This window comes from Mesoplodon bidens (genome assembly GCF_964165515.1).
Source record: "Mesoplodon bidens genome assembly, chromosome: 4".
NCBI lineage: Eukaryota > Metazoa > Chordata > Mammalia > Artiodactyla > Ziphiidae > Mesoplodon > Mesoplodon bidens.
The window spans coordinates 79922849-80067027 of record NC_138160.1 but is presented as its reverse complement, the minus strand read 5'-3'; the positions used below and the strand labels follow the sequence as shown (position 1 = coordinate 80067027).

The 144179-nt window shown below is 38.5% G+C and overlaps 3 protein-coding genes across 3 annotated transcripts; 2 read left to right on the top strand and 1 right to left on the bottom strand.

The window, feature by feature from the left end:
• Nucleotides 1-10125: 10125 nt before the first annotated feature.
• On the bottom strand, nucleotides 10126-10688 carry LOC308616558 (oligosaccharyltransferase complex subunit OSTC-like). The gene has a single exon (XM_081232867.1). It carries the CDS (start codon nucleotides 10677-10679, stop codon nucleotides 10230-10232), a length of 450 nt encoding a protein of 149 aa, XP_081088993.1. The 5' UTR covers nucleotides 10680-10688; the 3' UTR covers nucleotides 10126-10229.
• A 45939-nt stretch (nucleotides 10689-56627) lies between these two features.
• RIOK2 (RIO kinase 2) lies at nucleotides 56628-77385 on the top strand. Its single transcript, XM_081231861.1, has 10 exons — nucleotides 56628-56821; nucleotides 59450-59588; nucleotides 60349-60465; nucleotides 62926-63101; nucleotides 66116-66204; nucleotides 68203-68394; nucleotides 69920-70012; nucleotides 71090-71614; nucleotides 72275-72371; nucleotides 77117-77385. The coding sequence occupies exons 1-10, from the start codon at nucleotides 56756-56758 to the stop codon at nucleotides 77279-77281; spliced, it is 1659 nt and encodes a 552-aa protein (XP_081087987.1). The 5' UTR covers nucleotides 56628-56755; the 3' UTR covers nucleotides 77282-77385.
• Nucleotides 77386-88167: 10782 nt separating this feature from the next.
• Nucleotides 88168-136528, top strand: LIX1 (limb and CNS expressed 1). The gene is made up of 6 exons (XM_081231782.1): nucleotides 88168-88296; nucleotides 107308-107471; nucleotides 123854-123994; nucleotides 126640-126735; nucleotides 134338-134415; nucleotides 136158-136528. Exons 1-6 carry the CDS (start codon nucleotides 88215-88217, stop codon nucleotides 136443-136445), a joined length of 849 nt encoding a protein of 282 aa, XP_081087908.1. The 5' UTR covers nucleotides 88168-88214; the 3' UTR covers nucleotides 136446-136528.
• The last annotated feature ends 7651 nt before the right edge of the window (nucleotides 136529-144179 follow it).

Below are 144179 nucleotides of genomic sequence, written 5' to 3'. Positions count from 1 at the left end.
GGCACGAACCCGTGTCCCCTGAATCGGCAGGCGGACTCTCAACCACTGTGCCACCAGGGAAGCCCAACAACTAATATTTTTATATAAATGATTTAATGAATGAGTAAAAGATATTCTACAATCGAAGAATAGTTAAATAACAGGTTAGACCAACTTAATGAAATGTTCTAGTCATTAATATGATAATTTTTAAAGGATGCATAATCAAAAAATACATGATATATATCAAACTTGTAAAAAAATACACTTTGACTGAAACAGTATAAAAGAGTTGGCAGGTTTATCAGTATTTTCCACTTTTACCCTCAACCTTTCTCCAAATTAATGCTTTCAAATGCAGTTTCAATGCTCTTAACATAGTTAAGCAATTATAAAATAAATATACCCTGTGAATTCTTAGATAGTTATAAATATTTATAAGTATAAAAATGTAAGAATGGGCTTCCCTGGTGGCGTAGTGGTTGAGAGTCCGCCTGCTGATGCAGAGGACACGGGTTCGTGCCCCGGTCCGGGAAGATCCCACATGTCGCGGAGTGGCTGGGCCCGTGAGCCATGGCCACTGAGCCTGCGCGTCCGGAGCCTGTGCTCCACAAAGGGAGAGGCCACAACAGTAAGAGGCCCACATACCGCAAAAAAAAAAAAAAAAAAAAAAAAGTAAGAATAAAATAAAGCAAACTAGGATTTTTCTTTTAAACATTTATAGTTTTGATTGAACCTCAATAATGAAAGAAGTTTTGGAGTATCCATTATTGAGATATCTCTCACATTTTCCCATAGCAAGCCTTTAAAAAAAATTTTTTTTTAAATCTTCGTATAAATACTGCTCTAAACACTATGATATGTGGAACTATTAAAATACTCTTCTAATTCAAACTTTCCTGAAATTTCTAGAAGGAAGGAAGGAAGGAAGGAAGGGTAGAAAGACAATAGGAGTAAAGGAGAAAATTAGCAGGTTTGAATTCTTAAAAAATAATTATATAAATAAGTATCATTCTGCAATTAAATATAAAGATTTTTGAACCTTAAATAATATTTTAAAATATTTTCCTTATAGTGACTTTTTAGCCACTTCGCACTTGACTCAGACAAGCACTTAGCCTTGGTTAAGAGTAGCTCACCACAACAAGAGCTGGAATGCCTCACATGCACTTGAAATGGCATGTGCAGTTAAGTCCATCAAAGGGGTCAAAGGCAATACCCAAAATCAGAGTGATGGGCAAGGGTAAGTAGTGTAGCAAACACAGTCTAAGCATATAGCCAAGTTGGCTGAATGAATTGGAAAAAGAACCAAAATGTAAACCAAACCCAAACCTGGATCCCAAATCAGAATGAGGGCCAAGTCAGGCATGAAGGAAGCATAGGCTGAGGACTTGTGGACAATAATGGGCAGGACTGGGCTTCCCTCCTCCCTTTCTGAGAAGGAGTATCTTTTCCCCATCCATGGACACACATGGGTTACTTAGATATTATGAGCCTAGAATTTAGTTGTTGGCCAACCTACTTCAGAAAGACAATTCAAATCTTCTACACTTAATCATAATGTTATGTTTATGTGTATCTTCATTTCAAGGAAAAGATACCAAAACCATTAAAATGCTGAGTAGATCTCCAAAGTCATAACATGAGCCAAATTTGAACCAGAGTATAAGATCAATTTCCTCATTCCTAGCATCATTACATCTGCCTGTTATGCTGCTTCCCATCAAAATGATTTAAAGTTATTCTTTTTTCCCCTAATGCTATGCACCACCGATGCCACGTAAATCTCAAGGTAATATTAGAGTTATATTTCTTTTCAGAATGTAAAGGCAATCTCTAGTTTATAGCAGATGGAAAAACAATATTAAATGACAGGGTTTTTTTTTTAAGTTAAAGAGATAAGCCCTATATATTACTTTTTTGCTTTTCTTTTTCTTTTTTTTTTTTTTTTTTCTTTTGGCCACACTGTATGTCTTGCGAGATCTCAGTTCCCCAACGAGAGACTGAAACCGGGCCACGGCAGTGAAAGCCCAGAATCCTAAGCACTAGGCCACCAGGGAAATCCCCTACATATTACTTTTATATTATTTTACATATTTTTAAAATATGAGCTAAGTCTTAGCAACAATACAGTCTGGATCCCTGTATATACACAAACTCTTATATAGAGTACACAGCATAAAGGTTAACACTGTGGGCTTTAAATTCAAACACACAAATGTTTTAATCACCATTCTGAAAAACCATGTGATCTTGGGCAAAAGACTTAACTTCTTAAGTCATAGCTTCTCCATCCATTAAAGCGGGGATGATAACAGTAACTCCCTCAGAGGGCTGTTGTGAGGATTAAACGAAAAAGGCGCTTAAAAGCTTAGCACAATTCCTAACACTAGAGTTAGTGCTCATTTTTTTTAATAAATTTATTTTATTTTATTTATTTAGTTTTGGCTGCGTTGGGTCTTTGTTGCTGCGCGCGGGCTTTCTCTAGTTGTGACGAGCAGGGGCTACTCTTTGTTGCAGTGCGCGGGCTTCTCATTGCTCATTCTCTTGTTGCAGAGCACGGGCTCTAGGCACACAGGCTTCAGTAGTTGTGGCACGCAGGCTCAGTAGTTGTGGCTCACGGGTTCTAGAGCGCAGGCTCAGTAGTTGTGGCTCACGGGCCTAGTTGCTCCGTGGCATGTGGGATCTTCCCGGTCCACAGCTCAAACCCATGTCTCCTGCATTGGCAGGCGGATTCTTAACCACTGCACCACCAGAGAAGTCCCTAGTGCTCATTTAATATGTACTAATAATAGTAGTAATAGTACCCCTCAGGTTTATGGCAAGAAGCTCACAAGATGGAGCTGAGACTCTCCTCTGGGCTCTTCTGTTATGCTGATATCCATGACATGGAACTTATGTCATATTTGAGAGCATGTCAGAGAGGATGGCTTGCCTCCCAGTGTTTTCCAGGAGCACTGGTGTTACACCACACACACAGCTTTGAAAATCTAAGCAGATTTCAAATTTGCTTAAATAGCTTTCTTGACCAAGAGTCATGTAAGTTGCCAACTGGCAACGGAATCATTTTCCACTCAAACTTGACAGCAGCAGGATTTAAACAGAAAACTGGGAGGAGGTCAAGGGAAGTAATATGCTTCCTTCCTCAAGGTAGTTTTGGACTCTTTGGCACCAGAGAAAAGTTTTAAAGATGAGAGAAATTTTTCATGAATATTACAGTATTTATTTGCAATGTATCAAAAATTAATTGAAAAGGAATAGATAGTTGCCAACAGAACTCCCTTTCTGCCATTTTTTTTTTCACATTCTGTGAACTCTTTCTTAGAAGACATTGGAATTTCTTCATTTGGGTGCTCTAATTCAAGTACAGTGAACTTGGATTTTTTAATTAATTTCTTTTTTATTGAAGTATAGTTGATTTACAGTGTTTCAGGTATACAGCAAAGTGATTCAGTTTACATATATATATTCTCTTTCAGATTATTTTTCCATTATATATTATAAGATATTGAATATAGTTCCCTTTGCTATATAGTAGGTCCTTGTTGTTTATCTATTTTATATATAGTAGTGTGTATCTGTTAATCCCAAATTCCTAATTTATGCCTTCCCTCCTTCCCCTTTGGTAACCATAAGTTTGTTTTCTATGTCTGTAAGTTTGTTTCTGTTTTGTAAATAAATTCATTTGTGTCTTTTTTCATTAGTGAATCTGAATATTTTGAGTCAAATAAGAGTCACTGGACTTCAGTGATCCTACAGAAGTTCTTCTCTTCCTTTAAAATATAAAATATAACCCAAGAGCAAAATAAGTTTTTTCATATTTCCATTATTCCTGACAGTAAGAGAGTAAGAGGAATCAGGGTAAATGCCAATAGATATTTAAATCCTCTCTAAGAGAAACTCAAACTAATGGCATTCTAACTAATTAGGAAACTTGTAAGGATAAAGTTTCTACATGCTTCCTCAGAAAACACTATTCCAAAGTACTAACAGGAAATATTTTCTTATTTGTATATACGTGGCTTAATTCCAAAAAAGAGTTGAGGTAAGGCATAAAGATATATACAGTATATTGAGATTTTAAAAAAATAATAAATGAGGAAACTAGGAAAAAAAATAAAAGAAATTGTAAGAAAAAAAAATAAAGACATCAGTGCTAAGTGTGGGCCATAAACTTGCTCTAAGCATCCTAGCAGTCAGTAGAAAGAGGTGAATTATATTATTTGATATGTGTAAGATTAACAGCAACAACAATCATGTTCTCAAAAAAAACTTAGCTTTTATCTAATATATTCCTCCTGCTAGGGTTTGTAACAGTTTCCTTATATTTGCTTGTAAACAAGAACAGTATTACTCAGGCTGTTGAGGGGAGAGAGAATGTTCTTATATTTCAGAGATTTCTACTGCCATATTTAGGGGGAAGATGTCATGATATCAGCAAAATTAAATAAGTATACCTAGTTAAGACAAAGAACACCCAGTAAACATATTCTATAATAATATTCCCATGTGCAATTTTTAGCAATTGATGCTCCTTAAAAAAATTTGTAAGAAAGACTGTTTGGTTCCCAATGATGAAATGATTTACCATTAGATACTTTAAATGAGAGACTAGTAGTTTTATACTTCATGGAACTATATGTCTGTGGTAGACAGAATAACGGCCCTCCAAAAATGACCATGTCCTAATCCCAGAAACCTATGAATGTTACACATCAAAAGGTACTTTGTGGATGTGATTAACGAACTTGAGGTGGTGAAATTATTCTGCATTATGTGGATTGGTTTATATAATCACAAGCATCCCTATAAGAGGGGGCAGGAGGGGCAGATTCGGACAGAGGAAAAGCAATCGAGAGATGGAGAGGCTGGAGTGATATAAGGAAGGGGACACAAGCCAAGGAATGCAGGTGACCTCTAGACACTGAAAAAGGCAAGAAAATGAATTCTTCCCCAAAACTTCCAGAAAGAATGCAGCCCTGCTGACACCTTGATTTTAGGACTTCTGACTTCCAAAACTATAAGATAGTAACTTTGTGCTGTTTTAAGCTCACCAAATCTGTGGCAATTTGTTAGAGTAATAACAGGCAACTAATTCAATGACTACAAACTCAATATACTGATATTACTAATCGATTTCATGAATTTCTACCCAGGTATTAATAGTAAGCAAAAATGTATTACGCAGCCATAAAAAAGAATGAAATAATGCCATCTGCAGCAACATGGATGGACCTAGAGATTGTCAGACTGAGTGAAGTTAAGTCAGACTGAGAAAGGCAAATATCATATGATATCACTATGTGGAATCTAAAAAAAAAATGGTACAAATGAACTTATTTACAAAACAGAAATAGAGTCACAGATATAGAAAACAAACTTATGGTTACCAAGGGGGGAATGGGGAGGGGAGGGATAAATTGGGAGACTGGGATTGAGATATACACACTACTATATATAAATCTGATAACTAATAAGGACCTACTCTATAGCACAGGGAACTCTACTCAGTACTCTGTAATGACCTATATGGGAAAAGAATCTAAAAAAGAGTGGAAATATATATATATAACTGATTCACTTTGCTGTACACCTAAAACTAACACAACATTGTAACTCAACTATACTCCAATAAATTATTAAAAAAAGAAATAATGCTCACTTTAAAACATATCTCCTATATTTTAGTTAAGCCACAAAACGAACCCCAAGTATATCTAGATACTTTGAATATAACAATTTTCAAAATGTGCTTCATAATACACTGGTTCTGTGGGATGTAAAAGGTGTTAAGCACAAAAAATAATTCTAAGGTCAAATAACTTGGAAAAACTATATTATTTAATTGTAGAATAATTAAAATGATTTTTAAAAGTTATCCCAGGAGTCTAGATTTACCAAGAAACTTTCTGGGTTATTCAAAGGATCCACATCCATCACCACTCCACTATCAAGAGCAGGTGGAAGATGAAGGCAAAGTAGTAGAATAAATGTACTAAATGATAGAATGAAAGTGTCCTTCCAGCTTTAGAAAATCTGGCTAATCAACCCTATTCACAATTTCATACTCCTCAGCTCATACTCACGCAACCACCTCTATAGTCCCTGTTCACGAGCACAAGGCCAGCTCAGCAAGGAGACTCTCAGATAACATAGCTGCTTCTTGGTGTCTCTGCCACCTGCCACTGACCTTATCCATGGGAGCTTGCCCAGGCTTTTATTTGGAGGAATGACACCAGGACTACTCACCAATCAAACTGAAAAAAGTAAGCCATTTACTTCACTCATTTAACCCAGCCCCTTGTACGTAATTCATCCTCCCAACATACTCCACCCGCCCTCATCCAATTCTCTCCAACAACAGAGAGAAAGACATTTGCCAAGAATATAAGTTTAGTGGAGCACAAACCTCAAATATGGACATTGCAGAAACTTCAGACTTACTCCTAAGGAACAAGATTTCCTGGGGAACAGAAAAATGGCTTCAAAGCTTGTCAACAAGAGCCAAAGCTTGGTCTCCCATAAATGCTAGAGTAAAGATTTTAACAGAACTCTTCATTGTAGAGCTAATGAGTACCATGTATCTTTAAGAGAAAAGGAAAACAGTACGGTATTTTTCACATATTTATGACCCAGGAACTTTCTTCTCTGCAACATCTACAGAACAACACTTGGAAAACAATTTGCTAGTTATACATGAAATTTCCTAAAGTCAGTCAATTCCTTTGAGGATGATCATGTGAAAAGTGAAAAATAAAGAGCCCACGTAAAAAGTTCTACATGAGCAATCTGAGGATTCATTATGGCCAAATAACAAGGTAAAGAAGCTTATTTCTGGATATCAGGCAGGAGATTTGGGCCCTTACTAATGAACTGCAATCGCCAGGCTAACTGAAGTAAGAATAGCCTAAGAATGCTCAATTGTCAGGCAAACGATTAAGGCAGAAATTGAGGTCATGAGGCCAGGACAGGATCAGAATCAAGGAAGTCAACATTTGGCATGAAACTGACACAGTTAATAGAAAACCTGGTCACCAAAGTCACCCCTACCTGCCAACTCAAATACGAAGCACAGAAGCTAAAACAACATGATTCAAAATCAGTACCTCAGCATCACCCCAAGTACTAAAAGTTAAAAATGTAGGAAAAAATATTTCAGGCAAAATAAATAATGTGCTGAGAAATAACTGTCATTATTCTTTAAAACCATAGAAAATAGCCATAAAGCGAACAATCATTCATCTACTGGGAATTCCATAGGCCTTTGGCCCAGAATAACTTCCCTACTTATAATCACCTTGTTTTTCCTAAAGAACTTTTTAAAATGCTATTTCTGGGAACTTTCCAAAAAAGCAGCATAAGAAATTTCTTTTCCACAGAAAGTTACCAACCAAACTTCCCCGTTTCACAATAATTTTAAAAGTTATCCACCAAATTTTTATATTCCAGTAAGAAAAACATAATTATAAACATTTTTTTAACTTAGAAAAGCCTATAAACACCCACAACTACACACACTAACACACAAAACCCAAATTACTGTAACACAGTATAGTCTTTCGAAAAGAAACTTCACAGCACAGGGCAGCCATCGTTCTTAGAAGAGCTTATCTGTCTTTTGGTCATAAAGATGATGTAATTATATTACTTATATTACTTATGCTTTCACAAAACACACTTTAGATATGATCACAATAATTAATATAGCTTGTCATTAAAACTCATTCATTCAACAGATATTTATTGAATGTTTTCTCTAAACAAGGAGCTAACGATGGTGAATACTAATCTATGTGTCTATCTCATAATTTCATGCATTTAATCCCTCTCCCCACAAATATAAAATTACTAGTGACCCCAAAAATAATATTTCATAGTTATACATCTTTAATTCTTTATGGAGATACATAAAGGGAAGATAACTTTTCTAAATCTTAAAGCGAGACAATCCTTTTAAATTGTGTATTCTGGGAGGTTTACTATATTTTTATACAGTTTTGGAGGACATGCTTTCTTAAAATGTTGAAATAGTTTACCTTTTTTCTGAGGTTTATGGGTAGTACATAATTTGGTCAGGTATTTTGAGACTAAAGAAATAATTTCAAAGAGAAAAAAAGCAGTTTAATGCATGCTTTCTTAGTAAAAAGCTCTAATTTTAAAAGTTAGGCATTTGTTTTTTTAAAAATCAAACTAAATCTGCAGAGGTTTTGTTTAAAAATATGCCTAGATTTACTTAATGTTAAAGTTTGATAGCATTTCCACTTGCTAAAGCATTTTAGTAGAAACACTTACCATAAAAGCAGCCATGGAAACTGAAATGATATATTGCGACCTGGAATATTTTTAAAGACAATTGCCTAAATAAAAGATTTTTCAGTAGCTAGACAAGCAGCTTTATTTGTAAAAAAGAAACTGTTTCCCAAAGAAATAACAGGAATGAACCCTAAATTCTTACAACTCAAAATCATTTTTCTAAAAGTGTTGTGGCCTTGACCCCTGATATGATGATTAGACTAGATTTTTTGTAAAGTATTATAACTGTTGATTTAATAGACTCATATTTCTCACAACTGGTTATCTTTTTAATATAATGTCTTATATTACATAAGTAATCTCAGTACACAAAGAGGGAGCATTGCCACTATTTGTAGGAGCAGTTAAAAGATAATATTATGTAATTTAAGCAACATTCTCAGGCAAATCTATTAACAAACAACACAGTTATTTCTTACTATGTAATCAACATTTGCATTAGAGATAAAAATATTATCCCTTCTCCTGTGATTCCTTAGTACTGAGGAGTCAGTACAGTTTTGTTTTCTGTTTTTTTTAATGTGTTGGCGTGAAGGAAGTTTTATTTTTTATCTTCTGCGTGTGTAAAATTATCTTAATTCCAAAACTTACTCATTGTAAAGAACTGGGTGCATTAAGAGTAATTTCCTTAAAAAAAAGTTATTTGGACATGAAATTTTTATGGAGAAACTGGATTAAGTCTACAGCTCATTCAGTGTAGTAATTTACAAACAACATAACATGCTATGGGAAAAAGACATAATTTTTCTCAATATTACTATTCACAACACACACATGAGGAAACTGAAATTGAGAGATATTAAGTAACTAGCCCAAGATCATATAGTTTGTGAACAGCAAAACTGGGCCTCAACCACCTGGGCCTTTCCAACAGACTGGGACCACCAAAATTTCCTGCTTCATTCCACAATGAACATCCAATTTCAATGTACTCTAAAAATAAACAAAAACACAGAACACATTCTATAAACTAGTTATGCTCAGCTTTGCAAAATCATTATTAGAAGAAGTATTTATGTCTTCTCAGGCTAGAAAAATATTTCATAATTCATTAAATTTTTGTTTTAGTAAACTATTTTAAGCATAAGTTTTCTTTCAGGAAAAATATACACACCATAATTCATATACATAGAAAAGGCAAGTTAAGAGAACTAAACATGTATCCCAAAAAAATCCACACAGGATAGAATCTCTAGTCCCAATTTTAAGCCTCCCATCAGACAAAAAGCTCTTACCCAACCACTGATTCTCATGCCTATTGAATGATGTCCTCCCCAGGTCAAACCTCTTGACCCTACAGTGTGGGTCACAGAGGCAAGTTCAAGGGCACCAAAGTGGGAGAAAACTCTCTTCAGTAATATTCTTTTTAAAAAATACTGATTCTTTAAAATTTAAAAGAAACATTAAAGCATTCTATATATAAAGAATAACTTCCCTTTCTCTTTTATTCAGAGGTTTGTCATGCTTACTCCAAGAATAAATTAAGCATTCCCATTATCAAATATTTAGGGCTTTATTTAAAATTCTTTTTTGTGTTTGTAGTAATTCATATTCAGGCAGATTCCAGGCCCTCAAAGCAGCATGAATTCATTTTTTTAAAGGGGTTTGTAAAAAATAATCACTTTACTCAATATTATAGTTGTAGAAATGAAGTATATTTTCTTTAAGAAATTAAAAAAAGAAGAAGAAAATGCCACTTAACATCGTTGGTATGTCAGCATAGGACAGCAGGAAAAAATACTGATAAGCTTGTCTCTTTGATACCAAGAAGACATTCTAGTCCAATCTATAATACGCTTCCTACGTTTTCACTAGATGTTTCTTTTCTGCTGCTTTTCATCCTTTTCCATATTTCATATCAGAGGACTGGTACAGCCTTGAAAACTTCATTAGCAGGAGCAAATTCAGTATCCACCGATTTCTTCTCAGAAGGCACTCTAACCCATCAGATAGCCCGGCAGTTTCATTCTCATGAATACTCTAGCCATGAAAAAACTCAATAGGACACAGATGAATCCAATGAATAGAAGGAGAAATCTATTGAGTTTGGGAATGTTTGGTGCATTGGATCGGTCCAGGATTATGAAATTTAAACCTCCCATTGTAAACAGGAAGCTGGATGTGAGTCCTTCCATAATATATTGTCCATTTACTCTGCAGGCCAAGAAAGCTACTGGTCTCTGATACCCACGTTCATCAGTCATGGAGCTGACACTTGGAGTTTTGACAAAAACATCATAAATGATTCCTCCAGTGATGAGGAAGTAAGACACCACCACCAGAGCGTACACTGTCATGGCCAACAGCATGTGCACCCAGGGTGGCTTCTTCAGCTTCAGGATGGGACATTCGAGCACTAAGAACAGGACTCGGTACAAACTCTCCATGTTGGTGGCAGCAGGGTCAGCTGTTGGCTGCCAGCCCCACGCGCCACCCGGGAACAGGCATGAATTCATTTTTAAACCAATTTCCTTGGTTTGCAGAAAGGCAGAGAAAGTCCAAACTCTTCCCGTAATGACATTTTTCTCATTAACAAAGGCTTTTAAATAAATCTACTTCTGTTTTCCTAGTAAACCTAACACTTTTAATATGATGCTTACTTCAATTTCTAAAGAATCTGATACAAAAGTTAGTGTGGGTTCATCAACCTACCCTGGCCTCCTCTTCACCTATTTAGATTCTTCTGTCCCTTATAGAGGAAACTCCCTTATCACCACCACCTCCCAAAGGCCTCTGCTAACTCCGCTAGGTTGGAATAGGTGTCCTTCCAACCTGCCATTACAGCATCCTAGGGAAAAGCTCTGTGGTAGCATACTGCACTATGACAATAATATCTTTACATGCTTGTGTTACTTATAGAAAGTAAACCCCTGTAAGGCAGGAATCTTATTCGCCTGTTAATTGCATTTAATAAATACTTTTGGAGGAAAGGAAGATAAAAAAAATCAAATACATTTCCTTTCCTTCCCTTCCCCTTTCCCCTTCTTCCTTTCTTTTCTGAACAATTCAGACCATTATTATGTGGGGCAGAACAAGACTGGCATCAAGGTGTAAAACCCAAGCAGGGTGAGGAAGGTATCCAGGTAGAAGGGCTCCCAGCCTGAGAGTCAGTGAGGTGAGGAAAGCATTCATGTAAGGGGGTTGACTTGGGGCAGGAAGTCGGAAGCCAAGTGGAGTGACACAGGGGTCCCTGCAGGAAGTACACAGTATCAGAGCCACAGCAGAGAAGGAAGGAGTCCATGGATTGTGGTAGCTCAGTGTGAAGTCAGAGCCCAAAGAGAGTGAAGAGAGCATCCACCGAACTCAGGGCATCAGAGCTCTAGCTGGGAGAGGGGGTGGCCACTTGGAGTGAAGTGGAACCCTGGATGGGGTTTCAGAGCCCAGCAGACTGAGGAGGGCATCCCTGCAGAGGGTCTGAGCCTGAATGGAGTGATGAGGGTATCTATGCAAGAGTGGTGACCCAATGTGGGGATCAGAGTACCTAAGCCAGTGAGGAGGAGAAAAGGGGTGACAGTCAGAAGCAGGAGTCTGAGCCTACACAGACAGAGGAAGGGCTTATAGGTCGGGGGCATGATGTGAGGTGTATCTGAGCACTGTGAGAAAGGCACTTGCATGGGTGTTAAGGAGACTCTGGCCAGGCCCCTTCAGTGCTGGACGTTAAGACCTGGCCTGGGGTGTTGGAACACGGGTTGTGGTGTGAGGCATCCACACAGGAAACAATGACACTGGTTACATACTGGGGGGTTGAACAAGCAAGTAATCCTCAACAAGGACATAGTAATGATAATGGGAGTCAAGTTTCTTACTATGGAGGAAGAGAAACAAATACAGAAGGGGCTAAAACGCAAATGAATCCTGAGGAATTTTGTTTTGGAATCTAAATTCATCTGCAAGAACAAATGGGCAAAGTATAGTTAAAATTGTTCTAAATTTAAAAATAACATGAAGGGCTTCCCTGGTGGCACAGTGGTTGAGAGTCCGCCTGCCGATGCAGGGGACGTGGGTTCGTGCCCCGGTCTGGGAAGATCCCACATGCCACGGAGCGGCTAGGCCCGTGAGCCATGGCCGCTGAGCCTGCGCGTCGGGAGCCTGTGCTCCGCAACGGGAGAGGCCACAACAGTGAGAGGCCTACGTACCGCAAAAAAAATAATAAAATAACATGAAGAATTGATTAATAGCAGCGGTCCCCAACCTTTTAGGCACCAGGGACTGGTTTCGTGGAAGACAGTTTTCCAGGGACCAGGGTGGCGGGGGGGTGGTTCAGGAAGTAATGCGAGCAATGGGGAGTGGCAGATGAAGGTTCGCTTACTTGCCTGCCACTCACTTCCTGCTGTGCAGCCCGGTTCCTAACAGGCTGCAGACTGGTACCAGTCCACGGCCCAGGGGTTGGGGACCCCTGATTAATAGCATATTTTAAATATATTGATTATAGTATATTTTAAATAATATTAAAATGTAGATATTATATAGTGTATTAGTCTTAGTATATTTAGAATTTTGATATAAAGCTTCAAAAACATCAGTGGAGAGAGAGGATAATTCACTAAAGGTGGTAGATCCAAACCCTGGGAGACCTAGGGTGGCTCTACCTTCTTCCCGCTCCCCCTCCTCTCTGGCCACACTCCCTGCCCCCATGGTACAGGATAGGTATATAAAGTGGGTCCCCTCACCACCTCTTGCTGCAGCATTCTCCTCATCCAGGAGAACACCTTCTGATAAGGTACTTAAACCCATTCATCTGGCTTCATGTCCAGTTGTCCCACAGGATGCTCACACATGGCTGCCATTCCTATAAAATACAGGAATACAGGCTGCCTCCTGCAGCCTCCTGTCTCTGCTCATTGCCTCTTCCCAGTTCTCCTGTTCAAACAGGACAGGAGGTAAATCAGCCAGTCAGCTGCAAGCCAACTGTTCTTGCAGAATCCCCATTCTCTACAAGCAATTCACTTGGGAGCAAAATATAACCTTCCTCTCTCTCACCCTGCCTTCCTCTCTCCATAGAGTTCCCTTATATAAACCAGAGGAGCCTATAGTTAGAAGAAGGGGCTAGTATATGGTGGGGAGGTGCAGATCTTGTTTGAGTCCTGGAGGGATTGTCTCACTCCAGCTCTCTTTAGAATATGAGATACTGTCTGTCCAATGTGTCCTTGGTTTTGTTCCCTAGTCAAGAGCAACAGAAAAAAACCCACTCAAAATCCTAATACATACACTAATGAAAAGGAAAATATCACATGAAACTGGTGACCATGGTTAAAATCTAGTAGGGGACTGACTGTCACAGGAAACCATAAAAAAAGGGAACTTACAAGGGTACATCTGAATCTTTTCCAAGACTATATTCACATATTATTTGTGTAATTTAAAATAAATCAAAAACAATGAAAAATTTAAAACTGATTATTAACAGCCAAAAAAAACATAATAGTGAATATAAATCACAGAATGGGCTTTGTCACCATAAAATCAATGAAGAAAATTAAAAGATGAATAATTTGCTCATATAAATAAATGTATATATGCTTATCTCATATAAATAGATTTATTAAAACCCTAATGGTTAAATGAGTTAGAAACATGAGTTAACTATTCATAAGAGACAAAAAATAATTGTCTAAGTTTGAAAATAAAGCAATATCTATTGCTTGCCTTGGGGTATTGGATTACTGGTGGGGTTTCTTCCCTTCTTTTTTCTTACAAAATTTGTACAATAAATATTTATCTCTTTATAATCAAGAGAAAAAAACTTTTATAAAGCCCCTCTCACGCTATCCCCCCCAGAGAGTATATATGTATATATATACCAAATATAAACTTTTGGTAAGAGAGTCCCAATACTAGTGAAGTAAACAGGGAGCAGTATAGAAACTAAGAGCCCAATATGTAAACCTAATGATTTATCCTTTTCCCAGAGAAGCAAATATTTTAAAAGTTTTAATCCATCTGATAATTATAATTGATTTTATACTTTAAAAAGTCACTGAAACTTTATTACATCAGTCTTAAAAGAAACATCAACACATACAAAGAAATTTAAAAGTTGTTGAGTTAAACAATAAGTATGTTTTTTTATAATTTTACAACTTTCTATAAACTATTTCCTATAGCTTCTCAGTGAGAAAGAAAATTGTTTTCCTCTGGCCTTCAACAACTCTGACACTTATTATACCTTGTTTCTCACTTTGAAACTTTATGTGCTTTTTCTGCATTCACTTAATTCCTATATGAGGGGATCAGCTACTAAAACCAAAAATATCAGAAATTCCAAAATTAAAATGTTAATTTGTTTATAGAGTAAGTATAATGAAATCTCAATACATTCATTACAGTCATGAAACATGAATAACTTTACATAGTGTATTTCCCCAAGAATAAGTGAACTATAATTTTTTTTAACTTCTATAATGTACTTTCTTTTAAAAAGAAAAATGCACTAAGCTTGTAGAGCTGCTCTTGTGTCTAACATTAACCCATGAATTAACCAGCCAAATATAAGAGTATGGCCTATATCCATGTAGAGAATTTTCTTCAAAAAGCTAACCCATAAAGAAATCAAACACCAAGACACTTGCATCAGTCGGGCCAGCTCCCTGCTCTAACCAAGGAAAGCTGGAAATGGAAGCAAGAAGCAGTGATCAAACACAAGACATGGGAGCACTCCTATGAATACTAATGAAGAATCCTGACTTACTCCCAAAAGCATTCTTTGACAATTCAAAGGCATGAAACCTGCCTGTCAATTCAATCTTTCTATCCGTGCAGCTGGTAAAACCCTATCAACTGAAAAAGGAACCATAAATTATATATTTCTTGAAGCAAAGACAGAATCAAAGGAAGTAATGTAGTATTATGATACCATTTTAATAGTGTGAACCAATCTTGAGTTATCCTTTTTAATTAAATCAAAAAGAACCAAGATGGTTTTTAACCTAACATGAAGTTAAATACCATGTAACAGATATACTGACACATTTATTTTTTAAAGAGTGGGAAATTTTACTATTTCTTCCACATTTGAAAGTATTACTTTCATTATTCAAGTGTGGATTCAACTTCATCAAAACTGAAGAGGTTAAACAGGGTAGTATTAAGCAAACTCTTCTTAGTGAGCTGAGGAATACCTCATCCAATTCTACTTAGAGCCTGTTAAAGAGGGGTTAGAATTTTAGCAAGCTAAAAATTTGTCACGTAGAAAATAGCAAGCAGTTCTCCCCGGAGATCTGTGGGCACTGGACACTTACTTAATGCAAGCGAGCAACGTGCCCCTGATTGCAGTGGGAAGGCTCACAGACATGACACGTTCAGTGCCAAAGCAAGGGCTCTAATTAGCGAAGGGTTCCGTCTGACAGTCAAGGGCTTAACCTTCATTGGGAAATAATGAGCCAGACAACGTTTGAAGCCTCCATGTAAGATTTAGAGAAGAATGGGGGTGCTGAGAACTGCCTTAAATGTGCTAAACTGACAGACACAGGTGACCAAACAATGAACTGCACACTTGGCAAAGGAGAAGAAAATATTTGGTATATACTGGCAACCTCCAGAGCAGCATTCCTCTTTTATCCCTGAATTAAGATGAAACAATTTAATAGGGCATATTATTTGGTTGAATTACTGTAAAGAAAATAGAAGACTTGGTGGAGGAGATATATTTTCTGAAAACGTTTCTCAGATACCAGCTTTTATGATAAGGGAACATCTGGGAACTTCTCTGAAGATCAGAGACAAATCTCAGTTTAAAGGCTAAAAGTTCATTAGCAAACACAAACACTCAGTGGTTAGAATTACCTAGAATGACGAGAAAGCCAAGGACCCAAACTCTAAGTAAATGAGAACATATCCTTCTTGTCTTCTAATCTAAAAAATTACTACTGCTCCCAAAAGTTTCTTGCATACATGATTTTTAAAATTCTTTTCCATTACAGTTTATTACAGGATACTGAGTATAGTTCCCTGTGCCATACAGTAGGACCTTGTTGTCTATTTTATTATTTTTTAATTTTTTAATAAATTTATGCATTTTTGCCTGCATTGGGTCTTCGTTGCTGCACGTAGGCTTTCTCTAGTTGTGGTGAACGGGGGCTTACTCTTCGTGGCGGCACGCAGGCTTCTCATTGCAGTGGCTTCTCTTGTTGTGGAGCATGGACTCTAGAAATGTGGGCTTCAGTAGTTGTGGCACATGGGCTCAGTAGTTGTGGCTCACGGGCTCTGGAGCGTAGGCTCTGTAGTTTTGGCGCATGGGCTTAGTTGCTCCACGGCATGTGGGATCTTCCCAGACCAGGGCTCGAACCTGTGTCCCCTGTATTGGCAGGTGGTTTCTTAACCACTGCACCACTAGGGAAGTCCTGTCTATTTTATATATAGTAGTTTGTATCTGCTAATCCCAAACTCCTAATTTATCCATCCCCAACTCCCTTTTCCCTTTGATAACCATAAATTTGTTTTCTACATCTGTGAGTCTGTTTCTGTTTCATAAATAAGCTCATTTGTATCATATTTTAGATTCCACATATAAGTGATATCATATGGTATTTGTCTTCCTCTTTCTGACTTACTTAGGCATACATGATTTTTTACTCTTAACTGCACAAACTCTTAAAAGAGTAAAAAACAAAAAAATTACTCTTTTTATTTAATGTAACTGAATCTGGGGGAAAAGTACTCATGTTTCACTGTTCACCAAAACAATATGCATTCTTTGATAAACTAAGTAAATAACTATTAAATTAATCACTGGTTTTTCCTACTTTACCCACTCAATTTTTTATACCTAAATTAGCTAAGCCTTTTAGGATATTTATAAACTGATATATATTTATAAATTCATATATATGTGTATATATATTCACACACACACACACACATATATATACAAGCTACATTATCTGGAAGAAAGTTACTAAATTTGAAAATCAACTGCTTGTAGAGAGTAAATACAAACATTGTAGAGCAACACAAGGTTTCAATTACATATTGAAGGTATATATGTGTCTATATATATACATATATACTAATGTTTTACAAATTCGAGTAATGCTGAGTTGCTGTCTTCCAGTATTTGTTCAAAAGGTATACAAACTCATGGCTCAATAGTAAAATGCTAATTGAGTTTGCTAGAAGATGTCTCTTAAGAATTATAAGCCCCAAGTAAATAAAGTAATAAACCACTAATAATAATCTTAAAGTCCAGTAACTGGGGTTAAAATTTTTAAATGAAGAGCATTGCAAAGCAAATATCTGGCACAGGTACTAAAAAGGCAAAAAAGGCAAAAAAATCTGAATTCTGAAATACATCTGTCCCCAGTGATTTCAACTTTATGGAACTAAGAGATTATAAATTGTACATTTGTTTTCCCAGTCAAGACACTGAGAATCAGGGTTTTTGTTTTCTCTAATAGAAATATTTCAAAATAGAATGCATACATAGACTCTGGAGAGAAAAAGAGAAATGCAAGACTTGAGTAGAGCTATCCTTGTTTCTTCTTCCTTCCCTTTTTGGACAGGCAACAATTTTCTCTTGGGGCAGAACAGTAAAGGCTCTGCTGTACCATGACTCCAGGAAAAACAAAGGCACTTTATCTGCCCGATCTCTTCTCAGGTGAAGGGAGAATTATACTTGGTGAATTTTCAAAAGCACCCTGAGCCTTCTATCAGGCCTCAATGTTCAAAGATCTCATGAAACAGAGGTTTGGGTTAACCAGAAGACTGGGCAAATGACTTGGTGATTTCAAAAGGCACACTAAGAGATGCAAGCTACATTATTTGGAAGAAAGTTAGTAAATTTGAAAATCAATTGCTTGCAGGGGGTAAATATAAATATTAAAGAGCATCACAAAGTTTCATTAGCTCATAGTTTTAAAATTGGCTGTTATAACTTTATACCATATATTTTGTTTGCCAACAGGTTTACCTGGAAAATATAAAGTATGCCTATTCGCGATCAAAGAAGGTGATAGCACTTATCACCTTCTAGCAGGGTGCATTTTTTTCTTATTTATTAACTATATATAATATCTTAAAATTAATAAATTATACATTAATTAATGTAACTAGAGTATATTAATATATTATCATATTATTGATCATTATTTGTCTTCTCTGTTAGAATATAAGCTCTACTCTGGCAGAGGTATTCATAGTTGTTCACCAAGCATGTAGAACAGTGCCTGGCACACTCCACAAAACTTGTGGAATGAATGAATAAAATACAAAAGTGAAAATTAAAAGAAGGAAATAATTCTACTGAAGATACTTTACAGTACAACAGAATCAGATAATAATTTTTAAAAATCATCTCCAAGAAGAGTTAATTTGTTCTCATGAAAGAAAAAGTGCCATACCACCAGGACCTCTAGCATCACTCTCAGCTGGAGAAAGCCTTCTCCATCATGGACACGTCTTAGCACAGGGGTCTCCCCTTCCTATACACCTTGGCTCTAGTTCACCACTCTCAGAATAGTAATCCCATACCTGGCTCTGGTACTTTCCATCTGAACTGATTCTACCATAAAATTTATACTGCCACTTATTCAAGGGAATAAACATGGATTAAATGTTTAGCCCCAAGGTCCTGGAAACAGATTTGAATAAGAGTTGGAGCCAAAAAGTTAGACATGGATTGAGACTATAAAGATTTCTATGTTCTTTCTGCTTATCCAAGCATTGAATTTTGAGGTAACCACTGAAAAGCACAACTGCAGCTTTTGGTTCAATCACAATTTGATCATTAAATATCATGTAAGTATGAGCTATAGCTTTCCTGAAATATAAGGATAGCTCAAAATGTTTGGTAAGCTATAGATAACAATTGAGTGTATTAGACAACTCAGAAAAGATAGTGATGAATTTTGTGAAGGATAAAATTGAACCCCTTCCCCCTAATTACAACACCTCTCCATCTCAACATACACTGACTGCAACCCACACCCACACCCACAGTGTCACTACAAAAGAAAGTATTGCCTTGAAGATATCAATGACTTCCTTCTTGACAAATCCTCTTCTCAATGATTCTTTGGCCAGCACTTCATAATTTCTATTGTCTTAGTTTTGGTGGCATTCCACAATCCCAGATATTTTCCTGCTTTTACAAAGATCTGAGACATTTAACAGCACTCCGCACTAAAGTCATCCCATGGAGCTAAGTTTTCTCTTTTGCTCTTTTTCTTTTATTTCCATTGACAACTCACACATTTTTATAATATTACCTACTAGAGAGTGTGCTTTCTTATAACAGTTATCATCCTGATGCTCAGTGAGTGTTCAAATATAGCTTCCTATTCAAAACAAGGTTTTCCCTTTTTTTCAAAAGTTCAAATAAAAACAGAAGTTTAAAAAAATGTATCTATCCTGCATTCTAAATAACTCATCTTAATGATTCTTCTTTTTATTCGCCAGGCTATCCCCTTCAATTCCCACAGCCACCATATTAGGCTAGGTCCATAGCAAACTTGAAGTAAACATGTCTATTGTAGGCTGAATCATAGCCCCCGCACCCCTGCAAAATTCACATATTGAAGTCTTTACCCCAAATACCTCACAATGTGTCTGTATTACAAACAGGGCCTTTAAAAAGATAATCAAGGTAAAATGAGGTCATATGGATGGACCCTAATACAATATGACTGGTGTCCTTATATGAAGAGATGAAGACACAGACACACACAGAGGAAAGGCCATGTGATGACACTGGAAGAAGATGACAAAAGAGAGACCCTCAGAAGAAACCAACCCTGCCTACACCTTGATCTCATACTTCTAGCCTCCAGAACTGTGAGGAAATAAATTTCTATTGTTTAAGACACCGAGTCTGTGGTAGTTTGTTACGGCAGTTCTAGCAAACTAATACAACATCCATCTCATTATTTGATCCATTAACTTGGCCAATGACCCCTTGTTCTCTGACCACAGTAAATATCTAGCATGTTTTTCTCTTGGCTATGGGTTTTTGCCTCTTTATGCAATTTCCCTGATATAAAAGACACACATTAGGTGTCATTTCTGCTCCTCCTCTACCCTGCCTTTCCATGATCTCAATTATATCCATTACCATACTTCCCCTCAGTCATGCCACTCAAGATCAATTCACCCTAGATTTCCTCTTTAAATTAAAGCTTCCTCTATAAGTCCATCCTTGCAATTAAAAAAAAAAAACTACTAGGCTCCTCCTATATCAATAATTGATCTTTTTCACTCAACTTGTATTCTACCTCCTCTTATAAGAATAGTCAAATTCCATTTTGAAATTCATATATTTAAAGTATGTATCTCTTATGCTGGAAATTTCCTTTGTGGTCTTTCCTTAAGAAATCTAAAAATACCTGATATACCTCATGTACATTTTACTCATCCCCAAATTACTTTTAAGTGCTTATAAAAATGGAAGTATTTTTTGCTATACTCTATTTGAGTCAACTCTAACCTGCTAAGACACTAATATTTAAGATACCCTCCTAGAAGGGCTAGCTCATCTAGGAAAACCTTAAGACCAGGGAGGTCTGTTATCACAACTACATTCTGGGAAAATTAATGCCTGCAAGTAAAAGACAAGACCTTAAGGTATAAAAAGCAAGTAAACAAATAAATGAAAACCCACAGAGTTTTCAATACACACACACACACACATATTTAAAATACACACATTTCAAAGTACTTTAAATTATTAAAGAGGAACTATTATGCTTGCAATATCACATTTTGTATCACTGACCCTATTCACTTCTGCTAGTAAGATTGTGATTATGAAGAGGCACTGAATACTAATTTTAGCAACACAAACCAACTGTTTTCATCTTTACATAGGGCAAATATTAATTATTTTTTTCATGTGCAACTATCTCCAACATGTTTCAGTTAACAGAATTATAATGGAAATTAATGAGAATTGTATGGTTTACATTTTCACTAACTTGAAACATAACCTTTAAACAAAATGGGTTTTACTTTATTGACATAATTTCTAAAAGGACAAGTTTTAGACAAAGCTAATAATAAGTTAATAGTCTTCAAATATGTGTTACAAAAGGAATATTATGGGAGCCACAATACTTATTTTCCTGAATTGTTCAATTAGATTAAAATATAAAAACAATAAATTTATAACATTTTATTATAATTTTTTTCACCAATTTCTACCTCTAGACCTAAAACTAGACAAAGACAAAAGAAAATATATCCAGATGATGAGAGTTTACTAGTCTAGAACATATTTTATGGAAAGATAGAGAAAGGTATCATGACAATCAAAGAGATAATGACTGGGGGCTTTCCTGGTGGTGCAGTGGTTGGGAGTCTGCCTGCCGATGCAGGCGACACGGGTTCGTGCCCTGGTCTGGGAAGATCCCACGTGCCGTGGAGCGGCTGGGCCCGTGAGCCATGGCCGCTGAGCCTGCGCGTCCGGAGCCTGTGCTCTGCAACGGGAGAGGCCACAGCAGTGAGAGGCCCGCGTACCGCAAAAAAAAAAAAAAAAAAAAAAAAAAAAAAAGGTCCACATCAAAGAGATAATGACTGGTCTATTAATTTAGATTTTTTTCAGTAGCAAGAAACAAGAAACAATGCAAATAGGCTTAAACAAAAAAAAATGTTTAAAGGAAGGGGAAGATGTATTGGCCCATATAACTGAACAGTCAAGAATAGGTTTATATTCACATACAGCATGATGCCATCCTCAAACCTCATCAGAATCCTTTTCTGAGCTTTGCTTCCTCTGGTTTAATTTTTAGGCTGTACATAATAGCCTCCTCAAAACTCCAGGCTCTCCCTTGGAGCTTCAATAGCCATAAACCTCAATACTCACATCACCAAGCTCAGAGGAGTAAAGAGAGTATGTGCCCTAACATTCTCACCAAAATCCTCCTCTGTTTTATTCATATGGACCAGTTTAGAATACATGTGCTGTCTTCAGGTGGTATACTCTAAATAGATTAAGCTGAGTCTCACCTCTGAAGTTAGGCATGAAGTCAACCCAATAGGGAATGGTACCAGGAAAAAGGGAGCATGGATTTTGGCCAGCAAACTATCACTATAACAGGGATAGCAGATCTTCAAATGTTGAACACTACTGTTTCAGTATCATATCATATGAGAGCTTCCACTTTTCAAGCCAACTCTGTGAGCACAGTGTTAAAGGAATTTATTTACCTTGATTGTATTAGTTTTCTATTGCTGCATAACAAATTAACACAAACTCAGAGGCTTTAAACAACACCCATTTATTGTCTTGCCGTTCTGTAGGTCAGAAGTCTGCACACAGCTTGACTGAGTCCTCTACTCAAGGTCTAATGAAGTTAAAATCAAGGTGTTGTCTTGGCTTCTTTCTCATCCAGAGCTCAGGGTCCACTTCCAAGCTCACGGGGTTGTGGCAGAATTCAGTTTCTTGTGGTTGTAGGACTGAGGCCCTGGTTTTCTTGCTGGCTGTCCACTGGAGACCACTCTCAGCATCTAAAGGATACTTTCAGGTCCTTGCACCGTGGACCCCTCCATCTCAAAACCACCAATGAAGAATCTCTCTCCAATTGAATTCCTCTCACATTTCACATCTGTCTGACTTGTCTCTGATCTCTAACCACATATTTAAAGGACTCATATGATTAGGTCAGGCCCACCCAGATAATCCCTCTCTAAGATTAACTGTTTGGGATCCTAATTACATCTGCAAAATCCCTTCACAGCAGTACCTAGATTTGATTGAATAACTAGGCAAAGGTATATATGCACAGGGGCCAGAAATCTTAAGTACCATCTTCGAGTTCAGTCTACCACACTAATATATTTTGGTTTCACTTTTTTTTTTTTTTTTTTTTTTTTTTTTTTTAAATTTATTTATTTTGCTGTGTTGGGTCTTCGTTTCTGTGCGAGGGCTTTCTCTAATTGTGGCAAGCGGGGGCCACTCTTCATCGCGGTGCGCGGGCCTTTCACTATCACGGCCTCTCTCGTTGTGGAGCACAGGCTCCAGACGCGCAGGCTCAGTAGTTGTGGCTCACGGGCCTAGTTGCTCCACGGCATGTGGGATCCTCCCAGACCAGGGCTAGAACCCGTGTCCCCTTCATTGGCAGGCGGATTCTTAACCACTGCACCATCAGGGAAGCCCCCTGGTTTCACTTTTAAGGAGGGTAGAGTAAGAGTGTGCTAAAGGGGGTGGGGAAGGCTTTTGTTTTCTTAACAAATCCATTTGTTTTGTGGAAATACCACAAAAAAGAAAGCTATGGCACAAGAGGAATCGCCTAAAATTTTAAATAGCATGAAAAACACAAATAGAAAAGTAGAACAAAGAGGAGAGTTTGAGTTTTTAGTTCTAATTTTGGGTTTTTCTTTTTGTTTCATTTGCTTTTTAGCAAGTCAAGTGACAAATCTGGAACCTTAAGTCAAAATGTTTTTTTAAGAGGGAAAGAAAGTTTATCTTTTAAAAAAGAGAACTCAATTATATCTAAATTTAGAGTATAGGTCAAGCTTTTTCTAATGCTTTCTTAGAAAATAAAAAAGGAAAGCCAAAGAAATCTTCCCTAAAAATCCAAATCAAATATTAGTTTATGAAAGTTCTAATTATCTTCAATATTTTCTGGTTAAAAGCATGTCTTGTTAAATGTCTCAGCTATACAATATATTTTAAAAGAGAGAGAATGAGCAAAATGAACCATTTTTGTCTCCTAAAAAAAAAAGCTGTTCTTAAATTTTCCTCTGGATTAGCGATGTAAAAGTAAAGCACTGCCCTCTAGAGGAAAAAGAGCTCTCCAGAGCAGATAACTATTTCATAATAATGTAATGTTGCTATATACATACTGTCCTGCTAATTTCAGGTTTATGTTCTTCTGCAGGGTATAGAAAATAGAAAATAAGTTTGGTATAAGAAGTGCTAAAAAATTTTTTTAATAAATTTAGAATTTTTCAAGAGTTTAGTAAATGCTTTAATTTTTGGTATATTAATTTATAAACCTTTAACCAATTATTTGTACTGTAATCATGAAATAAAGGTCTGTCTTAGAAAATGGAAAGTTTTTAGTTTTCTTAAAATGTGTAGATTTAAATCTACCAGACTTTTTCCCAGCTACTAAAACAACAGAACCATATGTATGTAAAATACATATGATCTTATATTAAATTATAAAGAAAAGTGGCTAACAAAACTGACACATATAATTTTGCTACCATATTCAAACTTAATATTTAGGGAGTTTAAAAGCAAGTAAGAAATACAAGAGAATTTAAAATTTCAATGGCTATTTTGGCAATCCATGTCAAGAATTTCCCTATTACCAGAAGAGTTTTCAGCCTGCTCACATCATCCCAAGAGTCCAAGTCAGAAGCTGAATTGAGTTGTTTAAACATCCTGGTCTCTGCTTTTAATATAATTAATCAGTTGTTTTCAAGTTATTCTCCCCAGAACCACAACCAGGAAGGGTTATGGGCACTGCCTCATCCATGTTTCTACCAGAGCAGACTTTCTCTAATCTTTCTGTTAGGGTTCCATATAAACTTAAACAGTTCCAGGTTTTAAAAAGGAAGAAAGGAAGGAAAAAAGGAAAGAGAAAGAAAGGGAGGGAAAGAAGAAAGGAAGAAAGAGAAGGAGAGAGAGAGGGAGAGAAGAAGGGAAGGAGAGGACAAAAAGCAGCTTAAAAACTGTTGGTCTCGGACTTGAGGATATGGGGAGGAGGAAGGGTAAGCTGTGACAAAGTGAAAGAGCGGCATGGACATATGTACACTACCAAACGTAAGGTAGATAGCTAGTGGGAAGCAGCCGCAGAGCACAGGGAGATCAGCTCGGTGCTTTGTGACCGCCTGGAGGGGTGGGATGGGGAGGGTGGGAGGGAGGGAGATGCATGAGGGAAGGGATGTGGGAACAGATGTATATGTATGACTGATTCACTTTGTTATAAAGCAGAAACTAATTTAAAAAAATAAATAAATAAACTTTACTTTAAAAAAAAAAGGGGAGGGGATATGGGAACATATGTATATGTATAACTGATTAAATTTGTTATAAAGCAAAAAAAAATAAATAAAAAAATTAAAAATAAATAAATAAATAAATAAACTGTTGGTCTCTTTAAATTCCCTTCTTAGATTATATAACTATTTCCTTTGTTTTTCCCTCTCCAGGGTTGGCAGCAACAAAGATCTGGTTGCTTCAGGTTACTTCCTAAAATGAGAGATAACAGGAAGTACAAACCCAAGCCTAAAGCAAATGGATGAAAACAGCACAGAGCATTATATGTTCTTAGCCTAGATTCGACATTGTAGAAGACTTGTAGAAAATACACAGAAGAATATTTTACACTGTGGGTCTAAACACACTATATGATGCAGAAGATTTCTTTGTGTAACATGGCATTTGTCTTCCTCAACAAATATCTACCAGCTATCTCACATGACTTTCATAAATAGACATGTCCCTCCCACTTCTGTCTTACTCCAAGGTACCATGGAATATTTACACATTATAAATGTCTTAAATATTTACAGATCTACTAATATGTCACAAGATAGCAGGATGAGAGGTTTTAATGAACTATTAAGGGAAATTGCCAAGAGAAGTTTCTGGTTTGCCTCTCTCTGTTGATTTTCCATAAGCAAAGGATTAAACTACTCTTTAGGAAAGGAACTGGGAACCATAGTTTTTTTTGCATCTTGAGATTCAACCATATTGTAAAATTCTCAGTCACTTGTTTTTTTTTTTTTTTTTGCTGTACGCGGGCCTCTCACTGCTGTGGCCTCTCCCGTTGCGGAGCACAGGCTCCGGACACACAGGCTCCGCGGCCATGGCTCGCGGGCCCAGCCGCTCCGCGGCATGTGGGATCTTCCGGGATAGGGGCACGAACCCGTGTCCCCTGCATCGGCAGGCGGACTCTCAACCACTGCGCCACCAGGGAAGCCCCCAGTCACTTGTTTTGAATGCAAAGATTCTTTGACCAGGGCATGAGGAATTTTAGCACACAAACTACTTATACTCATGGAATCATGGAATCCAAATTGGCTAGGCTTACATCAATCCTGGCTTGTTTTCATCCCCTCTTCACCAGCAGTTATCAGATGTGGCAGCACCACCACAGAAGAAACGAAACTCTTCCTGAATAACTCTTAGAACATCCCTTCCACTTTCTCCTGACATTTGCAGAAGTTGCTTACTACTCTGAACTTGCAATTAGCAAGCACTTCAGAAGCCCTTCTATTTTTTTATCCATCCAGTTGAGCCAAATTCCATCACTGCTCTACCTCCAGCCTCTCCCATCCTCTCCTCCAAACCTACCTGGTAAGTGCTAAATCCCTTCTTCCCCCCAACTCAGTCACCTCATTTTTGTCTACTGCCAAATAATTTCTCTTCACATAACAGGGTTTAAAAATAACTCTCTCACTTAAGAAACTGTCTGATATAACTAAGCAGAAATGCAACTGAATAGACAAAGAATTAGAGAAGAAGAGGATTTTACACCAGAAATTTCTACAAAAAAACATTTTGGAGAAGAGACGTTTAAAATTAGTCAATGATTAGTGTCACAACCCAGCTCTCAATCCAAAGCCTATCCGTGATTTCCTTTCACACAAGCTTGGAAAATGTAATAATGTTATATTAACTATCTTCAATAAATCATTTTCAAAATTAATCATGCCCTTTAAAGGTCTCCCCAAATATGATCAAATCCTTTATGCGTGACTGACTGCATGACAGGTTAAATAATGTACACAACGGATATCGGTGTTCCAAACATACCCGAAGCATCCTGGAAAGAAAGGAGGCCCGGTACTATCCCCTACTGAGAACGAAAGGTCCCCAAATTATCTATTGTTCTTGAGCCATTATAATAATAGCTCACATTTATTGTGTACTTACTGCATGTCGCATACTATAAAAGCACTTTTTTATATATTAACCTATCTTAAGAGTATGATTATTATTGGCATTTTACAGACGAAGAAGAGACACATAGACAGGTTAATAATCTGCCAAAATTCACCATTGGCAGAGCCAGGATTTAAACCCAGGCAGTCTGGCTGTGGGCCCCAACTACCTTGAAAAGCCTCCAAGAAGTCTAGTAAGGAAATGTGTGCTTAGATCCTAAAGATACTGCAGAGATTTCCGCATCTTAGCAAGCTAGCCTAAAAATTGTACAGCACCGCAATAATGTTCTTTAGAGTGACAATAAATACTTTATTTAAAGAAATGAAAAGAGACACAGGTGAAATGCAATGGTTAGAAATTCTCTGACTAACAATATAAGAGAAGGAACATTTGAAAGTCATAGATTAATCGTCTATGAATATTATTATTATTATTATTTTTTTTTTTTGCGTTATGCGGGCCTCTCACTGTTGTGGCCTCTCCCGTTGCGGAGCACAGGCTCCGGACGCGCAGGCTCAGCGGCCATGGCTCACGGACCCAGCCGCTCCGCGGCACGTGGGATCTTCCCAGACCGGGGCACGAACCCATGTCCCCTGCATCGGAAGGCGGACTCTCAACCACTGCGCCACCAGGGAAGCCCTATGAATATTCTTAATATAAGTTTCAAAACAGAGAAAGGATTCTTACACTTGGAACTTGAAGAACTCTGCCTTTTCAAGAAGACTAGTTCCTCTGCATTTTGTGAAAACCTTTTACACTCTTAAAGGTTTTACATTCCTGAAAATTTCTTTAAAATTCAAACTGAAAAAGTAAAATAGGGAGTAAAAGAAGGTGAAGGGGTCTTCTCTGGTGGCGCAGTGGTTGAGAGTCTGCCTGCCGATGCAGGGGGCGCAGGTTCGTGCCCCGGTCCGGGAGGATCCCGCGTGCCGCGGAGCGGCTGGGCCCGTGAGCCATGGCCGCTGGGCCTGCGCATCCGGAGCCTGTGCTCCGCAATGGGAGAGGCCACAGCGGTGAGGGGCCCGCGTACAGCAAAAAAAAAAAAAGAAGGTGAAGGAACTTAACTTGGAATAAAAACAGAAAATATCACCCTTAATTATCAAAACAAATATCTTACTTTTGGAAAAACAAACAACATATCTATATTAGGAAAAACAGTATACAAACTTGAAGCTGCAATGTGAAATAATTCTTCTGTTTACTTTTCTAAAAAAAGGTATGCGGGGCCTCCCTGGTGGCGCAGTGGTTGAGAGTCCGCCTGCCGATGCAGGGGATACGGGTTCGTGCCCCGGTCTGGGAGGATCCCATATGCCGCGGAGCGGCTGGGCCCGTGAGCCATGGCCGCTGGGCCTGCGCGTCCGGAGCCTGTGCTCCGCGACGGGAGAGGCCACAACAGTGAGAGGCCCGCATACCGCAAAAAGAAAAAAAAAAAAAAAAAAAAAAAAAAAAAAAGGTATGCGTTTCATGGTGATATCAAGAGATTGATTTGAAAATGGCCCATCCGGTACTACATTGGACAACTAAAATCCACATAAATTAAACTATTTAAAAATAGATATAGGGCTTCCCTGGTGACGCAGTGGTTAAGAATCTGCTGCCAATGCAAGGCACACAGGTTCGAGCCCTGGTCTGGGAAGATTCCACATGCCGTGGAGCAACTAAGACCGTGCGCCACAACTACTGAGCCTGCGCTCTAGAGCCCGCGAGCCACAACTACTGAGCCCACGTGCCACAACTACTGAAGCCCATGCACCTAGAGCCCATGGTCCGCAACAAGAGAAGCCACAACAATGAGAAGCCTGGGCACCGCAAGGAAGAGCAGCCCCCGCTCGCCGCAACTAGAGAAAGCCCACGCACAGGAACGAAGACCCAACACAGCCATAAATAAATAAATAAATAAACAATTTTTTTAAAAAAAAAAAAGGTCAAAAGACAACCCATAGAATGGGAAAAAATAAAATAATAAATAAATAAATAAATAAAACTCATCCTTTATAAGAATTTGACTTTGAAAATTACATTACTCTTAAATCAATCAACAACAAAGAGGCTTCTTTGGTCTGAGGGCTTTGGGAGGTCTGAAATTTTACAATATTGGGGCCTCTCTTTAACGAAAAAAGTGACAAACATAAAATTTTGTAAAAAAGTAAAGATTTGTTTAAAATTAGAAAAGAAATCACAACAAATTATAGATTTTTAAAAGCTGAAAAATACAACAAAAACTTCTCAAAAATGGAGACAAATATATTTTTATTAACCGTCTATTGCCATAATACATTTTTTCGTATTTTTTTGGCTCTATACTATTTAACCACTTCTTAAAATATCAATCATTTGAAATATCATTTCCTATGAAGACAGGAAAGCTAATTTGGTCTTTTTTCCAGCATGTCAGCCTTTTAAAAAGCCCGCTCAAGCAAGGGTCCCTAAAACTTAAGTTCTACTATTTTAACCATAAGTTCACCTCTACTTTGGACATACGTTGTCAAATGGCTTTGAAATATATTTTTCATACTAAATCATTTCCATTTCTATTCCATGGGAAATTTTTAAAACATAATATATTCTGATCATTGACCTCATACCAGGCTAAATTTTCCAATTCTCATCCTGAAAGGAAAAGCAAACATGGAGCTTTTTACTTCACAGTTTCTTAAAAGTATTATAAATGTTTGAAACAAAAAGGCCTTCTGAACCACAGCTCTTCATAATTATTGCAGAAAAGGTACATACCATATATGTGTCATATTCCAATAATGGTTACCAATGAAAATAAATAAGGAAATGTGTCTAATTGTAATTTTTCTGTAAGCATCAACTTCCTGACATGTCTTTTAGTTACACAATGAGCCTAAAGGAGAGTCCATCAACTGTGCTTCCTACACAGAATAAAATATTACATGCAAATTTGTTTTGAGGTCTTGAATATGTTGTTATCATCAATATAATTTTAGATTTATGTTATGTTTATATTACTTAATTTTACATCATTTTATTTGTACTTAGTAACTATAGCTACCAACCTTCCCTCCAAATAACTCACCTTCCCATTTTTATGTGAAAAATAACAAATTTATTTAAGGCAAAAAATATGAAATTTAATTATCACTGAAAATGTCATCTGAAATTCTAATTTTTTCAGTTTTAATGGAAAACTAAAATAATCTATGTATGCCCTGGTGTCTACCAAAGGCATACTTCTCATTCCTTTCAATACGTACCCACCAAATATATGTAAAAAACATTCAAAAAAAGGGAAAAAAACCTGAGATAAGTGCCACTTGATTAAAGCTCAGGTAATACATTATTTCTATGTAAAAGTTAAAATTGTGATTTAGCTGTTTACCTTCACATTTGTAATAATACCTAGAATAGTTTTATATCAAAAGGAAAAAGATCTGAAGTCACTGACAGCCAATTAAAGTTTCTCTCAATATTTAAAAATGTTCTTATCAACAAGGACAATTAAGCACAAGTTTTGACTTACAAATAAAAGGAATAATAAACAAAGAGTTCAAGAAAATTAAGGAATGATGAAAATTATATTTGAAACCAAAAGGTTTTATCTAATTATACAAGAAATAAAATTAGGATTATTCAGTTTTAATTTCAAGAAAAATGTAATGGTCACAACAAAACACAACAAAAATGTTGTGTTTTTGTACATAGTATTCCTCATTACTTTTCCATTTCTACATATTTATTGCACACTTAATACTTAATGTTTTAGTTACACTAAGCAAAGTAAATGACTGTGGTATTCATTTATTTACTGTGTGGTTAATGTAATGAATAAAATGTGCTCTGTGTGCACAAAACCAGATTCAAATATTTAATCAGCAGTTGCCAAAACTATCTAAAGTTATTTTTCTCAAAAAGTGTACAAGTGGAGTAGGACTTTTTTTTAATGGAAATTTTGTATTCATTAGTTTTCATTACTAATGTAATTTTAAAGTGCAAAGCTCTAAAGCATCTTGTAACTGGAGCCAAGTTTCACAACTCACATTTATCAGTACACAAATATTGACATTATGGTGCCTATCTCATTTGACTTGTGAAATTCTGTTATTCCTGACTCCCAAGGTACCATGATATAGACTTGTAAAGCTTTCCAGACACTTTTGCCCTTATCATGTAAAAAATCAAATGAGTCACACTTTGCTGCCAGATCAACAGAATAACTTTTCTTGGTAAAGATCATGGATATTTTTCCCAGAAAAATTCTAAATAACAAATAGACCATTCATATTATCCATAACAGCATCTATCTTTTTCTAATTTACAATACATCAGTACACATAAGGTCTACCCTATAAATGTGATCCCAATGTTATTTTCTAGTCTAAATATATCCTCATAAAATTCTGTGACCCTGCAGTTTTTCTGTAACATTAAGTTCTCAATTCCTTATAATACATGAATTTATTATTTACATTTTTAGTAGAGTAAATACTCTTTGCAACGCACTAGAAATGAATGGGCTTTATAAAGCACAAATCATAAAACAGAAAATTAGCAAAGTAAATACCCTCTGTTACAAAATGCAGCACAAGAACAAAGCATTTGCCAGGAAAGCACTCTAATATCATCCCTCCCTTCCTCCTTACCTTTTCTTTCTTCACCAAATGTACACAGGCAACAAAGCAATGACAACGAATATTTCTTTTCCACTAACATTATCCTTACTCTCTCTCAACAGTGTATGCAGTATACGGACTATCATTCTATTCTGTAAGTGGCTGATCACAAGGATCTCAAGAAAGTGGCCAAAGCCTCAAATTTGTCCCCATAATTTCCTCAATAATATCACAAGCCAGAACAGCCCTGCAGTGCCCATAGTTCCTTCAAGTAGAAATGTTATCTTAAAATAACCCTGTCCTATACTTTTAGGGGAGAAAATCTATAACTGAATGCTATTAAGATAAAATAAATTAATAAAATAATTAGAACCCAACGAGTTCCAATGATGACTGGTAATATTTAATGCTTGAAATACCATGAATAACACATCTAATACTTTATGATGTCATACTTTTGTTTATCATTTGCTCTCATTTGTTTATAATGAACAGTCTATGAGGCTGGGAGATCAAAGTTTACCATAGTTTACAAGTAAGGAAAGTGAAGATCAGAGAATTTAAGCAACTTGCTTAAGGTCACACAGCTAGGAAGTAACAGAAAAGAGGTAGAAGCCAAACTTGTTAATGATGCTTTCAGGACTATTTCTACCACCAGTGAATCTATATCCTTAGATTTAATTTCACAAGGTATTTATCACTAAACAAGTTCTCAATAAAGTACCCATTATGTGGTTATACCATACTGAAGACCATGATCAAATCTTCTTTACTATTTTCTTAAAAGAAAGCAACATCTGATGAATTCTCCTAAAATTTTTGAAATTCCATTTGTATTATTCTATCATATTTATTTTTTAAATGTTGTTTTATTTCGTATTGAGGAAAGCTATAATGGAATGCTTTGGTCTTCTCTGGCTGTCGTCAAGCTCTATTTTACTGCTAACAGTGAAGGCTAATGCTAATATAAAGTTATAACAGTGTGTTATATAGAAAGGAACTGAAGCTACTATTTTGGACCGGAACTAGGAAACTGTACACACAGTAACCCCAAATCAGTAACAATGAGAAATTTATTTTGGACTTTCCTCTATAGTTTGAAACCTAAAGAATATCAATTCTTCCACCCCCTAAAAATATACACAATTAAATAAAGGTTGGTAGTTACCAACCAACCTCCTGAAGTAAAGGTATTTTATCCTCTGGATAATATCTGAACTTTAAAAAGTTTATGTTTTTTAAACAGAATATATTCCATCACAAGGTTGTTAGTCTATTTGTTAAAAGAATGGAGAAAAATATAAGGAGAAAGTGAATCTGAGAAAGAAGCAGAAGCAGAAGTAGTAAAAGCAGGAGGAGGAGGAGGAAGAGGAGAAGAAAAAGCAGCAGCAGCAGCAGCAGGAACTTGCTGCCCCTCTCCATTCCCTCACTTACTTCTCAACTCTTTATAATCTGATTTTTGCTCACGAGACTACAGAATATTCTCTACATCAAATAAACAACCTTACTCAGTAGCTTGTTTTCTGTCCTTATCCCATCTGAACTATCAGCAGCATGTGACATGTTTAATTTCTCTATTTGTTAAAACTATCCTCTTGGTTTTTAAGACAATTCTCTTCCCACAGATTTATTCCCTGATGTTTCTTTTATTTCCATTTACCACCTTAAATGTTCATGTCACCCAGAAAAGATGAAGTTATTTATAATAAACTTAACTGAGTCCCAGAATAAAGCTCAAGACTATTTTAGGTACAGAAATATACAGTACCCAATAAACTAAAATCACAATGTCTGGCAGTTAATGAAAAATTACCAGGCAGGCAAAGAAGCAGAAAAGTACAAGCCATAAAGCAGAGAAATTAATCACTAAAACCAACTCAAAAATGACACGGATGGTACACTTAAGAGACAAGGACATTACAACAGTTACCATCACTATATTCCATACATAAAGAAACTAGAGGAAACTTGAACATGTTATGTTTAAATGTAAAAGACACACCAAACCCAAATCAAACTTCTAGATGTGAAAACTACAAATGTCTCAAATGAAAAATTCACTGAATATAACTAACAGCAGATTGTTAAGTAAAGAAGAAAACAGCAAAGTAAAAACTTGAAGACATGGCAATAGAAACTATCCAAAATGAAACATAAAGAGAAAAAAAGACTGAAAAAAAAATGAATAGACTATCAGTAAGTTGTGAGGCAACTTCAGATAACCCCATATGTGTGTAATTAGAGTCACCAAAAAGAAGACAGGGGCTTCCCTGGTGGCGCAGTGGTTGAGAGTCCGCCTGCTGATGCAGGAGACACGGGTCCGTGCCCCGGTCCGGGAGGATCCCACATGCCGCAGAGCGGCTGGGCCTGTGAGCCATGGCCGCCGAGCCTGCGCGTCCGGAGCCTGTGCTCCGCAATGGGAGAGGCCACAACGGTGAGAGGCCCGCGTACCGCAAAAAAAAAAAAAAAAGACAGAAAAATATTTGAAGAAATAAAGGCTGAAATGTTTCCAAATTTGATGAAAACTATAAACTCATAGATCTAAGACACTCAATAAACCCTGAGCAGAAGAAACATGAAGAAATTACACACAAGCATATCATAATCAAGTTACTTAAAACTGATGACAAAGAGAACATCTTTAAAGCAGCCAGAAGTATAAATTTTTAAAAATAATAATAAAATATCTTTTCTTGTGGTCATGTTTCCTTTAAAACCAATCTAAACTCCTTTTTCTGTAGCTTTTCCAATTAGGACCAATATTTTATTTTTAAGTTAGAAATTTATATATACATATAAACATATATAATTATAAATTATATACTTAATATAAATTAAATATAAAATTCTGAAGCAATGCTGGGAGTATGGTGAGGCAAAAGAAGAGAAGTTCCTCCAGCATAAAATTTTAAGAAAGTACTTACCTGACCCTGAGAGGGACTGCCTCCTTAAATTTTCAGCCTAGGAGTCCTTCTTGCCTCTCCCGAGGCCCAGCCTTATTCTGCAACAATCATCAAAGAACCCCTCTTAATGAGTCTTACTGACAAACATTAGAGCCTCATTAGGAACTAAAGATTCCTAAAGGTTCACTTGTATCCTAGAGTTTATATTTTCCAGGAAACATTTAAAATTCATCTCATTTGTCAACAAGCAAAAATTCAGCACTATTTAAGTGTCTGAAAACCCTGAGGATGCAACACAAGATCCTTACTTTAAGAAGTTCATGTCTAACTGCCAAATGTAAAATAGATAGCTAGTGGGAAGCAGCTGCATAGCACAGGGAGATCAGCTCGGTGCTTTGTGACCACCTAGAGGGGAGGGATAGGGAGGGTGGGAGGGAGACGCAAGAGGGAGGGGATACGGGGATATATGTATACATATAGCTGATTCCCTTTGTTATACAGCAGCAACTAACACAACATTGTAAAGAAATTATACTCCAATAAAGATGTTTAAAAAAAAAGTCTAGCAAGGAAAGTTAACAATTGAACACTTACCATGAAAAATGGTAAGTATTAAAAGGAGATATGGACTAGGAGCTTCTCATGCACTGGGAAGAGAAAGCCTAACACTAAAGATTGGAAAAGGGTTCCAGGGAAAGGCTCTGCAGGATGAACAGTCCTTCTGTGGTAGGGGATGCAAATTCATGACTACAGACCAAATATAAGAAAAAGTGACAGTGCATGCACAATGATCACATGTCAGTGGGCAGGGAGAAGAGGGAGTGATGGGACCTATGGCAAACTGGAGCATGGTCCAAAAGGTGCAGTTACTCAACTCAGCTAATGGTTGCTATGTGGGGAACAGGTTCACCATGGTCAGATATTCCATTTTCCCAGAGGTTAGAAACTTGACATTTAGAATTACTTAACCTCTCTGAGTTTCAGTTTCCTCACTGATAAAATGGGAGTAACACTGTCTACCGACCTCACTAAAGAGGGCAAGAGGACTAGCAGAAAGCACATGTGAAATATGTGGCATAGCATTTGGTCAAAACTGGCAGTTAGGGCTTCCCTGGTGGCGCAGTGGTTGAGAGTCCACCTGCCAATGCAGGGGACATGGGTTTGTGCCCCGGTCCAGGAAGATCCCACATGCCGTGGAGTGGCTGGGCCCGTGAGCCATGGCCGCTGAGCCTCCGCGTCCGGAGCCTGTGCTCCACAACGGGAGAGGTCACAACAGTGAGAGGCCTGCGTACCCACCCCCCCCAAAAAAAAAAGTGGCAGTTATTATCATTTTGAAGAAACAATAATTAAAAACAAAACTAAACCATAAAATCCATACCAAACTGAGTTTAAGTGTTTTTGTTCATTCAGATCATACTTCAATATCTTTCAGAGTTCTTAGTGTGAAGTGATGATGACAACAAAACAATAGCAGAAATGGCAGTTAGCAGAGACCTGCATGCCATGATTCTAGACAATTAAAGGTTCTTCTAATGCACTGAAGCACTATGCACCAGGCATCTACATGACAAGCATATTAAACAGACAAAAATTCCTTAAAGAGTTGATGTTCGGTGGGGGTTGGGGAAAGGAGGCGAGGAGACAGATGATTAATAATAAACATTATAAATACGTATTATATATCAGCAAGTGATAAGTGCTATTAAAAGAGAGCACAGACTATGGGAAGATTGGGACTACAGGGTTGGTGGAGATGAAATTATAATTTCAGATTGGTTGGTCAGAGCAGGTCCCATTGGGAAGAGAATATTTAGGGGAAGATTTGAAGGAGGGGAAAGACTTGGTTATGTGAATATCATTCCAAAAACAGATGTATAATCAATAATTTTCTTAATTTGTAAATTACTGATTCTCTATTCCAATTAATTCTCTATTAATCCTCTTTTTAGTCATATCAATTTATTCTTACTCTTTCTAACTCAAAAAATATTTCAGGTAATTTGTTAGAAACAATGATCAAAAAGAAAGATCAAAAAGAACACTGTTGGGGTTCCCTGGTGGCGCAGTGGTTAAGAATCTGCCTGCCAATTCAGGGGACACGGGTTCGACCCCCTAGTCCAGGAAGATCCCACATGCCACAGAGCAACTAAACCTGTCTGCCACAACTACTGAGCCTGCACTCTAGAGCCCGTGAGCCACAACTACTGAGCCTCCATGCTGCAACTACTGAAGCCCGCATGCCTAGAGCCCGTGCTCCGCAACAAGAGAAACCCCCACTCGCCGCAACCAGAGAAAGCACAGGTGCAGCAATGAGGACCCAATGCAGCCAAAAATAAAATGAATAAAATAAATTAATTTAAAAATAATAATAAAAATAAAATAAAATACTATAATTTAAAAAAGAACACTGTCATTTAGTGAGCACTCAATGAACATATTTTAATAAATGTTTTAAGAGGCAAATTAGATTAGCATGTTTAAATTTCAGAGATGATCCTTCAGCTAATTTAAATATCTTTAAAATAATGCATTTAATAGCACTGTCTCTATAAAAATCTCAAATAGGTGACCAATATTTTTTAGCACAACATGCAAATATACTGCCATTCTAAGTAGACCAGCAGATTTGTGTTTCTTGAGAAGCAAGATAACCATAAACTATACAATTTTCTATAGGAAAGCATAATAAAAAGAGCTGATAAATAAGATTCTTGGGAATAATTACCCAGATTTTTTAGTAATCAGATCTCTGTGTGTGCTCCAAAAAAGAAGAAATTACACAACCAGACTAACTAAATAACATCACTTCAAGAAAAATAGAGAAATGATAAAAACTACAAAAGATTATAAATGTTTAACAGAGAAAAATGAACCATATAATAGAGCTATGAACTCTCTAACAGTTCTGAAAAATATTCAAGCTGAATTATAAAATAAGTGTTCAAATATATATTTTAATATCTTCCCCAGCACATTTCAGTATTTCCCTGGACCAATTTTATGTACATGTAGTTTATGTTCCTGTGTCAAACACCTGCATGTTATAAATATATTAGCACAAAAACCTATTTTGAGGATTTTATTAAACCAGAAGTATGTACTAGTACGCTTCCACTCAGTTGAAGAAGTTAATACAAGAGCTGTTGGCTAGTTACGGTACAAAACTGAGCCAGGAAAAACATTCATTTATTTATATACTGCAGCACCTGAAAATGTTTCATTTACACGGTGCCCAGAACCACAAAATTTATCAGACTCTCCCATCCAAGCAAAGGCTACATTTCCAAAGACACTGTAAAATTCAGACTAATTTTAAAGTAAAAACTAGCATTACATAATTATATCTAAAAATCAGAAAAAAAGAAAAATAGTTTTCTGTAAATGATGAAAAAAGTAATGTACAAAAGATTTTGTAAAATAAATCTTATGCAGAGATTGTGGAAATAATGATCCTAAGAACATTTTATGCAAAAAAATCAAGACTGCATATGATTAAGATGAAAAACCAGGGGGACTCAGGATTAAAAGATGTTTATGTTATTACAGGGAGGCATACATGTAGGAGACCTGTAATTTTCTATTTTTAAATTATTATTTATTTATAATACTTACAATCAGCCTTTTAATATAGCATGGAAAAATTATGGCATTTAAATACTCAAATCAAGTCAGCCAGCACCCACAAGGACGGAGCCTAACTAAAAATTCACATTATTCACATATTTCAGTGGGTCACAACTAGGGTCAATTCTGCCCCCCGGGGGCATCTGGCAATGTCTGGAGACATTTTCTGATTATCACAACTGGGAAGGAAGGGAAGTGGCACTACTGGTATCTAGTGGGTAGTCAGGAACGCTGCTAAACATCTTCAATGTACAGACAGCACCCCACATAAAAATTATCCAGTCCAAAATATCAATAGTGTGCAGACTGAGACACTTTGCTATACAGATACATGCCTTTGTTTAAGACCCCCTCTCTGGGTCAGTCAGCTATGACCAGAATAGCAGAGTCAAATGGAACAATGAATAGTCATCTCCATAAAGAATCCCTCAGGGGGCTTCCCTGGTGGCGCAGTGGTTGAGAGTACACCTGCCGATGCAGGGGACACGGGTTCGTGCCCCGGTCCGGGAAGATCCCACATGCCGCAGAGCGGCTAGGCCCGTGAGCCATGGCTGCTGAGCCTGCGCGTCCGGAGCCTGTGCTCCGCAACGGAAGAGGCCACAACAGTGAGAGGCCCGCGTATTGAAAAAAAAAAAAAAAATCCCTCAGAAAAGAGCCATGTTTTAGAAGACAACATGATTGGCCTGTCCAATTTGTCAAGAAAACACAGAGTACCTTCTTTGTGGCCATCACCAAATTGCTCTTCACACCTCTGTCCCATCTGTCCAGGACCTCTATTTGGCTGAAAGTTAATATGTTTGAATCCTCCATGTGTCTTTCTTTTTCACTTTTTATTATGGAAAATCCACACATACACAAAATAGAATAGTATAATGTAGCCATCACCCAGCTTTAGCAAGTATAAACATTCTTTCATTTTTGATCTTGTCATTTTCATTTTTGGTTCTACCCCTCTTGTTTAGTGGTTTTGCTGGGGCATTTAAAAGCAAACCTCTGTCAACATATTATTTCCCCAGTTAATACTTCAGTTTCTTCCTATGTAATTTACCCCTGAAGAAAGATACTCAGGATCAACTGGATATGATCAACCTGGGAAATGGGCAATAGAATGAAACTAGTTTAATAAAGTAAGGAGTTAATGGGAGGGACCAGAACAGACATCCCAGATGTGATAGGGCAAGCCTTCCATGGCTATAAGAAGTGAGCCAAGGGCTGCATACCAAAAGATAGCAAAAACAAAGGCATTTATGGTAGATGCAGTCAGACATAGATTCAATAGTTAGGACCTATATGTAGAGTAAAGCAGCAGTGAGATGATATCACATAGTTGCCAATGATAAACCAAGTGTCTATATCAGGAATGTTAGTAAGTCCTAACGCTCTTGCTAACAATTTGATAGCTACATAGAGTGCTCTTACAAAGATTCTGGGGGGCTTCCCTGGTGGCGCAGTGGTTGAGAGTCCGCCTGCCGATGCAGGGGACACGGGTTCGTGCCCCAGTCCGGGAAGATCCCACATGCCCACATGCCGCAAAGCGGCTGGGCCCGTGAGCCATGGCCGCTGAGCCTGCGCGTCCGGAGCCTGTGCTCTGCAATGGGAGAGGCCGCAACAGTGAGTGGCCCGCGTACCGCAAAAAAAAAAAAAAGATTCTGGCACTCCAAGGAGGGAAAAAAATCCAAGATCAGTGAGGAATAGGGAAATGGTAGCACCTATGCTACAGAGTTGCCATTTCTTGTCTGGGAGTTAAAGTAATAAACCCTGGAAAGGAAATTTACCTTCCATGTAAAACGCAGGCATTACCTGAGAATCCAGGAGGCCAGAAGAAAGTCAAAAGTACCATGCACCATACTGCAGAGTCACATAAAAGGCTGGCCTGCTCCTTGGCATTCTGCCTATTCTCTACCAGATGTGGGTGGCCCTACACAGACAAACTTGTTCATAAAATACCAACAACATAGGAGCTGCACGACATGCAAGTGTACTATGACTACGTCAAAAGAAAAGAAGCCAAGATTCCTGCTGTAAATTCATGGGAAGGATTTAAAACCACAGGTTTAAATCAGAGACACTCAACTCATAAACATATAGTCCAAGAGAAAGAATATGTACCTGGCTCCTCTAGTTTCCAGTCTCCAAACAGCGGCCTGTATGTTCTTTTCAAAATGCAAGTCTGATTATGTCACACCTTACTTAAAATCCTTCAGTGATTCCCACCTTACCCTAGAATAAAGTCCAAAATCGTAACACAGCCTGACCTCACCCTTGCCTACTTTTCCTCCTCCAGTGCCACAGCATTCTGCCTTTCTCCATCCATACTGACCTTCTTTCAATATCTCTTCCTTTCTTGGATAAAAAACATTTGCACTTGTTATGCTCCAGGCACTGTATTAAGCACTTTTCATACACATTTCATTTAATTCCCTCAAAACCTTAGATGCAGTTATCATCTCCACAAGAGAAGTTAAGTGCCTTGCCATGGAACAGCCAAGTACAGTGAGTGCTTAATTAAAGGTATTATACCTCAACTAAAGCCTTCTGCAATAAAGACTTGCCAAAAATGTAAGAAATCTGTTTTTATATCATAAGCAAGCACTAGTCTCAAAGTGTTTGGTCATATTTTTTTTTAATTAAGTTAAATATAAAAATACAATAATGCCCCCACTTAACTCAGGTCAGACCTCTGACAATCTCTAGTGTCCTCTAGAAGTTGGAATAAAAAAAAAAAAAGTTGAAAGGCCTGTTGTGAAATCCATGAACTTTTTTATGACAGGACAAGCAGAGTTATGTGTAGACACCAACAATTAAGTAAACCATATCATAATAAATTATATGTGGATACAATAGCCAGCGAGAAGTAAAAGGTAGTAGACAACTTAGAAAGAGTAGACCAGATCTTGTCTTCTTTTTGGTTCTTCTATACAATCTAAAGGCATTCAATTTTTTTTTATTCCTTTTTTTTGGCTGTACCCCACAGCCTGTGGGATCTTCCCCGACCAGGGAGTGAAGCCTGGCCACCGCAGTGAAACAGCCCGGCATCCTAACCACTAGGCCACCAGAGAAGTCCTAAAGGCATTCAATTTTAATGAATAATAAAACAACATATTCAACAATGTGTCAATGCATCACAGTTTAGTTTAATATTTGAGATTCAAATAGGATTTAAGTCATGGAAGTCAAGCATTGTACAAATATTTTCTTTCTAAATGAGTAAAGCAAAAGCTCTGAAATTTAAGCTTCAGTTATTTAAAAAACTCTAAATTATCCTCATGATGCAGGCTAAGTGGGGTGTCATTACACAATATAATGGCCAGCCAGCCATTAAAAATTTAAAGTATATTGGGACTTCCCTGGTGGCATAGTGGTTAAGAATCCACCTGCCAATGAAGGGGACACGGGTTGGAGCCCTGTTCCGGGAAGATCCCACATGCTGTGGAGCAACTAAAGCCGTGCGCCACAACTACTGAGCCCGCGTGCCACAGCTACTGAAGCCCGTGTGCCTAGAGCCTATGCTCTGCAACGAGAAGCCACTGCAGTAAGAAGCCTGCGCACCAGAACAAAGAGTAGCCCTCACTCACTGCAACTAGAGAAAGCCCACGTGCAGCAACGAAGACCCAATGCAGGCAAAAATAAATAAATAAAAACAAACTAATAAATAAATTTAAAAAAAATTTTTAAGTATATATTTTTTTAAGAATTGAGGATTCACTGCACCAAAAATGGCGTGAGTCTATTGTGTGAATGGAGACATATACAAGGTTTGCATGTGTTCAAATGTGTATGTATTAATTAAAGCACTAAGCATGAACAATTTGTAGCTGTTTTATAAGCCTCAGGAAATGAACAAGTCTTGTAAATTTTAGATTAATTTATTCAGGAGAACAAAATACACTGACTTTCTTTTCTCTATGCTATTTCCTACCTCTATCCTATTGTATGTGTGCATGTACATTTATAACATTATGTTTTTCTGATTACAAAAATAATGATATACATTGTACTTTTGAAATGCAGAAAAGGGAAAAGAAAATGTTTAAATACTACAATTCAAAGATAATCATTCCTCTTAAAATTTTGGTATATGTTCTTCTAGATTAGATATGTATTCTCTTTTACAAAGCTATGAAAATATTGTGGAAACTCTGTGTAACTTTTTTAATATAACAATTACCTTTCCAGGTGCTTAAATATTTTTCCAAACATGACTTTTAAATAACTCTGTGTATGTTTTTACTGTAACCTAACTTGAAAACTTTTTGGAAATTGGTAGGATATAAAATATAAATAAATATTAACCCTCATAGCATAATATTAGTTTAATCTGATTTTTGTCATTATTGAAAGGCAAAATAATCTACATCATATTGTAAATTAAAATAAACTGAAATATGACACTTGAATTTAAACATACGTTAAAATTATTCGATGGATCGAGTACTCTGTAACATTCAGATTTTTCAACAGAACAATATAATATTCTGGAATCAGAGAAACAAAGTATATTGTTATAGGTTTTAAAATATAATAATTAGATTGATGAAGATTGTAAAGACTTTCTTTTAAATAAGAATAATAAATAGCCCACAAAATTCAGGGCCAATCACATTTTTTTTTTTTTTGACGGTACACGGGACTCTCACTGTTGTGGCCTCTCCCGTTGCGGAGCACAGGCTCTGGACGCGCAGGCTCAGCGGCCATGGCTCACGGGCCCAGCCGCTCCGTGGCATGTGGGATCTTCCCAGACCAGGGCACGAACCCGTGTCCCCTGCATCGGCAGGCGGACTCTCAACCACTGTGCCACCAGGGAAGCCCAATCACATATTATTTTTAAGTGGATCCTTTTGAGGGAGGAAGATCATAATTTATCCAATGGAAGAAAAGGAGAAATAACAGAGCATGCAAGTTATAGTAATATTTAAAATTTTATTTTGAAATAATTTTAAGTTTACAGAGCATCATAAAGAAGGTACAGCTTTCTTTAATTTTCCAACCGTAAGATCTTACATAAGCATGGTACACTTATAGAAACTAAGAAGTTATAATTGGTGCAACACTATTAACTAAAATTCAGATTCGACCAGTTTTCCTAGCAATGCTCTTTTTCCGTTATATGATCCAAGCCAGGATACCATGTTACATTTAGTCTTGATGACTACTTATTCTTCTCCGGTATCTGTGAGTTCCTTGGTCTTTGCTTTTTCATGACCTTGACACTTTTGAAGAGCATTCTTGTGGTATTTTGCAGAATGTTCCTCAATTTGGGCTTGCTTAATGTTTTCTCATGATAATACCAGGGTTAGGAATTTTTTGAGAATACTAGAGAGGTGAAGTTTCCTTACCGTCACATCATACCACAAGGTATATGGTATCCACATGACTAAACTAGTGATGGTAACCTTAATCATTTGATTAAGGTAATGTCAGCCAGGTTTTTTACTATAAAATTACTGTTTCCCTCTCCATACTCTATTCATTAGAAATGAGTCACTGAAATCCAGACCACACAGAAGAGGGAGAATTAAGCTCAACCTCCCAGAGGAAGGAGTATCAAAGCATTTGTGAACATATGTTAAATCATTATAGTAATTAATAAATATTTGAGGGGAGATACTTCCAGGCTATGCAAATATCCTGTTTCTCCTTAAAGTGTTGCCCACTAATTTTAGCATTCATCAGTAGATTTGCCTGCAGCAATTATTACTGTGGTACGTTCATTGTGATTTTCTATTTACCTTATTCCTTTTACATTTATTATTTGAAATTCTTTTGTAAGGAACATTTGTCCCTTCTCCATTTACTTATTTACTTAATTATTTATTTATGCCAGTATGGACTCACAGATATTTATTTTATTCTTTGGGTTATAATCCATACCATTGCTATTTATTGTGTTGCTCAGATTATTCCAACTTTGGCTATTGGTTCTTTCAGGTTGGCTTCTTCATTAACACGGCAGAGTAATTTTTTAAGAGTAACATTCAGTGTCTTTTAGATATTTCCAAAGTTGTGAAACATCACCAATATCTAATTCCAAAACATTTCATCATCCCAAAAAGAAACTGTGTTGTTCTTCCTTCTGACACTTCGTCTGACACGAACTCTGTGGATTTTTTTACCATACCAACAATAAATTCTCCAACACTAACTGGGTATATCTAGGTTTTTGGTGCATTTTAAATTAATTTTATATATGATGTGAGGTAGGGATCCAACTTCATTTGTTTGGCATACAGATATCCAGTTGTCCCAGCACATTTCTGGATTCTCAACTCTACATCATTATCTACATATCAGTCTTTATGCCAGTCCCACACTGCTTTCACTACTGTTGCTTTGAGGTAAGTTTTGAAATTCAAAAGTGTGCTCCAACTTTTTTCTTTTTCCAGGTTTTCTGGCTATTCTGTGTCCTTTGCCTTTCCACATGAATTTTTAAAATCACCTTGTCAATTCCAGCAAAAAAAAAATGCATTTGGGATTTTGAAAGGGATTGTATTGAATCTATAAATCAATTTGGAAAGGATTTCCGTCTTAACAATGTTAAGTCTTCCAATCCATTATTTCCATTTATTTAGGTCTTTTTTTCATTTTTTCAATGATGTTTCGTAGTTTTCAGTGTACAAGCCTTACACTTTTGTTAAATTTATTCCTAAATATTTTTTTCATTTTTGATGTTACTACTATAAACAGAATTGTCTTAACTTCATTTTTGGATTATTTATTGCTAGTCAATAGATGCAGAATCGAGCTTTGCACACTGATCTGTATACTTTGCACACTGATTTGTATACTTTGCACACCGATTTGTATACTGCAATCTTGTTGGACTCATTTATTAGTTCTGATCATTTTTGTGTGTATTCCTTAAGATATTCTATACACAAGATCATGTCATCTGTGAATACAGATACTTTTACTTGTTTCTTTCTAATCTGGATGCCTTATATTTCTTTTGCTTGTCTAATTGCCCTAGCTTGATCCTTCAGCACAATGTTGAATAGAAGTGATTAGAGTGCACATCTTTGAGTTGTTCCTAATCTTAGGGGTAAGGCTATCAGTTTTTCACCATTAAGTGAGACATTAACCTTGAATTTTTCATAGATGCCCTTTATCAGTTTGAAGAAGTTCCCTGTATTCCTAATACGTTAAGTGTTTTTATCATGAAAAGATGTGGATTTTTTTCAAGTGCTTCCTCTGTGTTTTGAGATGATCATGGGTTTTTAGTCTATTGTTACAGTACATTTTGTTGATTGGGTTTTGCATATTGAATCAACTTTGCATTCCTAGGATAAACCCCACTTGATCATAGTGTATAATCCTTTTCCTAAGTTTGCTTGATTCTGTTTGTTAATATTTTGTTAAGAAATTTTGGGCTCTACATTCACATAGATACTTATCTGTAGTTGTCTTTTCTTGTAATGTCTTCATCTGGTTTTGGTATCAGAGTAATACTGATTTTACAGAATGATCTGAGGAGTTTTCCCTTCTCTTCTAGCTTTTGTAAAAGCAGAGTAATTTTTTTAAAAAAGATAAGACTTTATGTACCCATTTAACATTCATATTTTGAGTGAAGAAAAAGATAACTACATAAAGGATTTGCAGGAGCATAGACTTCTGCTTTGGGCCACTGTATGGTAACTAGTATTAGACTTAACAATTATAAAACTGGGCAAAATATATGACCTACTGCTTTTATAAACTGTACAGCCTGTAGTACAAAAGGGAACAAATCAGGTGAGCCTCTGGGGCTCTTTATGCACCTGGTGCAGTGAGGAGGAGCTCAAGTAAAAACTATCGTTCTCACAGAGCTGACAAGGCAAAGACTGGAGATCGGAGTATTGCAGCAACTGGAATTTATGGGGCAGGATTCACAGAGGAGGGAGTTGTGGTGAGGAGGTAACACAGAATTATGCATAGTAGTTTCCTTCAGGACTTTGGCCACAGCCAGAACCATGCTTTTCAAGCTAAGACTCCATGAGACTTAGCAGACAGTAGCTGCCAAGAGTTGAGTGGGAAAGAAGAGAAGCTGCACAAAGCTAGAAAATGTTCAGGGCAAAGGGAATGGAAGGATCTTGTATAATTTCTCAGGTACTCAGTTGCAACTCCCAAAAGGGTCTGCCTTAACAGTAAGAACCAAAATCTAAAAGAAGAGACAAACCCTAGGACTAAGGACAAATCTAAAATAGACCTACATTAACAAATCATTACTCTAATTCTGACAAATCTAAAGGATCTTCCAACAATTTTTTAAATGGGAAAACCATTTTTTTCCTTTTTTTTAAATTTAAGTATACTTGATTTACAATGTTATGTTAGTTTCAGATGTACAGCAAAGTGAATCTGTTATACATATACATATATCCACTCTTTTTTAGATTCTTTTCCTATACAGGCCATTACAGAGTATTGAGTAGAGTTCCCTGTGCTATACAGTAGGTCCTTACTAGTTATCTATTTTATACACAGTGTATATGTCAATCCCAATCTTCCAATTTATCCCTCCCCGCCCCAACACCCTGGTAACCATAAGTTTATTTTCTACATCTGTAACTCTATTTCTGTTTTGTAGGTAAGTTCATTTGTAGTCTTTTTTTGATTCCACTTATCAGTAAGATCATATGATATCTGTCTTTCTCTGCCTGACTTACTTACTCAGTATGGACTTAGGCCCATCCATGTTGCTGCAAATGGCGTTATTTAGTTCTTTTTTATGGCTGAGTGATATTCCACTGTATATATGTACCACATCTTCTTCATTCATTCATCTGTCTATGGACATTTAGGTTGCTTCCATGCCTTTGCTATTGTAAATAGTGCTGCAATGAACATTGGGGTACATGAATCATTTTGAATTATGGTTTTCTCTGGATATATACCCAGGAGTAGGATTGTAGCATCATATGGTGACTCTATTTTTAGTTTCTTAAGGAACCTCCATGTTGTTCTCCATAGTGGCTGTACCAATTTACATTCCCACCAACAGTGTACGAGGGTTCTTTTTTCTCCACACCCTCTTCAGCATTTATTATATGTAATCTTACAGTAATTTAACCGGCAAATTTAACATGCCAGGAAAAAGAAACTCAACATCCAAAGGATAATAATACAACACAGAAATGTAATACAGAATCTTTACACCCTACCATTGACAATGTCCACTATAAAATTAAAAAATACTATATTGGAGAAAAGAAAGAAAACCTGACCCATATCAAGGGAGAAAGGAGTCAACAGAAAAATGTCCCAGATGTTGGGAGTAGCAGAAAATACTTTATAAATATACTCAAACTTAAGAAAAAGAGAGACATGATAAGTGAACAGATGGGGAAGTTCTATGGGGAAATGGAAACTATTCTTAAAAGTACTCCACTGATAGCCTCATCCACCAGAGGGCAGACAGCAGAAGCAAGAACTACAATCCTGCAGCCTGTGGAACAAAAACCACATTCACAGAAAGATAGACAAGACAAAAAGGCAGAGGGCTATGTACCAGATGAAGGAACAAGATAAAACCCCAGAAAAACAACTAAATGAAGTGGAGATAGGCAACCTTCCAGAAAAAGAATTCAGAACAATGATAGTGAAGATGATCCAGGACCTCGAAAAGAATGGAGGCAAAGATCGAGAAGACGCAAGAAATGTTTAACAAAGACCAAGAAGAATTAAAGAACAAACAGAGATGAACAATACAATAACTGAAATGAAAACTACACTAGAAGGAATCAATAGCAGAATAACTGAGGCAGAAGAACGGATAAGTGACCTGGAAGACAGAATGCTGGAATTCACTGCTGCAGAACAGAATAAAGAAAAAAGAATGAAAAGAAATGAAGACAGCCTAAGAGACCTCTGGGACAACATTAAACACAACAACATTCGCATTATAGGGGTCCCAGAAGGAGAAGAGAGAGAGAAAGGACCTGAGAAAATACTTGAAGAGATTAGAGTAGAAAACTTCCCTAACATGGGAAAGGAAATAGCCATCCAAGTCCAGGAAGCGCAGCGAGTCCCATACAGGATAAATCCAAGGAGAAACACACCAAGACACATAGTAATCAAATTGGCAAAAATTAAAGACAGGGCTTCCCTCGTGGCACAGTGGTTGAGAGTCCGCCTGCCGATGCAGGAGACACGGGTTCGTGCCCTGGTCTGGGAAGATCCCACGTGCCGCGGAGCGGCTGGGCCTGTGAGCCATGGCCGCTGAGCCTGCGCGTCCGGAGCCTGTGCTCCGCAACGGGAGAGGCCACAACAGTGAGAGGCCCGCGTACCGCAAAAAAAAAAAATATGGAACTCATGGTAGGTATGTTGGTCTGGAATCATTCAAACCAAGATCCTATCCAAAAGGAACACCTGGCTCCCTATTGCGTTCTGTCTATAGGGTCACTTGAAGAAAGCTAGAGGAAAGGAAGAGGAGAAAAGAACTGGCCTCTCCCTGTATGCTTCCTATTTCTGTCAGCTTCTCCCAGCAATGACACTTTACCCTCAGCAGAAACAGTTGATCCTAAAGCAGCAGTGAGTTGCAGCTTCACTCCCAAAACCACCTTCATTGTGTCCCTCAGATATGCCAGTACCAGATGGCCAGTGGCCATTACCAGAGTTCTCAGTCCAGCATCCATATTCCTAAAGTACCAGCAATGACCCCACCTCAGAGGTCTGAGTCCCAGCTCAAAACCCCTCCTCTAAACCTCTAAGACTTTAAAATACCAACTTCTTCCCTTTTGTACCCCCCGACTTAAAGGAGTTATCTGTTCTCTAATACTTGGTTAATGATTCTTTACATAAAATTGTCCTTTAGGGCTTCCCTGGTGGCACAGTGGTTGAGAGTCTGCCTGCCAATGCAGGGGACACAGGCTCGAGCCCTGGTCTGGGAAGATCCCACGTGCCGCAGAGCAACTAGGCCCATGAGCCACAACTGCTAAGCCTGCGCGTCTGGAGTTTGTGCTCCACAACGAGAGGCTGCGACAGTGAGAGGCCCACGCACCGCAATGAAGAGTGGCCCCTGCTCGCCGCAACTAGAGAAAGCCCTCGCACAGAAACGAAGACCCAACACAGCCAAAAATAAATTAATAAATTAATTAATTAATTAAAAAAATTTTTTTCCTTTAAAATAATTGATATGATTCCTGTTTCCTGACTAAACTCTGACTGATTCATAAGTTTCACTGTCTTCAATAAAACCTAATGCACAGCCCATGAATATGACATTATAGAATATGACATTATCCTGAAGCTCATGTTCAGCAAGTGGTGACGACAAAGAGACCCACCTGGCATGATACAGGTGTCCATAAAGGCTTTACACTCAGTCACTTGCTGTAAATGGGCAACATTCTTTAACCCCTTTGAGCGCCACCCAACCAAACACTGGAAGCACAGGATGACCTCAATACAACCCTCTCCTTTTGTTTTTACGAAGACCTCTAAAGCCAACCTTTTGACTTAAGACTCTTAGGAGTGAGACAGTTGCCAGGCCCTATATCTTCTAAAGTGCCAAATATGAAGTTCTCTAAATGGGTCTCTTCAAGGCCCCATCACTTTACTTGAGGTAGAGGCCAGCACCACTCTCCTCTCTCTGGGAAAGGTGGGACAGGAAACATCATTAAACACTGACATCTCTGTCACAAGAAATACTCAATACAGGCCTCCATCTTTCAGCCTTTTTATATCTAGGAAGGTGATATGTTAATGACAGCAGAAATGAGTTTTGAAAAACCCCTTTTCCAACTATGCATAGATGGACTAGTGCTTAAATTTAGAATGTAGATACTTAGCATTTATGAGCCTTGGCCCCTAGAGCCTCGGCCCCTACAGCCTCCTTTGAAACTCCAAGTCATCGGAAAATTTTTCACTTAAAATCCTATCTGTGTTAGTTACAGTATAGATTAATCTTCTATAACAAAAGACCCCAAAATACAGCAGCTCAAATAAGGTCGAGGTTTATTGCTCTCTCATGTTCAGAGAGCAATAAACTTCTACCTTATGGAAGAATAAACTTTTACCTCATGAGAAGACAGCTTGCTCCATGGGGTCACCTAGGACCAGGGCCCTTCCATTTTGTTTTTCGGACATCCCCTTAGAGTATTGCCCTCACCTACATAGTTGAAGCTGGCTCACTACTGTGATGGTCGAAGTACAGCCTTCAGGAGAATTGAATGCAATAGACGGATCTACATACCCAATATTTTAAAGGCAAGACTCAGAAATTACGTTTATAATTTCTACTCACATGCCATAGAAAAAAAATTACACATGTAATCACACCTAACTCTACCTAGGCTCATAAATATAATCTCTAGCTCAGGGGCCATGTACCCAGCTGGAAGTCAGCAGCTTCTATTGCTAAAAGGAAAAGACACTGGCGATAATTAGCAGATTCTGCTAATAATCACTTCTAAATAATTTCAAAATTAAAAATTAATATTGAAAAGGAAATTACTGAAAATTTTAACGTGAAATGCTACATTCAGAATATTCTTTTAAAAATAAAAAGTTTTCTTTAAAAAATTAGTCTTAAAATATCTTAAACCTGCATAAATTATAATCTATCTTGACATTTAAGAAACTAATGTTGAGATCATTGAGATCTACTTTCAGTGATTTAGAGAAATAGTGAAAACAACAGAAAAGATCCTTAGATGAGCTAGGACCCTCAGTTCAATTCCTTCAAACTCTGAAATATTTCATCAGAGCCAATAAAATTAAAACAATAAAAATAGCATAGTTTTCATTTCACCTCATTTTTTTATCTACCTACCCTGACTTAAACAGGTAGGAAAATGCCTAGAGCAGGAGCTATGAGGAAAAACTCAAGAGAAGCATTCTGTTCATTCACAAACTAAATAATCAATTCCTCCAGTGACTGTAAGAGGCCATGTATTAAGTATTAGAAGACACCACCTCTAATATTTTTAGACATAGTGAAAGTTCTAAAAATTACCAGCCAACAGGTTATTTTTGGCTAAATTACACTGTGTGAGCTTTATTCCATATAGGCTTAACATATGTTAAGATGTGTTCAGAAAAACAAATCAATTCAACATGAACTAATATTCAGGCGGCAACCACAGATCAGTTAAAGCCAACTTCTGACTTCCTTGGCGAGAAATCCCTAGTAGGTTAATAAATGTATTTGGAGTATCAGAGAATTTGTGACTAGGATTACCATAGTCACTTTTTTTTTTCATAGTCACTTTTTAAAAAGCTAATTCCAAAGTTTCCAGATGTCCTCTGACTATAGATGGCAGTTTAACAGTTACAAATTCCAAGATAACTAAACAATCTTATACTTGGGAGACGTGTTTGAAAAGGGACACCTGCAGTAATAAAAGTAGAATCATTTGAACATGTCTCAAGACCAGTGGTTTTCCCAAAACTATGATGAAAGAACCTAGTATATGAACTGCCTGTTCAGGCTGGACTTTGAGAAAGCATGTTGAGGTGTTTATAAATTTACCTATGGGAGAGAATTTGCAGTATTTGGGGGGTCTGGCACAGTTACTGCCTTTCATTAGCTTAACTAGAACTCATTTTCACAATTGGAATCTTAGAGAATGTGTATTTTGGGACAATCAAATTTTAAATAGAAGATAAAAGTTTTAGATATAAAATAGCTTAAAGACAAAATATTTTTTAAAGTTTTTTCATAGATTATTCTTTATAATAAAGTTTCAACTGATAAATACAAATGACTAAATACATTTTCATGTATGTCAGTTTATGTCAACAGACATTTTTAGGTACTCTTCAGCTAATTAAACAACCATTCCACTTTTGAACACCTCATTTTTAATATTCTATATTTATTTGACCATTTCCTACTGAAAGGTGAGTATCACAATTTATATAAAGTCTGCTTTCATGAGAACTCCTTGTGAGCAAATAATGTTTTCATGTTAAAGACTAGCATATTAAGCCACGTTAAAAGAGGAATGGTAAGAATGTTTAACCAAGTTTGGAAGTTCGGCAGTAGCTTAGACTAAAAAAAGCTGTTCTAACAGAGGGCCAGTTAAATACCCCATAGTCTGAAGAATACTTTTAAAGCTCCGATTCATTATTCAAAGAAAAAGTAAAAAAACTATGTAAAATTTAATGTGTGGAAACATTTAAAATTCCATCATTTGAAAGAGTAACTTGGAATAATATACCAAGTGTTCTAATTTAGAACGAAGACAATTACACTATTTCAGGTAAACCAAAAGCCCTTATTTAATAAAAATCTCTATTAGGATAATGGGATTATTTTTAACTCTTGTAAACAAAAAAACACAACAACAACAAAAAAGAACAGGACTAAAGCAAGGACATTCATTAATTCAAGTAAGGCAATGAAATAGAAGATCAAAAATCTGAAACATTTACTCTCTGTATCAAAGTACATTTAAAAAAAAAGCAAACCATAAAGATTCTTAATTGAGTATTAGCCTGTGGAGGTCTAAGAGGCAGACAAACAAAATCTTAAATCTCAAAATCATCTCAGAGATTGTGCCAGTTATTAAGCTATTGTCATTTAGAAGTCCAAACCCAGACTTCTACATTATACTTTCTGACGCCAGGGCTGGGACCCTGTAAACCACATTTCTGTTTTGCCAGCTGCCTCCATGTTGGATTCTGCTGAAAAGGAATCCTAGAAGGAGAAAGAATCAACTTGTTCCTTCAGTCCGCATCTCATTTGCTTCCTCCAGTCTTCTTCGGTACGCCATCCTTGTTAGCATTGTCCCAACACTTCTCCAGCACAGCAGTAAAACCCTTCCATAACAATGTGTGAATGTAGTTTGCAGTTTGTGCAACACCTGCCAAACCAATCCTCATCTTGTCCTCCTGGTAGTTGTGGTGTCTTACTATTCTCCTTTCCCCTTTTCAGTTTTCTATTTAGCTTTATGCCAAATTCATAATTCCCAATATTAAATTCTTTTTAAATAACTAATATGGATTCTGTCCTCTGACTAAACCTGGTCTGACTGATCACCTGTCCAGTAGTTCCAAAGGGGAATGGTGCTATCAAAGTCATCAATATGAAAAAAATATTATTTTCATAAAACAAATCTTAACCAAATATTCTTGGTTCCTAGGCATACACAGAAGAGAGTGATTCTCAACCAGAGCAGAATGCAGATTATGGGGCTGAGGTGGGGACTTACATTAACCAAAAGTTTAGAAACACCAAGTCAAGTCCAACCCTTTCATAATATAAAGGAACCTATGAATTTACCCTCTAAGGAAAAAAACCCTGCAGATATGGTTAAGAATCTGGGTGGGCCCTAAATGTAATCACATGTATTTTTATAAGATACAGACAGAGGGAGACACACACAGAAGTGGAGAAGTCTACGTGACTACAGAGGCAGAGACTGGAGTGATGCAACCACAAGGTAAGAAACACCAGCAGTCACCAAATGCTGGAAACTGGAAGAGGCAAGAAACAGATTCTCCCTCAGACACTCTGGTTGCAGCATGGTCCAGAACCTTTTGTAAAAGAATGAATTTTGATTGTTTTAAGCCACCAAGTTTGCAGTAATTTGTTAAGCAGCCCTAGGAAACTAATATAAGGATATTAAACAAACACTTTATGGAATGCATGGCATTTTAAGAATGGCAAGTAGGATTTACATATACAGTGACTGTAAAGAAGAAAAAAGAAAAGGGGAAGGGAAAGTGAGCATTAGAGATGAGGAGAAAAGGCAGTGAGACAGAAAATCAAGGGAGTTGTACAAGGTAAAAACAAAGTAGTTCAATTAAGCAAGTGTATATGCTACTTGGAAGTAATGATACATTACTGAAGATTTTAAATGCCAGCCTAAGAAGTCTGAACTTTAAGAAGTTTGAGCTTTAATTTCTGGACAGTCAAGATCTCTGCAGCTTGTGAGGACAAGCCCTGTATATGGAGGGGAGAGGGGTAGGAGACAGACTCTGGGAGGAAGAAATAATGATGTGATAAATCCTTTGCATACCTCTGTTATACTATTCTCTAACTTTTTACTCATATCCTTCCACCACAAGGCTTAAGGGTTGGGATTGAGCTTCCCCAAGATCGAGAAAAAATTCTGACATATATGTTTGATAAACGGTAAATGAGTGAATGAAGAATAATGTGCATTTTTTGTTTGTCATTACTAAGCATGGTATGGTAGAGTAGAGCAGAATACTGAACAGTACTTGAATCACTTTTACTCTTCAAAGGTTTGATTAAGATGTTTTAAAAATAGATATATATTAATATTGAAAGTATAAAATATTTGGGCTCAGTGTGATTATCCCCAGGGAATACGCCAGAACCAGGACAGCAATTCTAGCCAAATCCAATCAATTAGTGGTGGTTGCCTGGAGCAGAGTTAAGAAGTAAGCTAAGGTTTGTGTCACAATAGATTAACAATGTCTGCTAAAGTGTTAGATTATAAACACGCCAAATGACTCATGTTTCCCATCCCATTCTTGCTCCATAAGTTAGTCATTTGGTTTCCTTAAAAACTTTTCATTTTTTAAAATAAATTTATTTATTTTATTCATTTATTTTTGGCTGCAATGGATCCTCGTTGCTGCACACGGGGTTCCTCTAGTTGCAGTGAGTGGGGGTTACTCTTCGGTGTGGTGCACAGGCTTCTCATTGCAGTGGCTTCTCTTGTTGCAGAGTATGGGCTCTAGGCACGCGGTCTTCAGTAGTTGTGACACACGGGCTCAGTAGTTGTGGCTCACGGGCTCAGTAGTTGTGGCACACGGGCTCTAGAACGCAGGCTCAGTAGTTGTGGCACACGGGCTTAGTTGCTCCACAGCATGCGGGATCTTCCCGGACCAGGGGTCGAACCCATGTCCCCTGCATTGGCAGGCTGATTCCTAACCACTGCGCCACCAGGGAAATCCCAAAACTTTTCATTTTTATGTCTTATGTGAATTACAGAAAGGAAAATTCCACTTCAATGAAGATTTCCATTAGTTGAGCTTGGTTAATCAAAGATTTACTGAATTCAAGTAAAAAAGAAGGCAAAGGTTGTGTCGAGGGAATAGAGGGTTGCTCTGTTTTCTTTATTCTCTATTTCAGAATATTAACTATCCTGGCTGAAAAGATAGGGCAGATTCAACTGCCTGCCTTAGAATTCCAGTGCATGTTTTATTAAAAGGCTAGTTCTGTGTCTGGACAGAGCAACATACCCAGTGGGGCCTTTGAGAAGAGGAAAATCAGCACACGCGTCAGTGAACAACCGGAGGCGGGGAAAGGATAGGAACTCTTTGTAAAGACTGATTTCCCAAGTTTACACTAAAAGTTTTGAGGCTAGACCCAGGGAGAGGCTGAACAGCAGTGGCCCACAAACCTCCGCGAGGAAATGCAGCACCCTCACCTCACGTGAGTAGCGAACCAAAATAACTGCCTTTTTTTTTTTTTTTTTTTTTCCCGGTACGCGGGCCTCTCACTGTTGTGGCCTCTCCTGTTGCAGAGCACAGGCTCCGGACGCGCAGGCTCAGCGGCCATGGCTCAAGGGCCTAGCCGCTCCGCGGCATGTGGGATCCTCCCGGACCGGGACACGAACCCGTGTCTCCTGCATCGGCAGGCGGACTCCCAACCACTGCAACACCAGGGAAGCCCATGCCTTTTAAAGGTTTAAAATATAGTTCATGAAACGAGATATAAATGCAAATATTACCATACAAGTTTTGTTATACTTGTTGTAAGGAAAGTATAGTAGAGTACGCACCCTCTTTGTCGGGGTGCAAGCTGTTTACGGTCCCGCTCCGGGACGTAGGTTGACGTAGGTTGGAGTCCCAGGGCGGGTGTCGGCAGTTCTCCTAAAGCCCTTAAATCGGGTCCTCAACCGACAGCCCACGTAGGTATGCTCGCAAACTTCAAAATGCGCACTTTTTCTAGAAAAGCGCGGGAGAGACGCCGGCTACAGCCCCGCCCCCATACGTCACTCCAGGCCCCACCCCGCCCCCAGCAGGCGCAGGCGCCCTCCGGAGTCTTGGGGACCAACTTAAATCAAGTAGTGAGCAGATGCCAGGGTTCTCTTTAACCACGTCGGCCCCTGTCCTGAGCATGCGCAGTTAGACAGGGGGCCTGCTAGTGTGGTTACTCTTTTTATTTCTAACCTCCTGGATTGTCCGGCGTCCGGCTCAGGTTCATTTTCTCCATTTCTTAGTGGAAGTCACTTCGCCTAAAGTAGGAGTTGCTGTTAAACGTGCTCCTCCCATTAAACTACCACTCTGCTCTTAGAGGCGGGTCTCATTCTTTAGGCAGCCGGTCCTGACAGATATGAAAAATAAATGGCGTATGATAGAGAGCACTTAGAGTCCGCCGACTAAGCCACATAACAAAATCACTTTTAAAAAAATACTCTGCTTTGTTCCATACTATATGCTTCATAAGACTCAGAAGACGTTTTATTGCCCCCAAGTCAGTGGGAACGGGACTTATTTTTAGTAACAAGGACCTGTAGTATAAGCTGCGCAGGCGCGAGCCGCCCGGCCGCTGTGAGGTGCGTGAGAAGCCGGGGTGCCAGCTCTCCTAGAGCTGTCTGGTTGTTGAAACAGGATTCTCGCCTGGGTCCGGGGCCGCCATGGGGAAGGTGAATGTGGCCAAGTTGCGTTACATGAGCCGGGATGACTTCAGGGTCCTGACCGCGGTAAGAAGTTCGCCGTTTTTCCCTCTCCCCTGACCTTTTCCACCGCGCGTGCTCTTCCTCTTCCTCCAAGTTTGCTGGGAGCTGAGCGAGCTTTAGGCCCTGGAACGCGGCCGAGGTTGGGAATGGGGAAGAGACCGGAGAGTCGGATTTTTCAAAAGCCTTTGTTCAAAAGCTTTTTATCTTCCCCCACGTAAAGCAGAGACCCCTCTTTTCCTTCCTGTTTTGCTCCCCTTCTCCAGAGCCACATCGAATCTCTAGTCTGGGAAGCTTCTCTGATCCTGGGCTTCTGACCAGCTGAGAAGGGTTTAAGAATCCTGAAGAGTAATTGATAGCATTGAGTTCCCTACTCACAGATTGAGTCACATAGCATTGCTTCAGTTTCATTCAGTCCACACATACTCATCGGATATGTAGTAACCGTTTTAGAGAATTCCACGGGTTACAGGACAGACAAGACGAAGGAGACAAATCATCAAGTAAACGAATAAATAAGGGATAATATCAAGATAATAAGTGCTATGAAGATGATAAAGCGAATAACGGAATAGAGACCCCTCATGGTGGAGGCAGGGAGCCTGAATACTGTTTTTAAATTGTTTAGTCAGAGAAGACTGCCTGAGTGCAAGAATCTTGTCTGTTTTTATAAAGTTCCTGGTATTTGGTAGGTACCGAATAAATATTTAACAAGTAAAAGAAAGAATGCGGGGCGGGCATAACAGCTGAATGAGAAGGCGCCGGTCCAGTGAAGTCCTTGGAAAGAATTGAAGGGAGAGGAAGCTACAGTGGTGAGTGCAAAGGCCCCGAGGCAGGAACAATTTCTGAAGACTAGAAAGGCCAGTGTGGCTGGAGCATAGTGAGCAAGAGACTGAAGAGTTGGAGATGTAACTGGGAAAGGTGAGAGCCAGATCATGTGCTATAGATAGTCATGCAGGCTTGGTAAAGAATTTTGAATATATTCTAAGTATAGGGGAGCCACTGAATGTTGTTAAGGAAGTGACAAAAACAGATTTTATTGTCTTAGTCTTATAGCACAAAGACCAACACATAGATTAGGCATTTGCAGAATAAAACACATTTATTTAGGAGCTATTATCTTTTGCTTAAATAGGCATTTCTTAAGGAATAAACTATCAAATGCAAATTCAGTGTAAAATTTGGAAGACACTTCTTTCTCCTCCCATAGATTCTGAAATTCAGCCACACTTCCTCTAAATACCTACTGTCAAAAGATACCTTCCTTCTCTACTTCCTCAGCACATTAACTCACTCCTTAATGCGTCTGACAGAAATAGGGGAGTCGAGAATGTTAGAGGCTGGGAGAAACAGAACAAAGCATGGAAGATGAGTTAAGTTTAAAGTGTGAGGTTTTGGTTGGGACATCAAAACGATGCCAGATTTATCTTCCAAAACTTTATTTATGCAATTCTTAAGTTCTTTTTGAAGCTCACCAAGGAATGGCCTAATTCATTAAATATTTCAGTCTCAGTTGAGTCTTACTAGTCTTGGTATCAGTGGCCACCTTTCCTTGACCATCTTCCCTTTACTTCTCTGGCACCTCCTACATCAATAATCATACTTTGACTGGCTGCCCTTACCTTTCAGTGTGAATCCCCCCCCGCCCCAAATTCTGTCCCTTATCCCTCCTTTTTCTTCCATTATCTCTCGCTTAATGATCACATCCACTTTATGACTTTACCTCTTACCTCCATCAAGTAATTGACGATTTCTTCCCTGTAGTTATGACTTCATTCCCAAGTGCAGATCAGCCTTTCCAATTTTCCTTAAACATCTTCATCTGAAGTACCTTCCATGAAGGCCCTTCCAACACCTCAGACTCAGTGTGCTCATACCGAATTAATCAACTTTGTCTACCCCTTCACTCCTTTCCCAAACACCATTAAAATAATAATAATTATCAATATCTTAAAGCCTCTTCTTTTCTTTTCACTTCACCTTTGACTCTTCATTCACTTTACCCTCCCACATCCAGTGCCAATCCCTCCCATACTAATTTCTTTAATTCTTTCCCTCCATTACCACCACCTCTTCCCTGTCCTGGCTTCTGTTTTCTCTGGCCTAGACTGTTGTCTTTGTTCTCCAATACAGCACCTCCAGTTTTTGCCTTCTCTAAACCACTTTGCATATTCCTGCTAGATTAACATCCTTAAAACAATCCTTAAATCTCCCTTGCCAAAGCATCTTCATGAGTTTCCTACTTTGCTCAGTATAAAATCGAAAACTTTTGGTCTACATTTCAGGTCCTTTCATATCTTCTCATTAAATACCTTCTTAATAAATACCTGGAATATCTGTAGTTATTAAACACAAATATTTGGATGTCAATACGTATTTTGGTACATACCATATGTTAGTAACTATGTTAAGCACTCACAATTCATACTCTTGAAGTGCATATAGTATAATAGAGAGAGAGAGACTATGAATATCAATGATTATATACCAAATTGTGATTAAAAATATGTCTAGAGAAGGTAAAAATTATGACTCAATTGGTTGGGAAACTGCATGGTCAGGAAAGTTCGACGGAGAAGTTAAGTTTTTCACAAGGTTTTGGTAGACAACAGCTCTATGTTGATTATGATTGCATTTTGATTTCTTCAATTGCAGGTTGAAATGGGCATGAAGAACCATGAAATTGTTCCCTGCAGTTTGGTTGCTTCTATAGCCAGCCTTAAACATGGTGGTTGTAATAAAGTTTTAAGAGAACTAGCAAAACATAAACTTATAGCTTGGGAGCGAACCAAAAGTAAGTATTTGAGGCACCGTTTGTGATTTTCCATATGTAACTGGCTTCCCCCAGAGCAGGTATTCCAAAAAGCAGGTGGAAGCTGCCAGACTAGGAAAGCACTAGACATAGAACTGACACAGTACACTTCTACCGTGTTCTATTGGTCAGAGCAATCACAGGGCCCACCCAGATCCAGGAGGCTAGAGAAATAGCCTCCATTTCCTCATAGGGGATTAGCAAATTCCAATTGCAGAAGAGCAAGTGGGATTAAGATATTGTTGCTGTCTTTGGCAAGTACAGTCTGCCAAAGGACTCTAGAGCATTACCTCTCAAACCATAGTGGTGAGGGATGAGTTTCTCTTTTTCTACCTATTATGGATCCGTACCTTTATAAAATAATAAAAATAATTACTAGAAAAATGAAATAAAAAACTGACAAAATACAGGCACAAATTCTTTCTTATTAGAATTGAAGACATAAAATAACTTAGTCAAATTGATACAAAAATTTTTGAACCACTTAATTTCAGTTTCTATAACTTGTCACAGACTAATAACAAACATTTATAGACTGGTGTCAGTCTGTAGGTTACACCTTGAGTAACACTGCTCTAGAGAAGAAATAAAAATTACAGCAAGAAATGCCAAAACTCATAAGCCTGGGTAGCTACTCTTTTTCCAGCTAAGACTTCCCTTGTTTAAATTTTTCTCTTGACCTGATGTGACTTGATGGTACAGTGTAACTAAAATATGGTCTTTCTCATTTGATTTTGTCTAGCTGTCCAGGGCTATCGGTTGACAAATGCAGGCTATGATTACCTAGCTTTGAAAACACTTTCTTCTAGACAGGTGGTTGAGTCTGTTGGAAACCAGATGGGTGTTGGCAAAGAATCTGGTAAGTGCTGATAGTACTATTGAGTGCATTTTATTTGCTTTAGTTTCTGTTTCCCCTTGAGAAAGGATTCATCTTTTCTATTTTTCTAACTAAACAGTAAATGAAAGTTGGTTGAAAGCAATACAGATTTTGAAATTACCCTTAGTTTAGTAAATTACTGTTTTTTCATAAGTCTGCCACTGAAAGTTCAGTTATACCAAGAATCAGTTTTCCTCTAATAACTGAAATCTTTGGCAAATACTTTATTTGTTCTTATTTTAATATCTGATAAATTGAACATTTGTAATAATTTTTAAAAGTATCACAAGGGGGCTTCCCTGGTGGCGCAGTTGTTGGGAATCCACCTGCAAATGCAGGGGACATGGGTTCAGGCCCTGGTCCAGGAAGATCCCACATGCCACGGAGCACCTAAGCCCATGTGCCACAACTACTGAGCGTGTGCTCTAGAGACCACAAGCCACAGCTACTGAGCCCGCGTGCACAACTGCTGAAGCCTGCGCACCTAGAGTCTGTGCTCCACAACAAGAGAAGCCACCGCAGTGTAACGAAGAGTAGCCCCCGCTCACCTCAACTAGAGAAAGCCCGCGCGCAGCAACGAAGACCCAATGCAGCCAAAAATAATAAATAAATATATATTTTTTTAAAGTATCACAAGGAAGTTACAAAAACCACACTTTCCATCACAGCAATATGAACAACAGGGCAAAGTTAGATATGTGTAGAACCACAGAAAAAAATTCTAAAATAGCACTAAACAAATACCTATGTAGTGGTTTTTTATGTATGGTAAAAATAAAGCACAGAGAAAGATTTTCTTTATGCCGTGCTCTCTTATACACTACTTTTTGTCCTACAAAGTTTATGCTGTATAGTTACATAATTTAAACTGAGAGAGCAAAAAAATTAAAATTAGAAGTAAAAGAACTATTAAGAAACCTATTCCAAAGGAGGTTGTTTTGGTACTTCATATGGTTTGTATGTCTACTATATTAATATCCAGAGTATGGTATATAGTTAATAAGTAAATTAGAGTTACTAAATATGGGAGTGTGTGTGTGTAAAAATGTATAAAATGATGAAACACCTCTTTTTCCTCTTATTTTTTTATGTCCAATTTTTTTCAATTAAAAAAATGGCTTTCTTTTAATTTTTAAGAACTTCATTACTTGCAAAACAGAGTACAGTAAAAAGTGAATCTTAACTCCTAACCCAGGTCTCCTTCTCCTGTTACTACTTCCCAAAGCTATCACTATTTATTAATATTGTACATATCCTAGAAATATTCTATGTAAATACAAGTATATAATGTACTGAGGATGTACGTATATACGTTCACATATCTTTTTAATCATAGGTGAAAGCAAACAGTACTTACAATTCTACACCTTGCTTTTTTTCCACTTGGTGCATCCCTGACATCATTTCATATCAGCAGAGGTGTCTTTCTTGTAGTTGCCAAGTATTACAGTCTTAGAAATTAAATTATTAGAGCTAAAGTTATGCACATTCAAAATTTTGATATTACCAAATTTCCTTCCAAATTGTGTGAATTTATAATCTCACGAACATGAGAGGCTGTTTCTCTCATGAGTAATTAGGACATGTTCTAAATGTTAGTATTAAAATAGCAACTTGTGGGCTTCCCTGGTGGCGCAGTGGTTGGGAGTCCGCCTGCCGATGCGGGGGGCGCGGGTTCGTGCCCCGGTCCGGGAGGATCCCGCGTGCCGCGGAGCGGCTGGGCCCGTGGGCCACGGCCGCTGAGCCTGCGCGTCTGAAGCCTGTGCTCCGCAACGGGAGAGGCCGCAGCGGTGAGCGGCCCGCGTACCACAAAAAAAAAAAAAAAAAAAAAAAAAAAAAAAATAGCAACTTGTTTGATAGTTAGAATATTTATGGGAAGATCTCCATTCTGATTATTATAGGATTATATTTGGATACTCAGTATTTATTCATTGAAGCAATTTAATAATTGAACTTCACATTGTTGAAAAGAAAGAATTTTTTTCTTTTTGGCCCTGCTGCATGGTAATGCAGGATTAGTTCCCTGACCAGGGATCGAACCCATGCCCCCTGCAGTGAAAGCACAGAGTCTTAACCACTGGACCGCCAGACAAGTCCCATGTTGAAAAGGAAGATATTACTAATCACTGCTTGTACATGTAGGACACTAAGGAACAATTAGATGTATTCCCACTAAATGGAATTGAGCATTGAGCATCTTTGGAAGCAATAACTTTTGACACCTTGCATCCCTGTTTTCTTTTGTAGTAGATATAAATACATGTCATCATTTTGTATTGTAATTAAAGTTACAATAAAAAGAATTTTGCTGAATGGTAACTATTTCTGGTTATTAGGAAAGATAAAATTTGGTACAAATAAAACCAAAGTTAGAAAATTGGAATTGTTTAAATTTACTGGAAAAAAAATATAATAATGATCCTTTTAAAATTTTGACTCTAGATATTTACATTGTTGCAAATGAAGAAGGGCAGCAATTTGCATTAAAGCTTCACAGACTGGGAAGAACCTCCTTTCGAAATCTGAAAAACAAGCGTGATTATCATAAACACAGGCATAACATGTCTTGGCTTTATTTATCTCGTCTCTCTGCCATGAAAGAATTTGCTTACATGAAGGTATTTTTATTTTTATATTTTTAACCAAACAATATGTGTAGTTAAAAGGTTGTAGTGACATGCATCAGTCTGTTGCCTCCACATCTCCCTACTCCCCGTCCCAATCCTTACAGTCACTTTTAACTTTTTTGACTATTTCTGGTATTTGTTTTTCTCGTGGTTTGCTTCTACGCAAAGGTATTTTTAGCTGTTATAAATGCATAAAGGCAACTTGTATTCTACAGTATTAACAAGATAGAGTAGCCTGAAATAACTAGTGATGTAATTGTCTCACAAATGTGTATATGTGAATGTAAATATATACCTGTCTATACATATGTCTGTCTCTAATTGAAAACACCAGATAATTACCTTCTGTAGAAACCTTAGTCTCTCAGGTAAGTTGACTGGTATTTTTTTTTTCCCCACAATGGAAGAAATGTCAATTTATGAATTTGTATGTATATTGGAAATGGTAAAAATCTTTAGTTTTCAACCTTTTACCTTCCAAATTAAGTTCAACATAGATTTACTAAATATCTTTAATAATAGCCAAATTAATTGTCTTCACTAATAATTTAAATTAGAAAATAACTGCATTCTTATTATTCTCTCCAGTAGGATTTATTTGTTATAACTTATCTTTTTAAAATTTTGAATTATTAAAAGTCACTCCAGTGTATGACCTGTTGTTTCTTGGGAGTTTCAGTTTGATGTTCTTTGAGTAGGTTATTTTAATTCATGTGCTTAAATTTTTAGTAATCCTGAGGGAAGAATCCTCAAGGCAGTATAAGTAAGTGATATCGATACCATACATGTTGTGTTTTTTTTTTTTTTTTTTTTTTTTGGCGGTACACGGGCCTCTCACTGCTGTGGCCTCTCCCGCCGCAGAGCACAGGCTCCGGACGCGCAGGCTCAGCGGCCATGGCCCACGGGCCCAGCTGCTCCGCGGCATGTGGGATCTTCCCGGACTGGGGCACGAACCCGTGTCCCCTGCATCGGCAGGCGGACTCCCAACCACTGCGCCACCAGGGAAGCCCCACATGTTGTGTTTTTTATGTTATATCAATGGTTTGTATCCTGTGATAGTAAGTAGACAGTTTGGTAGGAATTGTTACACATTTCCCCCAAACTATATTAAGTGTCTTCTTGGTGTCTTTATATGAAGGCACAGGAATAGAGCCTGGTTGTGGATAAATATGCTTCTTAAATTTATTCTCTCTTTTCCTAAGGGAAAATAAGATAAGATTGAGCTATAACTTAAGGGTTAAGCTATGGTACAAGGGCTAGACCACTATGACAATAGTTAGAGTTGTTACATACTGTTGAGCTGCCAAAGCATGTTCAAAACCATTTGGGTTTAAAAATAACAAATATACGGCCAAGCAGACAATCTTTGGGGAGAGGGAAATGGTTCAGTTCCTGTCCAAAGAAGGTAGGAAGTAGAGTAGACAACTCTTAAAATTAACCCTGTTAATAAGCATATATTGAGTGTCAGCTGTGTGCCTACCTCTATATTAAGTATTTTGTTGGGGGAGGTGAACAGCGGATACCAAAGAAATAACGAGTGCAGTGTGTGTCTTAAAGTTGGAAAGATAACATGAACACACCTAAAACAAAGAACAGTTTAAATGTCAAATTGTATGTTGAGTTTGGAGAATCTTCTGTAGAGTAGAATGATCAATGAAGGAGGTTTCATAAGTGAGTGGGAGTTGAGTAGAGTAATGGAGTTGCATATGATTTGTCTGTAAGGAAAAGACAATAAGACAGTGTACTTTGCAAAGGAGCCAGAATGAATATTCGTGTGAGCCCTGTGTGTATGGGGACAGTCACTAAGGTGATTGTCTTGATCACACTCCAGAGTGTTTATTGGACAGAGTATTGAGAGAACTAGGACTGGATAAGTGGATTAAAGAGTTTTGAAAACTAGGAGAAGTTATTCAGACTGAAGTTGATATTTACAGCCATTGTAGTTTTTTTAAAATGGAGCATTGACGCAAGCATCTTAGTTGGTATTGGTACACTGAAGAAAGATTTGGTGTGGTAGCAAGAACTAGAACCACTGTTGGTGTGATTCAGGTATCAATGACAAAGGCCTGCTTAGAAATGGTAGCATTCCAAATGGCAGAGGGCATAAATCTAAGATATTTTGAAGAAAGTAATACAACAGGCCTTTGTAAGCAATAAGATAGAAAAAGTTAAACATAGGGTAAAAAATGGATTTATGGATGGTGGGTAGTAACATTTGACTCAGACTACTACGGTGTTTATTTGTGACTACAGTGACTGTTTGTCACATAATAGATTTATATTGTATATTGTGGTCTGAAGAAAAAGGTCAGTGGTGTATAAACTGAAATGCCTAATATATTGGAATATTTCATTTCCTGATATGCCAGAAGACAGAATATTTCCTAAATCACAATTTATTTCCATTTGAATTTTTTAAGCACACTCCCAGTAAATGACAGAAACTTACAAAATAGAAGATATACATATCGTAAGAGATGAAACTTCTTGAAGGCAGAGACATTTTCACACTCATTTTTGTAACCCTAGCACAGTGTATAATATTTAGTAAATGTTCAGTAAATGAATGTTTGGTAAAAAAGTGAATTACAGGGGCTTCCCTGGTGGCGCAGTGATTGAGAGTCCGCCTGCCCATACAGGGGACACGGGTTCGTGCCCCGGTCCAGGAGGATCCCCCATGCCACGGAGTGGCTGGGCCCGTGAGCCATGGCCGCTGAGCCTACGCGTCCGGAGCCTGTGCTCCGCAACGGGAGAGACCACAGCAGTGAGAGGCCCGCATACCGCAAAAAAAAAAGTGAATTACAAAAACTGGTTTACAATGTTATTTTTATGTACAGCTCATTCTGTGCAGTGAATAAGCCATACATAAATAATCATGTGTTAACTGTAATGTTGTAAAGGCTTATATATATTTTTTCTGGTTGTGGACAGGTACATTTAATCTTATTGTTCCCTAAAAATTAATGACCTCTTAATTAATTTTTACCTGTTTTGCTATATTTTAGGCATTGTATGAAAGGAAATTTCCAGTTCCAAAGCCAGTTGATTATAATCGCCATGCAGTGGTCATGGAACTCATAAAAGGCTATCCTCTGTAAGTATAATTCTTGAAACCTTGAGTCCTAATAAATAATTGTAAGGTTCAGTTTTTAAAAATAAATTTTTTTCTGTAAATGGAATATTGCTTCTGGGAGGTTAGAAATTAACATAAAGTAGTAGATAGACTTAAAGGCAAATTGAAAGTTCAGTTTCATTCTGACAATATGGATTTTATACTCTCTGACTCAGTCAGTAAATAAACAGTCTAGTGTGTGCCAAGTGCTGTTCTAGGCTCCCCAGTAAACAAAACAAAGTCCCTGCCCTCATAGAGCTTACATTCTGATGGAAGGAAACTTGGAGGAAATAGCTAAACAAGGAAATATTTGATACATCAGATGGTGGTAAATGCCATGCATAAAAATAAAGTGGGGTAAGGGGGACAGGAAATGTTGAGGTGGGTGGGTGTAGGAGGCTGCTATTTTACATGGGGTGACCAGGAAAAGTCTCCTTGATAAGGGGATTTTTTGAGCAGAAACCTGAAAGAAGTGAGAGAGGAAATCATGCAGATATCTAGGAACATTTCAGGCAGAGGCAAGAGCAAATGCATAAATCCTGGAATGGGAGTATGCCTGCATGTTCAGGAAACAGAAGGCCACTGTGGCTGGAGCTGAGTGAGTAAGGGGAGAAATTGTAAGTGATGAGATCACAGAGGCAGCAGACGATTTGTAAGCGATTGCAAGGATGTTCTATTTATTTATTTTTGTGGGGAGGATATATTTGACATATAACATTCAGTAACTTTAAGGTTGATTTGATACATTTATATTTTCTAATGTGATTGCCATTGTAGCAATAGTATAAGGACTGTTTTGATTGAGACAGGAAGCCACTGGAGGATTTTTTTTTTTTTTTTTTTTTGGTGGCGGTGAAAACTCCGGGTCCTAACCGCTGGACTGCCAAGGAACTCCCTGCCATTGGAGGATTTTGAATTGAGAAGAGACATGATCTGACTAATGTTTTAATGGGATCACTCTGCTGTATTGAAAATAGACTAAAAGGAGACTAGGACAGGATTAGGAAGAAAAGTTAGGAAATTATTGTAATAATGCAAGCAAGAGATGATGGTAGTTTAGATCAGAGTGGTAGATGTGAAGGTGATGAAAAGTGGTCAGATTTTGGATATGTTTTACAGTCAGGGCCTACATGATTTGTTTGGGATTGGATATTGATATAAAGGAAGGGGCAGGTAAGGATAATACCAAGATCTGGGCCCTGAATAATTGGAGGGATAAAGTTGCCATTTACAGAAATGGGAAAGACTGCAGGAAGACAGTTTGGAGTTAGAGGATGGGGCAGAATCAGAGGTTCAGTTTAGGACATGGTAAGTTAGAGATGCCCAGAAGCTCAGAGAAGTCTAGATTGAAGTCTGTGTATGAGCCTGTATGAGATCACCAAGAATGGTTAAGATAATAGGTCTTAAGATTAACCTTTGAGGAGCTCCAAAATTTATACGTCAGGGAAAAGCTGAAGAACTAGCTAAAAAAACTAAGAAGGAATGATCAGTGCAGAAAGAGGACAGCGTGAAGAGTTAGTGTACCAAGGGTCAAGTGAAAGGAGCTGCTTCATGGAGGGGGAAGAGGTTAACTGACAGACCAGATAATGATGAAGGTGGAGAATTGACCATTGGATATAGCAACATGTAAGTCATTGGTAGTTTTGACAATAGCTATTTCATTGGAACAAGGTTGAATGAAAGCTTGTTTGAAATGGGCTCATTAGAGTGCTCATTAAATTGGAGAAAGCCAAGTAGAGGAGTTTGGCTGTTAAGATGAAAGAAAGAATGGTGTACTGGGAAGAAGATACAGAATTGAATGGGTTGTGGCTTTTTTTTTTTTTTTTAAGCTGTTATGTCTGTATGCTGATAGGATTGAAGAGAAAACTGCTAGGGAGGCATGATGAAATGGAAATAGTATTTAAATGTAAATACACACATACTTGCTTTCATTAAATCATAAATGAGGACAAATAACCATTTTCATACTTACACTTTCAGATGTCAGATACACCACGTTGAAGATCCTGCATCAGTATATGATGAAGCTATGGAACTAATTGTTAAACTTGCAAATCATGGGCTGATTCATGGAGATTTCAATGAATTCAATCTCATTTTGGATAAAGATGACCACATCACCATGATCGATTTTCCACAAATGGTTTCAACTTCTCATACCAATGCTGAATGGTATATTCTGGATGTAACTGTGTTTATGTGTGATACAGTCATTTTTTATTTAATAATAATTTTTCAGCTTTGTCATACTGTCATTGGGGTTAATAACTGGTTTGAAGTGGCTGATGTTAAGAGTCTAAAAATTGGGATGTCAAAATGCTCTGATTTTCCTTCCCCCTAAGAATTTTTCTTACTCCTTGGTTTTTTTTTTTTTTTTTTTTTTTTGGCGGTATGCGGGCCTCTCACTGTTGTGGCCTCTCCCGCTGTGGAGCACAGGCTCCGGACGCGCAGGCCCAGTGGCCATGGCTCACGGGCCCAGCCGCTCCGCGGCATGCAGGATCCTCCCGGACCGGGGCACGAACCCGCGTCCCCTGCGTCGGCAGGCAGACTCTCAACCACTGTGCCACCAGGGAAGCCCCTCCTTGGTATTTTAAAGGTGAAAAAAAATGCACTTTGATACAGTATTTTAAACCTATTCATTAAAATAATGCTGTATATTAGAAATCTGAAGAAACTGCCTGCTTTTATAAATCATCAAAAGAATTTGAATTACTCTTGTAACCTGACAGACTTGCGAAAGTCAAACTTTCTCAGCCATCGAACTCTTTATTCAAACAAACGTTTAGGTGGAAGCCCAATTTTTAAAACAAAAGCCTGATCAGAAGAAGTAGGGACATGGAAGGAGGAACCCTAGAACCACATCCTCTCTGCCTTTCCCCTTTTCTCTGCTTCATGGTTGCCTCCAAGAGGGCTTCACCAGGCATAATTTAATAATTTTTTATGGCCTTGATGAAAGCTGTGGTTTTGTACTGAACTCGGTTACCAGACCGGTAATATCTCTCATGTTGTTTAGCTTTTATTTTGATAAGAGAAAGGAATTCACGTAAAACCTCATCCCTGACACAGGGCAGAATCACTTCATATACTGTGATAATCTTATTTCTCATATTACTTGACCATTTAAACAGCCAAATTGTGAAATATGACAGGATATTTTCCTTTATGTGTTTGTATTCTATGATGCAATTGAGTGTAATCAAATTAAGATTGAGTATTTTTTTTCTCCTGTTCTCTCAATTCCATGTCATCCTGTCTCTTAATTCTTCCTTTCTGGAAACCTTCTAGAGAATTCAATCTGTTCTGGCTGCTTTATGGTACCCTAAAAAGCAACCTGATATTCAGAGGTCCTTCTACTCTCAGTCCAGATTAACATGTCTCCAGATAACCATTTATAAGCCACAGCATTACTTATCTCCTATAGGTGTTTGCTGCATATTAGCTAATGGGTAATAAAGATAATATGACATTTCTAACCACAAGAACTGTATGCCATTGACAGCTTGTAGTCCTTGTTCCTGGGCTTTTAGTTTTTCAAACACCAGCAGCTGATTTGTTTCTTTTTTCTTTTGAGTAACATCCTTTGCTCTTTCATGTAACAATAAGAATGTCATAACAAATAACAAGGATGTTGTCTTTGGCTAATAAGGAAAAAGATGAACAACAAAGGCTATATAAAAAATGATTCTTGCTTTTGCAGGTATTTTGACAGAGATGTTAAATGCATCAGAGATTTCTTCATGAAACGTTTCAGCTATGAAAGTGAGCTTTTCCCAACCTTTAGTGATATCAGGTTTGTATACTATGTTGCATAAAATGATAGAATTCTGAATACCAGATTTATTTAGTTCTAAAAGTTAACACTTTCATCTAAAACATTTTCATTATTATTGTTGTTCAGTATCATTGCTGTATAATATACAAATGAATCTTAAAAACTATGCCTGGGCTTCCCTGGTGGCGCAGTGGTTGAGAGTCCACCTGCCGATGCAGGGGACATGGGTTCGTGCCCCGGTCCGGGAAGATCCCACATGCCGCAGAGCGGCTAGGCCCGTGAGCCATGGCCGCTGGGCCTGCGTGTCCGGAGCCTGTGCTCCACAATGGGAGAGACCACAACAGTGAGAGGCCCGCGTACCGCAAAAAAAAAAAAAAAAAAAACTATGCCTGCCTGTGGTCCATTAACCTTCCTGAATTTGGAGGAGGAACCTACTTAGTTTCTTATAAATTCGAGAACGCTTATTCAATATAGGATGCTATGTGAATAACCCATTTTTAAGGAATCAGGCCAAGTGTTTATCAGAAATTGTGTTTTTCCTTTATTCACTATAGGAGCTATCTTTAATTGATTCATGGAACATAATTATACGTAAATTCTCACAGCCAAATGTTCTCATTTTGTATACGTAGTTAAGGTATTGTTTTCTGATTTGGGATGATTGACATAACTTAAAATCTTTAGCCTCCTCTGAAAGTTAATTTATTAAGTCAGTATCAACTGAAGTTTCTGTAACTTTCCTACTAATATCTGTTGCTCTCCACAGTCATTTTATTCCTTTTATTTTTTTAAGATTCATTATTTAATTTATTTTTGGCGGCATTAGGTCTTAGTTGCAGCACACAGGATCTTTGTTGAGGCATGAGGGATCTTTACTTGTGGCGTGCAGGCTTCTCTCTAGTTGTGCCGTGCGGGTTTTCTCTTCTCTAGTTGTGGTGCTCAGTCTCCAGGGCATGTGGGCTCTGTAGTTGAGGCGCACGGGTTCCAGAGCTTGTTTGAAATGGGCTCATTAGAGTGCTCATTAAATTGGAGAAAGCATGCCAGGTGGATTTTTTTCTCTCTCTCTCAATGCATAACATTCTTTTTTTTTCCTAGGAGGGAGGACTCTCTTGATGTAGAGGTTTCTGCCAGTGGCTACACAAAGGAAATGCAGGCAGATGATGAATTACTTCATCCAGTAGGTCCAGATGATAAAAATATTGAAACAGAGGAGGAATCTGAATTCTCATTTTCTGATGAAGAGATATCAGAAAAAGCAAAGGACTGTAGATCAGATAATGAAAATGGACAAAACTCTGTAGGTGAATCAGTTGACTGCTGTTACAGATCATCTGGAGACCTTGAACAAATAAAGGAAGACAGTTTGTCAGAGGACAGTGCTGATGCACATAGTTTTGAAATGACTGAATTCAGTCAACCTTTAGAAGAAATAAAAGGGCCTGTTGTTAAAAACAATTCTGTAACTGAGTTTTCTGAGGAGAAAAGCAGAACTGAACATGACACCAGGCAAGATGATAAGACAGGTCAAGGTAGAATCCTCATGGGCTCTGAGGAGTATGAAGATGAGTGCCCTCATATGATTGCCTTGTCATCAGTAAACAAAGAATTCAGGCCTTTCAGGTATAGACTTCTGTTGATTGGTTTTTTACTTTAATCTGGAGACCTATACTTTGATTCTGGTAAATGAGTATTTTTTTTAAATGACATGAGAGCTATAATTCTGCATCATGTGCAAAATGAAAGCAAATAACCCTTTTATAGTTAAAATTCAAATAACCCTCTATAATTGACTTGATGCTAGACAGCCTATTTATTCAATTTTAAGCAGTTCTGCTTTCAAATTCAAACTGATTACTTTCAAATAGTTAATAAGATCTCTTGATAAGTTGATGAGGGTTTAGATGGATGAATTATTTGTATTTTTTAATAATTATTCATCTAATGTATGTTTGGTTAATGTATAGTCCAATAAACATGTAGTAAGTGGGCTCTCAAAATATCTACTTACAGTGAATTTTCCCTCGTGCTTTGAACCTTCTTTACTTATTTGTTAATGTACAATTAAAATTACTGTTGTTATTTTTCTTTTAAGATTTTTTTTTGGACAAATATTAGTGAATCAGCCTCAGCTTAGATTAGCAAAAGATCTAAAATTTAACTTGTAGATTTGGGGTAGTTTGATGAAATATGGCTTTATGTATTTCAAAGTAGTAATATGATATAAATTAATCAAGCATAATTAACTATTAAAAATTAACTAAATTTTGCTTTTAATTTTAGAGATGAAGAAAATATGGAAGATACTAATCAACATAGAACAAGAACTCTGAGTGTTACTTCTGCGGGCAGTGTGTTAAGCTATTCAACAGTTCCTCCGGTAACTATTCATTCAACATTTCCTAGGTGGTTATTAGCACTACTGTGGACAGATTATTAAGCTAAGGCGCTCTGAGGATTAGATGATGTACAGGGCCACCTTGGCCATTTGGACTTCACATGTTGATAGTATAAAATTGATAACAAGTGCAAATTTAGTAAATAGGAGAGAGGGTTCACTTCGCTTTTAGCTGAAACAATCAGAGCTTTCAGGGAAAACACAGCATGTAAGTTGGCTTGAATTTGAAAGATGAAAATCATAGAAATTTAAATCCAAGGGGGACTTTGTAGATTCTCATGTGATCTTGTCCCTGCATTTTAACAATTAGGAAATTGAGGCCCAGACAAGTTACATGACTTTGCTCAAGATTACTCAGCTAGTGACAGCACTGCACCTTAAATGTGAAAATGCACGAGCTTCGCTAGCTAGCTTGTTCTTAAATTTTGAAAGAGGAAAATACGTAATTGTAAAACTTCCAGTGTCTCAAGCTTTTGTTGGACATTTAGAAACAAATGTCCAAAAGAATTTCATAACGGACATTTTCTGGACAGGATAATGAACGCATAGTCCAGCTCCTACTGATGAGCTTTTATGCCTGCCGGCCATTTCTCCTGGCTACCTGGAAGGAAGAATCAATTTGTTTCCTTTGTAGATTTTAAGCAGAGATAAAATTACATAATTGGTGTGGTAGGTTTTTTCCTTCTGGTTGAAGGTACTAAGTTGAATACCATTGAAACTAGTTTTTAGTGATAACTTTACTTAAAATGAGCAAAAGAAGAAAATCAGTTTAGAAAGTAGAAAGGAGGAAATCAAATTATTATTTAGAAAGTGAATTCACAAGGAAAGAACTTTGTTTTTTCCTGAACTTCTCATTTTTTAAGTTCAAATATATTGTTAACAAGTTAAAATGTACACCCTGTGGAGGGTAATATGGGACATTTACAAAATTAAATCAGTTATCAAAAAACAAGCTAAAAATAACAGTATTCTGTTTTATTAATATAGTTCACTTTTAGTAGTACTGGTATCTTTACTCGATAATAGAAACATTTGGAACTTGTGAGACCAAAATAAAAGAATAAAATTCTGTAAATGCATTGATTTTATATCTTCCTGATGGCCTCATAATTTACCTGATTTTCTGAACATAAAATTTGTCTGTGAAATCTTTGAAACATCTTTTAATTATGATGGAAGATAATATCTCCCTTTAAGTATTATCACCTGTCTTGGTTAAGAATTTCTCTCACTTTATGATTGCCTGTCCATTCTTGGCTTTGATATTTTTCTGTACTTATTGAGATGTATTCATCCTCCTTTCTTTGATTTATCAGATTCAAAACATAAGTGCAATTATATCTAATTATCGGATTCGCCAAAAAGTTCATTCGGGTTTTCCTGTAAGATGTTACAGGAAAACCCGAATGAACTTTTTGGCCAACCCAATACAGTGGTGTAAAATTGGCAATTGCATATAAAGAAAAGTTAGATTACTCCTGCTACTTCCTTAAATTCTAAATTATGCTCTTTTCTGTATATAAAGATGATGACACTAACATTGTCTTTAGGTCTTGTCTTTATGCCATTTAACTTACAGCTAAGAGAAGGAACTTATATTTCAAATGGGGTCAAGCCTATAATAAACTGCATTATAAAATACAAATTTGCCTTTAGTCTAAGGGGGAAAAAGATCTCTCTAGCCAGCATAATCACAAAGGTTTCCCTCTAATCACTGGAAACAAATTGACCGTGTTAACTTCTAATTCTTTTGGAAATTTGGTCATACTATTTTCCTTGAGGTCGTATTCCATTTTTTTTAAAGGGTCAGGAGAGGGCTTCCCTGGTGGCGCAGTGGTTGAGAGTCCGCCTGCTGATGCAGGGGACGCGGGTTCGTGCCCCGGTCTGGGAAGATCCCACATGCCGCGGAGCGGCTGGGCCCGTGAGCCATGGCCGCTGGGCCTGCGCGTCCGGAGCCTGTGCTCTGCAACGGGAGAGGCCACGGCAGTGAGAAGCCCGCGTACCGCAAAAAAAAAAAAAAAAAAAAGGGTCAGGAGAAAACAAACTGTTTTATTACCTTCGTTAATTTGATGATTGTTGTTTTCGTGTCTGCAAAACTAAAAGATTTGCTCTGTGTTCTTTGAAATTGTAAAATCTGTTTTCCTCTTTAAAATACTTTTATAGTTCCCTATTTATTGGCAAAATTGCCATTTATGAACGCTGTTCTTTCTAATATGTAACAGAATTAAATTCCAGCTAAACATTAATGTATATTAATTTTAAATAAATACATACATGGCCACCATCAATAGCAACAAAAAAACAAAACAACAACAAAGTACATGATTTTCATTCATTTTTTCATGTATTCCTTGAAATAATACAGAAGTACAGTTGACCCTTGAACAACACTGGTTTGAATATGTGGGGTTTTTTAATAGTAAATGCTACAGTACTATATGATCTGTGGTTGGTTGAATCCGCAGGTGCAGAGGAACCTCTGATACAGATGGCTGACTCTAAGTTATACTCAGATTTTTGACTGCACAGTGGGTCAATGCCCCTAACACCCTCATTGTTCAAGGGTCAACTGTATTTTATTTCGCATTTCATCATTTTTGTTAAAAAATATACTAATGTGGATTTTTCTCCCACTTTTTTTTTTTTTTTTTTTTTTTTTTTTTTTTTTTGCGGTTCACTGGCCTCTCACTGTTGTGGCCTCTCCCGTTGCGGAGCACAGGCTCCAGACGCGCAGGCTCAGCAGCCATGGCTCACGGGCCCAGCTGCTCCGTGGCATGTGGGATCTTCCCAGACGGGGGCACGAACCCGTGTCCCCTGCATCGGCAGGCGGACTCTTAACCACTGCGCCACCAGGGAAGCCCTCCCACTTTTTTTTAACATGAAAATTAACCTTGTAGGATTTATAAATTGTTTGAATTAGTAGGTATATGCAGAGTAATTCATTAACTCCTTATTTTCTTTAGCTGCTTGATATGATTATCTTATGGTCTCGTTGAAGTAAAGAACGAAGGGGAAGTTCAAGCAGAATATTTAGAAAATAAATTGATTTTTTTTTCTTGGAACTATCCCGGAGGCCTCTGTCTGAACTCCTCTAGTTTAAATGTGGTGCATGTTCTACTGTTGTCTCAGTCTCTTGTTGGGTACATTCTTTCCTAGTTTTATCTCTTTTCCTTACTGAGTTTACTTCTTTATGTGGCAGAACGGATTTTAGTAGTTTTTTGAGCCAATTTGGGTGGGGAAGAGGACTTTTTATTACTAAAAATGTCTTTTTATCGTGTCCTCACACCAGATTGAGAATTTAAGTATTAGAGTTGTGGTTTGGAAATAATTGACCTTCAGAATTCTGAAGGTATTGCTTTGTTTTCTTGGTGATAGTTAAGACAATGCTGATCTGATTCAGGTTTCTGGTCTGCTGGGGTGAGGAGGCTGTGATAGTTGCCTGGCTTCCTAGGGTAAAGAAAAGTCCTAGAGGCCAGTCACTCCTGTGTTAAACTTTCAGCCAATCTTAATGCTTTCAGTAATGAAATTTCTAGGATAGCAACCAGGTGCTTCTAAGACTCTGGTCTTCCTGGAACTGCATCTCCTGGGATATCAGCCTCTGCAGGAACTTGCGTTTTTATTCTTCTGTTTCGCTTTCTCTTATCTTACCTTTCCTCCCACTGAGAATCATTAGACTAAAATAAAGAGGGATAACTTGTTAAAGCCTGTCTGCCTAACTGTGTAAAATATCTGAAGTGTGCATTTAACTTATCTGATCCAGAGTTTTATATTATACGTAAACAGTCCAAGAAACAGTGCGTTAGGCAGACTAGTTTTTCTAGCTCCTTTTTACCTCTCAAATCCATTAATCTTTAATTTTTTAACTTGACAGATTTTTAATAAATGCTTCTTTGTGCCTAGCATAGGGTGGGGCATATTAAGAAGAGACCCTTGCTTCAACCCTTTCAGCGTTCACTCTTTTTTTAGGAGAGGTTGGATGATGCAAGATTATACACAATTAAACAGGCTGCTTCAGAGGGAAAAAAATTATATGAACGGAATATTCAGATTTTTTTCTTCATCTTGTAAGTCATTTGACATTGGCAGCCTATGTCTTAAGTGATAAGAAATAATTTGAATTTATGATCATTCACCGTGTGAAAACATACTGTTTCTCCCAGAAACTGTATGAGGACTTTTCCATGAGTAACTGCTGCCATCAGGTCATCTCTACACCTGAAGTTATGAAGGCACCCTTGCGTATATTTGACCAGTAGTAAATGCTTTCAAACATAATTTTCCGCTACAAAACCATGCCTCCTTTTACCTAGAAAGCAAAGGAATAAGCAGGTTGTTTTGGTTTTGGTTTTGGTTTCTTTCCATCTTGTTGGGTTTGGGTTTTGGGGTTATGGTTGGTTGGTTTTTCCCAGTTTTCCTGATAGACACTAGGTGGCACTATGATGATTTGTTATTTAAAGAAATGTGACTATTCACTACTATGTGCTACTTTTTGCTGTAATCTGTATTTCTGTTAGGAATTTAATTCATATTCCTCCTATTTTATAATAGTTCGGTGTTTTATTTTATTGCTGTTTAATATAGTACTGTCAGTGTTTGGAATTTTTAAAACTCATGCTTTTAACAGAAATTTGAAAAATATTAGCAATGTAAATCTTAGTTTTATTGAATGTTTACTCCTTATCAAAATGGTCCTTTATCAGTGATACTAATTCATGAAATCTTTCCAGGAATTGGTGAAACAAAAGGTGAAGCGTCAGTTGACAAAACAGCAAAAATCAGCTGTGAGACGACGATTACAGAAAGGAGAAGCAAATATATTTACAAAGCAACGGAGAGAAAACATGCAAAATATTAAATCAAGTTTGGAAGCAGCTAGCTTTTGGGGAGAGTAATATATTTAAGAACTTGAATATTTTTCAGAAAGTTACTATGATCCCTTTTTAAGCCACCTTTAGTATTTTTTGGACCAAGGCAGATATATATATATATATATATATATATATATATATATATATATATATATATATATATATATAAATAAATAAGTAAACCCTCTTTCATCAATAAATTTGACTCATTCAGTACATGTCTTCTAAAGAATAACTATAGTAATTCTGCTAAAGCAACCCAGTTTTCCAAGTAATTTTTTGTTAGGAATATTTGAGTATTTTTTTAAATCTAAATATCACTGGTTTTGCTGGGTTTTGTTCTCTACCACAAACAGGTAGATTGCTTGGTTTCATATTCCAGCTTTTCCACTTACTGGTGGAAACAACCTTAGGCAAGTCTTATTTCTCTCTCCCTCTTTCTCTCCTTCTCTGCCTCAGTTTTCTTAGTGTTAAAATTGGGTTTATAACTACTTTGTAGCCTTGTTTTGAGGATTATATGAGACAGTTCACAGAAAGCACTTAGAACAATGCCTAGCACTTTAAAGTGTAGTTATTGGAATGGTAATTATAATGATGTTTATCTCTCAGAAAATCTGCTAATGACTTGGTTGCATTTTATTTAGCCACAGGAAGAATTCACTGCCATGTATTTTTTTAGTCTCTTGTATTAAGGATAAGCCAGCAATGTCTCCTTTTATTTTCTGCTACTTAAATTGGTAATGTGGTCATGGGAACAGAAACTTGAGATAGTCACACCATGATTTTTACAGTTTCCAGTTTTTATGCAGCCTGAACAGAAGTAGAAGACTTAAGGGTGGTGGGAAGTAGAAGGGATGAGAAGTGAACAGTCCTTTCTGATATTCTTAACTGGTGGGTCAAGAACATATTTCACGTCAAAGATAACAAATATAGTTGACCCTTAAACAACGTGAGTTTGAACTGCGAGGGTCCACTATACACGGATTTTTTTTCAATACATACATACTACAGTACTGCATGATCTGAGGTTGGCGGAATCTGTGGATGTGGGAGGGCTGATTGTAAAGTTATAGGTGGATTTTCAACTGGATTGGGGGTCATCGTCCCTAATTAGGCCCCGCGTTCAGCTGTACTCCCTTCACTGGGTGCAGGAAAAAAGAAAATACGTAAGGCATGGTTTCTCCCTCAAAGACTTTATAATCCAGTGAGATGTGAAAGTGGGTTCTTAGGTACGTGTACCTGATGATGATCCAGTCTCTTCAGCAACAGCATGGCCCGGAAGAGGGATGTCACTTGCAGTGAAAAATGGCCACTAGATGGCAGTGTCACCCCACAGTCACCAGCCAGGATGTCTGAATTACTTGCATCTGTAGTTAGCATTGGCCAGGAGATACAACAGCAGATTCTTTTCCAAGATTGACAAAGACAGCAGATTCCCTTTAACCTTTGCAAAATTACTTCTACTGTTCCTTCACAAGACCTATCTAATAAAGTCACTGTAATAATACAGATGCAAGAAAATGTCAAATCTAATTCCTTTGAAAATTATACTAATTTGGAAAGTATTTACATAGCTTTGAATTTTAGATGTATCTTGAAATTCAGGTATTCATTTTTTATAATCTATCTACTTTAAAGCATTTTAATAACAATGTTGAAGACAGCATAATAGAACCACAGAATATTTATTTTGGAATACATTTTCTTATATTAAAAGTTTCAAAAGCAATTTGGGAAACTATATGACTTCACCCTACTCAGCTTTATTCAGTTGACTCAGTCCACTTTTTGGGTACCTATTATATAAAAAGCTTAACTACCATTTGAGGAACTTAGAAGGCAAATAAACATAGTGCTTACCTTTAATAGCCTAAGATTTCCTGTGAGTTACAGAAAAAATTAGTCAAATGTACAAACCTAAACAAATTATTCTGGGTCCAATCACAATGATTTTTAAAAGATGTTTTTGAGTAGCCATCATTTAGAAATTAGAGACTTTGCCTTAATCAGACAAGATGTAACCCTCACATTTTAAAACATCCATAGTGAACAATAAGAAAAAAATTTAAGTCGTCTACTAATACAGTAAAACTGTATTGTGACTCAAAACACTTGTTGAATCTGGGAGTTTAAAATTTAAATCCTGGTTTTACCACTTCTCAGGTACCTTCTGTAGCCTCTGTAACCTCACTTTTTTGATTTGTAAATGACATTTTATGGTCCCTGTCTCGAGGTTGTTCTGAAGATTAAATGAAACAACACCTTACAGGAACTTAGCACAGAGCTTGATGCTGGTCCCTCAGTATCTCCTGGGGATTGGTTCCAGGACCACCTGTGAATATCAAAATCCTCTCATGCTGAAGTCCCTTAAATAAAAGCGCAGACGGTGGGTCCTCCATCTCAGCGGGTTCTGCATCTAAGGATACAGAGGGCTGACTGTATGTTTAGTGTATGTATTGTTCAAATGACTTAAGATTACCAAAAGGGAGATTCCAGAGGAATCTTTCCATTTTTCAAGGTATTTCAACTATGATTTTTATCAAGATGTACAGATACTTTGCTTGCAGCTTTCCATTGTCTACTTGGTGTTCCCTGGAAATAAGCTTTTCCTGCAAGGTATGCAGTTTGTATTTGTGCCAGGTTTGCGGTGTTGGTAACCATCAGTCTGTTCTTTGGTGTACAGATGGCTTCTGAGCTTTCTCCAGAATCATAAAGATCTTTAAATGGTACTAACTGGAAGGTTAGTGCAGTTCAAGATAATCCATCTTTTAGTTAAGTGCACTGTAAATTTTCTGACAAAACACATAGTTGCCTAATTAAATGGACTTGAGGATATGGGGAGGGGGAAGGGTAAGCCGTGACAAAGCGAGAGAGAGAGAGGCATGGACATATATACACTACCAAACGTAAAATAGATAACTAGTAGGAAGCAGCTGCATAGCACAGGGAGATCAGCTAGGTGCTTTGTGACCGCCTGGAGGGGTGGGATAGGGAGGGTGGGAGGGAGGGAGAGGCAAGAGGGAAGGGATATGGGAACATGTATATGTATAACTGGTTCACTTTGTCATAAAGCAGAAACTAATACACCATTGTGAAGCAATTATACTCCAATAAAGTTGTAAAAAAAAAAGAAAAAAAACTTAGCAGGTAAACCTGCTGCCTCACAGTTTTATCAGCCATTTCCACAGGATAGGGGGTTGAGTTCAGAGCACTTCCCTGAAGTGTAGGTTTGTTGCATGTCACATTTAGTGCTCTGGGTAGGCCAAGGCTCACCTTCATTGTTCTTCATCCTTCCTCAGAACAACTTCCTAGAGAGCATCAGGCCATATCTTAGTTTGCCCTTGATGTGCTTTATGAAGTACTCTGCAACTGTAATGCCTGGGGATGAGGTAAAGTTCGGAATAGTCATGAGCTGCACAGTTGCATAATGACTGGGAGTGTGGGAGTAACTCCAAAGCCTACAGCACTCAAAAAGACTAATATTGATATATTTTAAAGATCTTAAGTTTTTCTTTTACCTTAGTATTATAAATAATGATGACATTAAAATTATGTAACATTTAGAATCAAATTATTGTAGGTTTAATCCCATAAATAGGAGCATGCTGATAAATGTTATTTAGGATATTTGTCACAGTATTATGTGCTTCCGTTTAGAAAAATAACCACTTGAAATAAATGAATCAAAAAAACACCATGCTTACTATAACTGCTGTTGGTAGAAGAGGTTTGGCCTGCATTAGGAAGGAAAAAACATGTCCACATCAGTTTTCCAAGTGGTTTGGTGTGTGTAAAGTGGTATCTGGGGAAGGAGTACACAGGTTTATAAATTTTTGTTGACTGAAGGTCTTTTGGAGAGACAGGAACAAACAACAGTTACATGACCATACAAAGACTATACTAAAGAGCCTGATACCACTGATCTAGTGCTGAGGAAATTCCAAGGATAGTAGATAAGTGAAAGGCCAGAGTGCTTTGGTGAGTTGTTTTGGGCAAGGGGGAGGGATTTGGTTGAATAGGTAGACTGAAAGAGCTTGCTAAGAGGAAATCATGCAGAAAATTCACAAGTCAAATTAATGTAGTATGCTTATACTGTACATGGGGTAAAGTGTTGTGTGGCAAAGGTCCAAATTAAAGATGATTTTGAAAAAATATTGAAGTATAGTTGATTTACAGTGTTGTGTTAATTTCTGCTGTACAGCAAAGTGACTCAGTTATATATTTTTTTTCATATTCTTTTCCATTCTTATTTATCACAGGATATTGAATATAGTACCCTGTGCTATACAGTAGGACCGTTGTTTATCCATCCTATATATGAAAAATTTTAAGTTTAACTTGATGTATTAGGAAAAAGAGTGATTGTAGATTTTAAGCAGTGCAATTATTTGATTTTAAAGGGAGGAGGGAGTAGAACTAAGGGAACTTTGTCAATGTTAGACAATGGATTGGAGGAAAACTAGAATCTAAAGTGTTATCATGTTGTCAGCCTAAGTATTCCAATTAAGACAACCTGGAATAGAATCCTATTCTATCATACTAGAGTTATAGTCTTTATTGCCTTGTTCTTATTTTAGAGATGGGAAAACATCTTTAGATGTAAAATTACTTTTCCAAAGTCACATCGACAGAATAAGGTTGGGAGTGAGAGAAAAGATGGAATTCATGCTACCGGCAAGGTGAATGGTAGGAAAACCAGTGTATTCGAGTGGTTTAGACCTTTGTTTCCAGCCCAGGGGTCTGAATTCTACAAGTCACTAAGATCCACAGACTGTGACTTGTCTTCCTGGTGCCTTGGAGATATGAGAAAAGAGAGTCCTCACAACCAGGTCCAGGCTTTGAGTCCTATCTTTCACAAAGTTCTTCCATTTTTAGAAGGTGGGTGGGTTTTTTCACTTGTTTTTCCATAACAAGCCTTTTCATCTTCTCACGGACCCAAGAAACCCATCTCAGTAGACTGAAGCCCTGAGTGGAATATTTCTGGTTTATAGGAGGTGGAAAAACGTTTATAGCCGAAAACGTTTTCCCTAGGAAGCAGGGTGGTGCCGGGGAAGTAGTTCTTTTTCCTTGAGCTCAAGGCTAATGAGGTACCTTGAGAGGATCAGAAGAATATATTTTTGTCTAACTTGGTCTTTCTCCAGTTTTCAATTTGTGGAAAAATAAGCCCCCTCTCTATACAGTTTCCTATCCCTCCTTCTTTAAACAAATTTGAAAAGGAATAATGTTTCTTCTGTGTCAGCAGGATGCATGCTAAGTGCATTGCTCTGGTGGTGACTGCATAGGAAGTGAAATGGAAATTATAGTTTATAGTATGAAATGGATGGGCACAAGGCTTTTATCTTAATGTAAGCATATCCGTAAGTGTGGCCTGAATTGAATTAAGAGTGTACTAATGATGCAGTCTTTACAGGAAGCTTCATCTAAAATATATAGAGCAGTGGAGTTACTGGCTTGCTTGAACCTAACATTGCCATCAACTAATCTCAGTTTTGTCATTTGTTTATAGCCAAAAACGTTTTCCCTAGGTTTGTTTTAATCAAATATAATTTTTTTCATAGTCTAGATTTTCATTTTAACTTGTTCACTGTTGCAAAGATTTAAACATTTCATACAGCTCATACCCCAGAAAAGTGACTTTATCTAAAGAAGGAAGAGGGTAGCTCTAGTTAGTCTATGTAAACTGGGCGTGTGTCTCACCCCCCGCCCAGCATGCCCCTTATAGAAGACAGCATCTTTATTTTTATTTTTAGATAAAAAAATAAAACTGCAGTTCTTATTTTAGAGATGGGAAAACATCTTTAGACGTAAAATTACTTTTCCAAAGTCACATAGACTGAATAAGGTTGGGAGTGAGAGAAAAGATGGAATTCATGCTACCGGCAAGGCGAATGGTAGGAAAACCAGTGTACTTGGGTGGTTTAGACCTTTGTTTAACTGGAGTTCAGGTAACTTTTTTAAGATGAATCTGATCATTTTATAGCCACAGCTTATATGTTTTTTCCCCAAAAACCAATAAAATAAATTCCTATCCTGGAAAGCGGGAAGCAGGGGGAGTGGGGGTGGTGGTCCTGTGAGAAAATGCAAGGAGAGGGAGAGGAACCAATAATCAGATAAACATTTATTAAGATAAAACATTGTTGTAGGGCTTCCCTGGTGGCGCAGTGGTTGAGAGTCCGCCTGCCGATGCAGGGGACACGGGTTCGTGCCCCTATCCCGGAAGATCCCACATGCCGCGCAGCGGCTGGGCCCGCGAGCCATGGCCGCGGAGCCTGTGTGTCCGGAGCCTGTGCTCCGCAACGGGAGAGGCCACAGCAGTGAGAGGCCCGCGTACAGCAAAAAAAAAAAAAAAAAAAAAAAAAAAAAAAAACATTGTTGTAAAGGCCACTGGCATAGTCCACTCTAAAAGCAAGCTAAAGAAATTTTTTAACTCTTCTTTTCAAAATACATTATTATGCTGGAAGTCAGCCAGCCACAGTTAAGGTAGTCAATTCAGTTTTCATAGAACACATATCTCATGACCCAGGGGCTTGGCATCATTATCTCCAATCTCATAAATTTGAACTTCCAAATTCCTGCACCTTTAAATACCTCTGTTTATCTTGGAAGTGTTAACCCGTGAACTAGCAAAGCCTCCTCCAATGATATCTTCGGCCTCTAAAGTATTTCTTGAAGAATCTATTTTACTTCTCTTTGGAGACAAAATACCAAGATTGGGCTGGGTAATTGGTTACACAAAACAAGATGACCTGGGCTCATTCAGGATTCCCAAATTATATGAAACGGAAGGTGCAGATAAATGAAGGGTTTACTTTCATTGTGCTTTTTGGTTCTCTGACTGCCCTGGCAAAGACAAAGGGCAGTTCACTAGTGGTTTTATCTGGTAGGGAGGGAAATTATTTCAGGAAAGCATTTTTCATAATTTTCTATAAAAATGAGAATGTACATTCCTTTAATCTGTAGATGGGAGATTTATCAATTTTCTAATTATTCATGTAGTTCAACAGATTAGTACTCAATAATGATTTCCTGAATATAACAAAATATCAATGAACGAATATCTGAGATAAAGTTCTTTTACGTTGCCTGTGTTTTTAAACTTCTTTTGTCTGATAATTTGAAGTTGCCTTTCCAACTGACCCTCTCATTAATACCTTCCTTGATTCAAACATTTCATTGGTCTCTTCCCAGTTGAGAGTAAACAAATTAACACTGAGAAGCCATTTCATTCCTTTTACTTGTTCCTTCCCAGTTGAGAGTAAACAAAGTTTATGCTAACCAGCCTTTCATTCCTCCTACTGGCCTCTTCCTAGTTGAGGCTAAACAAAGCTGACACTGAACAGTCATTAGTCATTACCCCTGCAAAGTCAGTTGCTTCCTAGCCTTGCCCTTCTTCCCCCTCCCCCAAGCCCCCAGCAACATTGCACAGGGCTCTGACCCTCTTCAGCCAATCTGGTATTTAGGACCTACCAGTTCCCCCACCCATCTCCACTGGAATCTAGAAGGAGTTGCTTGTCAATTGCTCCCCATTGTTTCTGTTTTGAATAGTTCTAAATAAGCTCAGACTCAGTTACTTAACGCCTACTCTTTGGAGTTTGCATACCTTGTGCTAAAATCTTTCAGGACCTGTACTCTTATCAAGGTCACTGTAGCCTCATCTACAGGCCAACTCTCCTATTTCACCTACCCCATCTTCCTCCTCCAGGGCCAAGCATTGTATGAAGTGACACAGCAAGGAGGATAGTGGAGGTACTTCCTGTTTTCAACCGAAGATGATTCTTCGCTGCATTTATTATGTTTTCTAACATTCTGGATGTTATTTCAATTGGTGGCCCCTGCCTCCTTATCAGTTTTTACCTGTAATGAACTAATTAACAGCAAGAATATTACTCATCTGTATTATTTTCGGTACTCTCTGGGAGCTTTGTGTGTGCTGTTGCACTCAGCCTTCCACTTTTACCATTGGGTGATAAATTTTGAACACTGAATATGTCAGTTCGATTCCATTTCTCATATTTCTGAGTGGTACCCTTAACGGGATTTCTAAAAATATCGTTTTGGTTTTCACTGTAGTCATCTACCCTGTTTCAATACTTTGATTTTGCTTTTGGCATATAACTAGAGATGGTTGCAGTTGACAGGGAAATCTAATGTGTGAACTGTAGAATATGTACGAAAACAGGCACACTGCACAGGGGTTTCTCAGGCTCTTCCATCTTCATCAGGTGTTTTCTATATCAGAGAGAATGGTGAGAAACCACTGAGTTGTTTTTCTAGACAGTCTCACAATAGCACTTTAAGGTAAGAAGTCTTTAAGGGCAGACAAGGAAGAAATGAATATTCAAAGGCTTCAGAAAACATCTGCTGAAGAACTGGGCCTAATTAGAAGCAAATATACTATCCAGTTGGAATGTTGTATACCCACCTTTCTAGAATTCTTTTTTTATTATTATTTCTTAAAATATAACCCAATAAAGATCATGATATCTTTATGAAATTATCTTTGCAAAGCTGTTTTGGGGTTCTCTAAGCAGATGTTCACAGTTTGCCTTTTTAAAAAAATCTTACGGAGGTTGAAGATAAGTTTTATTAATAAATGTTTACCCTTCGTTTTAGTTAGCTTTAGTGGTGAGTATCTTTTAATTCACTCTATGAATATGTGTCCCTTACTATTGATGAATGGGTATGAAGTTGACTATGAGAATAGCATTGATTTGTTTGAAGACAGTCTAGCTTTTAGGAAATAAATATATGACTTTCCAGAAGGCTAGAAAATGTATGATAATATTTGTGCTCATTTGTATTATACCCATAGTATCATAGATGTTTGATCTGAAAGAGAGCATCTGGCTCAAACCCCTAATTTTCTAGATGAGGACTCCGAGTCCAGAGAAGATAAGTGACTTCTTCAAAGTTATGCAGATAACTAAAATCAAGTCCTAGATCTTACTAATCCCAAATTCAGTGTTCCTTCCACCACACTACACAACCAAAATACTTTATGTACTACTGGAATTAAATTTAAGCCCATAAAAAGTCCATTATTGATTGAAATCCCAGACTTATTTCTAATTTTTCTACTTTTATATTATTAGTCTCACTCCTCTGAGAAGTCCATATTATTTTTTCTGTTCCTCTAATGGGAACCTAAAATATCTTGGTTTCTAACTCAGTATCACACTGAAAATATTTGCATTCATTTATGCTTCATATCCAACCAATATATAATAATTTTTTGTCTACAAACCATCTATTTTCTCTCAAATTATGAACTGGATGGCAAGGACATTGATGATCTCCTATTTGTTACAGCCCATGTAAAGTGCACTTCAGGACCCTATGAAAGAAGTGTGACTTCTTTCAATTTCTTTTTTTATAATATCTTTGCATTCTGGGGCAATCCTATATGTCTGTTGTGTGTGGCATATGCATACTCTCTGTGGGCATTTTACTAGGTGATGGTCATTATAATAGGAATTGCTATTACAGCCTCATTCCTTCTGTTTCCTTTTATTAAGCCCACCGCTTCTACCAACTAGCCAAAGAAGCTGATCACATGGAAAACATTTTATATAGTCTTTAAAGAACCGGTTTCAGTTAATCATATAGTACAACATAATTATGGAATCTGAGTATTGGAAAGAACATTGGAAAGCGATCTCCTGTGCCTACCCTGGAAAAATATTTTAAATAAAAGTGAGGAAGTCCTCAACAAGCCATCAACAACTAACATAGGTTACTGCCACTAAAATCAGTTCTTTTATATCTGGTTTAAATCCTTATTACTGCAGTAGAATTCTATGACATGTCTCCTGTGGAAGGACTATTTAACATTGTTGTGAGTGGTGTAGGACATCGGTAGAAAAAGCAGCTTTGTTTTCTTCAGATATTTTCATAACCACCTATATTCTTTGAAAAATATATTTTTACTTCTGAAATTTTTAATATAAAAAGTTATCATGAAAGGAAATGAAAGGAAGTGAATATCAGAATTCATTAAAGTCAATCTTGGGAACGATTTGCCTCAAAGGATAAAGCAAGAAACAAATGTTCCCAAGCAAGTCAAAACACAGACTATGAGATTTTACTTGCCACTGCCCATCAAAAGTGACTATAGGGGCTTCCCTGGTGGCGCAGTGGTTGAGAGTCCGCCTGCCGATGCAGGGGACACGGGTTCGTGCCCCAGTCCGGGAAGATCCCACATGCCGCGGAGCGGCTGGGCCCGTGAGCCATGGCCGCTGAGCCTGCGCGTCCGGAGCCTGTGCTCCACAGCGGCAGAGGCCACAACAGTGAGAGGCCCGTGTACCACAAAAAAAAAAAAAAAAAAGTGACTATAATTTGGGTGGGTGAAAAAATTAAACACTTGGCTCCCAAAGAGATGCTCCTGAATTCAAATACAATACATGATCTGGTGCCTGGCTACATCCACAATCTTTACAGCACTTCTTTACCGAGAAGAATTTAGATTATACTGATTCTGAGCTGGAAGTCCTGAGCTGGAAACTCCTTTGCTACTAAGGAAACTTTCTTGAGAAATAACCTTCTTGCTTCTATATACCCGAAGACAGCACATTAGAAGATGAGTGACCAAAAGAAATATGGAAGTCAGAAAGCTGCACACCATTCAGGCAAAATCTGGTTGGAGAGGAAAGCTGTTCCCAGGATTAGTGAGCTTCCCCAGCTAGCCTGTAGGTGGGTGTGTTTAACAGAAGGAAGCAATGGGAACCCGCCTGTCAGCCAGCCTTTTGAGCTAATTAGCTCAGCATACAACAAAGATAAGTGAGCCTGGGAGGAGGGCCCCCTGAGGGGTCTTTAGATTCTGGGAAATGTCTGATTGGCAGATGTTAAAAGAGATTCTTTGGTAATCCTGTGCATCAATGAGCTGCACAAATTCAGACCAGGACTGCAAGAATTCAGGCATGAGGACACTGTGCAGCAGACTCGCACAGGCAGACCCAAGATGGACAGAACCTTGGAATCCTTGAGACACATCATTGCCCAAGTCTTGCCTCACAGAGACCCGGCTCTAGTCTTCAAAGACTGTAAGTACTGAAGGGAAAAACGTTTTTTGACTTTTTTAGAAAATAGTCCTAAATGTCTAGTCACATCCTATTTAAGTATGTTTTCTCCTAAATCTCTGTAGTCGTGTGCTGTGGTCTAAGTGGTATTTAACTTGTTCCTGACTTCAGACAGAATAATTTCATTTCACCTACGGGTATCAGTCGCTGGGATATTTTGTCAGTGATACATCTTGTTAACCGTTTAGAAGTCTGTCTTAAAATCTAAGATTCGCCTAAGACTTAATGAACTTTTCCAGATGATTTTTAAATAAATCAAGACTGATTGGTACTAGGATTAAAACTAAAAATAACTTGAATATGATAATAAAGTATATGTCTTTTTTAACCTGGTTAATCCTCCATACCATATATTAGTTATGTTAAAAAGGTATTGTGTTTGAAATTTTTTGTTGCAAATTAATAAATTACAACTGAGATTTAAATTTTGATAACAAATTATAACACTTTAGTTAAAAGGCCAGTAAAATGAGATGTCTTCCCACTTCTGCAACAACGCCCTCCCTCTTCCCCCCAAAAAAATCTAAACAGCTATGGCAAAGTTATTTCAAAATCTTTTTTTAATGGTTATGAAAAATAATTCAATCAAGATTTCCAATTCTAGCAATACTGTTAGACCATTTATCATGTAACTTTGTTTCTGGAACCAATTTGATTTCCTGCTGCTGCAAAACAGACTATCTTCACCTTGTATCTTATCTACAGTGGGTTTCATATTACAAAGGGCTTCTGAAACAGAACTTTGCTATGGAACTGCCCAAAAGGTAAAATGCATATGGAATTTTTTTTTTTACTTCAATAAGTTACAGCTTTCTTCTTTGTGAATCTCGTATGTTTGTCTCCATCAAAACATCAATGGTTTGTATTTTTGCTTTCTGATTTCTGAATAATGTTCGTTTCCAGATGTCCTTTTAGTTTATATTTCTCATATGTGTGATGAAGAGAAAGAAATGTTAGGCAATTTTATTCTATAAAATGTTCTTCTTAGAAATTAAATTGTAACCCATTTGCCCACTAGGGCATAAAGTGAAAACCTGCTCTTTCTTTTTTTTTCTTTCTTCCTTTTTTCTCTTCCTTTCTTTATTTTGCTTTCTTACTCCTCTTACTCTTTCTCTTGCTTTCTTACCTTCTTGCTTTCTTTTAAATATTGTCTTCAAGCATGTGTCAATAGCTATGTTAGAACTAATAAAAATCACTCCCTCCCCCAGTCTAGCCTGGAATCTATTCAGGTTTGGCATGTTTTTTTTTAAGTGAAAAGGGGAGGAAAGAATGCCTCTCTCCTACAATAGCACTGAATTCACTAGTGAAGGGTAAAAAGGATCTTGACCTGCCTAAGACTTTGGATAAACTGTAGAGGACCAGGGATCATACGGTGAGGGTTTGGATAGTAGAAGCAGTAAAAGGAAATAGAGGTGAAATTTTTCACTGAGTTCATTGTGAATTTAAGAAATTTAATCTGAAATTATATGGCCCACTTTTTGAACTGAACTAAATCCCAGCAATTGTTTACAGTTTACCAGAGAGAATAAAACAGAAAAGGATTAAAATAAACCATACGTTAGGTTCCATCATGCAGGCCTTTGTGGGAACTCTTTTATATGGAAAAGCAAAGAAGTGTCCTGTTTTATATATTTCATTCCTTAACATAGAACTTAAATTTCATCAGATAGCATTGCCTGCTTACCCTAGAATGACTAAATGAAAGTAAGCCAAATGGCAGATTTCTGCAACTGCTTGCATGGCTTAATAGGTGTGAATTTTAACTTCTGAGCCTCTCCCTTCAGGTGTTTCTAATCTGAAAAATGACTAAATGAAAGTAAGCCAAATGGCAGATTTCTGTGCCAGGGGTTTTTATGATATCCAAACATCCAACCACTCACCATCCTCATGGAATAAATGGGAACAATTTCACTTACTTTCTGGGGCAGACATCACAAGTCTGCCTAGGGCCTATGCCATGCCTCGGCAACCTACCATGCATGTGCCAGGGTTTAGCACATGGACTCCTTTTCTTTGGCACACCCATAAGTTGCTGCCACCACAATCCTGCTTTACACAGCCTGTAAAAAGCTACTATCAACCTTGAATAGCAGGTTCTAAGCAGCCTCCTCTCCTCCTAGTCACTCTTGGCTCCTTTTCCCCCACCCCAGGCCAGTCTCTTTTTGCCAGAAGGAAAGAGCTAAGCACTTGAACACATCACTGCCAAGTCCTTAAAAAAATTGCTACCTTGCTTTCCTTCAAGATGAAAAGCCAATTCAACAATGCTTAAAACTGTGCACAGTTGAACAAAGGAGCCTAAAAAAATAATAATAACATTCTAAAAGTGTTTTTCTAAATTTCTCTTCTGTGATGCAAAGGCAGTTTTTTTTCTCTTTATTCTTCAGAAACATATAATACAAGGAATGTAAACGATCATTTGATTAATTTGTTGCCCTCCCTTGGCTTTTGGTTTGTTTAAAAACAAGCAATAGTAAATTGAATTTTCTCTTCAAGTTGGTCAGGAAAAGTACCCAGAGAGTTTTCTGGTCTGAGACCGATGCACATGGGGATAGTTACATTCATTTAAGGAAATAAAATATGAATGTTTTTCTCAGCCAAGGAGGCCCTCCAAGTAACATTTTTTAATGCATTAAACCTCTCATTTGTTTTAGACAGGTGTTCATCTGGCAAAAGTTGTAATTTGTTTTTTATTTTCTTTCCTGAAAGGAAATAAATTCCATGACATTTTTTCCCTTTTTCTCTATTTTGCATTTCACATGAAAAATAATGGAAAGAAATTTTAAATGAGGTGGGCTCTCAGTTTGTAATTTGCTCATCTAAGCTGACACTGGACTGTTCTCCACTACCTAAATGGCTCCATTTTGTAACAGGTATCTCTGGGAGTCTCTACCACCAGACAGAATCTCTCTGCAGAGAAATTAAGGCATATGTCCATGTTGCCCTTCCTTCTTGGCTTTGTGCAACATCCAGTTTCTTTTCACGTGTCATGTGTCACAACCAAAGATGAGCTATCCTGAAAGAAACCCTTGTCAGCTCTTTTGAGAGTTTGTGTGTGAGCTTACTATCTGTTTGCCCCTGTTTAACAATTTCTCACATGCTTTCCCAAAGGAAATCACCGCCCCATGATTTCAAGATGTCTGCACTTTCAGATCCTACTCTGAGCATTAACCCTTCAACTTACAAGAGCATAATATGCTTATCTGCCATCTTGGGATCCTCCTTCATGCATTAATAGTAATGCTAAGATGTCAGTCCTCATCATGTGATTAAGGCACTATGCTAAGAATGTTTACTCTTCACAGCAAGCCAATAACGTAGGTACTATTGATTTATAAGTGAGAGAACTGAGGCTTGTGGAGGTTGAGGTGACTTGCCCAAGGCCACACCTAATAAAGTGACAGAGCCAGGATTCAAATTCTATCTTCCAACCTCTCACCTTTAGCCACTGCAAGACATTGCCTCTCAGAGATGTTACATTACCATGTCATTTGTGCTGTCTTGGCAGTATCTGTTAGGAAAACAGAGGTGGAACTGAAATGGACTCTTCTGGGTGTATGGAGAGAGCCCATTAAATAGGCATATCTGAACAGGAGTGTAACAGGAGAGTAATAAGGGAAGGGCATTTATGAGGAGAGAGAACAGTTTGTCCAAAGGCAGATCAGGCAATACAGGAACAATGCATCAGGGGAGGTGGAGACAAGGCTGAGAAGGCAGGTGGAGTCACACTCATAAGCAACAGGGGTCCATTAGAGTTAGCAGTGATCGTAGATTAGTTCTGGAAGTGTATGGCCGCATGTTGTATTGGGGAAAAGATTATATTGACAACTGCTGCAGGTATACTTCCTGATACTAAGCTGGAGAGAATTGCAGATTTTTCACAGCAAGAATCCTTTTGCCCATTCAGGCAGGATGCAATACATGCCTATAGGGAGAAACCACTTTCACTAAATAAAGGCCAAAATCAAGGCAAACTTTTTCAGATAGTTAAAAACTATCTTAGCTATCATTAAAGCCATGAGAACATGCTGGTTTCTAGCAATGATTTATAAAGTGAAGTGTTAGATTTCACTAATGTTTCCCAAAATTTTATAATGAAAAAATACGGTGGAACATTTAACTAAACATTGCACAATTAGAAGAAAAATTTCTCACATATTTGAAGTGCATTAACTCTTCCATTTGAGGAGACATTTTCTGCATGAAAGGTTGTATTTATACCAGTTAGGTGAATACTTCAAAAAGTACATTTTTACCCTTTGGAAAAATTGGACCATACTCTAGAGCTATTAAAAACATCTTAGCAATCATGAATCTGGCTGTATGGAATGCAGGAAAAATTCTCAGGAGTCAAGTATTTTCCCCATCCCATGCTTTTTAGAGTAGTTATCTAAAATCTATAAATTTGATGATACATTTATGGTTTTTGCATTTCACATAAAGGAATGGAGTAGGATGTGAGGGATGAAGGCACTTGTGCAGTAAAATTCCTACACGTATTGCATTGCATTCCACCACAGAAAGTGTGCTGGAAAGAGCATGGTTAAAAAACAAAAAACAGGGACTTCCCTGGTGGCGCAGTGATTAAGAATCCACCTGCCAATGGCGGGGACATGGATTCGATCCCTGGTCCGGGAAGATCCCACATGCCACGGAGCAACTAAGCCCATGTGCCACAACTACTGAGCCCACGTGCCACAACTACTGAAGCCCGTGCGCCTAGAGTCCGTGCTCCACAACAAGAGAAACCACAGCAATGATGAAGCCCACACACCACAAGGAAGAGTAGTCCCCGCTCTCCTCAACTAGAGAAAGCCCGTGTGCAGCAATGAAAGACCCAACGCAGCCAAAAATAAATAAATAAATAAATAAATTTTTTTTAAAAAGTGAAGTATTGTTATAAAAAAACCCAAAAAACAAAAAACTCCACTGCTTGCTAGCTCATTTTGGATTAATGATGGCATCTTAATTACAGTAATTTGAACTCTGATAATTTTAGCATCTAAACTGTGGATGTCCATTTCACTGAAAAAACCTATTCAAAAGCTAGTTTTACTTTATCTATTACAGGACACAACTATTTTTATTTGAATTTATACTAAAAGAAAAATGCAGATTTCATTTCAGCTATCTGTGGCATAAGCACTGTTCTCCTTTTTTCAGTAAAGATACATTTGGCAGAGTTTAAATACTGCAAGTCTTAGTGCCAGAGGAAAATTTTTCAAAATGGAAAAAAAGAAGTGGCTTCTTGATCACTTAATGGCCATATCTGTCTTAATACATTTATTTCTTAATATATAAATAAGATTTAACAAATCAACATAAAATATGAGTGGCACCCATCCTGTGATCAAATCTGGTGCCTCTTCATGATCTGCTGTCTCATCTCACCATAGGCTTTTTTTTTTAACAGTTAAGATTTGTTAGCCTGAACTCAACTTTAACAACTTCTGAAACTCATGTGTTAAGTTACAGCCCATAATAGGATACAGCTGCACAAGGGTGAGTTTCTAAGTTATGATTTTTCTGTTTAAATGATACGGTTTTACTGATTATGTGCTACAGATTGATTTAAGAAATGTAAGACAACTTTAGAAGCCCTTCATAAAAGAATCTTCTTTATTTAATACATTTCATATTGGTGTTTTAACCCCAAAGGCTCTTATTTCTTTTCTTCCATGTTCAAATGCTCATATAAGTTTAGTCTGTCAAGGCAGTTTTAAAAATCCTATTTTAAAAGAAAAAGGAAAAAAAAAAGAAACCTACTGAAAGTTTAATAATGACAAAATAGGCAATTATTACACTCCCTGTAGTTTTCTACATTCTCTCTCTGGTGTCCTTAGAATACTGTTTGAATTATGGTTTTGCTTTTTTTTTTCTACTGGGATGATAATCAGTTGATCCCTATTTTGATCTCATCCCATTAATGCAGCTGTGGGAACCCATCATCTAGTCACCACCCCTTTCACACTTATGGGCTGTATAGTGTAGTTTACATTTTTCTCATGTGCCTCTGAGCTATGAGTTATAGTTTTGCTGGCATGTTTTTGTCCACACCTAAGTTGGAGGTCCCAGGAGGGCAAAGCCATACCTTGCACTTCTGTGTAACCCCCAAGGTGTCTCCCACAGGGCCAGGCACCTAGCAGGTGCACAATAGACTTTTCTGGTGGCTGATTTGTTTATTTTCTCCCTCACAAAAAGGGGGAAGATTTTTCCCATTGTCAAGTGAAATATGATGAAATAAATGGTACCTGGTACTTTCTAAACCATCATCCATTGACACCTTAATCACAGCCTAATTGCATGCAGGGTTAAGTTGACAGCCCCATGAAACAGGAGGCAGCATGGAAGAAGGATGGGCTGTGAAAATAAACACAGCCACCTCAGGCAACTTCCCCAGAACACTGCCTCAGGTTGGCCTTGGTAGAGCAGCCCAAATTATCCCATATACCACACTGGCAGTGACTCAGATTGCCAGTCCTTATATTCATCCTCAGGGTCTACCCTCAACTCTGGGTCACACAACTCTGTGTGCACCAAGCTCTTTAGAGCCAAACTCTGTCCGTGCCTTGTACATAAACCCTAGTTGGATAGCTGGGGCAGGGTCATGGAGAGCTTTCTTATAATGACTCTACCCGGGGAAGGTATGTTACATGCCTAAAGCCACATTTGCACAGATTTGGCCATTCTAACTAAACAACTGGTCAGCAAAGTAACAGTGTTTGATTTTTTTGTTTGTTTTTTGTTATCTTGGATCCTCTGTTATCTAAAGTCAACAGTCCTACAAAGTCTCTTAAATATAGTGCAATGTCAGTGCCCAATGGCACATGGGAAAGATATCAATATATACTTCCTAATTGGTTAAGTAGATTACATCAGGTTTTAGTCTATGTAGCTTTTGTGATTGGATGACATCATTTGAACCATGGTGCACAAATAAAGCACATTTGGGAGCTCAGGCCTGCTATTGCTGCTGCCGTTCAATTGTGATATATTTAATGACCTTTTATTTTAATGTCTTTGTGATTCCCTCTTGTTCCTTGATATTCTCTCCCCTCTGCCTTCTTAAAAAATTACCTTGTACATCCAAAGATATTTTTTAAGTGTTATTTAAATTTCTCCCCAGATGACTTATAGTTCAGCAATTTAAAATTCTAAAGGTGAAAATTAAACCAAAACGCACGATGTACTTCTTTACATATTATAGAGAATCTCCCAAGAGGTTAATTTTGTAAAATAAAAAACAACCCAAAGGATCTTAATTCCCTCAAAGAAAGTGTTCAGGGTAGAGAATGGGGACCAGACCAGAAAAAAAGAAAAAGCAAACAAAAGAAACACAACCAGCTTCCCAGCTGCTGAAGGAGCTAGGCACTGACTCTGGAGCGTTACTAAAAGAAAATAATGCTGGGAACAAAGCAAGACTCTTAGCTGTCTCAGCTCTGTTGTGTGGCTGTGGCTACCTTTGAAAGAGTATCTACAGAAAAGAAGAAGGGGCCCAAGATTCCTACATATTGTACATGACACACAAGCTGTGTCAGCAAGATTCCATTAGCCTGGTCAAAACTTGTCAAAGCCTGAGGATGGTTATAAATGTTTAGACAGCTGGCTCTGTTGGTCAGTGTCCTGGAGTTAGCCAAGCCAAGCACAAGACCCAAAGGTACCCCATTTTGCATGAATGGCAAATTGGCATCATGCCTTGAGCTTGCTCCTTAAATTATCTGGGGGTCCTTTTCCTATTTCTCCTCAACAAATCTAAGGAATCACATTGACAAAAACAAGTTGTACATGATTGAATTGCTAGAATAGAAAATACTAATTAACTTTATTTTAAAGTATCACCTGCTAAGGGTAATTTAAAGATTATATTACAATATTGCATAACAAAAATCCATCTGTTTGGAGGCAGAGAATCGATTTAAAAATATGGTTATCATCTTGAAAGCCTCTTAATGGTTTATCCTTAATTGGTAGCCTTTCCAATTTGTCTTTAATTGTTTTTGGCAAGGGAAATTTTGCCCAGCTAGAATTTTTTTCTCATGTAAGGCATAAAGAAATTGCTTCTTTTTTTCTTATAGATTCATAACATAACATTCATAACATACTTTTAAGACCCCTTATTACTGACAAATGACTGTCTTCCAGGCAGGACTTACCTGGTATTAGGTAATTGAACTGGGCAATGAACTATAATGTTTCTACTTTCCTGAAGCACAGTCAGTCATTAACATTGATTTCAAATAAGAGTTAGCCCCTCTCTGTAGTTTTTGCTAAGAGCAGTTCTATTGCCATTAGCATTTATCAGAAAGTGAAAAATTGTGACAGACATCCATGTCTCCAGATTTTGAGACATGTAGCATTTCATCTATTTATTTTCTGTCCATTTGACTTTAAGCTTTGACTTTAAGAGTGAATGATATTAAAAGAGCTTTCTTTTTTCCATCTCTGAACTCTTCACATATTTTGGAAATAAATTAAAAAGCACAATGTGTCCAATTAGAGAATTTTCAGATTTGAGACTATTTTTAGAATGTTTAATGATATGGTTTCCAATACAAGAACAGTCAGTCTCAAAGATGCAACATGCAAGCATATAATCATGCCTTTTCCTTTCTTCCTTCACCTTCTCTAACCACAAATAATAGCTAACACTCTAGTGCTTACTATGTGTGAAGCTCTATTCTGAGCATTTTCCATTTTAAGCTTTACAGCAACCCTGTAAGGTAAGTACTACATTTTACAGATAGAACAGGAGCACTAGGTAGGTTTCTTACAGCGGTAAAGACAGGATTCAAACCCAGGCATTCTGGCTCCAGAGTCCATGCTTTTAACTACGTAAGGAAACTGCCTGCCTGTTGATAAAATGTGGAGATAGAAGATGCAGTACACGTTTTATTGTGTTCGAACCAAAGCCCGTATTTGAGGACTCTTGTATAACACACTCTATAATCCATGGGGCATTTACATCCTCTCCATCTCAGAGTTCCCATATGAAAACATATATCATGTGTCCCTATTAGCATCTTCATTGTGTCCAATCTATGAAAATGACAAGCTCTGAGTTTTTAGGATAAAGGCCCTCTTGAGTGGCTTCATGCTCCTTCCAGACTACAAAAGGAGCATTATCTTGCTTGCTGCATCTCCTACTCACTCCTCATGGAGATTTTCTGCCCAAGCTCCTCCCAGAGAAACATCCTTCCTGGGCTCACCCAGATGCATAAGAGCAACCGCACATTCTCTCCAAGTATTTGTGCCCTTGTTCTTCATGAATGGAGCCACTACAGGCAGCACATCACCTCAGGCAAAGACAAAGGACAAGGAACTCTGTGTTCTTGCCTTTCTCTCCCACTTGGGTAAAACTGAGGCACCAGAACAATAGGATAAATTTCCAATTATTAAAAGAAACAAACTCCCCTTGCCCTGTCTCTTATCAAATTGTACCCCCTTCCTAATGGCATCCTTGCCTATTGCTCCCATACATAATTCCACAGCTGAGGCATTACTGTTTTTCTTACTCTTTTTGTCAAATGCCACTCTCACTCCTTTGAGAGCACAGCTTCTATCCCTTCCCCCATCCCGGTGTAAATCTCATTTTTCTGAGGTGGCTCAGCTTAGGCCCTCCTTCTATGCATATTTTTATTCTTTAATTAATTTATTTATGTGTTTTTGGCTGCGTTGGGTCTTCGTTGCTGCGTGCAGGCTTTCTCTACTTACGGTGAGTGGGGGCTACTCTTCCTTGTGGTGCGCGAGCTCCTCACTGCGGTGGCTTCTCTTGTTGCAGAGCACGGGCTCTAGGCATGCGGGCTTCAGTATCTGTGGCTCGTGGGCTCAGTAGTTGCAGTGCACTGGCTCTAGGGTGCACAGGCTTCAGTAGTTGTGGCACAGGTTCAGTAGTTGTGGCTTTCAGGCTCTGGAGTGCAGGCTCAGTAGTTGTGGTGCACGGGCTTAGTTCCTCTGCGTCATGTGGGATCTTCTTGGACTAGGGATCGAACCCGTGTCCCCTGCATTGGCAGGTGGATTCTTAACCACTGTGCCACCAGGGATGTCCCCCTACACATGTTTTTTTTCTAACCTTTTCAGTTCACATTTATCTCCTTTTCCCCTTGAATCTATTTAATCATTGTGTCATAAATTTTAAAGTTTTAAATATTACCTTAAAATCATTTCTGTTCTATAATGTAGCAGTCTAGTATTTTGTTAACAAATTATATCATGAATTCATTATTTCTGCAATCAAATTGTAAGCCTTTATGAACAGAGGCCTATTTTGACTGCTTTTTTTTTTTTTTTTTTTTTAACTCTATACCATCAAAGACAGGGTTACCAGATAGACCAGTGCCTCACTGCTGGTTAACTGTGGTGTTCTGTTACACAATTCCTGATCCCAGAGACTACTTTCAAATCCTTTTCAACACAGTGTTCCAGGCAGTCAACATAAATGGATTAGAATTGACACTCTGAGACAAAAGTACTTACCATTCCTGTTCAGGATTTCCCTAAGTCCTGGGTATCATGAAGGTAAAGCCCCAGCTGGCAAGCAACTTGTAATCACATGTTTACTCTGCCCAGGCTTCATCTTTCTGCACCGCCTCAGCCATCTCCATCTGAGCCATGGCTGCCACCACCACATCCATGCTGTGTGGGCACCATGGTGGTTCATATAAGAAATCTCCTATCTAGAAGGAAGTCTTGATCTCTCCATGAATCGTAGTACCTTCACCTATCTTCTGTATGTTCATTCAGTTGCACAGTACAGACATGTAGTTTTCTTAGATCCCAAATGAATTCAACTACTGCTTCTAGATGAATAGCCCTGTGCTAGATACCAAGGAGGCTACAGAGGAGAATGAACCAGAGTGCCTGCCGTCTAGAATCAGTCAGCTGTGAGGCAAATAACATAATACTGTACTCTATAAGATGAATTGTTATCACAAGACATTTCATTCCTCTGGCCAGAAGTAAGTCCAGCCAAGTCTGACTTGATAAATTTAGCCTGGAGCACCACATCTATTTTATTACATGGCTTATAGGAGATTAAGTGCTAAGACATAGGGCCACTAATGGAATAAGAGCACAGAAAAGTACATTCATATGAGCTAGAACCAGTGAGCAAGGCGTGATGGAGGACGTGGCATTTCCTCTGAACTATGAGAATAAATTGGATGGATAGAAGGGAGGGGCAGAAACAATACTCAGGATAGGAAGGAGAACTTGAACCAAAACACAGGGAAAAAATATGCAGTATATGTTCAAGGACAAGTAAAGACACTGCATTTGCTGAAGCTAATTGAGGATTTCTGCTAGAAAGGGTCAAAGGTTGGATGGTCAAAGTGTTCCACATTGTCGGATGTCTTCGTTGGTCAACTGCCTTCTGTGAAGTTTGATGCTGAACTTTATAATCAAAGAGAAAGCTTGAGGAAGGAGAAAATGAAAACCTCATTTATGAAAGACTTGCTTGGGGATCTAATTACCACTCTGAAAACTCTATCCTGTTCAGATTTTAAAACACAGCGAAGAAAAAAGTATCCACACTAATGTCTATAAACTGCATAGCAAATTGTCATCTTGTTGATGTGAAAATTTTCAAAATTGCTGAAGAGGTTTGTCTTAGTCAGCTTGGGCTGCTGTAACAAAATACCATAGACTGGGTAGCCTAAACAACAGAAATTTATTTCTCACATGTCTGGTGGCTGGAAACTCCAAGATCAAATTGCTGGCACACTCAGTACTTTGGAGAGAGCCCTCTTCCTGGTTTGCAAATGGCTGCCTTCTTGCTGCGTCCTCACAAGGCAGAGAGAGGACGCTGTGGTATCTCTGTTCTTATAAGGACACCAATCCCTTCATGGGGTTCTACCTCATAATCTCATCTAAACCTGACTATCTCCCTAAGTCCCCACTTTCTAATACCATCATATTAGGGGTTAGGGCTTCAACATATGAATTTGTGGGAGACACAGATGTTTAGTCCATAACAGGGTCTATTACATGTGTCTGAGAAAACAATTTGGAGCAATGGAATTCATTAAGAAGTTTGATGTGCAAAGTCAATTCAGAGGTTAAATTGCTTTCTTTACTCTCAGATGTTATAAACTGATAGAAGTCACAAAAAGGAACTGGATTTCATGCTGTTGTTCCTAGGATCTCCCCAACAATTCTCTCTCCTTCCACTTCCTCCCATACCCCCAGCCTCAGCCATTTAACATTCTATTTCTTTCTTTTTTTTAAAAAAACATCTTTATTGGAGTGTAACTGCTTTGCAATGGTGTGTTAGTTTCTGCTTTATAACAAAGTGAAGCAGCTATACATATACCCCCATATCTCCTCCTTCTTGTGTCTCCCTCCCACCCTCCCTATCCCACCCCTCTAGGTGGTCACAAAGCACTGAGCTGATCTCCCTGTGCTATGCGGCTGCTTCCCACTAGCTAATTATTTTACATTTGGTAGTATATATAAGTCCATGCCACTCTCTCACTTCGTGCCAGCCTACCCTTCCCCCACCCATGTCCTCAAGTCCATTCTCTACGTCTGCGTCTTTATTCCTGTCCAGCCCCTAGGTTCTTCAGAACCATTTTTTTTTTTTTTAGATTCCATATATATGTGTTAGCATACGGTATTTGTTTTTCTTTCTGACTTACTTCACTCTGTATGACAGACTCTAAGTCCGTCCACCTCACTACAAATAACTCAATTTCGTTTCTTTTTATGGCCGAGTAATATTCCATTGTATATATATACCACATCTTCTTTATCCATTTATCTGTCTATGGACACTTAGATTGCTTCCATGTGCTGGCGATTGTAAATAGAGCTGCAATGAACATTGGGGTGCATGTGTCTTTTTGAATTATGGTTTTCTCAGGGTATATGCCCAGTAGTGGAATTGCTGGGTAGTATGGTAGTTCTATTTTTAGTTTATTAAGGAACCTCCATACTGCTCTCCATATTGGCTGTACCAATTTACATTCCCACCAACAGTGCAAGAGTGTTCCCTTTTCTCCACACCCTCTCCAGCATTTATTGTTTGTAGATTTTTTGATGATGGCCATTCTGACTGGTGTGAGGTGATATCTCATTGTAGTTTTGAGTTGCATTTCTCTAATTATTAGTGATGTTGAGCATTCTTTCATGTGTTTGTTGGACATTCTATTTCTTTATAGTAATCTTATCAGTTAAACATCAGTTACCTTGACAAAGACAAGACCAATAGATGACCTGTAGTGTTAAACCCTGAAGTCGGAGAGTTGCTCAGCTTGGCTCCAGCATCAGCCAAGTTGTTATTCATCTGCATTCTCTGGGTCTCCAGCTGAGGATTCACTACCTCTCTCCTGTCTGGTATCCAGATTCACTATGGATGACCAATTTATCTTGTCATGTCTGTGGATAAAGCCCTTTTCCTTTAGTGTCCATTCAGACAAAGTAGAAACTCTTTAGAAAGAATTTCACTAAACTTTGGGAGAAATAATGCATAGCCAAAAACCATGTATTCCAGACGGTAGCTTCCTGATCCTGAGGTGGCAGGCACAATCAGACAGAGAAACTTGACCTTGACTTTTGTTCATGCCCCTCTTCAAAGGAAGCCTGTTCCAAAGCCCTCCTTGGTCTTTTGTCATTTCCTCTTATTCCTCTTGTGGTCTCTCCTTTAGCCATTATTCCTTGAAAGAAGGGACTGGAATGGTAGGCCTAATCACAGCCCCCTCTGAAGCCCACAGCTGGTGGGTATTTACAACATTGTTTTAAACCAGAGCAAAGTGTTAGCTGAAGATTAATCAGGATACCTGTTCACATGACACAGACTGCTCATTCATTGTGACAGTTCCAAGCTAGAAAGTGTCATATCACTTGTATGAAAAGAATACAGATACTAACCCTTTACTTTGTTTGACTGCCAAGAACAAGTATCAGAAAAATGGCCCATAGAAAACGGTAGGTGAAGTAATTCTTGTGCAGAGCCTCCTACACCTTTCCTACCAACAGCCTCACAAAGTCAACACATCTTCCATACCTTTGATGACATTCAAATATTCAATTAACCTTTATTCTTCTTCTAAAACACTTCTAATAGATGTAGACATGCATGAAAACAACTTAAATTCCATTATAATTAGGAGTGGCTCAGGATGAGCAAAGAGCTAGACTATACACCCAGACCAAACTAGGTTAAAAATCCCAAGGCTAAGACTTAGTAGCTGTGTGATTGTATCCTGAGCATCTTTTATTTCTTATCTCTATGTTGTGGATGATAATACCTATTTCTAGAGGGTATTGTAAGAATTAAATGAGAAAATGCCTAGTGCCTGGCATATAATAGGCACATGATAAGAGAGATGAGAATAGCAACTTCGTCCTATCCTACTCAGGACTTCTCAAGCTTTAGTGTGCATCAGATTGCCTGAGAATCTTGTTTAAAATGTAGATTCTGGTTCAGTAGGCCTGGGAGCATGAGAGCCTGAGGGGCCTGGAAGGTGACTTGAGGAAGTTTGGAATGAAAAAGAGTATCAAGACATAGGGTCTTCTATGACTTGCCAAGAAGTTATTTGTTCTGTAGGTAATGAAGGACCCACAGAAAGATTTTTAAGATGTGAGTGATTTAATTAACCATAAGATTCAGAAAGATTACCTGGAAACAGTTGAGGATGGGTTGGATGGGAGGGTGATTGGAGTCAAGTGGGTACTGTGGTATATCTGGTTAGATATGAACCAATGCAGCAGTGGCAATATTAACTGAGAGGAAGTGATGACTATCAGAGACATCAGGATGTGAAACTGACAAAATCTGGGCATTTATTAGATCTGGAGAGAGGAAATTAAGTTTAAAGTTCCTGTCAGGTTTCTGATTTATGTAACTGGGTATATGATTATATCACTTTCTGAATAATTTGGGAAAAGAGTTTATGGAAAAGAAAATGGGTTGATTCTGGGAATATGTTGAATTTCTGTGACATCCAAATGGAAGTATCTGTTAACAAAGCTGGAGTTACAAGAGAATGTTTTGGGAACTATTGGCATATATTATGGTAGATGGATTCATGGAAATAGGTTCTGTCATTCAAGAACAGTAGAGAGAGAAGCAAGAAAAGACAAAGCTAAGGCTCTCATGCAAATCAACATGAGGGGTGAGCAGAGGAAGAGAAACCCACAAAAGAGACTGAGAAGAAATGATAGAAATACAGAAGAAGAATCAGGGAGAATACTGTCAGAAAAGCTTAGGCAGATGAGAGTTTTTAGAAGAAATTGATCAGCTGTGTCAAATGCAGTTAGAGGTCAAGTAAATAAGGACTGAAAGTTAGAATTAGTGATATTTGCCAAGTAGTTTCAGTAGCATAATGTAGGGGAAAGCCAGATTGTTGGTGGGTTAAAAATGAATGGCAGGGGGACTTCCCTGGGCGTCCCGTGGTTAAGACTCTGCGCTTCCAATTCAGGGGGCATGGGTTGCATCCCTGGTCAGGGAACTAAGATCCTGCATGCCACATGGCATGGCCAAAAAAAAAAAAAAAAAAGAATAGTCCCAAGGTTGAATGTTTCTTTTAATTGATTCATTCATTCATTCATTTGTTGTCTTGAGCATACTTATGGCCACTGAGGAGTGAGTAAAGAGAAAACATTTAAAAATAGGAAGCCAAGAGAATTACTAATAGAACAATGCCCAGAAGAAGCAACACAACTTCATTTGAGACTGAAGGAAATAAGGTAGAGCTGGGCACTTGTGCAGATGGGTCACTAGATGTAGGGAGGGATATCACATGCTTGGTGGCTTAAGTTTGTAACGTGAAAGGCAGGATCATTGGCTGGGCACTGAAGGTGCAACTGCAGCTGGTGACTAAACTGTGTTGTGAGGCCTTTCCTCAAATTTGGGTGGTTTTCTTCAGCAGTACTTGACCCTTTGCTTGCCTTTTCTTTGACATTGTCCATGAACCTTGTTGCTACTTCAGAAAAATAAAGGAGCATGTGTTTCATAAATAGAGCATCTTCAGATATACTGATCTTTGAAATTCCAAACAGCATGCTGGCCTTCTTCCCTCTGCACTCCATTCATCTGGTTTTCCAGTAGACACGAGGAGATAGAGATAGAAAGATGGATTGTGTGTGTGCATGTACATATGTTTCACTCTTTAGAGGTGATGACATACGTAAGACCATCAAAGAAATCTTCCAAGGTTGCAGGATAAAAAATTTGAAAACTGCTACATTTATTCAAGCAGAAATTTTACTTAGTACCCACCTTTGAACTCTTTAATCCACACAGTTTTACGTGCCAAAATTCTTGTGTTCATTTTACCTAGATAAGCATGAGTCTTCAGCTTCTTACTCCAGTTTTCAGCTGAACATCATTCAACAAGGAACCAACTTAAAATAGCCGGTTAATGGCCCTTGTTGACTATCAGAGCAACAGACCACTGACTTCGGTTTTAGGCTTCAATCTTCAAGACATCTCTGCTGAATTCTGTAGGTCACGGGCAAATTGAAACACAAATCAGCCTGCTCACAAAATACTTGTTTTCCTGTACATGGGAGGGAGAGGAAGTTGGGGAGCAGGAATACAGTTTAGGAAATAAAAGTTCTAATTCTATTTTGGGTTACATCAACTGGTGGAAAATATTACTTCAAATATTTTTGAATGAATGAAAAATACCTGTAATTACCAAGCTCACCTTGACCACTTAGCATGTATTTTATTGGTTAATTCAATTATCCCCTCTGATAGTCTTATATTTCCCAGTTTCTTTCCCAAAACACATCTTAAATACTAAAAACTACAGTTCTTAAATATACACAGGCATCCAATTCCCTGGGCGTCTTGCGAATTTTCCTGAACTACACCTTGTAAAGCTGGAAGCTGATGGGTGACCTAGGAATGAAGTGAAAGAGCCAGGTGCTCTGGTCAACAGCTTAGAAAGTGGTTGTGCAATGATTTTGCCTCCAGGTCAAACTCTGTGACTCTCCTGATTCCCTGCAAAATAACAAAACCCAGCATTTTGAAGCACATGTATTCAGAAATATATCAGGAGAATGTCAAAGGGCATAGACACCATATTACACAAAGAAAGTTTGAAAGAAGAAAAGCTCTTCAATCTAGAACCTGAGGAAACCTGAGAGTTGTCTATTTTAGTACACTTTTATACACAAGTGTGAGATGCCAATTCAAAACGGTTTAAGGAAAAAGCAGATGTGTTGGTTCAGGAGCTTAAGCTATGACATCAGAACTTAGTCTTTCTTTCTCTATCTCTTGGTTTTACCCTTCTCTTTTCAGCCATGAGTCTCCCTTGCCTGGGCAGCACCATACTTCTCTCCTATAACCCCAGCAACTCTAGTGAAAAAGGAGAATCCAGTCTTCTGACATTTCCAACAAAAGTCCTGGACTCATTGACTCTAAATGACTTGACTTTGGTCTAATCCCCACTCCTCAACCCTGGAGAAGACTTGGTTGAAGGAAAGGTGGTTCTTTAAGGAAAACTTTCATGCTATTCCTACAAAGAGGGAAAACAAATGCCAGGGAGGCAAAAACAACAGATGTCCTATACCACCTTCAAGTATAATGGGTTCTCTTATGAATACGGGGATTAACCTCTATGAGGTCCCAGAAATGAGAAATAGCCCACTTGCATGAACCTTATAGGAAAGCAGATTTCCGCTCACTCCCCAAAATGACCTTCTTATAGTTAAAACCATTAGCATTTGAAATGGGCTACATCAAGATGTGCCAATTACCAGGTCCCTCTGTGTGTCCAGAATCAGGCCAAATGGGCAGCTGTCAGTGGTATTGTGCAAGGAATTCCTGCATCAAGCAGAGCTTTGCCTGCATGACCTGAAAGGTCTCTTTTGCCTCTACAATTCTATTATCCTTGTTAATTTCCACAATTCAATTTGCAGTACAGGATAAACAAACCAACCTAATTTGATCTGGAACTTCTACAGGCTATCATAGGTCATTTAATCTAAAACACATGGCTGTAGCCATTACTACGTTTTCTGAAGTCATCTAACAGACGTGGTCCTTAACAAGGTTTCCATGTTATTAGTTTCACTTATATTTTTTTTTCCCAGCCTCCTGCTTGTTACACAATTGCTTTCATTCTCCTTTGGATTAGGGTGGAAAGGAGCATGAAAGAGTTTTCTTCTTTCTGCCTTTCTCCTCTTAAATCTTATAATAGGTGAGCTCCAATTAAAATTACATTGCTTGGGGCTTCCCTGGTGGCTTAGTAGTTAAGAATCCGTCTGCTAATGCAGGGGACACAGGTTCCAGCCCTGGTCTAGGAAGATCCCACACGCTGCGGAGCAACTAAGCCCAGTGTGCCACAACTACTGAGCCTACACTCTAGAGCCCGTGAGCCACAACTACTGAGACCACGTGCCACAACTACTGAAGCCTGCACACATAGAGCCCGCACTCTGCAACAAGAGTAGTCACCGCAATGAGAAGCCCCTGCACCGCAACAAAGAGTAGCCCCTGCTCGCTGCAACTAGAGAAAGCCTGTGCACAGCAACGAAGACCCAATGCAGCGAAAAATAAAACAAATAAAATAAATAAATTAAAATAAAATTACACTGCTCATATTTTTACCTCTGAATTTAGCTTTCACTTTGCAGGTCCAAGAATCTATGAGAAACAGGAGTGGGAGTCATGGATAATCATAGATCTGGACAAAGTTTATTAAAGAAAATTTTCAAAGAAGGAAGAGTGAGATTTTTAAATTTGTTATCAAAAACTAATTTGTAAATTTAATATACTGAAATGCTGTTAGAATTAGGGTGCCAAACCACTTGAGCCATACTCATGAAAAAATAAACACATTTGTGTTAAATAGTATTTGTTTCTTTCACAACTGAAAGCACCCCACACCCCCATGCCACCCAAACATACACATACTCCCTTCTGCTTAAACTGGAAGTGCCTTGTTACACAATCCAACCCACAAATAAAATGTTGTTTTTGCTAGAGTATGTCCATCCTTAATAACTGATTATATTTCTTGTCTTTTTCAGTGAATGTTGTGTCAATGTTACAGGAATTTTGGGAAAGCAAGCAGCAACAGAGGGCTGCGTTCCCAAGTGAAGGTGTGGTGGTCTACGAGTCGCTGCCGTCTCCTGGACCACCCTTTGTGAGTTATGTGACCCTCCCAGGGGGAAGCTGTTTTGGCAACTTTCAGGTAAGAAGCAACCATAAACTGATCAGTGAAAGCTGATTGAGTTAAAACAGAGTAAGCCCTTTTATAAAACGGTACATTGTAAGTTTTCTTGGGTCTAATGAAAAAAGTTATGCCACATTCCATTATGTAAGAGAAAAATTGGTCAGATGTTCCCATTTTTTTAAATGGGAAGTATTTTTTATTAGGGTGTTGTCCCCTGATATTTCTTTATGGAAAATGAATTTTATAGTATTTTATTTGCCTGATTGCTGCTGCCTTTTCCCTCAAATATTTTGGAATAAATCTTAAAGAACAAAGGAACTTGGGCAAAGTCCTTCCATCAGGGCCCTTCCATCAGTAGAAAGTCTTCACATCTATGAAATTTGTAATCAAATACTAATCAATCTACTACACACGAAAGCATGAACCTATAGCAAAGGTTGAGGGTCACAGGGCTGGGTTCAGGCACCTATGCTAATCCCAAGTTCTGCCTCTGAATAATTGTAGACCCTTGGGAAATGTATTTAACTTACTGATTTCCCTGATTTTGAGATGGGGAATAATACCCACAGGGTAGGTTGAGAGTCATATGAAATATACATGCAATGTGTTTATCTGATATATAGCAGATATTCCAAGTATTGTTTTGATAATTAGTATAAAGACTCTTCCAGTTGGTTAATTCTTTGTTATGTTTATCATGGGTGTAAATGATGATACATTTCTAGTTGTACACCTGTTCACACAAAAACATTTGTCTGCATTAACAATCAGTATCTGATTGTGTGCGTAACAAATACTTGTTGAGTGACTAGGAAATACCAAGCACTGGATCAAGTAATGAGGATATGGTCCATACCTTAAGGAAAGAAATGTACAAAAATTATAGTAATTACATAGTAATATTAGAAGGTCAATGAAAGCACAAAAGTTGGAGCTTCTCAATTTACCAGTCACCTTTATAAGTACCCCTTTAGTACAGTAAACTCTCTCTTAATTTTCAATAACTGGCAAAAATCCCTCATTTATAGTTTATGGACAATGTGAAACTCAGAAGCGCTCAAATTTCCCTCTTAGCTTTGACAACTAGGAAGCCCAGAGGCAAATTTTCAGTGTATCTCTTCGTAGTATGTCTATAAAACTTAGTGTCGTGTAATTTTTAGGACTAACCTCATACTTGATATTATTTATATTTCTAACTTTACTCTCCCTTTGAACTTAGTGTGCCTCACTCATTTATTTCATCCTGTTACCATGTGTCTGTTTTATATTATTTCAAATGCTTTGTGTGCCTCACTCATTTATTTCGTCCTGTTACCATGTATCTGTTTTATATTATTTCAAATCCTTTGTGGAGTAAGGGGAAGATATAGTTTAATAAATAGACCCACAAACCTATGTCTGCCTAGGGAAGTCAGAAAAGAATTCATGGGAAGCAATCACACACTGAGATGTACAATTGAGGGTGTCTTTGCCAATCGGTAAAGAGGAGATAACATTCTCAGCATAGGGAACAGTGTGTACAGAGGCATGGTACAAGAGAAAAGCACAAGAACTTTCAGAATTTGGGGAGCTTAAGTGTGTCTGTGACAGGAAAACAGTAGGAGATGATGGTAGGCACTCACATCAAACTATAAGGGGTGTTCATGCTTTGCAAAGAAGAACAGGTTTTATTCTATATAAAATCAAAATCCCTGAAAGATTCTGAGCAGGAGCATGATATATTCAAATGTGTTTCAGAAAGCTTACTCTGACAGTAGCATGGGGTAATTTTAAAGAACTGCTTTCAAAACTTCTGACACCGCCAGCCAGTGAGGTCTTGCCTTCTACCCTGAGCAGTGGTCAAGAGTGGATTTTTACCTCTGACTAATGAAAGTGAACTGCCTGATTAGGATGATTTGAAAAGGGCTCTAGAAGCCTTAGAACAGAACTTGATGGAACCCTAGACACTTAGACATGGATGGGAAGCAAGGGAGGGGGAAGAAAGGCAGCAAATGAGGAAAGGATTCCCTAATCCACATGAGTCTGCAGGTCCATCATCGAGCATTCAAGGTGAAGCCTGCCTACTCATAGAGAGTTCCCATCAGATTTCCCATTCAGGGGAGGCCTCCTAGGAAAACAGAGCTGCTCAGCCACAGAGCAAGGTTTTGCCAGCCACATAAATGAATGTTTTTTTTTGTTTTTTGTCCATGAATGTCAATGGACTAAAGATCACCAAACATTTGAAGAAAACCAAAAGAAAAAAAATTTTTAAAGGCCAAGGCAAGCAAACAAAAGAGCAGAAATAATTCAAGCAGCAGAGTATGTAAAAGAGTATTAAAATAATTATCTTCAGAAAATTGTGGAAAGATAAGTATCCCTAAAACAGCTACGAAAAAAGAAGCAAGCAGGGAACAGGAAATTTAAAGTGTGATTGCCAAATTAGAACAATAAAAATAAGTGAAAAATGAGTAAACAGATGAATAGACATAGATCACAGCCAAATTAGTAAAGGGTAACAAAGTAAAAAATGACTAGTAAATTTTCTAGAACTTAGAGCAAGAAGACAAAGAGATGGAAAAAGAGGACAGGAGACATGGGGATAAATCCTGGAGGTAAACATTAATCTAATAAGAGTTCTAGAAAGAGACAAAGGAAATAAGGGGAAGAAATAAGTAACAGAAGCAATTTTCTTTGAGTTAAAGAAAAGCACAAATTTTCATATTGAAATGACCCACCGTATTCCAAGCAGGATCATGACAAAAAGTCACATAGCTCTGTGGCTATATGAGACTTAGGGACAGCATTCTGTTTAAAAGATGGATCAAGGGACTTCTGTGCATTGACCTCACTGTTTTTATGGTTTTTGTTTTGTTTTGTTTTGTTTTAAGGTAGATTTGATTTATATGTAGGATAGCTATGGGGGAGCTGATATGAAATTGGGCAAAAACTGGCAAACTTGGTCAAAAAAATTAAAAACTATATCTTTGAAAAGATAAACAAGAAAGACATTTGTGAGTAAGAAAAAAAAGTAAAAGACACACACTACACTCAGCATGAGAAAGGGGATGTAATCATAGGAGTGTAATATAAAAATACTACATGAACTATTAAAAAAGCATAAAAACTTAGATAATACTGACTTTCTTCTGGGAACTCTTTTATCTTTGCAATTCTTCTATAAGTCTAAAATTATTTCAAAATAAAAAGTAAAAAAGAAACAAAAATGGCTCCAATGGCTCCCTACTATTTTACCTTCTTATTAAAGTCTGAATTCCTTATTCTGGCAATAAAGACTTTACAACTAGCCCCAACTTTCCCAGCTTTATCTCCTGAATTCCTTTCTGACACTCAGTGCTTCAGCCTGACTGTCCCTCGTCCAGGCCTTGACCTCTTCCAGCCACTCCACACTCATACTATGACATACTCATGAAGTGCTGTTACCACCTTCTCTTCATGTCTAAACCCTGACTATCTTCCGGGACTTCACTTAGATATCACATTTTCCATGAATTTTCCCTGAATCTCCCCACTAAAAATCTTTACCTCTTCTGATTTTCCAGTGCAGTTAGTTATCTCTGCTTCTCTTCTAGTATTTAATGTTTTTTACCTTATGCTACAGCTACTTATGTGCATGTTCTGTCCCTATAATCAAATGTAAGTGCCTCAGGGACAGAGTCTGTATCCTTATATCCCTAAGATGCCAAGTACTGGGCTTTGCATATAGTAAGTGCCTAATAAATGTTGTTGGATGAATAGCTAAATGATGAATAACAAATCCGAAGAATCAATGAAGTTTATATATGTCCTTTTTAAAAACAATATAATCACTATTGACAGATATACAAAACAATATATACTATTACATACAACATAATATATCAACTAAGGTATTTCACCTCACTCTGCAAGATGGTGGGCTAGGAAGGAAAAATCAGTAACATTAAAATCAGCTGATATTATTATGTTCATATCTGTGATTAAAGTTTTGAAAGTGGATTAATTTGAAACTATTGATTTAAAAAAACCTTCTAATTCTCTCTGAATTTCATTTATGCAAAATAACTTTCCCTCCACCCTATACCCATGATCTCGAATAACCAACATTTGGCCATACACACCCATGCGTTATGTTTGTTCATATGTAATAACTACATTCATTATGATGTACTTAGAATATAATGCTTTTGACAGATCAGTGAATAGATCTAGAGGATATGAGTCTAAGAAATTCTAATGTTCTTGTTTTTGTTTTTGCTTCCTTGAGAATTATGAATTTCCCTATCGTCTCATAAATTTCTACCCCAAATTATAAGACTTCCCGTATGTAGTAAATTTACCATCCTCCTTATGGTCTCTAAAAAATAGAAAACAAAATTTAAAAAGCTGAACTCTTCAGCAGGGAAGCCTCTTGGTGATTTCTCTGATCATTTCAGGGTTTCCTTTTCCTTATGTTTAAATCATCATATTTTAAGGTTCTCAGGAGGATTGTTAACATCCTTGCTTTAAAAGATCCAGAATTTCCTGAATCAAATATGTTTTGAAAATGTGTTTGGGTGATTGGCTGCCAAATCTTAACCTATTTGGCTCCCCAAAATGTGACTTGAGAAAGGAAAACCAGGAAGGCAAAAAAAAAGAAAGAAAATTTCTCCTAAAGCAATGTCCTTACACTTTTCTTGGTTAGTTCAGAAACTGTCTTCAGTGGTTTCAACTAAACCGTCTAAATGTTATTTTTACCATATAACATTTTATCATATTTTTGCCAGCAGTTGGCCTTAAGAGCCTACATGCTCATTCCTGCAATGCCTTTCACATAATCAAATGTCACCCTTGTGCATTGCAAATCATTTCATGATGGATTATTAATGCCAAGACCATGTGCTGGGACATGGAGAAACCATTATGCCAGCAGTAGCCTTCTTACTGAGCCGTGGACGTCACCTCCAACGGTGCCAAGTAATTGAAAATACTTGAAGTGGAGTATGGGATTGGACTGCCAGATTACTCCTTCTGGTTCATGAAAGCTGTAAGAGATTATGCTCATTCATTCTTTAGAAAAGTGGTACTCAGACTGAGCTTTAGTTTTCTGATTAATCAAAGGAAAGCAGTCAAAAGGCTCTGGTGGACACAAACCACTGGTTTTATGCAAAGAAACCTCCCACTGAAGTAAATGGGAGGCTTGTGTCCAAGAAGACTAATTAAAGAATTTTCAGTTAGTTTTGACACCACAATCCAAAAAAACCAGAGAGCCAGAGGGAAAGAAAGCAGCCATAACCCTGCCTTTTAACTGTGCCTTCACAAACTATTTCAGTATAGAAAAAGAGAAGTGAAAATATGATTCATTTTTGAATTTCTAAACAATAAATAAAATGATCTACTGTTATTAAATTATTTGTCTTTTAGAAAGTTATACTGAAACACATTAGTGCTTATTGTGTCTTTTATAAAAGAAACTATCTTCTAAGGCATTAAGTAGAAATTCATGCATCTTGGGTGTATTTTCTCTATGCCATTTTTGTCTAGGCAGTTAATCCTTCCCTAGCCCCGTATCATGACCATGAAAACTTGCAGTAATTTCCATTTTTTACAATAAGGGCAACACAAGGGCCATCAGATCAACGTCTGGCTCCCCTCTTGATGAACTCAGAAGGAAAGCCACTCATTATTTCAGCAGCTGTTTTTGTTTCCAAATCCAAAAGGGGGAACTTAATTGAGTATTTTCTCTTATTTTATATTTTGATTAAAAGATTTGTGATTCAAGTTTTGTTTTCAAGCCAGTGATGTGGTCTTCCATATAGTCTGCTAGAATGATTTGGATTAATGTATTTTACTCTTATTTGGAATAAAAAGTAAAAATTCTTTGAGTGTAGTACCATGTGATTACTTATGTGCAAAAGTTATGATTGAATAAAAAATGTATCACCTTGGGCTTCCCTGGTGGCGCAGTGGTTGAGAGTCCGCCTGCCGATGCAGGGGACACGGGTTCGTGCCCCTATCCCGGAAGATCCCACATGCCGCGGAGCGGCTGGGCCCGCGAGCCATGGCCGCGGAGCCTGTGTGTCCGGAGCCTGTGCTCCGCAACGGGAGAGGCCACAGCAGTGAGAGGCCCGCGTACAGCAAAAAAAAAAAAAAAAAAAAAAAAATGTATCACCTGGCTAAAACATTGATGTGATAGCTCGATTTATTTGAAGTGTAGAACACTCATTCAATGAGATGTCCTGCTTTTTGTCACATGTTTTGTTATTGTTAAAATTGCTTTACAGAAAAGCAGGTGGTAAACACTGGGGTCAGGTACTTAGGCTGTTTGTATCATGCCAGGTGCTGCATGAAATTGAGACATTTAATATTTCCAGAGGCAAGCTGTTGATTGATTTTTTTTTTTCATTTCCAACCAGTATTTGGCATTGTGTAACAGGGTCGCACAGTTGGGAGGTGTGAGAGGGAACACTCAGAGCAGATGAGTTTCTTCCAAAGCTCTGTCTCTGAAAGGCCTTCCATTTTTATGCCACTTGGTTTTCAAACCAAAGCCTTTGCCTGTGAAGACACCTGGAAAAACTACTTTTCCAAGGTACATACTACCTAAAAGGATAGAGGTTTTGTTTTAGTCACTTTTAAGGCAGTAAGCACACTTCACCTGTATTATTAGATATAAAACACATGTTTTATACTTTCATGCGTTGCATGATTCTTCTCAAAGTCCAGGGAATTAAAAGTATATTTAAATCACAATAGAGTAAGTTTATAAAATTAAGTTTTTCCCGAGAGAGAAGGACTAAGAGAAAATTTGATTAATTCATAGACTTGGCTAAATGGAATTGTAATGCTCTCTTTTTTTACTGATTATTAAATAAGGCCTAGCCTTAGCATTCCATGCTCCAAAGAGAGATTTAGTTCCTGCCATAAAATTGAGACTATTGCCTTGTACTAATGCTGTTTTAATGCCAACTATTACTGTTTGATCAACCATGACCTCTTCTCTGTCTCTAGAGTTGTATACCTTGACGCAGATGCACAACATGCTATGCAATGTAACTTAACTTCTAAAGGAGGTATTTCCTGGTAGAAATCTCCACAGGAAAGCATCCTGTTTTGCAACTAATGAGACTCAAAGATAGGAAGGTTAGTTATAACCCCTTCCCATTTGAAAGTCATATGTCAGCTAATGATCAGGCTTTCATGGCTTGCCTGTGAAACTGGAAGTGCATATTGTTTTAATGAGACCTAGTTATTCTCCAGAACCCTTTGCTAACTTTACTTTTTTTAATCAAGCAAAGTGAATAGAGATATTCACATATTGATGTTTCAAAGAGAACAGCAGCATATAGTGAAAGGAATGCTTAGGAAAAGTCTCCGTGGTAAATAGACTTGGGACAATCTCCAGGGGAGTCCCCCAGCCTTAGTTGATAAACTTTAGGAAGATGCTCACTGTCTCACAAGCTGCTGAATGAGGAAGAAAGGCTGACTCTTTCTTTCCCCACCCTACGCCCCCATCCCTCTCCGTGCAGAGCCAAGTCCTTTTACATCAAAGCAACTATAAAAATAAACCAAAACTTTGAGCCCTGATCAATTCATCTTGTCTTCACCTTAAGTTGAAAAAGGAATAAGAAGAAAAGAAAAAAGGGAAAAGAAAAAAACCTCAAGGAGCAAAACAACATGGTTTTGTAATAGTTACCAGGGACCTTGGTCTAGGTATGTGTGTAGAATAGCATTTGTGGCAGAGGTAAATGAGGAGGAGGCCAGGTGGTTTGTATTATAAAAATAACATTCTGACCCACCATGTGCATGAAACGTTTCTTTCAGTTGACAGGAACTGGTGAGTTTTCTCTGAAAATTGGACTCCCAGACCAGTCCCCTCCCCCATACCTAGCAAAGACCCCCATTCCTAGCACACACAGAGCTCCAAATTGTTCCCAATGTATTTGCAGCCAGCCTGACCTACAGAGAAAGAGACACAATATTAACTTGGGTGACTGAGTCTCAACGGTTGCCCTTTTTCACATCACCGTCTGGAAGGGAAAAAAATGCTAATATATCTACGAATAGATAAATTTGAACACATGCAAATGTTCATGCTTAGACCACGGCAGTCAAGGTCTTAAAGAATTGAAAGAGGGACAATTAGTATCAGGGCCTGGTTTGTGGCATTCTTTGTGCTGATGGCTTGCTGTCAGGATGAAACTGAGGTGTTGGTGACACTGACCAGAGCTGGCAGGCCGTACACACAAACTCTGCAAGTCAATTGCTGAGACTTGCACTCTGAGTCACAAAAGCAAAACACTCCCAAGCACCTGAATGACAGACTTGACAGCCTAAAAGATCTGGGCAAGAACTCTCACCTCGAACAGAGTCAGTTTATTTGGTTTTGCCACCTGCAAAGTCCCAGCTTGGGAGAGCCCCTTGGGTCCGATGGGCTACTGAGCAAATGCCACCTAAATAACACTGACCTGCCCTTGGCCCCAGGGAGGATGGCATCTTCAGCTTAGAGTTTGCATGTGGATAAAATCTGTCAAATGTATAATACATTACGGGTCTTATTCCAAAAAACTTGCTCCTTACAGACCACTTTTCAACTCCTCGGCTACCATTGGTAGACACAGAATAAAGTGTACCTAACTCAGTTTTATACATTTAGGATCTGCAGACCTTTATTTTTCTTGATGTCTTTAAAATGCAAATATAAAAAATTCTAAGAAGACTGTTGTTTGTTTAAGATGGAGAAAGGTCACTTATATTGATGTCTTTCCACATGCTTTCATAAAGAAAACACTGTAGTTGGGATGTATGGGCAGAAAAATCTTAGTGTCCAGAAACAGTCACTCAACATATGTTCTAATACAAAGCAAGGGAAAAACTATCAATAAAATTAGGACTACCAGGAAAGTTACTGTTCAGAGTATAAATTGTGTCATCCTGGCTAGAAAATGTTTCTGTGAACAGTAACACACTTATAATAATTTCAATTTTTATTGTTATCAATAATTAACAATAAAACTAGCATCTTACTAGGCATTTCTATGTTTACAACATGTACGTGGCTACCAAAATTTTATTTCAATTAATTTAAGAATTTCCATACATCCTAAAAAATGGATTAGCCACTATTTTATTTCAGGACAGCCTACTGACCCACAAATCATTCTTGGTTTAATCTTTCTGTTGCATAGTGTGACACATGGAAAATTATCATGGAAGAAATAAAAACTGCTGAGCAAAAAGGAAAATTGAGACCTCAGTTAAGTTGGGAGTACTTACATACTTCCTAAGGGCCTACTTTTAGAAGAACAGTTGTAAAGGATTTTTTTTTCAACCTGAATGTTGCTGTCCTTGACTTTTGTGTAGAAGTAATTTCTCTAGTGAGAAATTAGCATGTTTGATGTTAGCAGAGGTAGATATACCATTGTGATATTGTGATTTATAATAACATATATGTGGTCTGATTCCCTGCCAACAGCCACTGAAACCCCTGGGACTTCCTAAGTGATAGGAGTGATAAAGGTATCTTTTATTATTTATAACAAATAAAGGGCTATACCACACCTGAGTTTATGTTAATGAGGTGACTTTTGGAGAAGCTCCTAGAGATGGGGCCTGGTTGCTAAGAGAACCAACCATATGATGAGAAGTTTAGAATTTTCAGCCCCAACCTCTGATCTCCTGATAAGGAAGAGGAGCTAAAGATTGACTTAATCACCAATGGCCAAAGATTTAATCAATCATGCTTATGTTATGAAGCCTCCCTAAAAGTCCTTAATGATAGGATTCAGAGAGCTTCTAGGTTGGTGGTGCTGGGAAGGTGGTTTGCTTGGAGAGGGCATGGAAGCTCTGAGCCCCTTCCCACATAGCTTGCTTTATGCGTCTCTTTCTCTAGCTGTTCCTGAGTTATATCCTTTTATACCAAATCAATAATCTAGTAAGTAAATAGTTTCCGTGAGTTCTGTGAGCTGTTCTAGCAAATGATGGAAGCAGAGGAGGGAGTTGTGGGAATCTGTCATTTTCAGTTGGTTGGTCAGAAACACAGCTAACAACCTGGAGTTGTGATTAGTGTCTGAAGTGGAGTCATCTTGTAGGACAGAGCCTGTGGAATCTGATGCTATCTTCAGGTGGACAGTTTCAGAATTGAGTTAAATTGTAGGACACCCAGCTGGTATCAGAGAATTAGTTGGTGTAGGGGGGAAAACCCCCAGACATTTTGTGACCAGAGTATAGAAGTGTAGAGTACTTTAGTAGAGGAGAGAGTTCTCCCTTTCAACCATGAAGCCAATGAAATTTCTACCATAGGCTCCTTCCAATTCACATGCCAGTCTTTTTGTGTGTGTGTGTGGTACACGGGCCTCTCACTGTTGTGGCCTCTCCCGTTGCGGAGCACAGGCTCCGGACGCGCAGGCTCAGCGGCCATGGCTCACGGGCCCAGCCGCTCCACAGCATGTGGAATCTTCCCGGACCGGGGCACGAACCCATGTCCCTGCATCGGCAGGCAGACTCTCAACCACTGTGCCACCAGGGAAGCCCAACATGCCAGTCTTTTTAATGTGTAATTTCGTATTGTTTTTCTCACACAAAGTCCCTCAAATTGTGTAAGCTTCAGGCCCCACAGAACGTAGTTTTGCCTCTGCCAATTAGAAATGAGACACAGAAGGGACAGAAGCTACAGCAACATTCCTCTAAGCATAGTCCTGGATCCACCTGCTTCAGGATCACCTGGAAAGCTTGTTAAAATGCAGACCCCCACGGTGATCCATCTGAAGAGATTCTGATTCAATAGGTCAGACTGAGGCCTGGGAATGTGCATATTTAGCAAGTTCCCCAGGTGATCTTACTATGAATACTAAAGTTTTTGAACTATTGGTTTGGATTCCTGGCCTAGGCTTAGCAATGATCTTCATAGTGTACCCTGTGGGCTCCTAGTAGCTTGTCCATGATCTAACACCCAAAAATAAAATACAGAAACAGAATGAGCTGGTCTAAGGAGAATTTCTTATCCAGTGGAGCTGGGGAAGTTTGATTTAAATGACTTTTGCTCTCGAAGAGTTACCAAACATATCTTAAAATTGTTGAGCAATTGTATGTGGTAAAACTCCCAATTCTTTTGGCTCCGTACTTAATCAAGGGACCACTTCCAGCCAGCATGAGAAACTTCCAACAGGGAATGACGTTTGATCTTCTAGTCTAGTCATAGTTGGTCTTTCTCTCTCTATTTTCCTTCTCCCTACAGTCCAGGTGGAGGAAAGCATCAAAAGGACAATAGGAGGGAAGAGGTATTAATATAATTGTAAGCACTTGCCCCTTATCATTGAGCAAAGTTTCTTATGACAATGCACTGCTTCTTCCTTGGCCTTTTCTTCTAAAAGAAATTGAGTTCATCATGTGGGAATGGGAAGAGATACTCTTGGTGTCTTATGTCAAAATGACCCATGGAATATCAAAGTTGGAGCTTGGGCTAAAGTACCATCTGTACTGATCTGGGGGATGCTGGGAGACTTCAGCCCAATTTTATATCTTCTCTATCCCACGGTGGGTGACCATTTCTGTGACAAGCAGATTAGTGTTGTGGTTAAAAATCTGGGCTTTCAAGTCAGACAGACATGGGGTTTAATCTTGTTTTGGTAACTTTTTAAGTTGTATGACCTTAGGATATGTAACCTCTGTTTTTCTTGTGGGTGGAATAAGCATAACAGCGAAACCAACTTCATAGGATTGTGGTAATAACTAAATGTGACAATTGACATAAGCTGCTTAGCTCAGCACCCAGCATATAGAGTCAGCAACGAGGATTACTGTTAGTGAGCTCTCCCTCAAGGGTGGGCTGAGGGAGTTCCCAATTGCCTGATGTGAGCAAAGCCTTTGTATTAGCTATCTATGGCTGGGTAACAAATTACTGCAAAACTTATCATTGTCTCCCACAGTTTCTGAAGACCAGGAATCTAGAAGCAGCTTAGTTGGGTAGTTCTGGCTCAGGGTGTCCCAGAGGTTTCAGTTAACCCATCAGCTGGAGCTAGAGTCATCTGAAGGCTTGATCGGATCTGGAGGATCAGCTTCCAGTCACACTCAGAAGGCTGTTGGCAGAAGGCGTTAGTTAGTTCCTTACCACATGTGCCTTTCAGTAGGACTGCTCAAAACATGCCAGCTGACTCTTCCCAGAGAGAAAGCAACTGTGACCAAGATGGAAGCCACAAGGTCTTTTATAACCTAATTTAAAAAGTGACATACCTTAGCTTCTGCCATATTCTATTGGTTGCACAGACCAAACCTGTACAGTATGGGAGGGGACTGCACAAGTGTGTGAATACCAGGAGGCAGAGATCACTGGGGGTTATCTCAGAGGCTGGATACCACCACCTTTAAATGGTTTTCCTAAGCAATGCCACAGATGCTCTTTTTTTTTTTTTGGCTTTAATTGTAGAGTTGAGAGGCTTTGAAATGATTATAGTGTTTTATAATCTACCAGCAAATGAAAGGCATCCAAGCCTCAAGATAAATGTCTGAGTGGGGTCTGCTAGCCACTTGAAAAGCATGTGGCTCCACATACCAAAGAAATCCACAGCTGACTTGAGTAAAATCTTGACTGTTAAATATTCCAGCTCTGTACTTTCACAAAGTGCAAAGGACAGAAGTTGTCTCTCTATATTAACAAGTAAGAATGGTTAGCGGATAAGGCATGGTTTACAAATCTGTATTTATGATCGGGGTCTGGCTGAAAAACAGCAAGAATAAACCATACAACCTGGGAAGTCTAATTCCAGCAGGAAGTTGCTTTGAAATAACATCATACTTCATTCACTCCCCAACTGATGTCTTTGACGACCAGTTTGGACACATCAGTAAAACGTCCTGTCACTTACCATATTTTATTTTCTTGCAGCATTTCCCACTGTTTGATGGTAACTCTAACAGTGCCTGTTCTCACAGCAGAATCCACACTCTGATTTAGATTTGCCAAGTAGATTGCTTTTAGCTAAATTTCTTGTCCAAGCACAGGTCCTTATGGTTCGAGAGTTCCCATTAAAATATCCCTAAAGAAAAATATACAGCTTTACTGGCTTGGATTTGTAGCTCCAAAATTTAAAAGAAAGCGGCTGGTTAACATTATAGACATTTTGAAGTACTTGTCTTTCAGAAATGCAAAAAACAATAGCAAGAAAAGCCTTTGATGGCTCAGAATTTATTTTATTTTATGTACTTATTAGTTGGTACACTTTCTCCCCCATTTTAACCAAAGATGCTGTACATTGAAACAATAAAATAAGTAAAGACATGTGTCTGCTTTAAAATCTCAAAATTGGTTAAGTCTCATACTCCTCTTCCATGCTTTCTGGGTAGAGGCTCTTTCTGTTCTCTCAGCCCTGCAGCACTTTGATCTCAGAAGCAGTGCTATTTGGTTGTAAATGTATGTGGCGCCTTTGATCTAGTACTTAGCTGGTCTTATTTAAAATAGATAGCTTCTTTTATCTAAGTAGTGTTTACTAGGTCTCTCTCTATGAAAGATGGTTTAAATTGCTATTATTTAGATAGAAAGTTATATAAAGTTTCTTAAGAGTGCCCAGATCTGAATCTAATTCTCTAAATTCTAAAGCCCCAATGGCATTATTATAGATTACATACAGCAAATTCCTGTTAAAATGAGCTGCTTTTACAGATGTCAGGTAATATTTGCAAAAACTTTGTTTGCTTTTTAACAAGGAACTGATTTTCTAAAGAATAATAAACATATCCTACACTCAGGCAAAAATAGTACTCTCAGAGTCTGAACTTAATGGCCAATTTTCCCTCTGAAATTCACATATTAGTATATTTTTATGTTACTGGGTTATGAACACTATAAAGTGTATATTGAAATGGGACTTTTTAAAGTAATAAGTATATATCTTGAATTCTCTTCTTTAAGAGGATTTCTTGAATATTTGTCAGGCGCATTAGTGACCTGTGTTTGAATTTCCTAGGCTGCATTGGGTTATTCATTCAACAAACTATGTTGCAGGTGCAAAGATGCAGAGGTGATTAAGTCACAGACTCTGCCCTTAAGTTGCTCACAGTCTGGGGTCAATGGGCAGAGCACTAGTAGACAATTACACAACAGTGTGGTGTGTGTCTCTTATGGATGCTGGTCCTTCCAGCCTGCAGTTGGGACTGGTCAGGGAAGGCTTCCTGGAAGAGGTGGCACCCAAGCTTCAGTTAGACTGCTGACTCAGAACTCAGTGTCTTGTAAGTTCCCAGCCAAGTCCATAATGCAAAGACAATCTATCTGCCTAACTCCTCTGATCCCCCCAACCCTGGTTTAATGCAGGTGGCCTAAACCTTGAGAAAGGTATAAACCTTGAAGGGCGCTGCTGCCTGAAGCTACCCCAAAGCCTTCTAGCTTGTCATTCAACACTGAGGAGAAAAAGCCCAAACCACCTTTCACATACATATTTAGAAATTTAGCTCCATTCTTCATTTAAAGGAAATATTGGAAATCTCTTTGAGTTGTTTAAGTTAAAATACCTGCCTTTAATTGTTCTGTTAGGCTCCTGACACATGTTTTTTCCGTCCTCCTTGGTGTCATGTTCCTACCATTTCAGAAGTCTTGTCATTACTTTGCCCATGTACTAACCATACATGAGCATTCCAAGAACTGACCCTGGGAGTAATGACTCTGGAGGATGCTCAAGAAGTATATAAGGGGCACGTCCCAGGCCTGGAGGTTGGGGGAAGGGCAAGAAGAGGTAATCCATAGTCAAGTACAGGATCATTGCACTAATAGTCAAAACTGTTCTAGGGAGGTCACAGGGGGCATATCAGATGGGGTCAGGGCCTGACCTCAGGGGACTCATACTGGGTCTGTGGAGATGGAGAAGAGAGGTGGCCTCTGGAGGACATGAGCACATGAGTTTGGAGTGTTCTTGGATCAGTGCAGGGATGGTCAGCATGGCGCAGGTGAGGTAGAGGCAGGAATGTGCTAAAAGCAAACTGGAAGGGTTTGGCTTTTTCCCAGTGGTGCTATGAAGTCCTTGAGGCACAAAACTGCAAAATGAAGTGGGGTCTTTGGTACTTGCCCTCTTCTTTGACGTCAGTAACCAAGCACAACTGATTCTAAGAATCTTGCATTCTAGGTAGTGGGCACCTTGGAGACCAGAGAGCCTAGCCTCCCCATTTGCCCAGTGAGGAACTAAGCTCCAAAGAACAGGCAGCCCAGGTCTCACAGTCACTGAATGGCAGAGGCAAGGGTGTATGGCCACCCTGTTGACCAGGACCCAGGCCTGGGCTTCTCTTCCTGGGGCTTGTTTCCCACTAGGAGTCCTGGAGTAAGATCTAGGACATTAGACAGTTCCTAGGAGCCTGTAGGAGAGAGCCATCACACCCTGGGGTCCTCCAACATGTGTGATCTCCAGGGGCAGTGCAGTTCTCATAGGGCTTCATCCTCTATCTGGACCCAGGGTCCACACCAAACCAGAACTTGAATAAGAGGAGTTGGTAAGAAAAGAGACAGGACAGAAAAGAATCGGGTTAAATTGAGCAGACCCATGTGAGCCACAGGAAGGCCAGGCTAAGAGGATGGAGAGCAGTATTAAATTGGGGAAAAATGAATCTTTTTGTGTGAGTTACTAATCATAGGCTGCCTATGGCCCCTAACTTCAGGAAAGCCAAACTTCCTGTCCCACCCAAACTGCGTGGCTTGAGAGCAAGGTAGAAAAGGTGGTCCTCAGGGGACTATTATTAGAAGGAGGGTGAGGAATAAATGCTGGAAAAGCAAAAACAGTAGATTTTGACAGCAGCCCCTTTGTCCTAACCTGAAGGTTAAAAAGTATAAACCTGAGATGTTCTCATAGAGTGTGGCCGTGTGCTGGGTATTCTCACTGCTTTCTCTATATTAACTAATTGAGCCTATCTTCAACCCTGTGACACAGGGACTACTATTATTCCCATTTACAGAGGAGGAAATTGAGGCACAGAAAGACTAATTTGTCCACAGTCTTTCAGCTAGTAAGTCCCAGAGTTGGGATCTGAACCCAAGGAGTCTGACTCCAGAACTTGTGTTTTTAATTATTGTGTTAAAAGTATCTCCCATTTTCCTTCCTTCCTTACTTTTTTTCTCTCTGAAATAAGGATTTGAGGAAGGCCCTGATAATGAATGTAATCACCTAGCACAGAATAGTAGCCATTATTTTTTTGTTATTATTTATTAACAGAGTATGAAAGCATCTGGTGCATAGTAGACATTCAACGACTGTGAAATAAGACAAAAACATTTGAAGACTAACCAAGACATTTACCTGGGCTCTAGGGCTGAAAGAAAATCTGCATGATCTTCAGGGGATTAGCCATGGGTATGGAGGAATAGCTGCAGACAGTAAATGTATAAATAGAAATGTCCAGAGACCCATTGAGATGGGACGAAATGGTGAGATGCTGAATTCTTTAATGACTCCTTTTCTCCTTCCCTTCTTAAGTGCTGCTTAAGTAGAGCTGAAGCCAGACGCGATGCAGCTAAAGTGGCCCTAATCAACTCCCTCTTCAATGAGCTGCCCTCTCGCAGGATTACCAAGGAATTCATTATGGAGAGTGTGCAGGAAGCAGTTGCCTCCACTAGTGTGAGTACCCACCAGGGAAGGGAAAAGCTGGCTATACTTAGAGTACTGAGCCATTTGAATCTTGGGAGATGCTAATGTGAACAAGTTCTTTAAGAATTGTGCAGGTTTTGGGCTTCCCTGGTGGTGCAGTGGTTAAGAATCCACCTGCCAATGCAGGGGACACGGGCTCAATCTCTGGCCAGGGATCCCACATGCCGTGGAGCAACTAAGCCCGTGCGCCACAACTACTGAGCCCACGTGCCACAACTACTGAAGCCCCCGTGCCTAGAGCCTGTGCTCTGCAACAAGAGAAGCCACCGCAATGAGAAGCCTGCGCACTGCAACGAAGAGTAGCCCGCCGCTCGCCGCAACTAGAGAAAGCCCACGTGCAGCAATGAAGACCCAACGTAGCCAAAAATAAATTAATTTAAAAAAAAAAGAATTGTGCAGGTTTTATTTTTAACCCATTAAATCATTAATTTTCAGCAGAAAGAACACTTGGACTGGAAATCATGATATTAGAGCTGGCTCCCTATTCCATTCCAAATTATCCACCTTGATTTGTTTATTTGAATGTTTGCTGTTTGAGGAGCACAGATTCTTTCAGGGCCTGAGAATGCATGCTGTTGAATACTGCTTTAACCTAGAGATAAAGAAGCTCAATTTTTCCCAAACTTGACGAATCATAAAAATTATCTGAAGTGCTTATTAAAAGTGCCAATTCCCCAGCCAGCGTGAGGTCCTGCAATCTATGTTTTTAAGGAAACAGACTGCTTCGATATGGGAAAAGCCATATGCCCAATATTTGTTAGCTGTTAGAATTATCATGCTTAATATCAACTACTTTTTTCAGAGAGCTTTGGAAATCTCTGTAATGGATGTAATTAAATACAAAGTGCTTTGAGAGCCAAAAACTCTGTCTTAGAAATTTAGATAGGACATTTCTCGGCAGTCTAGGAGTACAGTAGATGATTTGCCCCATGAATTTTTGGTGCTCTTGATCCTCGTACCTCCAAATTATAAACCATTTTAACCATGGAGGAAACCTTGGGTCTCAACTGGGGCAGGTGTCGCCCTGTGTGTCCTTCAAGTGCAGAAACTTGGCATTACCAAAGGGATTAGCCACCTCCTACCTTCGCCTTTAGCATGGATCAACGCCATCTGAGATTTTCATTCTGATTCCCTTAATCTGACTATAAAGGTTCTGTCATTCTGGAGAAGCTACTGATAATGAAGGTGACATTATCACACTAGCTGTGACCTTTTTGCTTCTTTTCCCCCTCATAAATGCTCTTATCATGCAGAAGAGAGATAAGGGGAGAGGCGGGGACAGAGAGTGGTTGTCCTGGCAGAGAGACCTCAGGGAGCTCTGGTCTATATCTGCTCTGAGGATGAAAGGAAGCCTTTATTTTCTTGCCCTGTAAATTTCAAGTGCCTTTGAGGAAGAGAAGTTAGGAAAATGATGCCTGATTTATATGTGTGGAATTTACTCAGGAGCAGGGAGGTGCCCTCAGTGTAAATGTAATTTATCATTTTTTCATGGAAATTTCTAAGGAAGGAGAATATATATGGTTTGCAGGCTTCTGGATGGATTTCCTCTGGGATATTTAAAAAGCCAACATAAATATTTCAGCAGTAGTGTGTTAATGTTATTGCATTCAAAAGCTGTAAATTTGCTGCTATCTGATGCTGGCAGTTTGTTCAGTCTCACAAAGCCGTTGCCCACCTTCCCAGGAATCCAAGGCCATGGGATATTGAAGCTCAGGCCCCAGTGCCATTCCTGAGTTCATGTCAGCTTTTTTAATGCCTCTCCCCCTAACCAAGTTGAAGAGGAATTTCATTTCTTCCCATCACCCCACCCACCTTGTTTCCTAAAGATTAAGTGGTCCCAAAGTGAAAAACTATAAACCAAAATCCATGTCTCCAGGCCGAACACCAGCATATTATGAAAAGCTCCCATTAAGAATCATGGCGGGGCTTCCCTGGTGGCGCAGTGGTTGAGAGTCCGCCTGTCGATGCAGGGGACACAGGTTCGTGCCCCGGTCCGGGAAGATCCCACATGCCGCGGAGCGACTGGGCCCGTGAGCCATGGCCATTAAGCCTGCGCCTTTGGAGCCTGTGCGCCGCAATGGGAGAGGCCACAGCAGTGAGAGGCCCGTGTACCGAAAAGAAAACAAAAAAAGAATCATGGTGGTAAAATATGAATGGTCCATACAACTGGAGATTTTTTCCCTGTTAGTTACATAATTTGCTTGGTGATCATTGGAATCTTACGGAGCAAGTCAGCATTTCAAGATTTCAATAATGGATGAAAGCAGCCTCGGAGAGTAACTGCTCAAACATTAATGCCACCACAAACAAAAACTCTGTGGAGAGATACAGGAATTTCTGCTTTGGGATAATTATTCTTTTTGAGTATATAATCAGTTAACATTCTAATCAAAAGCTAGATTCAAGTTGATTACAAAATCCTCTTAACTATGAGTGATGGTGAGAGTAAGGATTTTATCCCAAATCAACTGGAGACGGTTGTAGTGTTGTAGGATGCACCCCTGAACGGTTAGGACAATAGAAGGCTCACTGTGAGGCCACAGAATTAATTCATGACCGCCCAAAGAAGAGGAGGAAAAACCCATGATATTTTCCTTTTCTGCTTACTTCCCAAGGGCACTTTGGATGACGCAGACGACCCCAGCACCAGCATTGGAGCCTACCACTACATGCTGGAGTCCAACATGGGGAAGACCATGCTGGAATTTCAGGTACCTGCTTCCTTCCACATATTTGTTTTGCTACACAACCCCCAGAAGCCTGGGGGAATGCCACTCATCACTAACAGCCCCCGTCCCAATAATCTACTCTTTTTTTGTTTTGGTCATTTTAATTTAACCCTCCTAGAATCCAGCACTGTGCTCCCTTTTAGCCACACCTCAGGAGGCTAAAACAAAAAAGCAAACAGGCACAATCTTTGCTTTCTTAAAGGAAAGTGAAAGACTTAAGCTAAGAAACAGGCGGGGAACATTACAGTCTTATGACCCTATTAACATTTTACCAGCTTTTCAGTATAAAGCTCCCCCTTAAACCAAATCAAACAGTTTGAAGTGTTGGTTGTGACCATTTGGTTCTTAATTTTCAGAAGTTATGGATGAAGGTGCCTGCAATGTATATTAAACAATTTTCCCCTCAGTTATGGTATTTCTGTTAAACAAGATATGCCATCTCCTATTGTTAACTAAATCAAAACATTTAGCAACCTGTAACCCTTTTCATTCCACTGCTGACAAGCAATAATAGAGCTGAGGAACTATATTACCTGTTATTTGCAAATTAAATAATTATATTAATAGCGATAAGAATAATAATAGCTAACGCTCATTGGATGCTTACTTTGGCACTGTGCTAAGCATTTAACAAATCTTACCATCATTTAACCCTCACAATAAACATGTGAGTATTTCTTATCCCCATGTCTTCATTGAAGGAAGTGTGTCATACAGCTTAGCAAATGGCACAGCCAGGGTTCAGACCCAGGCAGTCTGATTTCTGAGTTCACACTCCTATTATCCTATATTGGGCTGGGCGGACAAAACTTCAGAAGTTATTGAGAATGAAAAGTGTACTCTCTAAAAAATTAAACATGAATACAGTTGACCATCCATATACATCAATGCCAGTAGGAATCAATATGCAATGTTATAATGAGGAGACTTTACCCGCCAAGATTTCTATTTTTTTAGGTTAGATTCCAAGAAGCAGTCAGAATATAAAGTTTTATGGACACAAATGTTCATCATGGTATAATTTACAGTGGTATTACAGTTGAGCCCTGAAGCCACCACCTTCCAAATACCATCTTTGGTACCTTTCAAACTCTTTTCCTGACTACAATGGCATAGCCATTTCTCAGGTGGATATGTCCCACCTGCCCATTTTTAAAAACCAGTAATTTTCCTCATCACTGTCTCATTTGATTGACACAAAATACTCTTTCTTCACCCTGCCCTAGGAAGATCTCAGTCATCCAGGTTTCTCCTTAAGTTGTTGTGGTCTCCCTGACCTTTGATGTTGCTTGTCTTAGTTTGGAAGAGACCTTGAAGCTCACCTTCTGGTGTAGACAGGGGCATGCAGCAGCTCAGTGGTTCTGAGCCCAGGCTTGGGAGTGGGCTCAGCTGCTCATCTCTAAATCTGTTTCCTCGTTTGTACGTAAATCAGGAAGAATAATAGTAGCAATAATAGTAGTGGTGCTACCTCACTGTGCCATTGTGAAGACTAAATGGGACCACATAGGAAGTCCAGAACAGTTCCTGGCATATGGTTAATGCTCAGTGAAAGCTGACAACTGTTATTATATATATTTCTGAAGAAGGACTGCTTCATTTGAAATGCCAGAGGCTACCAGATGGATTCCCTTGACAACTTTATCTAACCTGAAGGCTTTACATGAGGACAAGGTAGTTCCCCTGCATTAAATGTTTCAGGGACCTTGCTATAGAATAAAAGAGTGGAACTGTCAAGTTTTTTTTGTTTTTTGTTTTTTGTTTTTTTAATCTTCCATAACAATCTAAAGTCAAACAGAGAAAAAAAATAAAAGGGAAGAGCATGACACAAGAGAAGGGACACAAACTTTAAAAAACCATACAGACCTACATGTAAAGACTGTGCTACCACTTGCCACCTGTGAGCTCAACCATTCTGAGACTCAGTTTTCCCATCTACAAAATAAGCATCATGATGCCCATTGTGTAGGCTTTTTGTGGGGCATATATAATATGACATTTATAAAACATTTAGCATGGTGATTCCCCAAGGAAGAATCTCATTTATGTTAATTCCTCCCCCCTCAACCCTGACAGAAAAATACTGTACTTCTTTTATTATACAATGAATGTTGCCTGGCTTGTATAGGATTTAGTAGCTATTTTCAGAAAAATCAAGAATGATTTTTTAACACAGTGGGTGAGTCTGCCAAATATAGGGAAGGCAAGATTTTTTTTTTTTAATTCTTAAAATTCTATCCAAGGACTATGAAAGGCTGTACTCAAACCATCTTTTAGTAGTACTTTAATTGCCTTGCTACGGGCTGCATGTTTTCTGTGTGGTCTGTGTAGTAAGGTATTTAAATACATGAAATAATAATTTGAATCATACTGTGGAAATGCTTCATAAATTCTCAAAATGGAGGCTGGGTGCTGGATGAGGGACAAAGGAAGAGGAAGATGTGAGGGCAGGAAAAATCCAAACTCCCTCCTCCCAGTAGGGATTCTGGCAACCCAGGAGGAGGGCCATGAAGCACATCCCTCTTCCTTCCGCCAGCTCCAGGTTGCCTGCTGGGTTCCTACACATTCCTTGGTGGCCTGGGTTAAATGCATCAGCTTGTTTCTGCACATAATGGGAATTGACCACAGACCTGGGCTGTTTGCAGTCAACACAGCAATTCAGTACCCCTGGTGGGTAATAGATGTGTGTTTGTATCTAGCTATGGATGACTATACCGTATAAAAACAAGACTGGTGTCTCCTGACTGCCTGCAGGCTTTCGGGGGGCCATCAAGGAGGCAGCGCTCAGAGGAAACATGATATATGCTTCTGCTTACCTTCACTTCGTGGGAGGGAGGCTGAGATGCCTGTTTAAGGTAGCCTTGCCCCTCACCATAGAGAAAACTGCCTGATGTTTGGGGGGTGGGATGGCCACTGGGTCTTGTCAAGGTCAGATTCAAGGCAGACTTTGACTGAAGCTGGTTAATATATTTATTCTGAAGCCTAATGCAGTCCAAAGATGAGTTGTTTATTTACATCTTTGCTAAATTCTCCAGGTCGCCTTTTAAAACCTCATCCCATAAACAAATTTCCTCTTAAATCTATTCTCTTGGGTGGGGAGATTGTGCCCACCTGTTTTTCAAGTTCTCCATTTACACTGTTTGTTTTTCTTATTTCTGATGAATCACAGAACCAAGCCAGTCTCCCAGACAGAGTTCCAGAGAGAAGCAGTGTACATTTTCTCCCCGGGGAGTAGCTGGGAGGCCAAACATTGTTTCTTATAGGAGGCAACACTAGGAAGCACTGTGAGGACAGAGCCCAGTTGTTGTTGGTTTAAATTTAATGAATGACAAAATGAACCAGAAAAGCTGTAGAATGAAAGCTACAACTGCAATTTCCTTGAAGAGAAAGAAAACGCAGGGCTTGATTCACCATTCAATTTTAAATTTACTTTGCTGAAGGGGACTGGCTACATAATTTATGGGGCCAGTGCAGAATGAAAGTTCAGGGCCTTTTATTCAAAAATTACTAAGAGTTTCAAGACAGCGGAGCACTAAACCAAGCTCAGAGCCTCTGACTGCACAGATCACAACCTCGTGAAGCCAGCCTTGTCCCTGAGACAAATCCCCAGAAGGGTCCAGACTAGGGTAAGAAGAGTTAGGCATTGAAGTCGGGTACAAAATTTAAAGGAGTGTCAAAAAATTCAGTAATCAAGGCAAATAATATTATAATGCAGTATTTTAAAAACTCAAAATAAATGTGCAAAACTTCATAACAAACAAAACATCCAAATTTTAAATAAAGACAGAATTTTAAATAAAAGACCCTGAACTTGTATGACGTACCTTAAATCTTTCTTGACTCACCTCACCCTAGTCCCAGCCCCACCTCTAGGCCAGCTTCTTGTTTATCTGTCAGCCCACCCAGTTGACTCAGGCTTCTAGATCAGCCCATGTAACAAACAGTACAAAGACTTCAGTGAGGAAGGAGCAGGACAGGTAGATCACCAAACAGACTTCCTTCAAAGTGATAGGGCTTCGACAGGTAGAAAATGAGGCTGTGAAGACCAGACAGTGAAGAGTCATGGTGAAACGATGAAACGAATCCTCACAGAAGTCCCTGGTTACCCTCTCCTTGCCAGTCTGCCATAATGCAAGGATTTCCAATGGAATCAATGTGAGGCACAGAAGGATTGCCTGGGGTTGAGCCCAGGACTCATACAGCTTCAGGAAGATCTGAAGATAGTGAACTTGGTCATATGAGGGGAAATAAAGAGATGGGACAGGAAGAATGTGGAAATATTTCAATATACTTTATATGACGATGGTGAGAGTCATATCTCCAGAGAGGAGAGCAAGAACTAGATCAGGACATAAGGTCAGAAGGCAGACAGAAGATTATCTTTCCTGGGGGATTTTAGGAACAAGAGCAACAGTGAAGAAGAGGCAGTTGTATTACTGCAGAGGGAAAAACTGCTTGGTGATAGAACAGAAATTTGGGAGGTGAGGAGGAGGATGATCCTCTTCTTGCAGGCAGAAACAGTTCAGGTCTCTGTGGGGAAGTTTTTGAGAGATGTAGGTTGCCAAGGCACATGGGAAAGATTTCTGGTTCTGTTCACAGAATTGTGGGTTCTGAAGTCTTAGGAGGACTGCTGAGTGGCATGAAAGAAATTTATCTGGATGGGGGGCTTAGTGCACAGATAAGAATAATAGCTGAGAGGACATTGGAAGAAAAATATATTACTAAGGCAACAATTGTCAGAGGATGGAATTAAGAGCTCTGTTGGCAATAGGCTGTTTCTCAAACTGGGCCAAAAGGATGCAAGGACAATGCCAAGAGGGCTATTGGAAGCCACAGAATAAACTCAGTATATCTTTCTGGGTTGTCAGCTTTACATGAAGATTGGGTGGGGAAAGAGTGGAGTCATATTTATTTTCTTCTTTTAAAAAAATGTGCAAACAATAGAATACAAAATTTAAGTGGGGTCTTAAGAAAAAATATAAGACAAAATATCCTATTTGTAAATATTGTCCCTCCTGTAACATGGTAGAGACTATTCCATATCAGAACCAAAAGAACATTCCTATTCATTTTTATGGCTGCAAAGCATTCACTGAGTAGGCTTGAGGGTACGGTAAGAAGGGCAGCACAAATTTATCTTCCTCAGTTACTGGGGTTACTTTTTTTTTTTTTTTTTTTGCGGTATGCGGGCCTTTCCCGTTGCAGAGCACAGGCTCTGGATGCGCAGGCGCAGCAGCCATGGCTCACAGGCCCAGCCGCTCCGTGGCACACGGGATCCTCCCAGACCGGGGCACGAACCCGTGTCCCCTGCATCGGCAGGCGGACTCTCAACCACTGCACCACCAGGGAAGCCCCAGTGGGGTTACTTTGATAAGAAGCATAGTGGTGAGATCCAGATTAGGCAAGATTTGGTTATGGAACAAACCACTCTCACTTTTCCAAATTAGCATAAGAGGGGTGGGTTACCCAGACACTGGACCTAGGACCCTGGGCAGACGGTGGGGTCAGTGTTTGGGGCAGGAGGCATAGCTCAGCTGGTGTCCATGTCATATTTTAATTAATGGAAAGACATGGTTTTGCTTTTACTAAGGTCTCTCTGGGTTCTTGGGGTGCTTACTGTGCAGTAGTACATACACAAAATCCCAAACTGTATCCCAAACTGAAAAGAAGAAAAGCATTACATTCTAATGGCAGTTATAGACCTGAGAATAGTGCTATTTTTTCTGATGATCTTATCACTTTAAATTTTACCTCATAATTTTAAGATAACTGGAATCTCAGAGTGACTTTGTGTCTCCTGATTTTCATAGTGAAAGCGTTTTCCAGAGCAAGCAGATGTAAAGACAATAAAAGTCCACTTTTTTTGAATGGGCATAAGACATCTGTCTAAGTGTTAAGTTTCCATAACTAGCTTCATGACCAGGAAGTTCCTTAATTGTATTGTTATTTTCTAACAATTATGTGGTTGTGGTTTGTACTACTAATCCACAGTAGATGTTTCTCTGGTCAAAAAAGAAAAAAAAAATGCAGGTAACTTCAATGGAAGACTGCAAATCCTAATACGATTAGGAAAATAAAATCTTCAGTATGTTGAATACACATTAGCTTACCCTGGGTATCATGCAGGGAAAGGATGATGCTGATAGAAAGGCTTAATGCTGTGCTCAGCCCTAGCCATTGAATGTGAAAACTATGGGCGAGTTTTAATGTTAGTTCAACCTTATTGTCCATATTTTAATGCATTTTCTTGACTGAATTTATAAACTTAGGGGTTTTTTACAGTTTCTGTAGTTTGTCCATTATATGTTTGTCCAGTATATTTAAATTGTTTTCCTTAATACCTAATATTGTCACATGATTCAAAAGGTGCAAAGAATGTCAGAGAAAGGTCTCCCTCTTTTTTTCTCCCCAGAGGCAACTCATGTTACCAGATTCTTTTGTATCTTGCCAGAACTCTTCTAGGCATTTATAAGCAAATATTTATAGGCATCTCCTATTCTTTTTAATCAAATAGTAGCACACAGTGTACATGTTGGACACTTTGCTTTTAACTTAACAACACCTCATAGAGACTCTTTATATTAGAACTAGAGAGCCTTCTCATGCTTTGTGATTGCAGCATATTTGGTAGCATGAATGTGTTGTAGGGAGGAGGAATCATTTTCCTTCTGCCCTTCTGAGTTCTTAGCTGAGGCCCCTGTAATAAAAGACAGATGAAGAAGAGAAAAACAGAAGTACACTTTATGTATATGTGAGAGGTACCCAGGGAAAAATGAGTACCTCCACAAGGTGGCTTGAATTCAGGATTGAATACCATCTTAATAGGGAAAGGGGAGAGGGGATATAGGCCTCTCAGGCCTTAAATAATCTTTAAGAAAGAAGAATGGGCCCTTAGAAGAATAGATGGGAGCTATGATAGCTTGTGACAAAGTTTGTCTGGGTGTGGAATGGACTTTAGTTTCTGCTTCTGTGATAAGAGTCAATCTTCCCTGGTTGATGCAACTCTTGAGGAGGGGATTTATGACAATTGTGTTCCTTTTGGAGGATCTGTCTTTAGGCAGATAAGGGGAGTTCAGAGAAAGCCTCTTTGCAGTTTTTTAAGTATTTACAGCTCAAAATAATCAATATACCCAAGTGGCATATTTGGGGGTACCGTATTCTGCTACACTTTAGGATGATATTTTATTTAACCATTCCTTTAAAAATGAACATTTAAAATATTCCCAGTCTTGGTCAGTTTTAAAAAGTGATGCAATGAATAGCCTTGCCTGTACATTATTCTAAGATGTGCTGGTATATTTACATAATTTCTTCGGTGTATAATTGTTAGAGCATATGTATTTTAATGTTGAAAGGTATTTGTCAATTATTTAATAATTTGTGCCAAATAGCAGGGGAGGGAAGGAAAAATGCTCTGAAAGCCTAGGACTGTGGTATTTGAAAAGTCTCAAAGTGTTCTGACAGTACTGTATATTCTATTTCCCCAGTATAGTTGGGGATCAGAGTTATGCCCTGCTCAGCAATCACTGAGGCACTTTCCTTCACATTTCTGCTTTGAGACTAATGACAGGTATTTGGGTTTTATAGGAGCTTATGACCATTTTCCAACTATTGCACTGGAATGGAAGCCTAAAAGCCCTTCGTGAAACAAAGTGTTCCCGACAGGTGAGATTTTCCAATAAAAACAGGTTTGCTTTGTATGGACTGAGCAGACGGCTTGTCATCTTCCAGGATATGTATCAGTCCAGTTGCAGCAGGGACTGACCAAAAATGCACACTAAGAAGAATGTTGGCTGGGCCTAGGCCTTATTTAGATACCTGTACTGAATACCAGTATGAAGGGATCATTAAGACAGACTTAGTTTCTAAGTCAAATACTGAATCTACTCTATGCACCTGTCCTGCCTACTGAATGTGTGCCCTCTCCCACTCTTCAAGGCAGAAAGAAATGTGAGTCTGCACTGCTTCTGAACCTCCTCACTGAGAACAGGTAGAGTTGGTTGTGTAGCAGGAGGATTTTTCTCATCCCCACCAAATGTCCTTAAGGGGCAACAGAAATGATTGTAAAGGTGGACAACCTGGTATTTCAGTCGCTCCCGTTTTTTGGTTTGGAAGTTTCTTCTTTACTTTTCAGAGACATGGTTTCACTATTCCTTTGCTACCTATAAAAAACATCCTTCTCCCTTTTTTTAGTAGCAAAGACAACCCCCCCTCCCATGCACTTAATGGTTCTCACCTACTATCCCTCAAGATTTATTCTTCCTTTACCCCGTTAGACTTTGAAGATGGTAGTTTGTTTTGAGAGTTTGCTAACAGGAATTTGTATGAGAAACAGAGCCTCTACTAGTCAGCAATATGAGGGTGGATGTAAGAGTTTTCCATGCACTGCAGCCCCAGGAGTTTTTAGTTGTTCTTTGCTTAGAAAGCCTGGCTTTCAAAATGTCAAAGATGGAAAAGAAATGAGTAGCTGACAATGGCTTTGGCTGTTTTTTTCTTTTCCTTTGATTTAATAAAAAGCCTTTGAAATATGCTGGGTTGGTTATAAACACTTTTCCATGATTGTTTTTAATTTGTTAAGGTCATAAATAAATACCATATGTTCTTGAAAATAAAAGTAAACAATGCATCCCCTCCACAAGATCTTCTTAAAGTGCATCCATCAAACTTATACATGATGTTACAATGTATTGGCAAATTTTAAACATGAGAATTGACAGATAGTGACAAATTTTTAATTATTTGGAGAAAGTGAGAGACAATGTACATGAATGTGCCATTATGATATCAATGATGATAATACCTATATTCCATAATACATTTTTAAGGTTCTTCCCATAGTTTCTGGGAGCCATTCAGTCTGTCATCTTCCTTAAGCTAACAACATAGCAGTTAGGAAGTTGATTCTCTGGTGTCTAAGTCTTGTCCTGATTCAAAACTCCCTGCTTTCTGCAATGGGTGTGACCATACCCAGTTCTGTCCGAATCCTTCCATATAATTGTTTCCCTCTCTATCTTGCTAAAGGAGATAATGCTGAGCAGAAGAGTTCAGTGAATGAGATAATGTTCAAACCAATTGTTATAGGAATGCATTTTCAAAGGAAGACATTTTCTAGCAAGGTCAGAGCTCTGTTCTGTGAACATTATTGGGTCATTCCTGGTGGTAGTGTTTTGATTCAACCTGGGGTGACCCTACTTTGTGTACCAGCTTAGCCCTCTATTTCATTTAAGAGGTGTGTCCTGAGATTTGGCTTCGTTTGGTGAACATCAGAGAGGTTTGGTTATTGGTAGAACCCCTGCGGGTGTGTTGGGGGTAGTGGAGGCACAGGAAAGGAGGCGTCAGAAGGCCATGAGCCCAGGTACCTTTGTTGCTCTTTACTGACACTCTGGACTTTGTTTCTTGGCTCCCAGGAAGTCATCTCCTACTATTCCCAGTATTCCCTAGATGAAAAGATGCGCAGCCACATGGCCCTGGACTGGATCATGAAGGAGCGGGAGTCACCAGGAATTCTCTCCCAAGAGCTGCGAATGGCCCTGAGGGAGTTGGAGGAAGCCAGGAAAGCAGGACAAGAACTACGTTTTTACAAAGAAAAGAAAGAAATCCTGAGTTTAGCCCTGACTCAGATCTACAGTGATCCTGACACTTCCTCACCCAGTGATGATCAGTTGAGCCTCACGGCCCTTTGCAGCTATCACTAACAAGGCCAGGTCCCAGCTGCCCCCAAGGCGGGCAGAGGCCAGACTGTAACATTAAGAAGCTCATTGAAGGAGGTCATCAGAGGCTTTAGAAGCTATAGATGCTGCCTGAAGGCTGTACTAATTCTCCCCACCCATTCCATTCATAGAATCTCAGAGTAGCAGGACCCTTACAGGACCCAACATGTCACTCAATGCAATTTTCCCATCACACTCTCAATAGTTCCACCTCAGACTGAAAGGATGGAGACAGGATTGCTTTAAAAATATTTTCCAGGCCTGACTTCAACCTGAAGCCTTGTTGACATGTGCCTTGCTAGATTATATATGTTGTTTAAAAGAATGGGTCAATGTAGCATCCCTGAAAAGAACACCAGCCAGGACTGGGGAAAATAGCATGATAGCAATTAAAAAATACTTGGGATTAAATAAACAATATGGATTCTTTTAAAAAATATCCAGGGGTCAGAGTTTCTTCCTAAGCTTTGTATGCTACAAGATTACTTACACTCTACTAGGTGTAATCCAAAACTTCAGTGAGGATTTTATCTGGACATCCCACTATCAAAGATATTGAACTGGTAATAGTATGAAAATACTATATAAATGTGATGTGGCTTAAAATGTTATAGTAATAAAATTTTTTTTCAATCCACTCTTCCATATGGGGATAAATGTCACCCAGGATAGTACCCTCACTTGTATTCCTCAAGAAGAATTAATATCCAATTTTTATGAGTCCTGCAATGTCATGTGCATTTTTAATCTGCAAATAGATTAATTGATTTATTTTTATTTCTGCCACTTCTGTCATATATCTATAATGGAGAAAGTTACTGTCATTTCAAAGGTTAAAACATTTTGAAAAATCATTAGCATTTAACAATGCTTATATTCACATTTGATTTGTTTCTCATGCATTAGAGAAAGGGAATTATTAGCTGTCTTTGTTATTGTTCAAGAACTTAAGCCACCAGTAGCTCAAACGTAGTGTCATTTTTCAGTTTAAATTACTGGAATCTTCTTTAAAGAAGGGATAAAACATTGCCATCTCTTTTTCAAAATGGCTCGGATCAATCAACAGATTGGAAAACCAAAAGCAAATAGAAACCAATTTTTAGATGGTTCCTGGTCACTCAGATTTAAGAATGGCAGCAGAGTCAATTTTAAACACTTACAAGTATTTCCCTATTTTTAACATGGAAAGGATTATCTTGCATTTACTCCAATAATTGAAATTTAAGAAAACAGTTTTCTCAATTTTAAATAAGGTTTCTTTTTCTTCTTGTTTAGGCAAATGCACATTAAGTTTCATGAAAGCTAAAACCATTATAATTACATTAAAGTTTACAAAAATGTGAGTTTAGCTTCATATCTAAATATCTACAGTGCTAATTGTCACTCCTTGAATCCCCATAAAACTGTATACTGAGTACTATATGCTGAGCATATATTTTGGAATTAGCCTTGTTAATAAAAAATTAACTTCATACATCATATTTTTCACATCAGGGGAAAATTTAGCTATATATCTGCCCTACTCAAATGTCTTGAAAAAGTAATGCTATATAATATTAGATAAATTTTATTTAAAATATTGTTTTAACAAAAAAAATCACATTTTTCCCCATAATGAGGCTAAACGTCACCTAGAAGAAATTTCCGAACAGGAATTAGAATTAATATTTATAATTTGAATAAATTTTAAAATTAAATTACTTCCTATTTAAAGTAATTTTTTCATAAAGTCATTACTCTTTATCATTTCAGAAAAGCCACAACTTCCCATGTTGGGTGTGATTAAAGGTAGGTACATCTGTACTGCATTTGCAGCCTTTAACAATGACCAACTCAAGCTGACACCATCTAATTAGATGCAGGAACAGGAATCAGCTGGGGAAATATTAAATGTATTCTCTGCCCTGCAAGTAGAAAACTGTACCCATTCTGTACACTGAAAGCAGAGGTTCTGTCTTGGCCACTATCAGCTTTTCCTGGCTGGTCAAAACTGCCTACTCTTCCTGCAATGGTAGGGAAGTTTCAGGAAAAGAAGCAAAAGTCAGAATCTTTGCCACTGCTGCTCCCTTTGATGCTCATTTATGGCAAATTAGTTTCAGCTAAGACCTAATGGCTGTCAGTACATCACATAAATGTCTATAATCCTGGCCCTGAGAAGAGCAGGGTTGAAGAGCAAAGTAGGTTATTATTATTTTTCAATTTCTATATCTTGTTCTCAATAGCACACTGTGTTGAAGGGGCCTAGAGTGGAGGATTCTCTATTTAAATATATGGAGCTATGTGTCTTAACCTTTTGTGGTTATAAACTCTTTGAGAATCTGATAGAAGCTATGGACCTTCTCCTAGGAAAATAGAATGAAGCATATACATACAAAATTACACAAACTGTTTCAGAGCATATGTGGACCTCCCCAAAATCCATAGATTGCTCTGTCCAAGGACCCCCAGTTTAGAACTCGTAATTTTGAGCACATACTTACAGTTTCTTAAGCTTTTCAGCAGGGATCCAACTAACTCAGACATCGTTCCATTAACCTATCTCTAAGATAAATGTCATCATCCTTAAATACAGAAATGTACTGTATTTTGACAAGAGATAGTTTAATTCTCACAAAACCCCAATACACCAGATTGTTATGAAAAAAACAGCTTGAAGCAAACTAGTCACTAAATTTGTGTGAACATGTTAGAATATTACAGATTTAATAAAGTCATTGTTCCTCTAATGATCAGAATTTGGCTGTCTATTTGTTCAAAAGATATAGTCCATTGATATGTTTGCTGTTAAATTCATTCACCTATTTCTAGAAAATGAAAAGAATCAAGCCATAGATATTCCTGAAATGCTGTACCTACATCAACGATGAATCTGGTCAGCTAGGTCTCAGGAAAAAGAGAAAACATAAAGGTTTAACACCTTTCGGTTTCTTTAGGGAAAGCTTTTGAAGTCAGGAGTATTGTTGTAGTTGACTTTATCTCTGAAATGCTTCAGAGAGTTCTCAGTTATATCATGCCATGCCTTTCTTTCTTGCCAAAGGACAAAAGAAGCCAGACTAAGAATATTTTTATTATCCTTGACTATGTTTACAGGTAAACACTATTCAAGACATTATCTATTATATATTGTTGGTGTTTTGTTTTGTTTTGTTTTACCTTGCAGAAATGCAAATATCAATCTTTCTTCTATGGTGTCCACCATGTTAAAGAGTGAATATTGAGATTGTTTTTAGCCAGGGTTCCAGGAAAATGAAAATTATTTTCCCTACTACAGTGGTTTTCTTTGGCTGCCCATTAGAAATATCCAAAGAGCTTTAAAAGATCCTAACTGTCCAGACTGCATCCAGACCAATGAAATCAGACTTTCTGGAAGTGGGACCCAGGCATCAGTATTTTTTAAAGCTCCCCAGGTAGTTCGAATGTACCACAAGGTTGAGAACCACTGCTCTACCCAAGAAGTTTTGGCTCAGAGGTCTACGGCCTAACTAGTGGGAGCTGTTACTTAACTTGGCATTGGCTCCAAATTCAAAATGTTGAGCTCTTCGGATTTAGGTAGGAGCAAAACCTTTTGCTTGAGCAAGAGGCTTTCCTGGATCCCAGAACTAATGCGGAGCAAGCGTGCATGTGCGTGCACAAACACACACCTTAGCAGGAGAGCCAGATTCTGTTCCAGGGTCCAGGCTTTCTTTCACAAATATGATACACAAACTAACTGCCCCAGAATCATCCTTTAAAAGTACAAGTTCCTGGGCCACACCCAGACCTGCTGGCCAAATTCCAGGAGAGAGTCTGGATTATTTACCACTCCATCAGGTGTTTTTGATCACACTTAAATTTGAGTTCTTTTGGCCTAGAGCTACCTAGCACATTCTTTAGTAGGCAGCACAGCCCTGGCCTTCTGATATAACTAGCCTCTTGGCAGGGAGAGCACAGAAAGGAATAAAGGGGAGAGGGAAAGGTTGCCTCTTTACCCCTCCTGGAAACTAGAGAGAAGCAGAAGGGGCAGAGATATAGCTGCCTTTTCTCTCCCAAAAGAGCTCCCACTCTTTTTATCACTTTGGCTCCAACATTTGGAATTACTTTTAATCCCTTTACTAGAAACCGTGAAAATCTCTATTAGCTCATGGTTAAAGTCACTTCTTTAAACCTGACTAAACTCTGGTAGCACTTTCTTCATTGGAGCAAAGTAGGTTGTGGGAAAGGGAAGCAGAAGCTTCTTCCTGCGAGCTGTTGATTCTCTAGTGATTGTTGGTTTCCAAGTGAAAGTCCCAGATTGCTATCTATTTATAGGCAGTTCCCAATTTTAGCAGCAATTACGTGTCACAAGTCCATTTGTAAGTCAGTTAGTTGTTCAATCCTGAGGATGCATTCTTCTATAGGAGCAAGGTCATAAATGGTGGCCAGTTTCCTAGACTAGCTTGTATAAACAATAGGGTACCTTAAATATTGATTTATGGGACCTAATATGCTCTAGGTTGCGGGCAGGGGAGAATAGAATAAGGGGCAGCTGGGGGTCTAGGGCATATTATTGGGGACCTACCTCCTGGGGGCATATTCCTTAGTCTCAAACTGGTTCTCCAAATAGTCCGCTTATTTCCTCTTTGCCCCCCACCCCAAGATTTAGCTTGATAATACCCCACCCCCTGCCATCACTTGTTGCTTCTTCTGATCATGGTTTCTTCTACTTGCTGACTTACTGAAGAAGTGCTTTTCTCCTGCCTTTCCAACAAACACTTTGAAAATTTCTAAGAATTGACATCACTAGAAACAGGAACATTGGATGACCTAAAAATGGCAGCCACTAAGCCACTTTGCAGGTCCTGTGGGGAAAGACACAAGCACATGAAACAGGAATGCATTATTGTACTCATCCATACCCCTAAAGTTTCCTGCTTCTTTGGTGTTCTCATTTGGCTCCACATGGTATTGCCCCATCCTGATCATGGATGTCCCATAGCTAGCCAGTGATTCTGGATAATCTGGCTCAAAACCACAAACTGTACTGATCAGTCTGTCTCCCTCAGGAATGTGAACTAAGAAACATGGAAGAAATTTGGCAGTTCAAGTTGGGAGCTGAAGTTGGAAGGGTCATGTTCATGAGCGCTGTGCAGGCTGAAGTCATGAGGAAGTAGGAATGTTGAGTCAGCAGAGGAAAGCTGGTCAGTAGAAAGAGGAGACGTGGTTGGTGTTGAGAGCAGATGCAAGGAGAGGCAGAAACACAAGTCAAAGGTGAGAGCATGAGACCCACGAGGAAACCATGAGAGCTGCTGGCCCAAGCACCCTTCAGTAAATTCACTTACTCTTTACCTGAGTGGATCACACTTTGCAGCCAAAGAAATCTCACCTTACTAATTTCAGAGCAAAATTACTCTAGATTATCCTGGACTTTTCATTCTAAGAATAGACCAAGAAAGCTGACATGAGGAAAAACCTATTCAAGCAATAGAAACGCTGCTAAGAAAACTAGACTTAGGACTGGTGACAGAGTTAAACTTTTCCCCACTCACTGCTCCTTCCACTCCAATGTAAGCTCTCAAACCAGTCAGGAGTCCTTCCCAAATTTGAAATAAATTTATGTATTATGTGCTAACCATCATGTTGTTCCTCCCCCTACATAGAAATTCCTGTGTTCTCATGTTCCACAGGAGGTATGACCACAGAGGGACATAGAATTCTATTTTAATGAAGATGGAATTCATAACCTCAAATAATTGTTGTCTTCTTTAAAAATTAGTCACCTTGGGAAACTAATAACATGCTCTGACAATGCTCAAGAGTGCTGTCTTTCCCAAAGACATTTCTGTCACGGACTTCTCCTTGGGAATGGAGTCTTTTGTCAGAGAAAAAAGAGTCAGTCTCTTTTGTCAACAGAAAGCACCTTGCCATCCTGAACAGTTTATTTCAGTATCTTGACTATTAGGCCTAATACTTAGCAGGTACTTAATGAATGTTTCTTGAGTAGAAATTTGTCATCAGTGTCTTGGTGCCTTGCTTACTCCTTGCTTGATGAGTTAATTCATTCATCAGACCTGGCTCTGTTCTAGCAGATTAGTCAGGAGTCACTAATTAGTCAGGATTAGTAAGGCAGAAACTCAAAAATCAAACCTACTAGGCAAAAGGGAAGTTTATTGGCTCAAAAAGAGGAGTTTATTGACATAAACAAGCCCCAGGACACTTTTTGCTCCAAGTACATCTGGATCCAGGAGCACAAACCAGGACTTGATCTCTCTCATTATATAGATGTGTACATATGTGCACATTCATGTGTATCATTGCTCATTTCTCACATCTCCTTTCTTTTGTGTTGGCTCCATTTTTAAGCAGGCTCTCTCCCCACAAAGCAGCAAGATGGTGGCCAGCAGTTTCAGTCTTACATCGTAGCAGAATGAGAAATTCTCTTCCCAGCAGTGTAAATCCAAATTCCAGAGCCGAGTGCCACAGTGGTGTTTCAGTTGACTCAATCACCCGAGTTACATGTCTGCCCCCTGGAACTACTGGTGAAGCCATCCTACCTAAATGACTTGGACCTAGTAGGGGAGCAGTAGTCATCTCAGGTAAATATGGGTTCAGTTACCAATATAGGGAAAATGTGGCCATTTCCCAAGGCATTTATTTGTTTTTAAGATTAAAAAAAATTTTTTTAACATCTTTATTGGAGTATAATTGCTTTACAATGGTGTGTTAGTTTCTGCTTTATAACAAAGTGAATCAGTTATACATATACACATGTTCCCATATCTCTTTCCTCTTGCATCTCCCTCCCTCCCACCCTCCCTGTCTCACCCCTCTAGGTGGTCACAAAGCACCGACCTGATCTCCCTGTGCTATGAGGCTGCTTCCCACTAGCTATCTATTTTACGTTTGGTAGTGTATATATGTCCACGCCACTCTCTCACTTTGTCACAGCCTACCCCAAGGCAGTTTTGAAACTATTTCTCCTCAAGAGCCTTCAGAGACTGAGTGAACAATAGAAGAAATGCAGTCTCTCCAACCATTAGTTGGGGAAAAGGATTCCGGGTAGACCAAAAACAACAGATGTTCACTATGAATACATTGTACCATTTCCAAAAATCAAATTCACCCTCAAAGGACAAATTTTGTCACCATTAAGGATGTTCAAAAGAATATTTTCCCCTGGAGGGGAAATCCAAAAGTGTTTCCAGACCAATCACATCGCTGGAATAAGCATACAGGTTCTCTGAGGACTGCTCTGAAGGGGACGGCACTCATTTATATGTAAGGGTTCTGCTGTGTGGAGAGGCCTGATCACTGGCATTACTCTGCAGCCACACTTCATATACCTTCAGTGCTGATGAATTGCTGCTATGCAAGAGAATCAGGAAATTTCCTCTGGTCTATTTCTGGTGGGCCCTGGCTTTCATTACCAGTGGCTGCTAATGATTTTAATAGAAAAAAAACCCAGTGGATCCCAACAATTAAAAACAATTGTGGCAAAACTGGACAATGCAATGACCTGGGTAGTTTGTTTATGCCTGCTCATGACTGAGCAACTTGCAAACCTGAAGTATGGCTCCACTCTGACCCATGGGTTATGACACAGATAGCTATAAAATGATTTGGAAACAAGTTATTCTGAGGCAATCCGTTGTGTATCTCCCGGATATTTCCCTATGTCCATGTACTAATCTGTTAGATGATGTCTGGAAGTAAATAGGCGGTACTTAATACAAGCAGGTTTTCATAGGGAAATTGTGAAAACGC

What these genes read in the sequence shown, in the direction of transcription:
- LOC308616558 (XM_081232867.1), bottom strand. Translation starts at nt 10,679, where the DNA reads ATGGAGAGTTTGTACCGAGTCCTGTTCTTAGTGCTCGAATGTCCCATC.
- LIX1 (XM_081231782.1), top strand. Translation starts at nt 88,215, where the DNA reads ATGGACAGAACCTTGGAATCCTTGAGACACATCATTGCCCAAGTCTTG. An exon ending in GGCTCTAGTCTTCAAAGACT is followed by an intron (nt 88,297 to 107,307) that starts GTAAGTACTGAA and finishes TGTCTTTTTCAG; the next exon opens with TGAATGTTGTGTCAATGTTA. An exon ending in AAACAAAGTGTTCCCGACAG is followed by an intron (nt 134,416 to 136,157) that starts GTGAGATTTTCC and finishes CTTGGCTCCCAG; the next exon opens with GAAGTCATCTCCTACTATTC.
- RIOK2 (XM_081231861.1), top strand. Translation starts at nt 56,756, where the DNA reads ATGGGGAAGGTGAATGTGGCCAAGTTGCGTTACATGAGCCGGGATGAC. An exon ending in TCTCATACCAATGCTGAATG is followed by an intron (nt 68,395 to 69,919) that starts GTATATTCTGGA and finishes TTGCTTTTGCAG; the next exon opens with GTATTTTGACAGAGATGTTA. An exon ending in AAAGAATTCAGGCCTTTCAG is followed by an intron (nt 71,615 to 72,274) that starts GTATAGACTTCT and finishes TTTTAATTTTAG; the next exon opens with AGATGAAGAAAATATGGAAG.